The 144,179-nt window shown below is 39.9% G+C and overlaps 2 protein-coding genes across 19 annotated transcripts; one reads left to right on the forward strand and one right to left on the reverse strand.

Moving 5' to 3' along the window:
- Window positions 1-6,548: 6,548 nt before the first annotated feature.
- CCDC83 (coiled-coil domain containing 83) lies at window positions 6,549-27,673 on the forward strand. The gene is made up of 11 exons (XM_075140248.1): window positions 6,549-6,576; window positions 9,821-9,938; window positions 12,858-12,942; window positions 14,942-15,110; window positions 15,722-15,889; window positions 18,616-18,707; window positions 19,889-19,957; window positions 22,435-22,556; window positions 23,599-23,684; window positions 25,177-25,361; window positions 27,207-27,673. Exons 2-11 carry the CDS (start codon window positions 9,853-9,855, stop codon window positions 27,390-27,392), a joined length of 1,248 nt encoding a protein of 415 aa, XP_074996349.1. The 5' UTR covers window positions 6,549-6,576; window positions 9,821-9,852; the 3' UTR covers window positions 27,393-27,673.
- A 5,683-nt stretch (window positions 27,674-33,356) lies between these two features.
- On the reverse strand, window positions 33,357-100,885 carry PICALM (phosphatidylinositol binding clathrin assembly protein). Of its 18 annotated transcripts, XR_012672066.1 has the most exons (23): window positions 86,499-87,073; window positions 85,691-85,774; window positions 73,570-73,712; window positions 71,243-71,318; window positions 69,881-69,983; window positions 67,601-67,694; window positions 66,990-67,101; window positions 65,547-65,653; window positions 64,282-64,323; window positions 63,484-63,569; window positions 62,106-62,229; window positions 61,620-61,756; window positions 59,150-59,250; window positions 54,763-54,912; window positions 50,073-50,180; window positions 49,023-49,154; window positions 48,896-48,926; window positions 47,966-48,065; window positions 46,403-46,426; window positions 44,303-44,362; window positions 42,039-42,143; window positions 38,304-41,352; window positions 33,357-34,818 (listed from the first exon to the last, which is right to left on the reverse strand). XR_012672066.1 is itself a non-coding variant. In XM_075140246.1 (22 exons), exons 1-22 carry the CDS (start codon window positions 100,577-100,579, stop codon window positions 35,774-35,776), a joined length of 2,139 nt encoding a protein of 712 aa, XP_074996347.1. In that variant the 5' UTR covers window positions 100,580-100,885; the 3' UTR covers window positions 34,826-35,773. The 18 variants fall into 18 exon arrangements, 8 of the variants coding, with proteins under 8 accessions (XP_074996341.1, XP_074996342.1, XP_074996343.1 ...); XR_012672062.1 differs by lacking the exons at window positions 85,691-85,774; window positions 86,499-87,073 and adding an exon at window positions 100,450-100,884; XM_075140246.1 differs by lacking the exons at window positions 33,357-34,818; window positions 38,304-41,352; window positions 85,691-85,774; window positions 86,499-87,073 and adding exons at window positions 34,826-35,866; window positions 52,772-52,852; window positions 100,450-100,885.
- Between the last annotated feature and the right edge of the window lie 43,294 nt (window positions 100,886-144,179).

Genomic DNA, 144,179 nt, shown 5'->3' on the forward strand with positions numbered 1-144,179 from the left:
CATCACTCCTTGCTTTGCATCCTTCTGTTGGCTCCTGGGCCCCAAGGTCTTTTTTTTTTTCCTTTAAAACCTTCTACACTGTTAGGTTATGCGATAAAAGGCTCTTCGCACACACAGAGGAAGGCAGAGGAACAGTGGCGGGTGGAGGAGCCTGAGAAATACCCTGCCTGGCTGCTCCCAAGCCCATCACAGGAGCTATCAACCCATCACAGGAGCTATCAGCCCACCAAAGGTCCATCTCCACACACATGAAGGAGCACAGAGGTACAAAGGCAGGTGGGGGAGCCCCAATAACCCCTTCAGTGACACAGCCCCTCCCGGGCTGTCCCAGGGGAGTCTCAGCACCTTACAGACTGGAGGGATCACTGCCTGTGGGGATGGGACACACTGTGGGATGCGAGGGAAGGGGATTTTCAGATTGCACAAGACCTACTATGGGATATTCAGGGGACGAGCCAAAGGTGGGGGAAAAGGAGGGATAAAGGTGGTTTGGAGAGGAACAAGCATGGGAAAACAGAGGGATAAGGGGATAAAAGGGGCCAGTCACATGTAAACAGGATTGGTCAGTGCGCTTGTCTGCCCATGCCCTGTGCCTGCTGAGCATCATCTGTCCTGTCTGCTATTAAATTCCATTTCTACCTTTTTTTGGGGGGGGGGGGGTGTGAGTGGCGCTCTATTCTGCATGTATGTGTGTGTATGGGAGTACTACTTCTGACCTCTTTGCTGGGTCATGGCAAATCCTCTGCCATCTTACCAACAGAAGGCATTTCTTTACATCTTTAAAAAGTAAGTCTTCAAAAATAGTTTTAAAAGAATTTTAAAATTCTTTTAAAACATAACAAGAAAATGTATACTGAAGGTGTAAACTGTGAAAGGAAACAGTGTGGGTAACATAGCTGTATATGGTGCTCTCTGTGGTAAGAAAGAGATTGGCTTGATAATAATGATCATGAAAGAGATGGCTTTAAAAAGCAAATGTGCACAAATAGGGCCTGATTGCTTTGCTGCTCTTTTGCTCCAACACAAAACAAACGTAAGTCCTGCTGCCATTGACCAGGGCATCTTTAAATTTGAGCTATTATGCAGCATTGCTAGAGATTGATCTCAAATGCCCAGTTGAGGAAAAGACATGAAGCCCTAACTTGCTGTTTGATGGTTTCTAGGAGGTAAGGAGGAGTCTATGAATAGCTGCAGTTTTCCTCAAGGACTGATCAAGATAGTTTCTGCTTTGCAATTGACGAGAAATGCTGTCTCATGTTTAATTAGATAGTCCTTTGTCATTAAACTCTTTATACTAGGTGTTTTCTGGTCCTTTCCATATGTAGTTTTATTGTGTGACAATTGTCCTGCATGTGCACATATCTGTAAAAAGGTGAATTTGCTATTTTAAACTTGATCAGAACATGGAGCCAAAACAAGTTCCATGTAATAGTAATATATAAAAAATAGTTCTGGCACTTTCCATGGAAATTTCCAATCTTGCCGTAGCTTTACCCTCTCTTATCAGATTTCCAAAGTTAAAAAAAAAACAAAGAGAAAAAAAAAAGTTTAAAGAAACATGAGAACTTCTCTTCCAGTTTTCAAGTCAGTGGAAACTCAGCATCAGGGATGGGGTCAGAATAGGAACCAGCTCTCTGGATTGAACTTTGCTATAAGACTTTTCTTTCAGCAGCACCTTCCGCAGCCATCTTAGAACGTCACTGAGAAGGAAAACACATTCTCTGCATTGCCTCTTTTTGGCACAATCTGTGTTTTCTGGGTTTCTTTCCCTCAGGGTGCAAGGCTGAGAATTCTGGAAAGGAATACCCCAAAAAAGTGAAGGCTTCTCCTCCAGTCCTAGAGGGTGTTCGCAAAAGGTTTAATTTAATTTCTCTAGTTACTTAAATAGGCAACTGCTCAAATGGCCCAAACTGCCCCTGCCCTTTTATCAATATTTATTGAATACAGCAGGACTTGCCAGTTCAAAACTAGCCATAGCAATACTCCACTGTCTTACCTTCTTTCTTGTGATGGGCATTTTGTCAGTGGAATACAGGACTCCTAGAGTTATATCCTCTGCTTCTGCCTTGCTCCCAAGTCCTGTACCTTTCAGAGCCCTTCCCAGGTCCTACATCTGCCTCCTCAGACTCTCACTGGGCTTTCTTTATGGCTTAGGAGAAGAAGGTCTTCCTGGTCCATCCTTCCTTCAATATAGCCGGAGCTGTTTGTTTCTCCACCAGGAACAGCCCATCACCTTCACCCCATCTCAGGCTTCGCAGAGGAGCAGGTTTTAAAAAGAGCAGAATAGGACTTCTGATGCTTACTGGAGTATTCAAATACCTCTTGGGTATTTTGCAATAGAAGGAACAGGGATTCCCCTTCCCTCCTCAGGTCTTCCCCAGGCTTTTCTTGGGCAAGCCCCCACTGAGGGTTAGGCAACATAAAAACCAGAGCTGAAACTCTCAGAAGTGGCCCAAGGCTGCACCTCTAGACAAGGTCTTGCCAAGAGACGCTGGGTTCCAAAGAAGCACCACTGGGTTCTGTTCGATGCGCAATGTTTTATTCTTCTCTGCTGATTGCACTGGCTCCAGGGTAACACAGCCAGCCAACTCTTTGTGGCCTGGATTCTATTTCCTTGCCTGTGTGGTCTTCTTATACCTCACTTTCCTGTGGGAGATGCACTTTGATGACTTCTTCCTTGCTTTGAAGGTTTTGCCCAGTTGTCCCTCAGGACCTGAGCTGCTGCCTGCTGCACAGTAGGATGCTTGTCTTCCTGCAGTAAGTGAAAGGCTGAAATGACACAGGAAGATGCATCAATGACTGTGAAATCCCAGGTCAGAACAGTCATGCCTTCCCGAACAGAGCAACACTTGAGAAAGCTTGAAAGCCTTCCCTGGGTTCAGTCTCATAGCCAGGCTGAGGTCTGGGACAGGGCATCAGAGAGAAGAGGCAGCATAGAACAGCAGAAGGTGGTGACATCTTTCCCCAGTCACGGAGACAATGTAAAAGAGGAGAGGCAATTTTAACCTACATAACCTCAGAAGACTCGTACCCTGCTCTGTCAGCTGGGACATATGGCCATATACATGCTCTTGAAACTCTTCTTTGTGAAGAAGGAGGCCCATCATAGCCACCACAGTCCTGATGATGGCCTGCTTGAGCTGCAGACAGGGAAGGGAGAAGTTTGCTCCAACTGAATCTCACTGAACTCATCATCCCCCAGACACAAGCTGCCTCTTCCCAAAAAGAATTATGTCCCTTATTCCTCTGGAAGAAAAGGGCTTGCTCAACAGGATAGGGAGTATTTCCCTTCTTTTGTACCCACAACCCTTCTGACTGAAAGGCCACTGGGATTCAGCTGGTTCTCAGCAGGAATTCTCCAGGCCCAGCTCGTGGGAGAAGTGGGAAGGTGGAATCCACACACGCAGCATTTCCATGCTCTTTAGCAGCACCTTTCAGCTCCAGACATTTTCCCAGACAAGCTGCTTCCTCCCAAAGCGCTTCTGTCATCCTATCATTACACAGAAAGGCAGGTGAACTCCAGCATCACAGCTACTGCTGAAGGCCCAGCAGAAGCAGCAACTCTCACCACTTCTTCACAGTCCACCCAGTTTCTGACCACATTTCTGACCACAAAGCAGAACAAAGGGTAAATCTTGTCACAAAAGCCATCTTCCACCATTTAAGGAAAGGAGCATTTTTCCCAGTCTTGAAAGTCGAGATTTACACCTTTTCATCACCTTTCCAGAACTGCATCAAAAGAAAGAGGGGAAAAGGTCCCTATGTAAAGTATGTACCAGTAAGACTATCTTGCATTGTCACCCAGGTCTGTCCCAAATGGCAGTCCCATGCTCATCAGCGTTCAACTCTGAGCCAGATTTGGATTCAGGGACATGAGTGAGGTGTTTTAAAATTCCTTCATTGAAATGTTAAGCTGTTTCTCTCCTCCATCTTCTCTTTCTAGTTCCCGTTAGGTAACTCCTGTATACATATATATTTCTATATATTTTATATATATTGCATATATCATATATATTGGTTCCTGATGACCATTAAAAGGCAAATGTCACACCCATTTTCAAGGGCGAGAAGAAAGATCCAGGGAACTACAGAGCAGTCAGCCTAATCTCAGGTTCCAGGAAGGTTATGGAGCAGATCTTCCTGGCACCCGTGTTCAAGCTTGTTAACAGAGTGTCAAAGGAGAGCTGAAAGCACTGCCTGATCCTCGCAACACTGTTAACTTGCAAAATAGGAACTCAAACTTAACCTAATATTTTCTCTTTCTGGATGTAAGACAAGACTTTCTAAAAGGTCTAAGTATTGTCTGCCCGTGCAAATAGAAAAAGGCGAAGGTTGCCCACAGTCAAGTTTAAGCACTGTTACTTTTTGGCATAGCAGAATTTAAGTATGTCCAAGTATAAGATCTTGTGCTACAAAGTACGAAGGTGAAGGCTGTGTTTATCTTTGCCAGCTGACTTAAGACTCAGTTCTTTCTTTTTCCCTGCTTTCTATTCAGTGCTTGGCTCATGTGTCAGCTGGCTACTGTGTCTTAATAGCATCATTCGATCCGTAATATAGGAGAAGGAAATTAAAAGTCACTAGTTTTTTATGATTTGGGGTTTTTTGTTTGTTTCTTTTTTTGCTTTCTCATCTGAACAGTTATGTGAGTCCACTGAATGAACACAAACAGCATCTTCCTACTGTCTTCAATACAGATGCATTGCAAATTGTGAACTCTGCCTATAGGACTAGAAGTGTTTTGTCCTTGCTTTAATGAATATGCCTTAATTACAGAGACTGGTGTACTATGTCAAACAGGACTTGCCACAGTATAACATAAGCTCCCATAGGACTGGCCAAAAACTCTGAACAAAGTAGGTAAATGTGAATTTCGCCCAAGAATGAGGACAAAGGCATTTATTATAGTGATTCACAATTTATTTCTGTGGTAGGCTATGGCTCCCAGGGCTACGTGGCTCAGGCACTGATGTCCTATGAAGGAGGACGACATACAGAGCCCATCCAGAATCAATGGAGGTCTGCTGGCCAGCAAGCGAGAAGCAGAAGTAGTTCGGGATCAGCCTCCAGCTCTCCTTTCCATCTTCTTATGCCCTGTCCCTACTGCTGGGGCACCGCTTTTTGCACAACACTGGTGTATGGGGACCGGGGGTTACAGGCAGTAGTGTATGGCTGCCTGTTACTAGGGTGGAGGAGCTTGCTCCTTCTCAGTGTGAAATATGTTCATCTGATTCGTGTGATGAAGTGTGACCTTCTGTCCTACATACCCTTGTATGACCACAAGCCTAAGTCTAGCAGAGTGGTTAATGTATATAGTATGTATATAGTTCCTGCTTCTTGCAAAAGCCACTTAGTGAACATTCTGGTATAGTAAATGAATTTACTAACTTTTTAGAAAAGGGGGGATTGATAGAGGGAACTAACACTTAAGGGTTAATAACAGAGCCATTGTCTAGCCTAAGCCATAAATTAACTAACAATTCCTGACTGAGATTTCACCATGGTACATCCTCCCACTTGATAAGAGCGGACAGGCCTTGAGCTGGCTCGTTAGGCCTCCTATGTATCAGCTGTGATGAGATAGTGTCCTATGTAAATCACTAATAACAAACACCTGTGAAAGGATAAGTGTTAAAGGACAAGATAACCTGATGCCTTGTTACATTACAAGAGTCGAGGAACGGATGAGTTAATTAAATGACCGTATATAGACAAAGGAAGCCCAGAGTTCAACTAACGGACACAGTGAAGAAGACTATGAACGACCACCGGAGAGGAAAAGACCCTAACCCTAATTTTACTGCGCATGCTTGGACTGTGTAAATGACTTTTGGAACTCATTTTAATACGAAGCGGGGACAGGTCGTGCATATGTGTAGGCATATTACAAAATTATATGAATATGTAATGTTTTACTGTATATATTTATGATGAGTGCCGCGTTATGGTGTGTGTCCTGGTGGAGCGGAGACTCCCAGCACTGTTTGCTTGCCTCTATTCGTTTAGTAAATTGTAAACTTTAATTGGAACCTTCTTTGTGGTTCAGTCATTTATCACATCAGTGCCTTGGAACTGCAGCTACCACTGCGGGGCTTGGAAATGCTCTTTTTCTTGAAGATAGCTGCAATTTTACTTGAAGATTTTAAGCCCGCCACCATAGGTATCCATTTGGGTGAAACTCAGGCCGTCCCATGACCTTTGCCACACGGAAATCCCTCTCAGGACTTAAATTACTCCTGTTAACGTTTGCTTTTCTCGTTTCCCAAGTACAGGAATCACAAAGCAAATACACAGTCACTGCACCTGACTGTGTCTCTAGGAGAGGCTCAGAAGCGTTTTGCCTCATCCCCCCGCAGCGATGGCGTCCTCGCACCCCGGGCGCGGCGCGCTCTCCCCGCGGAGGGACGGCCAGGCGCTTTTCGCGGGCTTTTCCCCGGCGGCAGATCCCGCGCGCCGCCGCCAGAGGGCGCCGCTGCTCCTCGGAACGCGCCGAGGGGCGGGGAGGGGCGGGAGCTCCCGTTGCCTTGGCGACCGGCAGCCGTTGGCGTCGCGGTGGCGCCGCGGCGGGTGGGGCGCGAGGTAGGCCCTGACTGACCGCCGCCCGCAGCCGGGCCGAGGGGCCGGGAGCGGCGGGGCCTGCGGAAGGGCCGGGGAGGCCGCCGCGGAGTAGGAACAGTGTGTGGGCGCCACAGGGATACGGGTGGTGACGGGGGCGGGGGGATGCGGTGGTGACCGTTTAGGCCTTCGAGGGCGCGGCGCAGGGGGGCGCAGGTGCCCAGGGCCATAAGGGGGACTTGGGTGTGGGTGTGGCAGGAGATAGCTCAAAGGTTGGCCGTATAGGGTGGTGGGTGCTCAGAGGTGGTGGGGGACAGGATGGCACGGAGTGACAGTACTGGTGGGGTCTGATAGCTGTGGACAGGGAGGCTCTGGACACTGTGAGGGCACACACTCTGTGAGGGGTGGCCCAGCTTCATCCACTGAGATGTCTGGTGGTGAAGGGGGTAGCGGGGAATATGTGCAAGGGACATGCAGGAAGGGATTGAGGGCAGAGGGAATTGTTAGCCTGCTTTGGAGATTGGGAAGAGGTTACGGTGTGGCTGCAGAATGCTGAGGTGATTATTGATGGGGACTGAGGGAGCGGAGGCTACCAATAACGCAGCTGCTTGAGGTACGGGGGTAATAGTGTGAGTGTGCATAAAAGTGCTGGTGTGGATGGCACCACTGGCAGTGATTGAGCTCATGTGGGTGGTGAGCCACCGTACAGGTGGTCCCTGTGATGAGCGTCTGGAAAGTCACAGTAGTTGGGTCGCAGTGTCTGGGATCTGCTTGCTTCTTCTGAGGATGTACTGGCAGTGTAGTTATTGATTGAGAAAGTACTGGTAGCGATAGTGGAGGTCTGTCAAGAGTTATGCCTCATGATTTATTTGTTTGGGAGAAGAAACAAATGTTTTCCTGCTGGTTTAAAATCTGCAGTCAATTCTGGGTCCCCCTAAATATCTTCCCTTCTCTCTCGTGTGTACGTATTTTCTATGGTTTGCTGAATCCAGCAGATCTGTTATTATAGTATGGTTTTTTACCTTGTTGTACAGCTTGGAGGCTTTCTTGTTGCTCCCTGCACAGGAAGAATTTGATAAATATATCACTGGAGCTCACCTGGAGCTGGAGTTCCCAGAAAAACCCAAAACCTTTTCAGAGTACTGCTGCTCAAAATATTTCAGTTTGTATCCATTTTTAAGCGGGGAATTTGATTGTCCATTTAATGGAAAGGACAGAAATAATTTTTAAAAAAAAGTTAGGGATTGCTGCAGTGATCTTCCATTTGTGAGGAAAATCAGTAAAATAAATGCTCAAGTGAAAGTGGAATCAATACCACCCCAGTTAATTCTGCACTGAAGAAGGATCACAGATTCTTTTTTATACTTAAAAAATGTATCCTGCACTTGTGCATTTGGGCTGGAAATTTCAAAGGGATCTAGGGGAGCTAAGTACCTAACTTCCTGTCTCAGTGAGATTTTTTTCTTAATTCACTTGGTCTTTTTTGAAAATCTCAATCTTACAATATGCGTTTATGATTTTTTAAAGTTTCGTGAAAAATATTGTATTCAATAAACTGAAGCTTAACTTGAATTAGTATATGCAAAGGTTGTGTGTGAATATTAAGGAGTTAATATGGCTTCAGACTCAAGTGGATGCTCAGGTACAAAAGGATTTTTTCTTGGATGGTAACTGGCAGTAAGGTTTACTGCAGTCATGTGGTGATACTGTGACGCAGGCGTGATTGAAGTTCCACAGTAGAAATATTTTACTAATGTGTAGCAACCATTAAAACTTTGATCTGGGACACTTCAGAAGTTGAAGACATTGCTGGTGGGAGTCAGAATTTTCCAGGTTTCTGTGAATGGAATTAGCTGTCTCTGCAACGTAAATAATCAGGTGGTGTGAAGACGGTGACTGACAGCTCTAGACAATTGACCCTATGAGTGTGAACTTTTCTTCAGCAGCAGGACAGACAAAATCTGCACAAGCAGGTTTCTAACAGAGTGGGAGTAAAATTCTTCTGGATAAAACATTATGAGAAAGGTACTCCAAAGTCTAAGGAGCTGCGTGGGGACATAGACTCCAAGGTATATTTACCCTTTCTTTCACTTACCTTGCAGAGCTGCCACACACTTTTACATGCCTTTCTGCAATATACAGCACACTGCCTGCTCTCAGCACCCTCACTTGTTTCATCAGCAGGCATACCCTACCTCATTTAGGGTAGAAAGTTATTTTGTACACGGAAAGCTGACATTGTCTTGCTTCAGGGTATGGTGAGTGCAGCAAGAAGGCATGCGCCAGCATATGGATTCGAGTGCAGCTGTCGATAGTTGGTTTAACTTCATTCCCTTGATTTTACATCCATTCGGCAGGATTGCTATGTGGCTTTCCACTGTTTTTTTCTGTTTCCTTCTGCTTGTTTTAATAGGAAAAGTATCCGTCCTGCTGTAGTTAGTCAGAAAACAAGTTGGTATCAATTTTAGCTATTAGAGTGCTAATTGTTAGAATTCAGAACTTGAATTCAGAAAAGCACTTCAATATGAAAACAGGTTATATACAATGTTTATACTCATTCAGTAATAAAACCTCCTATGTTATATGAACTAATCTGGTTTTGGCATTTGATTATGTGACCATTAAAAGTGAGGAATCTTCATAAGTGCCCTTTTCTTGTGACTTTTTTATTTTATGTAATATATGCTACCAGTTCCGTTACAGAACTATTCATTGTCAGTTGAATTCTGAGGTTGGTAGTTGTGACAACATGCCCAGGGAATACTACTGACATGCATATCCCTTCAGAGAGTGGTTTTGTTCCAGCTCTGACAATGAAAACTGATATCAGAGTTGCAGTGAAAGGCAAATATTCATAGTGCTAGGAGAACAGAAGGAGAGGGAAAGAGATGCATATTAACAAGTGGACTCGACGAAACAAGCCTGATAAAGAAACAGAGACAAAGGACTGGAAAAGAAACAACTGCTTGTTTGATTTGCAAGAATGTAAAACACAGCCCACAGCAAGGGATGCAATGAGTAACTGGTGATGGAGGCCACTGTTCGGGAACATATCTTTACTCAGGACAACACTTCAGGATGTCCCAAAAACATGGGCCTAAGTGCTGGCACATTACTGTTGTCAACAAAACATCTCGTTTTGTGTATTTCAGAACTGTTAAGAACTTGTCACAAGTGACAAAGGCTGGTGAATGTATGACATTTTGTAAATAATTCCTTTCTCTTTTTTTTTCCTTCTTCTTTTCTAATTGCTCTTTCCTCCCTTTAGATCTAACTTCTGGCACAAGTACAACAAAAAGCATGGAAGAGAAGAAGAAAGAGGAGCAACCAGGAGAGCAACTTACAGAACCTGAAACAGCTTTCCCAGAAGCCTTACTAGAATTTCAGTAGGTTTTACATATTGAACTTTTCACTCATATAGAATATGTGAATGGATAAAACAGATAACAAAGACAACTTATCCAATTCAAAGCCTGAGCTGATTGACTATGGCAGTTGCGTACTGTTCTTTTGTGTTCTTGTTTTGGCTAGATAGCTTTTCAAGGCTATTTTGGTAATATACACTTTTTAAACTATACCTATAAGATAGCATTTAAGTAGGTCAGAGACAATTTTGTGCTGTTAGGTTATAACTTGGGAAGAAGTTTTATTAAAAACAAAAATCCCCCACATTTTTGTCTGTTGGTAGCAATCTTTTGATCAGCATACTGTGCAGTTGCAAGATCCCATTTGACTGTATTTTTTAGGATACCTTGGTGTTCACAGAGGCATGTAGTCACTAGCCAGAACCTCAAGACCTACAGTTTGCTCCCTTGGCGCACCTGAGAGCAGAGCACAAAGGAAAGCGTTTTATTTTGAAAATAAAGCAGGGATAACTTAAAGGTCTCTTAAAATCAAGCAGAGAAAATTAAGAGCCAAGAGGGGAATATCTGCAGTAGTTACAAAATAGTCCAATTTTTTTGATCTCCAATCTCTTGAGTAGATGATTAAAAGGAGAAAAATTAAGCTCTGTGACTTTTATCAAAGAGACAGAAATTGAAAAGGAAAAACCTCAGCAGCATCCAATATTCAACAATTATCAGCATTTAGGGAGCAACGAGTAGTGCCTTGGTGTAGAAATGAAAAGCGGGGTAAGCAAACTGAAGAGCAACCATATAGTTCTAGTGACATCTATAGGAGTTTACAGGGTTTATGTGGGATTTTCTATTTCATTTTACAAAGAACAGAGTACAAGTTTCCGTAGTGAAACAGACCAGATTTAGCCGAATCATATCACAAATAAATACCACCCAGAAAGTCAACAAACCAACCCTTCTATTTTGCTAAGAAATAAGCAAATTCTATTACTAGGCTGAGAAAAAAAACACACCACTTTCTAATAAAATTATTGTTACGCATATTCAAATATCCAAGCAAATGACTCATTTGTCTGAAGGAGTCTTCCACTGAAACGGGTGCTGTACTGACACAGGATATTTAATTTCTACAACAGTAGGGGAAAAAGGAAAGAGAAGTATTTTTCTTTCTGCCTTTATCTTTCTCTCTCTCTCCTCTCTTTCCCTCTCTCTCTTCACCTCTGTAATCTATAGCTTCTCTGTACCACTTGATTGAACAAAGCAGCATAATCATACAAGTGAATATCTGTCACATTCCACTTTAGAATTTATCAAATGTGTAATATTTATTTAATTTCTGTTCCTACTTTTTCTTCTGTACATTGAAGAATGGTTGCTGTTCATGGTGAGTTTGTTATTTTGCATTTTCAGTAGATTTTTCTGTTTCAGAATTGGTTAGGAACAACAATCCCGTGAATTACTTGCCCTAGTAACATCCTATAGATGACTGACAAAACTGTCATGGTACTGGAGAGGAGTGTTGTTTCTAGATGATTAAATAGTCTTGATGAAACTTAGTATACAGAGTTGAGAAAAATAGTATCAAAGGAATCATCAATCTAGCTGTTTTGTAGATTTAAGCTGACAAATACCATAGAAAAATAATTTGAAGAGGAAAGTTCCAATATGTAGCAGACAAAATAACAAATTCTACTCATATAAATTTTTGACATTGACGAAGTGACAGATATAGATTGCCACTTCATTGAAAATCTTAAAGTAGCAGAAATTAAGATCAGCGTCAGTATTCAAAACACAGAAATGGTTTAAAATGGCAAGTAATTTAGGAGGTCACACTGTGTGGCCAAGCTGTCACCTCTGTCTAATAAGAGAGGTATTTTTGCGGTAACCATCACCACCATACCCACATATCTCTGTTCTAGTCTCTTTTACTAATATCCTTGTACTTAATGGAAAACCTGAAGAATACCTTGGAGCATACTGACACCAGAGTAACCTGTAATTTGCATGACTGAGTGAATCAAACTTGGCCAGGAAAAGATGATCTTCTTCTAAAACAACTTAATACAATAGGGAGGGGCAAAAAAAACCCAAACAGAAAACTCAAGGAACAATAGCTCTTAAAACAGTAAAAGATACTGTGATAATTGTAATACTTGCCTCTATTGTGCTGTATGGTGAATGGATTCCGGGAACAGAGGGAAAGATTACAGAGAATTTTGCAAATAGACACCATTTGCAATCCAGCATTTCTCATTCTAGAAGAGAGAACACCAGAAAAAAATACTTGTTTTACAACTGTGGCAAAGAGGATGACAAGTAGTCTATGAAAAATGTGAAAGCAGTGAGCTAGTTCTTTGACAAAAATGTGTAAACGTACTTAGAGGATACTACTCGGACTGCAGTCCCTATTCCTTTAGCGCTTCTTAAAGGCTAATAAGTTCTTGGTGTACAAATGCAGTTTATGAAGCTCAGCAAACCACGTTTTCAGAAGAATTGAATCCCATTTAATTCTCCAGTTTGGAGATTCATCTGACCTATGTCTGAGTGAGTTGCCTAGGCTTCTTCTATAGCGAGTGGTGAGTAATAAATATTTCTGGAGCACAAATAATCTTGTCCTAAAAGAGACCTGTGCAATAAGTCAGCTAAACCACATCCAGAAAGAATAAACCAGCTTAATCCTCTCTAGAGGTTACAAAGGAACAGTATAATCAGGGAGTCTGTTTCTCAGTAGGAGTATGAGATCCAAACTAACATGAAGGTCCGGATGTATATGGGAAATCATTTCTTTATGCATAGTAAACGGACAGTGGTATCTACCCAAACAAGTCAAACAATATGATATGAAAACAAACATTTCAGTAGTATTTATATCTAATCTAGCTTAAATAACATTCCCCTCTCTTCTGGTTTTGTAAGAACGTCTCTTTCTTTACTCTTTCTCCACAGAATTGAGACAAAAGAAGCAGCAATTGATCGGGTTTTGTTTGATCTGAAACAAGTGGAAGAAAAGAACAAAGAATATAATGAAAGAGTAAGTGACCATGCATCCTTCTCCCAACACATTTTACATGTGGTATTTTAACTCACAGATTCAATTTTATTCTTTTAATCCTAATACTACATTCACTAAAAATAGTCATTGCAGTGAATTTCTTTCAGTCAATGAAACTAGAGTTACTGAGTCACTTTATTGTGCTAGAAGTTAAAGTGCTACCTGAATTAAATGTGATATAAAGTGTAAATGTCCTAAATATAACCATGCAAAAAAGGAGCTGCAGGAGTAGAACATTGTGGAATAAGTCACAGCAGTAAGGTAAAGTGAGTTCAGTGAAGTGTTTTCCAATGCACATGAGATCCTCAGTAACCGCCTAAGTATTTAATCTTACTCTGCAGCAAAAACAGGACAACAAGCCCCCTTTCAGTAGGTAACTTTACTGCAGTACATTCAGAGATGCCTTTTTAAACAATCCTGCAAATATTCCTCAAAGAATATTCCACACAAAGAATAAATGTAATGAACTTCATTTTTGTCAGTAGTATTAGCAGATCTAACCAAGTATTGAGATTTGCTGACCTTCTTTGATTCACTTCTGAGGTAATGGAATTGCACAGGTTTCTATGAGAGTTTAGTTATTCCTGCAAACTTAGTTACAATGAAAACTAAACAAAGAAGAAAGAGCATCACACAATTGTCTAGATGCAATTTTTAGTACTGCTTGATGAAGACTCACTTTCTTGTGGATTAAGAGTTGTGTTGGGTCATTTTTAGAATAAGGTTATGTAACTAGTGATCGCACCTGAGTGACACTTTAAAGAACCGTATCTATGAACTGTATATAAAGAACTGTATATAAAGAACCGTAATATGGCATCTGATGACTGAGAGCAGTGAACTCTGAAAGTGGACAGTCACCTAATTAGATGAATTCAAATCGCTCAAAAATCCTTAAATTGGATCATGTGATCAAACAATGTTGCAGCCTGGACTTCCTATAGCAGTGAAACATTGAAACAAAACAATATCTTTCTGTCCTTCCCATGCCTGATACTTGCCCTGCTTTTGTAAGTATCCATCTGTTTAGCTTTCTTTGGTGCTCCTTTGAGTCTTGAAGCCCGGGTAGTGTTTCATTCGTGGCCTTAGCTATCAGTGGAAGTGGCATTTGGCTCTTCTCTCTGCAGACATCTGAAGTCTCTTATGGTTATTCTGCCAATTTGGTGCTAGTTCATGGTCTCTCAAGGACTCCTTCATATTTTAGACTGTGCATGGTACTTCAGGGCATGCTTGAAGTGCTACTTGTTTAATTTACCCATGTTTTGACAGTTCTTTGAGCTCCATTCTTTGTTTCCTGCTTAATGTTTCTAAGTGGTTTAGCGTTAATCCTTCTAGAAGTGAGGAATGCTTGAGACTCTCTACTGCGTATTTACTGTTACAGTTTGGTGGGTATAGTTATTTGCTCCTTTATGGTATCCTTTGGGAGCAAACATACAGATCAGTAATTTGAAATAATTTCAATGTGACTTGAGAGGGTCATGGCAAGGGGTTATAATCACAGTTGTGGAATCAGTAGGCAGAACTAACTCCAGCTCTGACAAGACTCTCTACTGTGGTAATATGCAAGTGACCTGATTGTCTGACGACATTTCTACATGAAGGTGGTACATTGTCATGAAGAATGTTGACGTAAAGTAAATAACTCCTACAAACAAATATTGTTATTAAATTGACCCACAAAGAACTTTCTTTCCAGGCAATGGAGGACTATCGGTGTGCTGCACCAAGCACAGTAATCATTTGTCTCTCATTTCTTTGTAATGGTCTTGAAGTTACTGAGAAACTTCTGAGACTTGCAGATGCTCCCTTCTGCTCCATCCTTTTCGAATATGAAGAATAGGTGTTTAGCTGAGTGTTTTTGCAGTGCATCCTGGCAGTAGATCAGACTTTACTTTTCTTCATTACTTAAGTTTGTCACTTTGAAAACTAATTTGAAAATGTTTTAATACATGCCTTTTCTTCTGTTGTTCTTTCATAGAATGACCTTCTGAAGGAAGAACAGCAGGCACACATCAGGCGCGTACTAAGACAAATAGAAGAAGCGGAGAAAGGACAAGACGAAAAGGAGGTTGTAACTAGGGATGATGTGGAAGAGTCACTGAAAGCAAATTGGCAGTATGTTAAGGACAAAGAACAACTTCTGAAAGGTATGTAGGAGTGTGGTTTGCAGTTTATATAGTTGAGACTCAGTACTTTTTTTTGCATTTTAAAGAGAGATTCAACTTTCTTGTTGCATAAAAAGCATAAAGCTTTTCCTCTCCAGAATTAAGCTCTCTCAATGTGGTATGATATTGTGGAGGGCTTATAAGTAAAACTGTTCCTTCCAAGTGATGTACAGAGGCTTTATTTTTCCTATAAAATTGAAACTCATGAAAGCCCTATGCATTGGCTCCACTGGAAGATTAAAAAAAATTATTGATGGCAGCAAAAATGACCAGTTTTGATTGTTGAAAGTTCTGGCTGCCATCCCTGGATTCTCAGTTGGAGACACATGTGTCTTTGATTACAACATTTCAGTGAGAACTGTTCTCTCCCCTTGGCAGAATAAGATCAAGCTGTTTTCAGCAAAGATGGTGGCCCTTCACACTATGTGAGGCCATCAGGTTGTAATGTGTTGTAGTGTAGAAGAATCACCCTTCTTTCTCCAATCCAAGTGAAAGTGCCTTTATTAAAGAATCTGATGAAGTCGTAAGAATTATGAACTATCAGTTTGAGAAATTAGTAATGTACTTGTCTTCTGATGTTCTTATTTTAATAGATCTGCACTCCCAAATTGAAGAAACTGGCCAAAGACTTTCAGCAAAGCAGGGTGAGAGGGATTATTGGTTGGAGTACAAAAATGTAGGAAGTAAAACTCAGGCCAACAAGATTATGAATCTGGAAAAAGATATCAAGGAAGTCAAAGATGACCTTCACAGGACTACAGGTCAGTTTACAGCTACTGTAATGCAAGTCTTACAAGCTCTTTCTGAATTACTTCTGGGAATTAATTAAATTATAAATTTGGTTTGATGTCAAGTTATAGTAACTTATATTAACTTTTCCAAGACAGTGCACCTAAACTAAGCTGCATAATCCTATAAAATGGAAGAACTCTCTATCTCCATGAAAGTCCCCTTATTAAAAAGTTTTATGAAGTTGCAGAAATCATGAACACTTAAAGAAACTGATAACCTTGTCTTCTGATGATTTTCTTGTAAAATATAGGCAACCCATATTTTAAAAATGTTACTGTGAAGGACAGCGGTTTTCTAAAAAGAAGTCTACATGTATTTAGGTCACCTATGCACAGGTGTCTCTTAGCAGTTATACTTGAAAATGTTGAGTCTGCTCTTGTTGCTTCTCATTGTGCCACAAGCACTTCACATGCTGAAAACTCCTTTGACAGGAAAGTAGTATGAGCTCATTCTTGGAACAGAGTCTTTTGAGTTGAGCGTATTGGTTTAAATGCAGAACTAGAGGGAGCTGTTTAGCCAGCGGTCTGAACTTTGCTTCCTAGTTGCATAGTCTCCTGTATGAGGCCCTGCAAAACTGCCAGTACAGACATCTACAAATATGTGGAACTGTTTGGATACTGACACAACAGCGGAATTAATTTGAGAGCTTATGTATTCTGATGCTGAGTGCTTTACAAAGATTTCTTTACTACTGCATTATTTTAAAATCATTTAAATATTTTGCTGTTACATAACCCATGCTTCTAACGGGAGAAGGATGTCCTGGTTTTCTTCCTTTATGTCCCTCTCAGTATGCATGACCATAGCCAAGCAGCTGGTAGTAACAGGCAGTGACGCTGCTCTAAGGGTCTCTCTATATTCTGTGCCAACCATTACCAGGCATCAACTACTGTGGATAAGAGCCAGCTAGCTATCTTTTTGTCTCTTGAAATGTATTTTATCATGATTAAGATCTGCACTGTGTTTTTTACATTGCCAGATAGCTTGTCAGATATCCACCTCTGTATTCAGGAAAAGTTGACATTTTTCATTATGCATTTTCCGTGTTCTTAATCAATTTAAAATTTTGTTATACAGCTGCTGAAATATGAAATGAAAAAGAGAATGGGCTGCTTTTATATAGAATGCCAGAATGAGCCAGTAGGAACATTCAGTCTGACCTCCTGCATGTCACAGGGTACAGAGCCAAAAATTTGCGGTTGAACAGAAGTTTATTTATAGAAAGACTGTTACAGTGGTACATATAGCAGTTGCCTAATTAACATACTGCAAAATGATGCTGCCAGTACTGGATGTTAACATACTATTTTACTCAACTTCCTAAAATCGAACTTATAAAGTGGCTGGACAGTACAGTCTTCTAGCCCACAAAAAAAAAAAACCAACCTAACAAGCTTCCAGAGTGATGCGGCAGCAACCTGGGCTTGTTCACTCCTCGAATGTATAACAGGCTTAGGGAATAAGCATAGGTGAAGAGGCTTCTGTCTCTGTAGGTACCACTGAAGGGCTTGACGCTGGCATAGTTCATGTGGTCTGGAGATGACATTTTAAACAAAATTGCTGGAGAGAAAGAGCCGTACACTTACGTGAGGTCTGAGGAAAAGAGTGTTGCAGTTAGGGAGTTAGGGAAAATAGCCTCCTTAGAAACAGTAGGTACGTCTGAACAGTTCCTCCTTTTCTTCATTCTCCCAGTACAACTCAGGTTGTTTAGCTGTCTGAAAGAATGAAAAGATCAATTAATTATAGTATGTAAGTACTTCCATTTCATTCTGCCAAGTCTATGGCGGATTGATTAAGGCAGGCCAGCTTCCACAGTGTTAAATTAAGAACTAATGCACAACTAATGCACCTTTCGTATTTGACTGCCTTTGACTCCACAGTGGGTCCAGCTACTCATTTACAGCCAGATCAGCAATAGGCTGTCTGCAGCACAATGCAGAGCTAGGCTGAATTTCAAGCCTCTGGAACAAGTATGAAGTGCCTTCCTTCAAAGAAAATGACTACAATCTCATTCATTCCTTCAAAAGGAGAAAATACCAGGCAGCAGTGGGCTATTTAGAATAGCACAAAAACAGCTGAAGGGAAGGATGAAATAATTAAATAGCAAGTGACTAGAACTTGAAGCCAAACAAATTCAGTTAGGCGTAAGACACGCTTTCTAAATAATGACCACAAGTAACGATGAAAGCAAATCATTGAGGCAATTGCCACATTCTCCATTTTGTCCTGTTGTCAAATTAGAACCCCCTGGAAGGCTTAGATAAGTCAGAAAATTTATTAGGCTTTGTATAATAACTGTCTGAAAAAAAAGCCACGTGCATAAGATGATCCAATATGCTGCTATAAAAAATAAGTTTTCTAAGCAAATCTCTCGCACGACTCCAGGAGCTCTGCTATTGATAGAGACAAAATTTAGTGTTAAGATACCAATATTTTAGCAGCGAATTGCTCGGTTTATTAGCTGTTGTAGTTGCCACAGAAATGTGTAAGTCACTTCAGATTTCTAGTTTTGTAGTTAACATTACTGTCCTTTGGATTTAGGAGAACAATTTCTATGGAGAAGGATGCATCTCATCTAATGCATGTGATGCTGGCTGATAAGTTCCAGTTTAGGAACAACATGCCAATTATCTATTTGTTGTCAGGAGAAATTGATGTCAGATAATGAGTTCCGATTTTCTTTTTTGTTTTGAAGAATATTATAGAAATGCTTTGAAAGCAGTGAAAGAAGAAAATGACAGACTGGTTGAGAGGCACATGAAGTTAAGTAAGGAACAGGCCCCTGAGGTATTCCTTCTGCCTTTTTTAAAAGTGCTAACTGCATCATAGTTAGGATTCACGTACTCTGCATTAATAATTATTTTAACTTAAATTAAGACTTGGAACTTTTCTAATAAATTGGGAGTAAAATAAACTGTAAATCTTCTTTTGGTTATTGTTATACACACATATACTTTTTTTTTTTTTTACATCAGACTAACAATGAGTAGATGTGAGGGCATTTTACAAACGAGGCATGGGAAACTGGGACACCATGCACTGATATGACTTGTTCAAAAATATGTCACTTTTGCTGTGACCTTGATTTTGATGTTTGCATAGACTTCAAAAACAGTAACACACTAAAAGATTGTGTACATGGAAATATACATCAGTTTGAAAAAAAAAGAGTTGTTTTGTACTTGTAAAGTACAACCTTTTTAAAATGCCAAAATAGTGCATTCTGCAGTAAAATTTAGGCTTATCGATATATATATTTTTGTCATCTCTGCCAGCTCTGATTTGCCAACATGATTTACAAAGTATTTATGGTGAGAACTTCTTAGACTCATAAAATGCAAAGCATACTTCAGTACAAACCACTGGCTGGGCTCATTAGGTATTTAAATTCCTTGACTTCAGTGCTGGGATTTTCAGTCATGTGAGAACATAATCCAAAGGACTGTGTTTATGGTGATGTACAGGGGCATCTTCCCTCCCAGTTGTTCCTTTCCTTTTACTGACAGCAGTAATTAAATTGTAGCCTTGGCTCTTTAGCGTAGACCTCTACATGTTTAAGTTAAGTCTAATGTTATCACTTGTCATAGATCAGTACTGCCTCATTTGTGATTTTGCTTGGGTTTTTTAATAGCTAAATATTTGTCTTCCTGAAAACAGGAAGATTTGAGCAGTACTGGGAACATAGCAGAACTTGTTAGGCAAAAAGAAAATGTCCTATTTTAATATGGGAAATTATAAAATATTGGTAAATTGCTTGACACATAAACTGCACTAGGCAGGATGATGGAGAAGAAACAGCTGGCCTTGTGGACTAAATCCCCTTGTAATCCCTCAGGGGATGCTACAGTCTGTTGTGTGGATGTTTCTTAATTATTTCCTGCTAAACAGCAGAAGATTCTTCTTTACAGTGTGCAGCATTGTCAAAGTCCTGCTTTTAGATGAGATGATCTTAAATTGTGTTTTCTCAGAATGCTGTAAGATACTTAGACAAAAACAGTCGCAGAGAAATCGAGGAGAATGAATGGCTAAAAGAAGAGGTAAGAGGATCGCTTGCATACAGTTTATCATGGCAGTTCAGGTTTGAAATACAATGGCCTACAGTCATAACTGTTTCCAGTGATGGGCCTCTGAAGACTTTCCTAGGAAAAGGAGAGTGGTTGGCCTGCAATTACTCTGTAATCCTGACTAGCAAACAGTGTATGTGGTGAATAAAGCTAAAAGGTGAACATCTGCTTTCACAAATGAAGGACCTATTTTCCTGCCCAAGCAGTTATATGAAGGACTACAACGTTCCATACAATTAAGTATTTATATCTATGGAGATTGGGATACTGTATAGTGTAAAGGCGCAACCATGTAAGTATCTGAAGAGTGTAGTTTTGAATTGCATTAAAGTTCTAGCGCTGCCGTATTGAAGGAAAATGGATATGGATGTTGGAAACATTTTTGGAGAAAGGGCTTGAGACAGCTTTAAATGGGAGATAATAAAGAAAGCCTGGAGATCAGTACACTGAAGAGAGGAAAATCAAAATCATACATAGTTGTAATTGATTACTTGATAGCTTTTATACTGTCCTTTAATGGCAATTTAGAGCTATAGATTAGATAGGTGTAACTTTTCTTGTCAAGCAAAATCTTTTTTGTGAGCCAAATTTAGGAAACTGATTTTTCCATGGTGAAAATTTGTTTGTGTTTGTTCCAATCAATACAGATTCTTTGTTGTGATCAAATCTAAGCAAGAGATTGGAGGGAGGAAGTACCCTTCCTCACCTTTACAATCTCACAGCTTAGAATTGAGCAAAACTTTTCTGGAAATTAATAAATGAATTTATCATTTTTCAGTGCCACATGAACGAACCTGGCAGAGATTTCTCCCTTTTACTTACTAGTTTAAGATACTTGGCAGTATGCAGGGATACAGCTTTCCTTCTTCCCCTTAATGAGCTCTGAGCCTACATCTTTAACTTTCCAAGGAGGGTGTCCAAACCACAGGTTCTGAGGCAATGAGGTAGGAGTCAATAGGAGAGAATTAATGTTTTAATGTGTATAAACAAACAGGAGCTCGAATCTATACATCCTATCACTGAATGAGTAGGAGTTCCCTTCCCATCTCCCTGTCTCACTGAACACTTACGAATTTTACACACATTAGGCAGTGTCAACAAGAGAGATCCACTTTGGAGTACCCTTGTGTCCTCACAGGCCCTCACCTCAGAGTTGAGGGATTTGGGTTTCTTTCCTCTCAACTAGAAGTTTCCTATATTATGAATTAGTTTCCTATGTTATGAATTAGTGTTTTGAATTATTGCAGAAAACAAAACTATTATCAATAACTTTTCCAGTCCTCCAAATTCACACATTCATTTTCTCTGCTTTTCTTATACAGCTGAAATATTTTCTTTCAGGCTAACGTTTATATGTAGCTGACAGACTCTTCCAGTATTTTCTTTGGGGAGATAAACTAAAAATGTCAGTTTTGTCCCATTTCAAAATTTATAATTTTTTCAGTTAGGCCACTGAACTGAAAAATGACTTACCGAAACAGCCCTAAACTAGTTACCTCCAAATTTGAACAGATTTGAAGACTTCAGTCACATTTTTCCATGGTTACTGTGTCGCACCAAGATGGTGAAAACCTGCATCACCTCATCATGCCAAGCCACATCCTGTTACTGGTTAACGTCCTGTCATTTTCACCTTTTTTAATTCCTGGGAGAAATGGGAACTAGTTTTTAACTGCAAATTTGGATGATTATAGCTGGGTTAATTTGGCTTTGGTGAGAACAGATGCATTCAGATCACTAGGTACTGCTTTTAAACACGTGCGTATGACTAAAATTTCTGGGAAGGTATTCGTCCCATAGTACATTCCACTTCCCAGTGAAGGGGGTAAGAACTTGCTTGTACTTCAGCAAAAGTGAGAGGCATTGTGGGAACTGAATAACTGGTATCCTTTGGTTAATATAACTTCATGGCAACATGAGGTGATTAGCAGTCCAAAAGAAAGTAGAGCCTGGGGTTTAGCCAATGTCGTCGCTAACTTGGACTGAAAGCTTCACTAATTCTGGGTAAGAAGGTTTTGTATGTAGGCAGGAATTAGGAAAGCAATACTTGCTGAGCAAGAGCCTGAATTTAACTCTACAAAGAAGGTTTTTCTCTCTCAAATATCTGATGTGAAAGCAAAAAAGAAAAAGCCAGAGCTTCTATCTACCAGACCTGTTTGGCTACATGAGAAGGTTCTGCTATCAGGGTTGCACAGCCCAAATGTGTGGCTGTGATTGACAGAGTTGTGCCAGTAAAGGGTTCTAATAAATAAAGGTGTGAAAGAACCAGAGAGGCCTTCCCTTTGCCTGAAAATGTGTCATTATGTTTCTCCACCAAATGCGCAGTCTTGCTGATATGGCTGCATTCTTTCAAGGTATGTCCTATTAAGATAGTTACTTTGAAAGCTTTCCAAAAAGGGTATAGTCTTTCTAAGATGATCCTTTTTTTTTTTTTTTTTAATTGTCAAAAGGTTAAGATATACCAAAAGGAAGTAAGTGATTTGGAAGCCTCTATTCAGCTCCTGGAAGAAGAAAATATCGCTTTAGTGACAAAGCTGATTGATAGCAGACTTCAGAATCTGAAAGCACCCAGGTAAAGTGATGCCTTCGCAGACTCAAGGGAGATTAATTTTTTTAAAAGATAATGCTGCCTTCTGCTTCTAGAGCTATTTGGTCTCTCCCACAAGAAAGCCAAGGTAGTTTCCTAGTTGAGGGGACGCAGGATTTGACTGCGCATGTGTGGGACTTGTATCTCTGGAGGATTACAGTGGCATTGTAACCTCCTAAATATCAAAATTCAGGGAAGAAACTGCATTCTTTAATAATCTATTAAGACCTAGCGACACTCATTTTCTTTTAGTGGGGATACCATTGGGGCTTGGAAATATCTGTTACAACCTTCTGTTGTGATTGTCTCAGACCCAGCTTCTCAGACCAAGTGCTGAATAATAGATTTTTCCTTTACTATCGGCAAAATATTTAAGGATGTGAAGATTAATATGCAAATATGTAGTTTTGCAATCTCAAGTGAAACAGATGACCTGGTACTGAGTAAGGAAGAGGTCTTGGGATAGGTCTGTCTGTAGAGCTGTCTGTAGTATTAGTTTCTTCTGTATTGAAATTATTTAACTTGTTCCCTAGAGAAAGATCAATTTAGCTGCAAAATGTCAACACTAATGTTATCAAAAGCACAGTGCAACAATGGGAATGATCCATCTTCATTTTCCAGACCCAGCTCAGTGATTTTAGCCATATTGCATAAAAAAATTCCAAGTCTTAAGAAGTGACCATTTTTCTCTCCTCTCCAAACTTTGGACTGCTTTTAAGTGAGAACTGCCAGCTGTGGTTTGAATCTTGGACTGACTGGAGACTATAACATTTGTTTTCTTTTAGTCTCATGGACATAGTTGAACTTGGGCACTAAGAATAAAAAAGAACAATGTATTAGCCACTAAGCTACCTGGCTGCTTCCATCGCATTTTTAAAACATTGCTCTATTCTGCATTTGTGGTTAAGCAGCAAGCAACTTTCAGAAAGGGTGCCCTCTCCCCCACCCCAAAAGATTGCAGAGGACAATTTAGAGAGAAAATTCAGACCTCTAATACGAATTTCACTTTATTTTTTTAATTTCATAGGCATTTGTTTCTTACCCAGGCAGCTGGCTTGCAAGATGAATTTCCTAAGGATGAAATGAAAGAAGTAGAGTATAGAGAGTATGCAGGTAATGCACATGCCAGCAGCTTATAAGAACGGATAAGTCACTGAACATTTAAATACTTTTTAGTTCTTAAGTTTTTTATCAAACTGCCTGTTTTACATGGTGAACACTTAATTTCCCTGTTAATTGCAGCCACCACAACAATGATAGACTGTAGTTTGCGTTAAGAAGACAAAACCACAATCTGCCTGTAATACAGTTTTAAAATTGAAATTGGTGTTTAGATTGATGAATGTAATTACTCATATAGAGCTAGCCTGGAATGTGGTTAATAAGATAGGCATCTTTTATGAAGATATGACTCATATCTTAATCAGTTCTTTACTGATCCATATCATCATAGCTTCATTGTATCTTGTCCCTCAGAGGACACTCTCGAGCTCTACGCTGGCTTTCATTTGAAGTCTACATGCACTGTACAATCATTCAGCTCATAGAGATACATTGGAGTTAAATTATAAATAAATCCCTAGCAAGAGCAGATGTAGCTGCATGGAGCTCAGCCTGAACTGAAAATCTTGGTAAGCAGTACTGAAGTTTGGGCTGAATTTCTGTCTATTCTGGGAGTTGTACCCAGGAAAAAGATATACCATTAGGCAAGAAGGACTGTATGAATGTGCTTATCCATTCAGGGTTGTTTGTATGGATTCCTTAGTATCACATGTTTTATTTGCTCACTTTGCGTGAGTAGAAGAAAGAGAGGAAAAAAAGGACAAAATTAAATCGAAAAGGTAAGTTCAAAAAATTAAAGCCACACAGTTACAAGTACGTGAATAAGTCTGTTGAAGTTCTCATCAGTTCCAGCCATGGGTGGGCCTTTCTGGAACCATCAGGCACCAGCAAACATGTTGACTAAGACTTCTGAATTAGGTACATGTTTACTTTGAACAGTTCAGCTCTATTACCTTTGCTAGACCTTTACAATAGTTACTGGGAGGAGTAGGTTGACCCCAATAAGCTGGGGTCAAGTCACTGTCCCAGGCAAACATATAACCTGGGAGTCCGTGTGGAATGGTCTGTCATCCTGGGAATTAGTCAACTGCAAATGTGAGCTCTTCAGGGGAGTTATAAGTAGACTAGCTGTGTTTCAGGAACTTGTATATATGTACATATAGAGATACGTACATGGATATAGAAAAAGTTTATACTTGTTTTTGCTGCCTTTCCTATTTTTTCAACTACTCAGGGCTTTAAGGATTTATAACAGCTCATTTTTTCCCCTGCCCCGTCCCACAGACCCATTACTTCTAACTTCCAAACAATTTCAGTCCCTGATCTTGGTCAGAAATTGTGAACAGAAATAAACATAGAAAAATCAGTGAGCAAAATCAACATTTGGCTTGGATTGCCAATTAAAAATCCTACCAAGCTGTGCTTTACATCGCACTGGCCAAGCCACATTAACGATTGCAGGCAATGCTCATACTAAGTACTAATTCTGATTTTCATAAAGCTTAACAATTACATACATATAATTTTTCTTCTCTTTAAGAAGCAAAGGCAGATGGAGATGAAAGCCTCAGAAGTGCCACAGTCCCCTGTCAGAAAAAAAAAGCCTTTCCAAAGATTCAGTCTAAAACAGAGAATGAGAAGCGTCAAGACAGTGATGAGGAGCTGTGGGAAAAGTTATTCACTCCAACTCTTCGTAGCTTGTTGTATGAAGATGAAGAAGATTTCCAGGTATGAGTTAAAGTAATCGGGTCTTTCACTGACATGGGCATATTTCAGTATGGAGCATGAGCTACTGCCAGGAGTGTTCTATTCCCAGTGGTGTTACGGCAGAAAAAACTCCAATGTCTTTTACCTAGTGTACAATTCAGATACTTAATCATAGGCATCTGGTGCTATTTGAGATGGTTAGGACATTCCCTGTCCTTTGGATGCTGGGTCAAAAGAGCACAGGTTCTGTGTCATACAGGCCAGCCTCACATGGATGTTTTGGATGCCTTAGGGCATTTCTGATAGCACAAGACACATTGTTTTGGCAATTGAATGGTGTCCTAGGAATCAGCATATGTGAGTGTCAAATTCCCCCTGGAAAGAGTTCTGAATGTCACCTAGTGACAGTTTTCTATGATATTGCAGAGACCCGTTTGCTTGGATGCTGGTCCTTTAGAATTTATGTTGCATAGTAGCACTAAAGGATCAACAAGTAATTTATTCCTTCAACAGAAAGCCAGGATGAAGGTGCTCCTAAGTGCAAAATACAGGGGTTGAGAAAATAAAAAGGTTATATGTAAATAGGCAGAGTTTGTGCGGTTCTCAAAAGGGGTGGTGGCACTTGCTTCAGGAGATCCTCGATCCTAGGTTGCAAAAAGATGTCTCCTGGGTGCCTTTGATACTACACTCTTGAGTTATGAAAACTTGAATACATCTCTAAATAAACTAATTACTCTCAGAAAATATATTACTCTACATCATCGATTTCTACTGCAAATTAAAGGATATAGATGTGGTGCAGACTGCAGGGCTTGCTGTGTAAAGATGCTTCTCCATAATGTTTCTTTACTCTTGAATATTCTATTCAAACTTACTCAATAATGAGTTTCAAAAAAGGTGAAAAAAAATCAAAAAACCTTACAGCAACTCTTTTTCCAGAATTAGGCATTAGTTTGATTAATACCCTACAACCTGTGTTGAGAGAAATCATCCTGTTGCCTTGATTGGAGGCTAACTTAAGGAGTGGCTCTGTCCTGAAGAGTCATTACAGAGAAAAGCTGAACATTTTTAAAAAAAAAAGAATCTATCCAGGTGTTTGTTTCCTTGCAGTTGTTGCCTTGGGAGAGGAATACTAGCTTTACTTCTTTCTTCCTGCTGTCAGCACTGCAGAGCCCACCCTGCTGAGGGCCACAGGTGCTGCTGACATTCTTGTACTTCCTAACAACGAAGGTATAATTGCAAACAGTGGAGTTGCATTGGCAACCATTATGAAAGCATTTATTAAATAGAGGTGATTCAAGAGCTTGCACTGTAGGGTTCCTTCTTCCCTCTCCCTGGCCTTGGCTGTATGGTCCTGCTCCTGCCCTTAGGGAACCCGTAGTGCACATCGGCCTTTTCTGTAGCTGATTCACTCACTAACCCAGCAGAAAAGCTTGCCTTTTTTTCTCCTCCTGAATTAGTTTTCTGTTGGGTTAGTCAACCGAATTGACTCAGAGGTTTGGAGAAGACCAGAGCCAGCACAGACGTGGTGGAAGCACATGGCTGGACTTGGACCTCTCTTTTGGCAGTAGTGAGCTGTTGGATTAGTTTAATTCTTCTCACAGAACTGAACTTGGGAGCAGAATTTGGTTTGCAGAGAAAGTGTTATTGGGGAAAACACACAGGAAAAGAAGAGGGCAGCAGGGCTGCAGCCTCCGAAGATGAGCTGGCTTGTAAACCAAGCCCATTAACACTGACATGACCAAACACAGCAACCCCAGGGCAGCATCTTTACAGTTGCTTTTAAAAGGAAAGTTGCTGGGTTTTTTTGAAGAATGGCTGCTTTTCTATGTAATTGCAGAAGAATATTATTTTTTTCTTCTTAAGGAATACTTAAAACCAGGTCCTCTGGAGCCAAAGCTAATGTGTGTGATTGGAAAAGCCATGCCTATTCATAAAGAACCAGAAGAAATGCCAGGCAGCAGCCACACAGAAGATGGCATTATTGGTAAATCAGACAGGCACATCACAGCTCAGATGATTAAGGCCTTATCTAAAGAAAAGGTTGGTTAAAAATAGACAAGCTGCGCTGTTAACATAAAAATGTAACATTCTCAATTCATTAAATATTTGCTCTGGCTTGAAGGAGTGTGTGGCACTGGGCTTTGTGGAAACTATTTTTGAGTGTCCGAATCATGATTTACACATATAAGTTTAATGAGAGGTATGTCTGTGTGCAGATGGCTAATTGGAAGGTTGCTTTCCTTACCACTGTGAGAACTTTTGTGCACTTCTTGGGCTTCTCAATCCAACTAGCTGCACATATATCTAATAAAGGATCAGAGTTAATATTTAGATTTTGTGGTTCTCACTTGCGGTCTGTCAAATGTGGAATTCCCTCTTGATCAGACACAGAATGGGTAAAAGCAGGCTGCCATAAAATGTAGACTTGCTAAAAATACTTAATACTCTGCTAAAGCAGAATCTAATTTATCCAAGCATAATTCAACTATTGCTAGAAAGTTGAATGTTTGAATGCATTTTATCTGTCTCCATAAGACCCCTACTTAAATATATTGAAATAACGAAAAATTAATTGAAAAAAATTAAAAAAAAACAGAGCATAAAAATCATCGAAGTCTTAAATATATATATATTTTTTTTTTTTTAGAATTAGCCAAATATGTTGTGTAACCCTGTATCTTTGGTTTGTGGCTAGTCTCTGTGAACATATATCTTAGCGCATCGATTCAGTGGTTTTTTCCCCACTCTCATCGCACATCCTGGACACCCGAGCAGGAGTACACAATGCAGTTACTTCTCCACAGGCACAAGTAGGCTTCTGACCTACGCATTTCCTATTTAGAAAATGTGCTTTCCTTTGTGAAAGCATTGAATAATCTAATTTAAACCCTTGACGGCTTAATCAGCTGTTTGGAATAGAGCTTTTTAAAAAAACTTAAACATTTTAACCAACCTGTATCTATGCAGTGTCTCATCTTATCCTGTATTTCAGTGCAAACATTTTCCATTTTTCAAGCAAGCTCAGATATTCCTGCCCAGCAGGTGTCTCCTTGAGTTGCAGGTGAGTTGAATGTTCTCGGGGCTCCTCAGACTACAGCTCCTCAGAAACGGGGCTCACAAGCAGACACGTAAAGGTAGCAGCCTTATTCTCAGACTGAATCTCACTTGTGTTGCCATGGTGTGAACAGTTAGATGAGTTTGGATGTGTCCCTGCTGTAACCCAGCTGAGTTACCGCAGAGACTGAGGTGACTCTGAGCGCTCAAGTGTTGAGAGAATGGGGATCCGTACTCGCGAGGTGGTAATGTTTTCGGCACAACAGAAGCCTCCCCTTGGCTACGCTGGCTTTCTTTGAGTGAAGTGCAAGCCCCATGAAATGGCTTACTTGAAAGAGAGATTAGTTCTGCTCGGTGATTAGTTTAGCTTTTCATTTAGTCACGGAATTAGAATATGGCTTATGCTGAACAGCTTTTCAGTTAAAGAAAGGCCTCTCCTTCTTCCCACCGCTCTCCAAAGGGCGTTTGCATTTCCTAGCGATGTAAGTGTAAGGCCCATCTCTAGGCTTCTCTTTGCTTATGCCCATAACGCATACCACCATGTGTAGGACATATGGCAGGACAACATAAACTTGTACCTTGGAAAAAAGAAACTTTGCCTCTTGACGTCACTGTTTAGCCTTTTACCATAAAAGCCTGTGTGGGTGAGAGGGAGTTAAAAAGAAATCTGAAACATGCTAATTAGGGTACAAGCCACAGGCAGCCTGCACAAGCCAGGAGCAGCAGCCTGTAGCAAAACATATTTAGTGAAGTGTCCCAAATCCCTTTGATTTCTATAGGATTAGTATTAAGGCCAGTGTGAGGCTTTTATATGGAGAAAGCTAGGTCTTCAGCAAGTGGGGCATCTGGATTTGATAATTTCGTTACTGGCAAAATCTCTCAGAAATGAGCAACATGTTGTAAAACAGAGGGCTGATCCGTCCGCTTTCTGGCAGCACGGCCAATGCTTCCAACTCCTACTTAAACAATGGGAGTCAGGGTTCACTACCCTGGTTAGGACAAAACTTACAGGAGTCACCCTTAAATTCCCAGCATTATGAAATACCTTTTCTTTACTGTGTTTCTGTTGCGCAAGACAACTATAGGACACTAGTTAGGCTACAAGATACAGAAAAGTGTCCATGTGTCCCCACAACTACAATCCAAGCAAAGCCTCGGCTGAGCTGGAATTACGTACTTAACTGGCGCACAACTCTAAGAAATTTGCAGTTTCAACAGGGAAAAAACGTCACAAGTGTTCACTGGAAATTCAAAGTTGAAGAAATATGAGCATCACCCAATTTGCATGTAAGTCCGTGGAAATAAAAGCCATTTTAATAGACCTGAAGTCCACGTGCTGGAGCTGAGAAACATCAATCCATCAAATGCCTAAAAAGCACAACGGAGCGGGTTGGTTGTACTGCTAGCCTGTATCCACTCAAGTGATTAAAGGAGCTGCTTACCTCAGCACGCTGCTGGTTTGAACCCTCTCTGAGCAATTTCCCTGTAGAGTCGAGCAACTGGATTATATTGCTTTATAGTCTGGCTGTGCAAGTATGATCTGTCCCCAGCCCGAGCTGCGGGGAATGTAGGTTACTTAACTTTTGGTCTGGTTTTTGAGAGGTTTGCAGCCTCCGATGCAGCTAGGTTACATAACAAGGCAATCTTTCCGCAGGTTCAGACCTGCATGTTTTGGGAAATGAGGGCAGGAGACTTGTTCTGCAGCATTTGTTCTTGTTTGGCTGCTTTCTGAGAGAGAAGTTATTAAACGCTCTGCTTCTGTGGGCTGAAAGGAGTTTGCCAGAATAAGGTCAAGGCAGAAGCTAATGGACTGAAAAGTGAGACTGCAGTGACAAGCAAGGAACGGAGAATCTAATGGTATTAGCGTCTTAAGCCACTGATGTTTTGCAGCTGGATGTTCTTCTGAAAAAGACTTTCCTTTGGATTTTGAGTCCAGGGCAGAAGTAAGGATGTTTCTCTGTAATGCTGCACTTCAGCGCTCATGTTGCGCAGCCTAGCACCAACACTATGTTGTTTTAGGACATGACGTGGTAACAAGGTGCCAACAACTGTTCCTGTATGTGACCCGTAGAGCATCTCCACTGAGCCACGGAAAACTGGGGTTTGATGTGGTGCTGGATCTTTTCCTCACTTTTAGTGATTAAAATGCAGCAGGAGGCTAAGATTGTACCACTAATGCTTTTCTAGAAAAACAATACTTGGGCAATTGCTGTAGCTGGCATGGGGAAGTTCAGCAGTTACCACTGTGAACAAAGCAGAGATCTATGCTATGAAAATAAACCCGAGACCTCAGCTCTCCTCGTATACCGCAGCTGCCGGATATCCAGAGCAACATGCTGGCATCCAACACATTTTCAGTACCACTATCGGCTCGCACAACAGAACTTTTAAGGAAGCTGGCTGTTTATTCCAAGGCTTTTTGATCTTTGCCTCAGGAAATTTCATCAGCAGAGAAGCAAGAAAAGAAATAAGAAATGTGTTTTACTCAACTCATAGACTGATTTGATATCTTGGGCAAGTCATCTCCCACAAGTGAAATGGATGTAGTATTTACTCAGCCTTCAGACACAAAAGAGTGCCAGCAATGTTACACCTTCAGGGGAACCTGCTCAGGGTTCCCTCCTCCTCACTCTTTCTCCTCATCGAGCCAGGACGTAGCGTGCTGATCAGCCAAGTCCCTTCATTCTCCCGTTTGAACATGGAAAACATCAGTAACTCACAGATTCTTTTCTTGTTGGGCAAATTCAGCAAAAGATGTCAAGACTGTTTCTGCTCTCTCCCCTACATGTGGGAGAGCCGCAAAGGTCAAGTCAGAAGATTGCCAATAGGCCAAGGAGAAAGCTCTCATTCAATTTACATATGCTCCCATTAACATTGATTTTTCTTCTGTATTCAGCACATTTCTTCACAACCCCCCACATTATCTTGTCAATCTTCTGCTCCCATCAGCATTTCCTATCTTTCCCAGCGTTTTTGGCACCTAATTCTCATTTTTCTGCCACAATCTTTATCTCAATTATGTCATGGCCTTCAAGTTGCAATTGATTTACGTCGCTGCAAAATTCATACCAGGCTCCCAAAACAGGCACCGTGTGTCTAATAAAAGATGCAGGGTTTCACCCCGTCCCTTCTCATGCGGAAGGGCTGTTTGGCAGCTGGAGGAGTCTGTGACTTATTCCAGTAGCTGGTTGAGTGTCACATAAAAACAGTTTTTAAACATTTCCTGAGGTACTGTCAGTGTCAATTTATTGCATGTAACAGTTCAGTTTAGTTTGTGACTTTGAAATGAAGAACAGAAGCAGCAAAAGAATTTAGATTTGTCTTCAGATGGAGATTCTACATTTGGGCTTTTAGAAAACACATGAAGTTACTAGCTGTTCAGTTCTCGTTCTGGCAGGAGTAATTGTCTCAAGAGGTAAAGCCAGTTGTTTTAATTATATAATTCTCTGATTAAAAAAAAAAACAACATTGTGACAATTCTGAAACACTGGTTTCCTTCACAAAGCTCTAAAAGGAACCGCAGCCCTCTAACAAAGCACTATATCCTCCCCTGCTCGCTAGGAGCAGGCAGCTTGCTTAGAGTTTGCTCTTCTAGATTAAACAGCCTTTGAACTCAGTTTTGAGGATAACCAGGTTTTCACAACCCCCCATTATTGAAAACGGCCAGTAATTCAAAAGAAACATGTCTATGAGCTATGCTTTTTAAATTGAACTACAGTTGAGTGTTATTCCAGCAATACTGAAAGCAAACATACTTATTAGGAACAAAGTAAATGGGAAAATAATCCTCCGGAAAATTCTCAAGCCAGTTTGTCTCTGAAGAGTAACCCAAAGCAAGGTTTCTTAGCAAGGCCTCCAACAAGAAAGCTTACCCTGCACAGCAGCTGTGTTAAAGAACACAGAGCAACTATGAGCGAGCAGTAAAAGATAACAGATGGAATGCGTCACCCCTGCAGAAGAGGTGTTTTTGTTTGTTTGGGGATTTTTGGCACCTGCATGATTTGCAACCTCAGGTCCACAGCCCCACAAAGGGGATCCAAGGGATCAAAAATACCTAAGAACTAAGAAAGCAGGTTTGCCCTCAGACAATAGCCTCCAAACAGAGATTGAAACCACTGTGCAGAGAGCATCACAGGCCTAAAAAGGTGACGAGGTTGGTGTCTGTTGTTACCATAACCCAGCACGCCGGGCTACGGAGGAGGAGGAAGGTCTGCCTTGATCTTTCACACAAGCTATGGACTGTGTTTCAGAACAATTTGTACCCTGGCAGTGACTGATTTAGCTAACAGGACACAAATGTGCACCTTTTTTCCACCTGACCCCTGATTCAGACAATTCACATTTTTGATATTCTGAGTGCAAGCAAAAACTACGAAGAAGTTGTTCTCTGGTGCTACGGTCCCACGCTGAAAGCCTCATTTGTAGGAAGGCAGAGATTTAAGTAAACTGTATATGAAACTCCCCAGATCTGGGCATGTGCATTATATACTCTAAAAATAACACGTTCAGTTTTTTTAATTCATGCTTTTAGAAACAAATTTTAAATCTACTGATCCGTACTGATCATTTTATGATGTTCATCCTTCAGGACAAGCCTCAGGTAGCTGAGAAGAGGGAAGTTCCATTTATATCGCAACTCCCTGTGATGAAAACTAGCGTCTAAGGCAGACGATGGTCTGAGCAAGCTGTTCAGAGCTTCATCAGCGTTTAGGTGGAAGATTAGGGAAGCTGCCTAAATAATTATTTTGGCATATTTATACTTCTTGCTCAGTTACAAACAGCACAAGTTTATTGCCATGAGTATTTTGAAAAACTAGAGATCATATTAAGTAAGGAATCCAGCTCTTAATGAGCCAACTCATTATATAGTGAAACTAAGGCCGTCTGCTGCAGCAGCACCGGGAGGATGGTGTATAGATCACGTCCTTCACAGATTCACAGTGCTGCACTTCCTGTCAGACAATATGCACATATGAAATACATTTGGTATTTTATTACGTAAACAAAGCAATTATCAGTGCACGTTTTAAGCAGCAAAAAGAAAAGAAGCACCTCAGACTTTCATACCGTAACAAAAGTTCTGTGGAAGCTGCATTTTATTTGAAAATCCACCCATTTTTGCTAACATACATTTTAATATTTTAAACAAAAATAGAATCTGCAGAGACAATGCAGCAAGTATGCTTAATTCATGTACAGAATTGCTTTCATATCATTGACTATCCTTCTGAAGGCCCCACACCACCCAAAAGTTATGATGTATTTACACAAAGCACCGATCAACAGTGCTACTTTAATTCTTCGTTAACTAAATACCCACTAGACATATGTAAGGAAGCTACTTCCCCTTTTTTACTTTTAAAAGGTACATGATCACAAACATGGCACTAGCCAAATGAAAAGGCTTTCCCCCCGCAACACACACCACCTCCATTTTTTACAGAAAAGAAGGAAAGTCTTAAAGTGAAAGCAATTCCTCACATTCATTTTGGAAAGGCCTTATAATGTCAAATGTAAAAATAATGACATGCCAAGCACAAAGCAATAAAGTTCCTTCCCAATGCACTAATGCTGAATTAAAAATGTAGTGCTTCTAGTCAGTTAACTGTTCCCTTGCAAAATCCTAGGCACAGAATTGACTATAAGGATTAATGCATTTTACAGCTCTTCCCTAATTCCCATATATACTGAGAATTCATTAGATTCAGACCTTTAAAATATTTAGTGCTCTGTATGTCAGCTGAAAAGCATTCTGAATCAGATTCATTCTTTGTGGATAAAAATCAGACATACTGTATACATCCATACTCATTTTCATAAGGAGGTTTTTTTGATACAATATTAATGTTAAATTGATAATCATAAATAAATACAAACAATAATACATAAGGAATGTCTACTGCAAACTGAATATATAATTTTTAAAAAAAGTTAATTTCCATTACTGCTGTGCCTACATTTGTGAGGACTGAAGAAAAGGTAACTGCAGAATTAAGAGTTAGGATTTGACCCTCCCCTGCCCAAAGTCTTGTTTCGAGTTACGGTAAAGGACACATCTCCATTCCAGACAGCGTTTCCAAACACCAATCTCAATTTCCAGAATAAAGGCTTCTCTTCGTATGTTACCGATTATGGATATTATTAGAAGCTTTAAGTATTGACGTGTTAGTCACCAGGACAAAAAACAGATCTTGGTCTTAATTCATGGCAATTCTTGTCTTTGTATTGTATATTGATGTTTTCTTATGGAGTCGTCCCAGGTTCCTTCATCGGTCTTCATCGTTTCACTGCATCATTTAATGGAAGAGGAGAGTTTGAGAGGCTGAAGTTCATTTTTTCCTGGAAGTGGGGGTTTACTGGTGAGCACATCTTTTTGGAAACTTTCCTTTCTCTTCCATCTACACAGTTACATAAACTGAATCTGGAAAGATTAAAAACGCTCGTGTTAACATCCAACAGAAGTAGGACTTCACTATAAACCTGTGTTTTCTTCAAAAATTTCCATTCTTCAAATGCCCCAACTACCCCAACAACTGAAGTTTCAAACAGAAACAAAAATTTTACAAAATCAGGGCCAGAAAACAACCAAAAGCCATCAGAACCAGCCTTTGGAACATCTCTGCATTAAGCTGGTTTGTCCAAAAATAAAAAACCCTACTTATCCATGCAATGACGTCACCAGTGGCAGCGTAACGCAGATCAACATCATTACGAAGAGAACTCAAGGTCACTTTTCACGCTGAGCCAGAGAAAGAGCACAAAGAAAAGCAGAACGCTGTGTGCAATAAAGCCTACTCTTTCTTTACACTTGATTTTTTTCATGTTTTCACTCATTTTAGTATTTAATCTCCACCTGCCCCGATTGATAAACAAGAACTCCAGTGCGCATCTGTACCAAAATTTAACCCTGGCACACGTGAAACCAAGTCTCTCCTCCTGCATAAAGTGAACTCTTTGGTCAAGAATCTGGTGAAGTGCACGAGCAGACTGCCAGCAGCAGTCAGGAGTTCGCTGATAACCAAGAACCCTACACATTTTCCTGATGAAATGGTAAATGCCGGGTAGTACCAGCTCCTTCTCCCCAGCTGCAGCAAAGTACCTCCTGTGCCGGCTCCTGCGGTTCAGAAAGGAACCATCAAACTTCCTTTCCAAGGGACTGCAGCAAAATGACGTGATGGGGCCTTTAAACCGCTGCAGTTAAGTATTCCGAGTTTCCAAGTCACTTCCACAATGCTTCCAACTCAACATGACTTGTTTTTATTTTCTTCAGAAACAGTTCTAGTCATGTTAATAAAACTTGGATTGGAACTTTAATTTTGTTTTATAGCACAAAAAACCAGCATCTCCCCAGAATAACAGACAATACCTAAGTTGTTCTACAAGAAATCCTGGAGAGAGAGCTCTGCAAAGGGATCCTTTCCTGAGGCTCTGTGAGGACTCTGACTGGAAGGGCTGGATGCTGCAGACAGCTAGTAGGAAAGACGACAGAGAAAGGGAAAGAAAAAGAAAAAAAGGTCTCAGAATGACAGAATATGAAAGCTGAACGTGTAATGAAAGGACAAGGGGAGGTTAAGAGGCAAACTTGGCAGAAATCAACTATTAAAACAAGGTGTTTGGTCATATGGAAAACAGAAAGCCTCTTCAGTGGTTGGTGTAATGCAGAAACAAGCGGGACATGACCCTCCAGGAAGGAAACTTCAATTGGCATTTGCCAAATAGGCAGATACCCTCGCACTTTCACAGCAGTTTTCTTCAAAAGAAGATACAAAACACTGAGCCTGACGCTCCTGTGAAAGAGGTTAGCGCTCTCCCCGCTTCGCTGGCAAAACTACGTACTGGCAGGGAGAGGTGAGGCTGGGGGCCTGGCCAGAGCGTGGCAGCTTTCCAGATGCCTTCTCCAGACGAAACAGCTCTCAGCATCTTTTCCTCTCAACATACGATGCGTATAAAAAGAAGCTGAAGAGCAGACAACAGATAATTGTCAATTTGGGCCTAGGAGGAGAACATGGGATATATTCCGGGGGTAGAAAAAAAAAAATAGATGAGAGTTTGTCAACTGCTGCCTTTTTAGGTGAGAACTGAAGACTGAGACCGATAGTCTATACTATCTATACTAACAAAAATCACATCCTATAGTCATGTATTTAAAGCACCACACTACAAATTCAGCCATACAAAGCACATAACTTACAAGTAGGTAAAATATGGCATTCCAGCTGCTGCTGCTGGAAGGGTCCAATAATCTGTAGGCTGTAATTGCAGGAGTATCTGCTATTTGTTGATTTTTTTTTTTTAGCTCTTTCCCTTCTTTGTTAGAACTTTCCCAGTTATAAATGGTGCTTTGTTAAATTCTATTTGCCCTCCTCCCTCATAGAGCTTGCATGTTTTTGCAGTTACAAATAAAACCGTCAACTTTCTCCATTTCAGATTCCATCACTTCAACAGTTTACTCATAATTGAGTCACTAATAACCAGTGCATACTTGCACTTCATACCCATTGCAAAAAACATCGTATGAAGATGTATTTCCTTTGGAAATACGGAATGCCTGCCAACCTACGCATGACAGGGAACATGCTTATGGGAACTGCTTGCAAAAGTGCCCAGAGTGTAAATATTGCCATTGCAAATTTAAATTTTTCACGTTAATGTCTATCTCGGAAACCACGTGGGGAGGAGGAGTTCTTTCAGGATCAGTACTCTCTGTCTGGGTTGGAATCTCTGTCTCCCTCCCGAAACCCCACTCCCGATGGGGCACTCGGATCCAGTCCCCATAAACAGATTATGAAAGAGTCATGAGAGAGAATGGGAAGTGCTTGAGAAGCAGTTTCAGGATGTCAGAAGTTCCCCTTTTAAACTTGGTTCTTCCCTTTGGAAAGCCGTAGCTCACACACCCCACCACTCTCCAGGATTTGAGCCAGACTAATGATAAAGTCCAACAGAGGCACAACTTCAGCGAGGCATGCCTGCTGCGACTTGATTTCATGAGACATTCTTCCTCTTCATGGTCAAATGGCTTGAAGTCACATATTAAAAATCCTGTTAAATTGAGTTGGCAAATCTCCAACTGATATCAAGTCCAAAGTAATGTCCCAGTTTGAAAGCAGTGTGGAAGATTGGTAGGTTTAGAGCTCTGTCATTTGTGCAACATCAGCGTGTAACCAGAAACAGAGGTGACGTTTCAGGAAGCCTGTTCAGGTTCAATACTGGGAAAGAACTTGACAATGCTACTTCCTGGATGCCACAGCCGAATTCAGACAAGACACAGTATCTTACAGTAAATACATATTTTTAACGACATTCCTCTAATTATTAAAAAGGAGGCCTAAAAAAACATGTGGAAAGTATACTTAGACAGTTTCCTACATTGCATTATCCGGAACACTGCTCATAAATATATCTGAAAACCAGAACCTTAGCAGTTTCTAAGGAGAAGCATTTAAAACAACAGCACTGGCCATCAGTTTCTCCAGCGCTAATACGTCTACAACTGTGGATTTAGCCTCCTTACTGCCCAGCGCTTTGTGACCTGACATGCAACGTACTGTGCTGGATCAGACCCAAAGCGTACTCTCACCTCCAACAGCAGTCGTCACTTCTCGCTGCTTCCAGCAAAGACAAAAACTCCCTGGAGTCGCAGTAACACAGAACCCCCCACCCATGAGTGAGTGTTGTGCCGATTCCCATCGTTAGCTACATACCGGTTTCTCTTTAAACAAGTCTGTCAAGCTGTTTTAGCATATATTTTAGGATTAACGTGCCAAAAGGAGCACCTGTAAAGTCTACTTTCTGGCATAAGTCTGTCCTGAACTATATCGTCTGTTCTTCCAGTTTCAAGACAACCCCCCCCAAAAAACAAAATCAAAAAATCCCCCACAAAACCAACTTACTCATTTGCACATTTACCTATTCTTCATCACCACCAGGCGATCACTCCCACTGCTTTTTCCGCACAATTCAGTGACGTTAATGACTGCGGTGTTACAATTCACACAGGTCCTGGCAGTAGGCAGAGCAATTTCTTTATTCTAGTTTAAATCTTAAAATTTTCACTACCCAGCTGCTTCCCCTCCGAAGGCTATGTCCTCTTGGGGGTAATCAGACCAGAATGTGTAACACTTAAAGGCATACCACTGATTTGTCAGTATCGTACCATTTTATATTAGCCAACATGATAATGTTTTTGGTGGTGGTGAACATTCAAGTGCTGCCGTCATGCATGACGACACTCGGGCCTTAAAACGGGCAGTTTATATTCCAGTTAACTCTACATCACGCAGATCTGGCTTGTCTGAAGTGTTTTGCGTTTGCTGTACTGTATCACACCTGCCATCGCTCTGGCTACTCTTTAACCTTGTGTGGACCACTGATTCAGCCTGTGCCTTCCTCATACACACACACGCTCTCCCCCCGCCAGCTAAAATTTAACCAACACAGCTCCGGCCATTCTCACTGTTCTGGGTAGCACGATAGAATATTTGCAGTGAGGGAAGCCTACCATTTTATCAGGGTGATATCTGTTTTCAAGCGGGAAATACTGACCCTAATGCAAGATAAGTGATTTCAAAGAAAAGAGGTACGCACCACTTTCCTTTAAAACTATAACTTCTGCACCTAGATTTTCAAAGAAGCAACTTACTTTCTTAATTGTTTGAAATTATTTTGCCCTTAAAAAAACAAGCTACCCTTGCTTTTGATAGCAACAATTAGAAATAAAGTTGCATGCATGTAAACAGAACACTTGAAAGAGAGACAAAATAGGTATGCCTAGAGGTAAGAAAAGTATATTTATTAAAACAAATCCATAAGAGTATCAAGTTAGGAACACCAGTTTGAATTATAAAGAAACTGGACAGCGTTGGGATGCCTATTTTACCACTCTGTATACAAAGCAGGAGGAATTCCCAACACACTACAACTTGGCAATACAATTTTTTGGCAACAACTTCATATCTGTCATTACGCTTTTAAGTACCTTCAAGTTTCTTTACTGTAGACAGCAACCAAGATCTATCAGCAGACTAGAGCAAGTGATATAATCTGGTGCTTTAAACGTAAATATTAAAAACAATTTACTTTTTGTCAGTGATGACACCATGGACAAAACTTGTATTAGAATAATGGTGTTTAGAGTGATCCACATGGGATGTAGGCAGTTTGAATTGTGAGCCTTTCAGACAACCATTATTCATTCTTTAAGGTTTGTTTACTTACCCCAAGAACACACGTGTTTATTTCTTTATTTTCCTATTTCTATTTCTGGCACAACAGGAGCATGAACTAAACCTAAACAGACAAATATGCTCTCAGAAGAGCCTCAAGACTAAGCATACAGTAAATTTAGTGTAATAACATTGTAATTCCCTTCCATGGCTATATGTTAGTAAACGCCATCTCTGCTGTGTACGGGGAAAAAGCTCTCGCATGCAGCCTTTGTTTCATTTTAGTTGCTTTATTGGTGTCAGCCTTCTGGAAACTCAACACCTGCAAGCAACGCAGACTGCGTGTCTCAGGGAAAACCCTTCCTGGTAACATAGCAAATGCTGATTCAAAGGGTGTGTTTTCTATCAAATTAACTCTCACCGGAGCCAAACACCTTGTCAGATAAGCACAATAAATACAGCTCTACACACCTCACTTGTGACTAATTCCTCTTTCTCCTGTTATGACAGCCGGCTGGGATTCAACCTGACCAAGCCCTGCAATGTCAAGTGATGCAGAAAGGCTCCCCTAGCTATTCAGGCCTACCTACCTGTTTATAACTGAATTAGGCACGTAGGCAGTTTTTTTTTTTTTTAAGGGACATTTCAAAATTAATGTTTTGGGAATTGCAGAAAAAACTCTTATCCTTAAGGATCCTTTAACTTGTTCTCTATTTAAGAAGTGTCATAAACACATTTTTTCCCCTTGAAATAGTATAAAACCCAAGTGAAAGATACCGAATCAGTTGTCTTAAGTGACAGTGAATGTGCAAAGCAGCTCTTGGAAGGCCAAGAGAAAGTCAATTGAAACCTGCATTTCTAGCTAAAGAAATCTAACAGCGCCCCTTTCAGATAAAGCCTTTTAAAAAAAAATTAAAAAAAAAAAAACTATTTTAGCAAAGGCAATGGACACTGCCCATGGCAGCACACAACTTAGCCTCTCCTGTTAAAGGATCAGATTCAGGCATTGGAGAAAGGTTGGAGGCTCTTTTCCTTTCCAAGCTACTGCTGAATTCTCTTCCCTCCACACTCTAGTCCCAAAAACACACTTACACCAACATATATTTAGGTGAATTTATACATGCATGTTTTTAAACAGTCATCAGTTTAACAGAGGTCTTTACAGTAAGATCAAAATACAGTCCCAATATATTACATTTTTCTAATAGAGTCATGATGCACAGTGTGAACTTTGACAAAGAAACGTTTGACTAGTAAGTGAAAACACATTGTTAATACTGGCATTCCAATCTGCCAGCTAAACTTGGCACTGCCTCTAACTACAGTTCACAAACACACACAGCCTTAATGATCTCAATATTTTCTGAAAATAGTGTGAAGGTGTTCAAGATTGTCCACCCCCTCTCCCCCCTATTTTTTTTAAATGTTTTTCCTACTGCAAAAAAAATCTTCAGATGGCTATTGGGTTAAAAAAGTGACTTCAGATAGAAAACGACAGAAGTTTGCAAAACAAACAATAAAAGGTACATATTTAACTCCAGTATATTGATAAAGTCAGTTCTTCTCAATGTTCAGAGTAACCCTTCAGCGCACTCTTTTATTCCAGTATGTTAGGTAATGAATCTATACGCAACATATCACGAGAAGCAGAAAAGCAGGCAATTTAAGGAACGCTCCATTTCATGTAACACCTTCCTCAACAGGGAAAGGCCAGATAGGTTTGTATAGCTATCGAATATCTTCACTGTGCTGTAAATACTGTCTTCTGCAAACACTTGGAGGAATACAAAGACCTTTAGAGAACACAATGGTTAAAACTAGATGGACGCGCCATGTGCCTCCCACGGAGAGCAGTCAGTACTAACCACCAGACGTGGGGTTGAAGTTTCGCCGAGTTTGATACCATGCTCTTTTCAAACCCATCTATAACAGTCATAGGCTTAAAAGGCTACGTACACCCTGTTTGTCCCCTGCAAAATGCTGTCATATAAGCATGCAGCTTACACTTAAAAAAAAAATGTTTACAGCTACTGCCAGACTTGGTTACTTTATAATCTAATACTTTTAAGTGTAACAGGTCAAAGAACAGTGCCACATATACTTAGGAAAAAGCTGTAGAAGCGCAATCTCACAAAGCCACACTTAGAGGTAAAGCAGCAGAGAACGTGAACTTTGGGGAAGAAGCCCGTCTTCAGCAAACAGCACAGACATTAACTATTCTTATCCTTTCACTGAAGTGTTGAGAATAACCTCAGTCACATTCCCAGACAAACAACGCCTTAAAATGCTATCCTCTTTGCTTCTGTAAAACAAACTCGGTGCTGCCACCCTGGATGTAGGAAGCTAGGAAGCAATCCTTGCATGAACAACTGGGCTTGCGCAATACATCTGTCCAACACAAGAAAATATTAAAATACTTTTAAAGAAACTGACCCAGCTGTAATTTGCCCCTAGCACCAATTATTTTGAATATACACACCTGTGCTCCCGGTACAGGGCCAAAAGGGTTTGGTGGTCTCATAACTGGCTGACTGTATATTAAAGTTGGCTGTGTCATTACTGGTATGCCTCCCATCTGTGATGGCTAAAAAAATCCAGACAACATGAAATCACACATAGCATTAGTACATTGCAAATATTTAAGGAGAGAAAGGAAAATGGTAAATTTTGCTCATATTTGATATATGCAATCATATAAGAAGTTTCTACAATATTCTGCAATAAAAGTTACTAGAAAGGAACATTAGAGCCTTTTCAAGAAATACTCTCAATAACAATTGAGCCCATTTAATCTCTTGCTGCAAAGATCTGAAACACTAAAATACTTGTTTAAGCACAAGCATTTGTGCTGGTCCTCTCGCTCCCAAAACTGAGGTCTGACAGCACTTCCCTGTCTGCCTTCGAAAGCACCAGAACAGTTTTACAGATACCAATGCAGAGCTGACAGAGTTCAAGAATAATTGTACATATAGTTCTTAGTTTTCAATTTATGTTAAGTCATTACACAATCAAAGTCTAAAGTGTTACTGACACTCTGGCTGAGGCAAATTAAGAGTTTAACATATATTAATGGTCTTAGAAATCAGGTTTTATTTATTTTACGTAGACGCCCATCTCTGGCGCTGCTTCTGGCACTCCCCTCGGGCTTGGGCTGATACCCAGCAGCAGTCCTGCTGAAGCAATCCCCATTCCAAGCAGCTTTTCCCCGACTAATCCTGGTGGTACTCCCATCATGCCAACCAGCTGCTTGGGTAATCACATGGTGAACCCATTCAAGAAACTGCCCCTGATGAAAACACCCTACAAAAAAAGTTAAAAATAACTGCTGGCACAATGAAGCAGCCAGGGGATGCTAAGGTACTAACGAAATTGCCTGTCCCGGTATGCTCTCACCAACAGCCTGCTACTAGACTGCCACTTAGAAATGGCCACGCTCAGAACTATGCACCTGCTACTGCTTTTAGAAAAAATTAAACACAAGGGTTGTAAAATGGGTCAACATTTCAGAGATTTCTAGCAGTAAATGTCCTGAGTAAAGTTTGAGTGAGCCAGGACAGTTTTCAGGATGTGTTATAAAGCCTACTGGTCATTCTGTAATGGCCCGTCTCACCCATCTGCTCAGACGTTGCACGCTTTTGAACAAGTAACGGCAGCTCAGGATAACAGAGCTACGGCTCCTGTTAATTCCAGTTTCTGTTTCACACTGGCATTTAAACCCCAGGATGAAAGCTGCTTTACGAAACATACAAGATTACTTTCTATTCACTAAATATGTTACCTTCCCCAGCTGCTGAATCAAAATAACTAAGAAAATGCTTCCAGTACCATCAGTGCAAAGTTGTGTAGATCCAATTTGAATCAACACTAACAGTAGTTTAACCACAACGACTTGGCACAGAACGTGCTACAGGAGTTCATGGATGGGTAATGGGGAACATGATACTCTCCCAAAAGACCCTCAAGAACACCGCTGGCCACTTTTGCAGTTCACTTACTGAGCATATACAAATTATAAATCGTTAATCTAATCTGATTATACGATGAAACATTTAGTTTACTTTTGTTATACTGATCTGTGAGCCATTTAACAGAATAATTGTTCTCTCCCCTTTTATTCACCCCGCAAAGCTGTGCCACATCAAAACCACACTAATAAAGAAAAGTTAAGGCATATCATTTCAGAAATATTTTAAAATTTGAGATAAGAACAAAAATTTGAACAACTTTTCAGAGCAACAAGCAGCAAGATCAGGTTTATGTCCAAAGCCTTCCGGTACTGGTGTGTCTTTAAGAGATTCAATTCTCAACCAACACCACAACACACGGCAGTGTCACAAACTTGCAGTTTTTTAATCGATCATTACAGATACCTTTAGCTGAGGTTGGGAGCAAGTATTTAAGGAAAGTTTCACTCACCGACAAAATATTCCCATTGTGAATATAGCTATACTCACAGGATACACTTATTTCTACACCAATAAAGCCCACCAAGAATAGACACAGTCTTAATCTTAAAAAGTTCACGAAAAACTAAGCGAGGTGAGAAAGGACAGACTTAATTTCAGACGAAAACCACTGAAGTAGTTCAGAAAACCAGGACTCAATGATTTGGTGAAGAATAAACCAACAGGAGCTGAAATTCAGCCTTCAGTAAAATAGTTCAGAAGAACGACTGCTACCAAACTATAAGCAATCAAACGATACACAGCATTTGACTTCTTTGAGTTGCAGGAGTTCACTTACCATCCCATAGCCCATCATTCCTGTCGGCGTCGTGGCAGGGTATGCCATTACAGGTGGCGCCTGGTGTGAAAAACAGTGGTGAACTGAGAGGAGAAGAGATCAGCTGCATACTGGCAAGACATGGCTTTCTAAGGGTCAACTGCAGCACTTCGCTTATTACGAATACAGCAAAGAACAAACAGGATTTGCAGTCTTGTGTGAAGAGTGTATCCAAATTATTTCAGATGGAAAACAATACCTAAGCTAAATTTTCCAGGCGATCTTGGCAAATCTATAATTATGTATTTGCTTTTAACTTGTTAGGATTCTGGCTGACTAAACTAAACTGCAGCTACCATTCTCTCAGCATCCTCTTTAAAGAACACAGTATGAGACACAGAAGTTTGAGAGAGAAAATTCAGGAAGCAGAAGCATTTTTCTAATCCCATGAGGTATATACTTATATTTTGAAATCAGAAGTAATGGTACACAAGGAGACGTAAGAGAATTTAAAGACTGAAAGACCAAATTACCATTGCTTCTGCCGACATTACAGGAAATCTCTTCTCCTTAGCCAGGGTGTACACGTTATGGGGATTCTCCTACCATGCTTCAACACAAATTCAGCTCTAACATGAATGTCCAACTTGCATTCCCTCTCACTCAGCCACTTAGTACAGTGAATTTGAACAGGTTTAAAGTCCTCTTAGTACTCTGCAGATATGTTTATATCACCCTTAACCTAAGTTAACTTTGATGAAGTTACAGTAAGATTGCTGTCAACAGACAAAACCTGGGGCGAAGCTACATTTTGTAAACAACTTGGCAATGTATACGTAAAAAAACAGCTGATAACCCTTAGAAAGAAAAATATATTAAAGACAGTTCTTCATATGCTAGCCATATTCTTTGTTCTACAGTTTCATTATCCACTTTCTAAATTAGTATTAACTAATTTTTCGGTTCCACCCCCCGACTCTAAATTGGTGCTTATAAATATTCAGATAACTTGCTGTCTATCCACTCCACCTCCTGTTAGTCTCTCCTTTAAGAAAAACACAGTCTAATTTTCATGCTATCGCTGTGGGGATTACTATTCATGACAAGACAAAGACCATATACATTTCTTGGTACACAGAGATTATTGATACAGAAGAGAGGGAAGTGACAAAATACTAATAGTACTGGATTAATTAAAGCAGATAAATTGTAGCATCAAGAATAGGACATCAGCAAAGCTGCTTCTGGATTCAGTTCTAAGGTGTCAGCTGCCTTTTCATAGACATTAGCCAGTGTCACTGGCATTTCAGTTGCCATCAGAACAGATTTCCCCAATCGAGAATTACCTAGACTCTGTACTATCCATATATTTTGCACACAGCTGGCAAAGCTATCCTGAAAATTACTTTTTGTCCGTTTGTTTTGCTTGTGTATCCACACCTACACACACACAACCGTGCTGACTAAATTTATTTGAGTGCTCAGGCATGGACCTACCATCCTTTACTTACAGAGCTACCCTGCAATAAAAACAGAATACAGGGAAAGACCAATATCACTGTTGACATAAAGAAAAAAATCCTTTGAAATGAAAGACTGCATTCCTCAGACAGCAAGCACAGGTTATTGCTTGCCCTTTGTAAACTGTCAGCATGGATTTTCTTTTTACACATAAGCATTAATGACATACTGGTCTCTCCCCACTAAAAAAAAAAAAAAAAAAAATCAAGATCTACCATAAACGTGGATAAAGTGCCAAGTAGAACAGAAGCCCGTGAGGTTTCATGCAGTTATTCAAACACAAACATTTTTATCTTCATTCAAAATTCACCAAGTGCATTAAAGGCAGCACAGACACACACCCCAGCTCTCTGGCAGCAAATGGTACAGTTTAAAGCAAGGAAAAATAATCTTGGTATTTCCCATGCCATCATTCGAGTCAAGAGCCTGCAGACCACCTATGAAGTTCGTGTATGCTAGGAAAAGCTCAATTTTTGGCACACCAAAGATTTTAAAATGAGAAATGTGTAAATAGCAAGAAGGTTATGAGATTCTGCAACAGCAGTGGTTAATATCAGCATGCCAGTTGATTGCAAAAAGGCTGTGGGTTGTTTCACTTACGTATTGTGGAAAATGCATGCCATTCTGTATTTCCCAGGGAGAACAATTACATAATGCAATAACACTGGATTAGAAGCAAATACTTACACAACGGAATATACACAGATAGCATTTTAGTTCACAAATACATTAAATGTTTACCCCAACACATTCTTGTAATTCAAGTCATTTACTGAGACAGCATACACCTGTGATACTGTCATCGTTATTAGGTTTGCAACTGTTTTGCATAGTCCATTTATTTGGTATATGCCTTTTTTCCAAAGACGAGAAAGCCTTATTTTCAAAAGCATATTTATTTAGCAAGCCGCAGCAACTCCACAATAAATAGACCAGCAGAGGAAGACAAACTTTTTCCCCCCCTAGATTATTTCTGTTTCAAGTCTTTTATGTTAATAGAACAGTTTCACAGGAAGAGAAGTGTCTCAACAGTATCTCTAAACAATAAAAGCTGTTAAATGTAATGACTTATCACAAGAAGATGTATATACAAGACATGAGTTATTAAACAGATTCAAGCACACAAGTAAACTCAAACCACCAGTCATTAAAGCAGGTGAGTAGTTACGGTTTTTTTAATATCTACACACCCTCCAATAAGGTGCACAAACATTTCTCCCTACTTAATGCAGTGAGCTGATAAGGGACACCCAGTAGGGAAGAGGTGGTGGATCCAGGGAAACAAAACTCTCTCTTTTCAAATCCACAACGTTGTATTATTACACTGTGGATTCAACCTCCCCCAGGCAGTTACAGAGTCAGATGCAATAAATCCTCGGGGGCGGATTGTTACCTATTCTGTCCATGTACAGCTCTCTAGGTCATTGGTGAAAGAGTGAGTAGGATTCACATGCAAAAATGCTCTGTTAGCATTGTGAAAACTACTCATATAAACTCGTAACCTCTTTTTTTTTTTTTTGACATGTAATTAAGAACCCTCGCTCTACATGCTACCCAAAACTCCTTGCCAATACTACCTGCTACAATAGACACTATGAAGTTGATCACCAAAACTGACATGCATTAAAAACAATTGCACACATCGGGGCGGGAAAGCAGTAGTTACATACATTAAGAAAGCCCACACCACTGCACAGACACCTCTACAAGCGTCAAGAGAATTAATCTCTCGGCCCGTTCTCGCCCCCAGAGCAGGCTGAGTTGTAATGTATACATACTTGATGTATCAGTGCACCTGAAGAACAGACTTTTCACACTTCTACTTTTCTAGACTGCAAAGTGGCCCCCCACACACCACTGGAATTCACGGTTTTATGTCAGTTGAGTGAAACACAAAGGCTGCTATTTTGCCATGAGAGAGGCTGGTCAAACACTACTGAAGTTTATGCTAAAGCTGCACATGTCACATCACAAACTATTTACTAGAACCACAGAGCTAGGAAAAACAAATCCAAGCAGCACACATCTCAAACTGACCACTTCTTCAATTTTCTACTACCCTTTTACTGCAACTATAGATAACTTTCAAATTTCTCTGTTGCACATCAGCCTGCATATCTAAGTTGCATGGAACTCACTATTTTAAAGTAAGTATTTGCTTACCAGCGTCGGAGCACTCCACGCAGTTGTAGGTGCGATCTTGGGCTGCCAGTTGGAACCACCTGTTAATTTCTTTTCACCTGGCTGAGTCCAGTTTACATCACTTCAAATAAATTTTTTGAAGAATTGTTAGAAAACATTGGATTTTCTTACAAAACTCCCTTAGGTGAACACCATTTCTCCTCTTGGAAATGTGGCTTCTTTTGTTAGTGAAGAAACTAATTTAGCAAAGGAGCTGATAAAAGGTCTCATGACAGCTTGTTTTGGCTAGGAAAAGTAAGGTAAGATGTTCAACATGAGCCACCTCAGCTTTATCTAATCTCAGTCAAGGTCCCCAGTATAGGTAAGTTAGTCGAGCTGACTTTTCTTGGGTCAAGATATAGTTTAGTTAGGAGCAACTGCATACTAGATTTCTGAATGATTTCAGAGTTGGCACAGATAGTCCCAATAAGCCTGAAATTCACTAATCACATTCTCAACTTCGCTCCTAGAGCAGATGTTCACTACTCTGGAACACAGCCTGCTTCAAAATGCACTTGTCTAAAGGTCAACCACAAGTCGGAGGTTGTAGTTTCACAATCTCTAATACAGCTCTGCACACATTCAGATCACACAAAGTATTTACAAGGTGTGCTAAGATTACCTACAACTACAAAGAAACATTTTGATGAACTCATTTCCTAAATATATACAAAGCCTGAAAGGAATCAGAGACAGGAGGACATCTTGCCTGCTGTTATCACTGTCACTACCCCAGTCATCTTCCAACAGCTCTCAACAATTCATTATACCTTGTCTGAGAAACGAAGTACAATCCCAGACGCGCTCTGAAAGTTAACATTATGTTGTTACGCACAGGTCTGAACCTGTACTTTCATAAAATTTTACTATCAAGAAAATCAAAATGCTCAACTTTTGATTAAGCATACTCACTTTTTAGTAGTTCCATTTCCAATGCCCAAATCTGTCACAAAGTAGAAAAAGATACTATTGAAATTCTATTCATTTAAAAGAATTAAACAAGCATTTATATGTTCAATATAAATGGTTCAATACTTACTGCCTACAAGATTGGCTAAAGATGAATCCAGATCATCTGACACTAATTTGTTAGGTGGTACTTTGGCAACTGGAAGACTCTGGTTTTGAGAGGCCACTGTTGGTTTTAGGAGACCACCTAGTTCATCAAAGCCTTGGAATGATACACAAAATAAGTTATTTGAATCACAGGCATCCCATGAGTGTCGTGACATTCTATTAAATACACAGCAAGTTCAACACAATGGCTAAAATACAAAATTTAACCTAGTGATGCTACACTATAGTGGATATAAGGATAAAACTTATTATGCCTCTTGATAAAGGAGATATTTACTATAGAAAGGAGATTTCACTTTACTAGTTTAACCTACGTGACATCAATTTTACATGGAATGGATCCACCGTGGCTGCAAAGCAATGAAAATGTAAAACAAAATAAAGAATAAATATCTGAAGTATTTCAATCTTATAAAAACGCCTATGTATTTGCTTTTAGCAGATCACCAGTTTGCCCAAAAAGAATGCGATGTCAAGAGTCCAATGTCAAAAGACCAGAAAGTATTTACTTTCCAGATGCTCAAAAGAACAGAAAGAGTACGAACTATGACTACAATCCAAATTAACTGTGTATGTTTTGATAATTTACCATTTTCTGAAATAATCTTAACATCAAAAGAGTAACATCTAGGCAAAGAAGTGCCAAAAATATGTTGCACAGATTTATAAAATTAAGATGCAATATTACCTCTTCTGACCACACTCTACAAATACAGACTTAATTTCAGTTGACAGCACAGTAAAAATGAAGGCTGTTCACTGTGTGAAGTTTTAATGCACAAAATAATGCACAACATTTCAGCAGGGAGCACATAGAAATAGTAAGGAAAAATTATTTGATTAATAAAGAAAAACTGGATGAAGAATGCTGCTATTGACCTTTTAAATTCGGCTTTCTTTTCTTCAGCTGGAACACTGTCACAGCAGTATGAGTAAATACAGATTAAGAGATTTATACCTCAAGAATAAAAGAAGTTAAAGGACACGTCATCTATTTTAGTAAGGGTCTTACCACCAGAATCTAGGACAACATTAGAAGATTTGTTTCCAAACACAGACTCAAAGTCAACATTAAGGCCAGCTGATGGCTGTGGTTGAGCAACAGGAGATGGAGTGAACCCTGTGGGGAAAAAGAAAGAAGTTGAATGTTTTTATACAGCACTTCCCATGAATCCACCTTCTTTATCCAAGACAAGCCAAATAAATATCTAGATTATTTAAGTACCACAGAAAGGTCCAGATTACACCCTGATACCAAGAAGCATTTAAGAAAAAGAGCTGGTAGCAGTTTATTTGAAGTTTATTTGGAGTTACTCCTCCAAAGAAAGGTTTTGTCTCAAAAACTGGGCAGACAGGCCATAAAAGACACTCCTCCCCCCAACTGCTAAATCTCTGGACTAACTATTCACATCTTCCTTATTCTTTTACCAAATACTTACAATAAAATTGAGAAAATAATCACCATGCTTCTCCAGGAAAAGAAGCTGGCTGGGTAGAGAATCTGCTTCAAGATTACCTGCCTGAAGATTATTCCCTCCATGTTTTATATGAGTTGAGCAGTTCTCTTAGATACAACTGGAGTAAGATCCAAAGCATCCCGAAGCGCCTGACTAGTAATGCCTTTGATTAGATACTCTTAATACTAATAATTTTTATAGCGCTTACTTATTTTTGGACACACATTTTGCAGGCGACCATGTTTTGCAGTTGAGTTTCTAGTAATTATGGCAAGATACAAGGAGTTAAAGCCAAGCTTCAACTTCTATTCCTGTCTGAACTTACTCCATCTGTCTCCTTCTATGTATCTGTAAAGCAGTGTTCTCCAAATACACAATTTTTTTCAATACTGTGAAAATTTATTGCAGTACAAAGCATTGTGTATGAAGTTCGGCAGTACTAAGTTGATAGTTCAGTAATATAGAAGTGAATACTGCTTTGTTTCTGAAGTTGTATTTTTTAAGGTTATATATGATCACGCACACAAGTGTGCATGTACGCCATCTTGATATTCAGGCAATTACAGAAGTAATTATTACTTTATATGAAAAGCATCTAAAAAATGCAATGCCATCTTGAAAGCTAGCTCTTCTGGTTTCTAAAAGAAATGTTGATGATACAGAGAAACAAAAGAAAAGGTTTACAAATGCTTTAGCAGTAAAATATCGCAGTGAGCAGAAATAACTGACGAAGAATACTTCTTGGATTTCATTTAGCTTGCTGTGACAGCACCTCATTTCCATCTTACTGTTTTCCTGAAATAAGTCACATTTCAACCTATAAAATTAATAACTATAGGATGCTATCCTAGAACATAAACTTCACAGGAAGAAATTTGGGTTACGTGTTCCTTCCTATTTGTCTTAAAGGAACATACAACTCATAACTCAAAAGCATCCATCACTAAGAATTTAAACAATGTACTTTTCATTAAAAACAAATCAAAGAAAACAGCATACAGCAAAACATGGGAAGCAGCAATGTGGGAAAAGATAGGGAGTAAATAAACAACAAAACAAAATGAGTATCTTTATGACAAGTATACTGTCAAATTGTAACAAGCCATTTCAGAGACTCTGAGCTGCAGATACAAATTCCTTTGATGGGATGTCCTGCAACTCTTAAAACCTTGCCTGTACCAGTAGAAAACTTGACTTACGATAGCTTGTATTTTTCTTTAGAAAACGGCCTTAACTGAAACAAGCTGCGTTTCCTGCTCTCACATTTTAGGAAGTTTCAAGCTTTATGAAGCTAACAAGATGAGATGAGCCAGAAGACAAAATAATACATAGGACTCCTTTGAATCAGCCTCTGAAAAAGATCAAATCCTACTCCTGGTATCAACCACCAGCCCAGGGCATTTTGTCTAACATGGATGTTTTGAAAGGTGCAAAGGTCAGTATTTTTAATGGAGTTCCTTCAAGGGAATAAACCAACAAGACCTGACAGAAACTAATCATCCTGCATTTTGGATATAGAACAAAGGGAACAGAGTCATATGTAGTATTTAACCTTTCGTTAAATGACTCTAGGTAATTTCTATTTAAAGACACTAAACCAAAATGTGATTTTATGGTGCTTTTAAGAACTAACTCTTCCATTTATTGAAGGTATTCCTAAACCTTGCATAGAAACAATGTTAATGCTCCCTGTTCAATTTGGTTTAGACAGATTATCATCTGCCACAGTCCACAGCCCATCTAGCAACTGTCAGGATGGTATTCCTGAACCATCATCAGTACTGGGTTACTATACAGACATTAAAAAGCTGCACAAATGATTAGCCAGTAATTTAATGCAGCAGATACCTCTTTCTCATGTTCTGTTGCAAAGCTTTGTACTAGTTTAGTGCACTGTTTAAGAGTAATATATCAACAAAAATGCGCTAAGCGGCAAGAACATCCCAAACCCTTTATCTTAAAAGCAATGAGGTTGAGTGAGATGAGAAGATACTTATAACATGCAGGTCTTGCGTGGTAGGTAGCAACATGTAAACTACAAGAGATCCTGAAATGGGGAGATACTCATTTCATGTTTAGACTAAATAAGCCTTAGTTTAGCACAAACTGACAACACACCTAGCACAAGCACGTGAATAGAAGTTGGAGCCACCATAATAATGCACTTCTGTAGCCAATAACACACCTACTAATTCTAGGCACACAGCACATTCAAATTTCTGTGTTTGTGGTAAGGCTGTATCCCATTACCTACCTCCAAATAGACCAGCTACAGAAGAAGGCTCATTGCGGAAATGAGAAGCATTAGGGTAAGCTTGAGGACCACAAAAAGAATCTGATAAGGCGTATCACACAAGAGAGAAAGCCAGGAAAGGAGAAGAGGGAGAGTTACAGAAAGAGAACCAAGATATATTGTTTATCTGCTATTCAAAAATTTAATTTCAGGTCAGTCTATAAATCCACATATACTCTAATAACATAGAACCAATGGAATGAAATCAATACACATCAGACATACAGTAAGAAACAAGTTTACATTATCTATAACACAAAAGGGGAAAGCATGGTTTCAAAGTTACAACTATATTCGGATAAATACTTTTCTTCTTTTTTTCAAGCAAATGCCATGTTTTACACTCTTGGAAGAAATGAGTGTAAAAGATTCAAGGCATTTTTCTTATACCTGAAGTATAAGGATACAGCCCAATAGTGGATTCATATTTGGTTGCCACAAAGGGATTTAGTTCAGTAAATGGATTGTAATGATCTAAAGAATCAGAAAGAGTTATTTTAAATCCACATTCACATTATTGTAGCACCTTGTTTGTGCTACAGCTAAAACTGCATTTACAATTTACATATCAACCTGTCAGGAGGTCACACTTTGGTTCTAGATATATCTTCAGAGAATGAGACATTGGAAGGAATGCAATGTATCAATGCCATCCATCTCCAGCAACTTCAGGGTTGTCGTGTGATGAGTACTACACAAACCAGCGAGTGTCACAAAAACCCACCAGGCTCCTTGTTTACAGCCCTGCGCTGCTACAACTTTTTGTATGACTGCAGAACAAATTATACAGAGAAAATCTACCTGACTGAATAATAACCCTACTAAAAAAAACAAAGCTTTATTTCAAATGATCATTCTACATTCACATGAACCATACAAATTTTATTGGAAGCGTGGGAAAGATCGATTAGAAGCATAGGCCAGATTATTACGCAGGAGTACCAGCTTGAAGTATTTGTATACTACTGCCTCAGCCAACTAATCCTCCCTGGGAATTGTGGAGAGAGTTCTTGTGCTTGATCTTGCTTGCCTTCTCTCTCCACCAACCAAAGACAAGCTAGGAAACTAGTTAGCTAAGGTGCCAAAGTGGAGGTGGTATGAATATCTCTAAAAAGATCCCTTTGTTTTATCTCTGTTAACAAGTATCAGAGATATCAAAGATCTCTTTGTTATAAGAGTCTAGATTCTTCTGTGATCAATTCTAGTGGGGTTCAACCTGCAGAAACAAAGCCCTGTTGGTGCAGCATGAATGACCTTAAACCTAGCTTTGCTTAAGAACAGAACTGACATGTAATTAAGTGATTTTTAGTTTATGAAAGCTAACTTAATTCTTCATATTGAAAAGTAATCAAATTACTATGTAGCTCCACCAACAGAAACGTTAGAAGGATTTCTAACATGACAGCCATGTTGAATCACCTCCAAAGTAAGATTTCAACAGTTTTAAAAAGGTGAGTCATTAGTTTATTGCCTAGTAGGTAAACAGTTTGAGTAGACCATGCACCAGAATGTGCATGGCTTTACCAGTTTTGTTAATGCCAACACAACTGGGGGAAAAACACCCACTACCAAAAAAATTAGATTAAGCTCCTATGTTTAAAAAGAACATTTCAACCTGAGGAACAAAGAAGTAGCATTTTCTTTTCATTCCCAGGCATATATAGTATTTTACCTTAAAATGCCTAAGCATAAGAGACTTCGTGTAAAACAGCACTCAAACAACTGCTTTAACTAAGTTCCTTTACATCAGGTAGAATCCCATCTAGGTAGTCAAGCAAGGATTTTAACACCATTTTCATGGCACAACTACTAAATCAAGTTCTAACATAGCACAAAATCAGCCCCAAATGACCAGCTTTTAGTGCCTGAAAGGCCCCACAAATATACTTTAGAAACTGAAATAATGTTAAAATTTTTAGGAAATAGGAAATGAGTTTAAAATGGTACTTTACCAACAAACATTTCATGTGTGGGTGTCCTACTGGTGAAAGTAGATACATCAGAAGACACAGACAGATGAGCAGCATCGTTAGTTTTTGTAAGGAAAGGATTTAGGTTTGGAATGGCATCATCAACACTATCAACAGTAGCAGAAAAAGGATCTGTTCAATTCCAGAGAGCAAGAGAAAGAAGAAAAGGGAGATGGATTTAGTTACATGCTGCTTCCTAGGTACAGGAGAGTAAGAGTTAAGAAGACTCCAGGAAGTATAGTTTTCTCCTGACATCTCTAAACTTGGGATGACCTAGCTAATTGTTTAATTTTCAAATTGTCCAGAATTATCTGTTCTTTGCTCAAGAAAAATACTACAGATACTAGCTACACATTTACTTTTTTTTTTTAAATTAATACCATCTTGGTCTTACAAAGCATGCTTCTTCCATAGTGTGTTTTATATTGAAAATTAGTATGTTATTCTTCTTTGAACACGATCACTTTTTGCTTCACTCAGTCATGGCCCAACACTTGCAACAAATTCTCTGGAGCAGAGACTGCCTCTTAGCATAACAGAACCCCAGGTGCTAAGTGAGGATTTGATGCAATACCATCCTGAGGATAGCTTTAAAAACCCAAACAAACAAAAACAATGGAGCTGTACTTTTCCTTTGTCTTCAAACTGTGTTTATGGATCTTCTTTTCTTACTGGGCATTATGAAATTTTCAAGAGCTATGAATACACCAAGGTAGTATACAGGACAAAAGCACTGTCCTTACTACCTGGGGCATCAGGAGCAACAAGCTTGCTGTGGATATGCCATTAGCTGCAAGCAAACAAAAACCTGCTCTGAGGGACAACAGCCAGTGAGCAGTGACGAGGAAAATGTTCCTCAGTAAAAAACTGTCGGACCGTACTGGGGAATGAAGGAAACATGAATCTATGCGAGTCACTTCCTGAGGCATATAGGGGAGTTTCGAGGTTTGCTGAGGATGGATACAATTGCCAAGCTAAAATACTCCTGCACCCCAGGATCCAACAGATAAACAGGATAGGAAAGGCAGCTACAATACTTGTTGACAGAAGGAGCTCTGGTTTAGCTGTCTGGCTTCAAAGCACACAAATCCTTGATGGAAAACTCAAGAACTCACTAGTGAGATCAGCAAGAGTGGCATCTAGCCCTGTTTCTTTTATCACAGTGCCTAGAACTCCAACTTACTCTTCTAGGCAAAACCACTACAGAGAAATGTCTGAATAATAATTATAGGAGATATTTCTTAAGTACTTAAGTTTCTGGCCTTTTTTTTTTTTTTTAATACCTGGTTAGATTACCAATTTATCCACAACTCTTGTAAATACTTGTAAATACATGATGTGTGCAGCAGCTTCAAAGTGTAAGTTATTTTCTCTCCCTGAATCTGACCTCCTGATTCTTAGCTATAAATTCCACACAGCTTGATAACATGTAGATTTCAGTCATATGCAAGTCAAACAAAATGAAATTTTAAAACCATAACTGCATTATTCTTTGCAGGTTTAATAAACGCTTTGATTTTTTGCAAGCTCAAGATATCTTATTCAGCAAGACCTGACTTCTCTCCCAAATTGCTTGGCTACATTGCAAGAATGAGCAAAGTACCTTAAAAGGCCTTTTTCTAAATCATTCAGTCAGCAAAATGACAGTGTCCAACACTGAATAAAGGATAAGCAGAATAAACTAATATAGTATTCGTAATATATAACAGCAATATAAATGTAATACAATATGTATGTTTTAGATAGTAATATTACCACCTAATGCACTTGTGGACATGCCAATCAGCCGGTCACCTGAAATAAAGTCCTTGCTTTCAGGTACTGCTTAAAACTGTTGTCTTTGAATGCTATTCTAGAAGCTGTAGAACAAACAGATCTGACAATAAAACAGGTTAGATAATCCTTTAGTCAGCTCCTGCTTGCTTTTTCTGTTGCTGCTTCACATTCTTCTGATTCTATTGGTTCTCCTTGTAATTGGAAAAAATCCAAACAGATAGGTCAAACTGATTATTTCCACACTGACACACTTGTTTTGCTTCTGAAGTTTAGGTACAAATTGATAGGCTGGCAAATATATCAGACACAGCTGGAATGTGTCTGGTATCCCAATAAACAGCTCAGATGAAACACTAAGAATCTAAAAATGACAAAAAGTTTTTAACCATATTTGTTTGAAACTACTGACCACTGGAATTATTTTACACACGCACTCAACAGGAAAATTACTACATACTACTTTCTGTTCCCAAGTCCCAAGGTTGTATATGGAGTTTCATGTGTTTTGACTAGTAAGACAATGAAATACAACTTCAGATTATCAAGATTTTCTCAGAAATGTAATCTGTTCTCAGACTCTTTGCTTGTCTACCTCATTCTAATTCTAATTAGTGTGTCCAATCTCATCTGAGTCTCAAAACTTGCCAATGCTAGTAACAAAGGTAACCGAAAATTAATTGGGCTTGGGTAATGTATATCCTTGCATATTTAAATTTAAAAAATTGCTGTCTCTCCTGACAGCAATACCTCAACATTTCTAAAGCCCAGTTTCATCCTTGAATACACACGGCATCTGTTTGTGTCAATGGAATCACTCTGCACCTTCAGGCTACCATTAGGCATTAATGATTTGGGTGCATTTAAAAGAGTAATTTGAATTTTGCAAACTTCTACCTTTAAGTTATCCAACTAGAAGTATTCTACCTGAGAGAACAATGACAAAGTTTTTTCAGTGCTGTCTCTTACAGTTTGAAAAAGTAAACTGAAAATATGCAATTACAGAACCCATTCTCTGGGAGTTTTTAACCTCGTTAGCTTTAACATTTTTGGAACCGCAAGACAAAAGGCAGCAACCCAAATATAATGCCTTTGTAACAATTTATCCTTTTATTACACACCTAAGAGCTGCTGCATAAAATTTTTAACAGTAACTGATTTTAGTCCATTGCAACTTGTAGCTGGTTTGATACTCTTCTCAAAGTCACCATATACACCAAATACAACATCAGCATGTCAGAAAATTACCTAACGGAGGGATGCCGTGCAGTGGTTAGAGCACAGGACTGGAAATAGTTCAGGTTCCATTCTTGGCTCTGCCACTGACTTGCCGTATGACTTCAGACAAGTCAGTTAATTGCTCAGATTTCCCCATCTGTAAAATGTGGAAAGCACTTCTTATCTACCTCATGTGAAGTGAGTGTTCATGTCTGTAAAGCTGAAGAGATTTTTTTTTTTTTGATGAAAGGTAACACAAAAAATGGTGATCCCAGAATTTTAGCCTAAAATTTTAGCAGACAATCCAAAATCTTCACAGTTAATTAAATCTTAGAAGTATTTAGAAATGTGTCAATAGTAAGCAGATACATCAATGACTTTTACTGAAGACTTTTACCAGGAGCAACACAACATTGAACAAACACAGACTTTCAGGCTGAATTTTCAGGATAATAAAGAAATGCTAGATCATGATGTGACCTTCGAGAGGAAGATAATTTCCCCTTTTATCTCTCACCCATGAAACAAATAGGACAAGCTGAAACAGAAGATATTTCCAGAAAGCAAACAAGATGAGCCAAAACATTTTTCTCCATTTCTAAACTTTAAGCCAAAACATTGAAATTTGTATGCCTAACTCGATACACTCCTCACTGCATCCCTCTCAAAAGATGCTCTGCTCAGCAAAACTAAAGGACAAGTAAACTACTTCTATTTATTTTTGAGGTTACCACATATATTAGTATTTCTTACATCACTCAAAATTGTATGTTATTTCCGTAGAAACAAATGTGAGAACGTACACAAAACGCAAAGTACACAGCAAAAAGTAAATAGGAAAGTGCCTTATTTTGTTTTTAATAACTAATCTGGCTTTTCTTGCCTTCTAAGCATAGTTGTCACAACTGCCTCCTTTAAGGCCTCATCCAAGTTCTGCTCTGTTATCACCTGCAAATTTGATTTAACATTAGACAAAATTTAAATGCATATTAAAAAAAAAAAATCCATATTCACATTCCCATATATGCAACATGGGCTATCTGGCAGACATCTTCACAGAACTGACTTCTCAAGCTAAGTTTCTGTAGCTTGCTATGTGACTCTGGAAGACAGCAGTTATGAGGCTGATAGAGCTGGTCAACAATTAAAGTAACTTTGCTATAAAGAACTCTTATATCAAAATTTTTTTTAATCACCACATGCTGCTACGTTATTTTAATCCATACCCAGATTTGACTTTTTCCGCTCCCTTCATCCACTTGTAGCTTGTCTTTGCAGGATCTCTGTCTTTAAGGAAGAAACAGCCACAGACTAGGGGAAACATTTACAGGAACATGGCCATAGCAATCAGAACCTTAATCCAATTCAGAATTCTTACCTCCCCAGGTACTTCCTACTTGTGGAGCAGCAGATATAGGATGTACAGATGGATGAAAAGTTGGCTGCAAATCAAGCAGATCATTTGGCAGCTTTGAAGTGCTACAAAGACAAATACAACTATTTGAACGACACCACAGTTTTCAATACAAGGCAAATGCTAGTGACTATCAACAGTGAGGAAAGCTTTGTTACAAATTAGTTGTTATGAAATGGATAGAACTAAGCCAAAATTGGAAATTCTGATGCACTTCACGTTTTCATACTGTAGAAAAGTGTTAATTTAGCAAGCTAAGTTCTATTCTACACCACGGGACTTTTGCCAAAGCTGTCTAAGACAGAAAGACAACCAGTCTTCTCATCTTCCGCACAGTCCAACACCAGGGTTAGAGCACGTTATGTTCAGCAATCTTCAGCAACTTTTAAAATAACCTCATGAAAGCCCTACAGTATGACAAAAGCAGACTGACAGAATGAACTCTAATGGGCCACACCACCAAAACGTAACATCTAAATTCCATAACTCATAACTTTCCACTATCAACAACTGCTGAGAAACTGGCCTACATCTATGAGCTATTGAAGAACTCTGGGTAAAGCAAAATATAAGAAGCCTTGAAACACCTGATCACACATCAGTTGTGTGAATGAAAACTCATTTAAATGCACATTTCAGACTATTCAAAACCAAATTGTGACCTAAGAACATCACATGCAAATGAAGTGTGAAGCCTTAAATACAACTGCTGCAATAATTTCAAGAATCAAACATGAACAGTAAAATTCATCCTCTTGCAGAGAGTTCATGTCATACTTTAACTTAGTCTTGGGAAAAAAAAAAAAAACCACAAATGGAGTACTGGTGTTCACCCAGAACTTTTTAGCACACGAAATGAACCAAAATTTCCACATATGGCTGCTACTATGGACAGAAGCTAAGTCACTGTGGCATCCAAGCATCTTTCAAAATGAGACTGGCACAACAGTTTAAAGGCTAGTAGCCACATCCTAGATCTCTGTACATTCTCTTGCTGACCCAATCACTTGTATTCAGTTTTTACTATTTCATTTCAACAGTGATTGAAATCACATTTTGCCACTACTGCTCCTATTAAAAAGCAGCATGGTCTGGCACAGCGCTGTAATGTGAGCAGCAGAACCAAGATAATTTTCAAGGTAAAGCTTGTTCAAGTTAATGACAGGGATTAATCAGACACATTGCATCTAATAGCAAGCAACTGAACTTATGACCCAACATAACCCCTCCATGGCAGCTCCTGCTGTAAAATCTGTTCTTTGCTCATAGCAGTCATACTGCCAGCCACTGAATTTAAACATGAAGACAAACTAGCATTTGGTTTTTTAGAAGAAAATGCTCTTGTCTTCACCATGTAGCATTTCTGGCTGTTTAAAGAAGCTTTATCAGATGTTTCAGACCTCTTAAGAAGCAAGATCAAATATTCAAGTTACTAGTTCAAAGCGTACAACCATTTCAAGTATTTTGGCCTCTAAAAAGCAATTTAAAAGAAAACCTTTTTTCAAGGAAGTCTTTCAGTTACTGACAGATTCTCTAGCTCCTTATATGCGATTCAGCTATTTTCCACATATTTGGTGTCAAGTAATTTCCTACAATAGCTTTCTAATGGGGAAAGAAGGCTGTCAAAGTGTTGACTACGTTAAAAGAACAGTAGATTCTTATGTGAGCTCTAACAGAACGACTAAGCGATCCCTTACGTTTAGGATCACACTCAAAGCAAAAATATGCCTTCAGAGAGCTATTTCCTCCTATACCGATAAAAGCACTGTTCCTTCTGCTACTGCTTGATTTGACAGGTATTTTACAGAACGAAGATCACACACTTACTCATACCAACAGTTCCTGCTAGTCAAAGATCAGGATTAGCGTGCAGTGAGTACTCTTGCACTATCTTTGCAAGTCCTTGCAGATAGAGATATTCCAGATATAAGTCAAGACTGCAAAACCTGCCTCTTCTTTCAAACCCTGTTTCACATTTTCCTTTTTCTGAAAATCTACTAAGAACATTTGTTACCGCTCTACTTTTAAAGACCTAGAAATGCAACATTAAATTCAGTATTATCTTTATGACCTCCCAGACTGAATTTTTATTTGACTTTTCCCAAATTAACCTGTAAGGTTCTTTGCGGACAAAGCATGTGTATTTTACAGTTCCAACCGTCTGGCTCACAGACTAAGAACAGCTACAAGGGCTGTCAGCAGTTGGTTCATATCAGAAACTATTCTGCAAATGGACGATGAAAACATACTTTTTATATTATTTATGGCAGTAGGTTATTTTTCCCATCAACTTTACCCAAAACATCATTTCTTATCACATCACTAATGTACTCTACACCCAACCAACCTTCTGCAATGTACACTCTACAGCAGAAATTTAGAGGAAACTCTAGCTGCAGTGCATCTCACAGTGAAGCAACACCATTAAGCATACCTGTTTGAAGAGCTAGGGGTAGAAAAAATATCAATGGCTGGTGTAGTCATTATGCTGCCTGCTGCAGTCGACACAGGAGAAGCTGCAGTTGTTAAAGAGGTATGAGGTTTCTTTGCAAGTTCTTTTAGACGTTGCTCCTGTTGGGAAAGTGAGCTGGCATAAGAAATCCAGAAACAACATTTGTGTATATGACTTTGGAGGTAAGTGAAGCAGAACTAAAGAATTATTTTTATTTATTCCACACACTAGTGTCAGCTACTTATAATTACAGGAGTCAGTGGTGCCACAAATCCTTCAGAAACTATTTTAACAAACCCGCCACAAGTTGTATAGTATATGTACATAAGATCCTACTTCCAGTGCTTTGCCAACAGTACACGTCCAGTATTAATAACTGTTTTTTCCCTTTGCTCCTTTAAGAAACCTAATAAGCTAACAACAAGAACATAGGAAAAGTGGTTTCAATTAAAAATTCTGCATGCCTACCTTTAAAGCTTTTAAGCGAGCCTGTTCTTCCTCTAACGCAGCTTGTTTTTCCCTTTCATCAACTTTTGTGAGGGACAGGCCAGTGCTTGCAAGGGAAGAGACTGCATTGGAAAGGGTGGTAGCCCTAAAGTAATTGGACAGGAGAAAAGCTGGCTGTTAATAGGTGACACGTGATAGGAGCATATAAAGAACACTTTGCTTGTATCCACCCAGTCTCCTGAACTCTTTATAACGTTGGTTGTATCTTACACTGCACAATACAACGTGATAAGTTTAAATAAGACATACCATATGAACTGCAAAACGAAAAAAACACCTGGAAATCATGCTATCTACTCTTATACGTTGGATTTTGGATTTCCCCCCTTAAATGTTTCCCCTCCAAACCACATCACAGAATTCATGTTTGAAGCTCTTGCTCTTTTCCTGTTTGCCTAAGATGGCATTATTTGTAGATACACGGGGAATCTCCAATAATCTGGGCTCCAATTCAAATTGTTGCTAATTTAACGGGTTTAGTTAAGAAATTATCAATGCAACTAGTATATCCCAGAGGAAAAGTTTGCAATTTATCAACACATTTAAGAGTGTGCAAAAAGATTTAAAACAAATACTTAACTTTTAAAACAAACTAAAGTAATCTTACAAAAAAAAGCAAATATTCTGAAAAGTAGCTAACAAAGTGGTGCTAAGCCCTAATATTTTTACTACCTTAAAAAAGAACATATAAAATACTACTGCCTTATTTTTTGAACATGCAAGAAAGAAATGCTATTCGAGTCTGCAAATCTTCCCCCAATATTAAGCTTTTTTAAATTTGAACAATGAAGTTAGTTGTCTAGAGGTCTTCTCTAGATTGCACGTTGGGTTTTAGCAAGCACTCAAAATCACTGAATGCCTTTTACCATATACATTATGACTTTAATCCCCAATTACTTTAAAAATCCATTCTTAATGTAAGGACTTCTGGAAGCATTTTCTTGCTTTTGACAAAAAAGGATTAAAGTTGAAATATAAGAGTCTAAGGACATTAATAAATAAATGTTGCATACCTTACAGAAGTCTAATTATTAACATAAAATGAACATTTGCAGGCAATAAATGAAAATACACTTAGTTTCTCTTCAGAATTTCAAGATTAGATGTTAAAAGTGTCACTACTACATGAGGGATTCTACAGCAAGTGCTTGCAGCTCCTTAGATCCTAGTTCTCCTTAGATTCTGTAGTTCAGCAGAAGATATGATAACTTGCTATTCTATCATTGCTAATACAGTGTCTTCCATATAGCCTACACAAACCTTAGTTTATAATGAAATTGAAAATAATGGATTCAAGATTCGATTCAACAATTGTTTAAAAGGACAAGGGCATAAGCACCTGCTTGCAGCTGTGGAATCTTTGATTTTCTTCCCTTCTAGAGAAGCTAAATGTTGTTCCAAAGCATCAAGAAGGCTACTCGGTGCCTGCAAAAAGAGACATTCGGGAACAGATTTGAAGAATCTAAGGCAAAGCAAATCAGTAGTTAAAAGACTTTCAGAGAACACAACCGTAGGGCAATGGGTACAACAGCTCAGAATACTTATACCGCATCTTGGCATCCAGTACATATTTAATTACTTAAAATATCAGGTGATGTACTCTCCTCACTACATTACTCTGTCATAATGACTCACCAGTAAGTACTGAAATATGTCAAGAGATGTTAAAATTAACAGCTAGGAAACAGCAAGCAGACAATCTGAAGCAGTCAGTATTTCAAGAGACACTAAGAAGGAAATTGTACCTAAAGTCATATCTACGTGCATGCTCTGCAAGCCTTCACAATGATTTAAACGGGCATATAGCCAAAAGCAAGCTTGCTAAAAAACATAGCTTCATAATATCATGTAGAAGTTTCATTATGTGAACTCAGATTTAAATTGTGTCTTCAAGCATGATAGAAATAAGGTTGTCTTAAAACTCAGAGTATGACAGAAATATCTATAACATTTTACAATAGGATCACTGCATATAAAAGCCAGGTTCTGATAGAGGTTGGATTTAATCACAAACTTGGAAATAACTTGGTGACAATGTACGCAAGAAAGCATAAGTGAATGCCATAATGCCAAGTTCTTCTGATTATGCAACCCCAAAACAGACATGTATTGGCAAACACATAATAGGTTTATCTACCTGTGAGAGATCTGGTATGTCTCCTCTGTCAATTCCAACTTGCTGTAACAAAACAAATGAGCTTTAGAACCTGTTTGCTTTTGTTAAAGGCAGAGATGCTCAAAAAAGCAAACAACATTAAGATGAAGTCGTATAAAAAGCACAAACCTGTCCATATACATTTTAAATCTCCACAATCTGAACTCTATAATGGTTGGTTGTAATAAATCCTTCTGTTAAATGTATACACATTTGAAGTAGGTGTGTTACAGAGATATTTTAAGAGATACAACCTTCGAAAACAGAGTAAGAATCAAGTGTTTCAGAATTTTAAGGCTAGAGAAGTTTGCCTATCCCACAATTTATGTGGTAAATTCTCAGACGTACTGATATAGAGCATATATTTGCTAAAACAAAACAAAGCACCTTCAAAGTTTTGTAAAGAAGCTGTTTTCTAAAATGCAGATCAAACTTAAGATGTTCTGCAGCAGGTTGTATATTGTTACAAGGGAAAGATTAATATTCTCAACTTCAGTTGATACATGTTATCAACTGAAGATAGTATCTCTGATAGAGAGATTCTGTCAGGACAGACAGCGAGCCAAGTTTTACGGCTTAATTTTTTGTTAAGGGATATATGAATAATGAAGGAAAGCAAAACAAGAACAGGAGCACATCTCAACTGAGGAATTCCATAACACTAGGACATCAATTCAGCAACGCTTCAGAAACAAGAACGCAACATGCTAAACACCTTTAAAAAAAACCCCACAAAACATTTTGCAAGATAACTGCTTTTTCCTCTATAAACACACCTATAGCTAAGACACCTTTAAAAAAAAAAAATCACATGTTCATCTACTTGTCTCAATTTCTTATTTGTGAAGCTCTTATTTCATCTAAAATTTACAGCAGAATTGTGGGTTTCAAACTAAAATATAGCTAGAATCATAGAAAGCAGCAGATCACCATGAAGTTACTTTAAGTTACTTTATTTGTTTAAAGCAAGGTTCTTCTTCAAAGAAAGCTCACAGTTATTATGTAATCGAGGAAATTTTAAAATGCATATTTATACACCCTCCTTAAAAGATAAACCAGTAAGTATTTTGTAGTCAGGTTTTTCAATACAGTCCTCAAATGAACTAATCACCAGAGTAGAGACTGACAAGATGACCCCTGATGGATCTGCAATTAGGCTGGAAGGAAGGAGTGTCTGCTTTATGAGAAAATAAGCACTTTATAAGCTGTTTCAAATAAATGGCAAAGTTTGGTGTACTAACGTTTACCTCTGCAACTTTAAGGAACTCTGAGATCCGTGTCATTCTAGTGAGGAACTTCTTATATATATCAAGGCCTTCTTTGCACTGGTTCTTTTTCATATCAAAGTATTTTTCTATAAACAGTAAGAATACTTGCATTAAATAAGAAATCTAGCATTCTGCAAGGGATGTGCAAAGTAAAAGCATAAAAACCATGACAAACAGAAAATGCCTATAGATCTGTTTTATTATGTTAACTGCAGAAGTCACTATGCCTAACTTGCACCAAATGACAAAAGCTCCACTGAACATGAGCTAATGATCACAGCATGCAATTACACCTTACCTTGCAGGTACTAGATCTCACAAAAGCATAACCACCATTGAGGACAATCAAGTTTAAGAATAGGTCACCCAAAGAAATGTAAATTCATCCTCTTGGGGAAAAAGAAAAAGCAATTTTACAATATGGCAGTCAAACATCTACTCTATTCCACTGGCCACATATCAGGCAAGATTTTGATATTCTCTGCCAGACTGATGCCTCTTGTATGGTGTGGTCTACAATGAGATGCAACTGATTACAAAACACCGGTGCTGAAAGCAAGAGGGTCCTACCCTCCTCCTTGAAATGGTGCTTTCAAGGCCTGTTTCTCTATTAAGCTTCACTCAAAACATCGGTGAAAGCAGCTGCATGCTAGTTGTTCTTACCGAGGGAAAAGAAGCAGACAGGGGCTTCAGACTGGAAGCATGACTGTCCTTTACTGACTAAGTCTGGATTTTGCTTTCCATTTTGCAAGCACTGGGTAATAACAGCAATCAGGTAGCTTGATCCAATCACAGAATACAACCAAACCAAGCAAATCAACAGATTACTTTCAACTTAATTATTTGCCAAATTTAGGCTCCCCTGCATCTCCAGTGTGTGCAAGTGAAAGGGCCTGAAGCCTGAATTTGTAATTCCCCTTAAAATATAAGATATGCTCTAGAAACATAAGCCAACCAATCATTAAAATGAACCAACATTCAAGTTTTGATAGCCAAGCAATCACAGATGCTATGACTGCAAATTTGTAACTGACCGTAACTTATTCCACTTAAAAAGAAACAAAACCTGATCTTGTTTCTTAAAGAAAAACACATTAATATAACGATTTGGGTTTGCCACGCAGTTCAATGAGACAAAAAAAAAAAAAACAAAAAAAACAAATCACAAAACAAAGCAGTGCAAGAAAAAAAATTAAGTGAAGAAAATCTTGAATTGGCTTTACTTTCAGAAATTTACCCATCTCTGTATACAATGCAATTAGACAGAAAAACCTTGCAAATAAATCTGACTTGGAAATAACAGTAATATTTTGATGTTTTACAGTAAGACTATTTCAACTTTTCAAAAAAGAGCAGCTCTTTGCGACTGTTTACTGAGCTCCCTCCCCAAAGTTTAACATTGCAGAAAGCAGCTATATTTACCCAAGAGGTTAATAATCCCTTCATTATATGCCGCGAACAGTCTAATGGCATCTTTGAAGAGGAGCATGAAGGCAGCATTAATTACACCATTTGTAAGTTCATTGCTATTGACCTAGGAAGATCAGAAAAAAGTTAATTTAACTGAATTGATCCCTTATTGGAAAACTTCTAGCTGAACTCTAGTACTTTATCCCAAGGCGTGCTTTCCAATCATCTCACTGACTATTAATGGAAAGTAGCAGCATAGCAAATCAACACAGGATCACTTAGCACAGAATTAAACCAAGGCATTTCTGTTAACTAATGTTAATGTTAACTAGCACAACTAAAAGACAGAGGGCAGAAATAATCAACTTTTAAATGAACAAACATTTCTCACACAATAAATAACACTAATTCAGCACAAATCATTCTCTCCAGTGAGCATCATATTTCTTTTTTCTGGTTTCTTGGGGGTGTATCAATGAACAAAATGATTTATGCTCTTTAAGCTGTGCAGATAACATGGAATCAAGTTCAAGACCTTTATTCATGACGGATTTTACAAGCTTGTGCAGGTTTTTACAAGAAAGTCAGTAGTATGTTAGACATGTACATGCTGCTAAACTTACATTGAAGTCAAGAAGTGCATCCATTTGATTTTGTATAATTGGTACAGTTTTTAAGAGTTTTTCTGTGCTCATTGTTCTCATCACTCCATCAGCCCTGTTGTGCAAAACAAAAGAAAATTCTTCACCTGAATTTTGAAGGCAATTGTTAGTGAGAAACATAATGTAGAAAATAAAATAGGTCAGAAAAAACATTTAAATCATTGCCATTCAAAGCAGGCTTTTTGATGTTTAGGAATGCTATCTAGCCAATACAACTGTAATAATGCAGTGTACAAAAGCAACAACTTTTGTTTGGCCAAAATATGAATCCAAGATGAATTTTTATTCAGAGGAAATGAAACTGATAGTGCTCAGAAATATAGTAGAGCTATGACACATCAGGTAACCAAAAAGATGCTCTGAAAGTTATTTCTGAAGCAAATTTTAATCTACGCTTTTTCCAATCACCTGATTATTATTTTATGTCGGTTTGGATGATTTTCTTTCCAACTAAAAGCAGTAAGAAAGAATAAACAAGTGTGACAATACGGTTTTCAAGCTTTTTCAGAAAAATTATAGAGACTACATGACACTTCCTTTTAATGGCTGACTGTTTGTTAGTTGTCCAGATTAAATAGACTAAGACTAAAAATATCCAAGAAAAGCAACAACCAAGGAAGAGATTAATCACCTCAGTGACAAGAAACAACTGCTTTCTGTAAGACAAATCAGACAGCCTTGCAGCTGCATCAGCATGCGCATAGCAAACCAAATGTTTCCTGCAAGTGCAAATCTCACAGCGCATCTGCACAGAAAAGGCTGTGGCGGTTCTCCAGGATGGAAAGCAATGGGGATCACACTGCCTCCAGCTTTCTACTTGTGCCACATACTCCCTCCTAACAACAAACAGCAACTGCAATAAACCTAATGTGGCAGGGCATGGGAGCAGAGCTCCTGAGAAAAAAAATGAGATGTGGAAAAGGTAGATGGCTGCCACCAGAACAATTATTCCTGCTGGCTCACAGAAGGACCACGAGGCACGTGCTCTGGGCTAAATAATTCACCTCATTAGGCCTAAACCACCTGATTATAAAGCAACCGTGTAACACACTAGTGTATCTGCAGCCACCTGACCACACAAACATCCTATATGCGGAGAAGGCTAAGTGTTTTATGTTGTTGGGACTCCAACCATCTCTAAAGGCAGAAACAGTGAAAGGAGCCCAAGCATTCCCCTTTTACTTTACCATCACATTTCAGAACAAAATTGACTGTACAGTATTAGCAAGGAGGTATAAGGGATTTGACAGTCTTCTCAGGCCAATTTCGAATGGCTTTGTAACACTAATGCAAGATATCATCAGGCAGCCCATTACTGCAGTTAACACATTTAACAGTTTTAGGTTGAGATTTTTGTGGGTTAGTTAAGAATTAACTTTGAAGCATCAAGATAAATTATCCTGTGTATGGATGATAAAGGACACCCAAATATAAAACTAAAATTATGGTTTTAAACTTTAAAAAGCACTGCATACAAAGATAATGTACAAAGATGGAAAGACTTTCAACCATGACCAGTACATCCTCTCCAGCCTTCATAATGGAGGAGATCTCCAGATTAATTCCATCGTTCACTATAATATGCAATTTACCCAATTACTGGTGCTCTGCACCGTGTTATTTTACATGTAAACAGGTACCTAGTCTCAAACAACTGATTTCTCTTAAAGGAGCTCACTTTCCAGGGAAAATTTTAATTCCTGTAGACAAAATCTTCTGAGTAGCATCTACTACAATGTTCTATTAAAAGTATGAATTGCACTACCTTTACAAAGGTAGTAAACTTCATACCAACATTTTGGGACAAGAACAGAGAAACACCAGGAAGGACTGCAGAGTGTTTCACAAAACACCTGTCATTTAAACATTCCAGGGCTAGAAACACAAGTAAATTGCACAGTCCCCTATACTACCTGCAAGACAAAGTAACTTTGTGATCAACTTTGTGGAAGATTTGTCCAAACTTCTACTTTCCTGATATACACTTTGATGCATACCATTTTTCATTTCTTTGTATTAAACTTTTAATGTTTAAAGAAGTAAAATTACAATAACTGAAGTAAAATATTTTTGCAATATACATAACCGGGCAGTTGAGCCTCTGTGTGTCATGGGAGATATCCAATTGAGAAAAGCAGACATTATTGTTTGAACTAAGTTGGAGCCAACTGGTATTTTCCACTTCAATTACAGGACATAAGACAAAACTTCAAGATAAGCAAAACAAAATACAGTCCTTACCCTCTTTTTACTTTTGTGAAGTCAAAAGCCACTTGTCTATAGGAAACTGCCTTTTCATTCAGATACCTACTATACCGTCTGATAAACGTTGACATGTCATAACCTAAAGAACAAATTTCAGAAGCTTATTACTCACCTAGTCAATTAAAGATCAAGAACCTTACTCTAAATAAAGTGGAAGATATTGATGTAAGACAGCTTCATTATATTTTTGCCTGATTTTGTATAGTTAATTTGTGTTACAAAAACTGTGTACACCATCATAGTCATCATGTAAATCAAATAGACAATACTGCAAATATCTAGAAGACCTGAACCATGTAGAAGTTTACTCTTCACTTCCTAAGGAAATTACTTCCAAAAGCAAAACAAAGTATTTTTATGCAAGTTCTCTCATACTATGATAGAAATTACTACCAAAAAAATTACACAATGCATTCACAAAGACGTTCACGTCAACTCCACAACACATTCTCTCATTTACAACTGAATAGGAAAAAAGAAGGCACTGAAGGAAACATGAAGACATGACAGAAATTTTTTTATGTTAAGAGAGTGGCGATACGCTACATTTTGATAACTGTCAGTCTAAGGATACAGACCAAAAAAAAGATCTCTTCATAATCTATACTGAGAGCATGGAAGTTAAGACTCAATAAAATGAGGCAATTTGGTAGACCCTTGGTTACCACTGAGCAGGTTTCTGTCCCCAGGCAACCACTCTGTGTGCCTGTTTTAGTACACCTGTGGCAAAAGTCAAAACCAGCTATATAAAAAGCAATGCGGAAAGTAAGAAACCACCTCAGGAGAAAAAAAAAGACGACAACTACCTGTATGATCAGAACTGCACTGAACTGCAGCTTAACAGTTTGGAAAGGTATTTCAATTGAAAAATCTGAGCCAGAGAAACTTATTTGCCCACAGAATTAGTCTCAAAGATGGATGGAATGGTCTTCGAACAATCTCCCAAAAAGTTAATTTTTTTTTTTTTAGACACAGTTCTTGTCTCACTGACATGCCGTATCTTATGTACATATGATGTATTTTTTGAAATTTAACTTACTAATCAAAGTATACCTCTCCAAATGGAGAAACCTCTTCAGAAGTAGGAGGAATACTGTCAGATCTGTTCAGCTAAGGAAGTTAAAGCATTTATAAGTAAGCCTTTCCTAAAAGATGGAACAAAATTCCTCCAGCAGACAGCTTCTGCCATGCCACAATAGCATTTTAAATTAAGAAATGCAGTCTGGGGTAAAACAGACAGAAAAATTACTTCTTAAATGACACCGTCCATTACAGTTACCAAGTTGTATTTACTGTCCCCCAGCACACTACTAACTTTTAATGAAAAAGACGCCTTACCTTGCAATCCACTTTTGTCTAGGAAATTGCTCAAATTAAACAATGTGTTTCTGGACGCCAGATACTGGATAAAACGCTAGATGAAAGGAAAAATTTGAATGCTTTTACTATATTACCAATGAGCTGGAACTGAGGTAACAGTACTAGAAACTCTTTTTATCCAGCTTATGAAATTCAGCTTTTCTGCTTTAAGACTGTTTTCAAATCTGGAAACTATTACAAAAATTCAGCTAAATTTTCAAATGAAGGTAGCTATTATTTTTTACATAAAAATCTGTGAACAAATCAAAGTCACATAGATATTGCATGAAGGCCTTTGACTGAAAGACTTTGTTTATTTTAAGCCAGAACATGGAACTGGAAACTACTGAAAAAATTCCCCCAAACACGTTCTCATTTTACATGCTCACAATTGTTTCACCAACTTCAATTTTATAACAGTTGATTTCATTTTACCAATTAGCCAAGGCATCTTTGCTCAGCATACTTCAATTTTAATACAATTTTAATAGTACTTAGCTTAAATATGAAAGTAAGGTGATATAAAGATTAGTTTGTTTATAACTTATAAATCAATGTTAAATAAACATAAGAATCCACATAAAATATTAACACAGTATCACACTTAGTACCTCTCATTAGTTACATATAATTCTGAATTATGTTTCACTAAAATGAATGATGTTATTTTCATCTTGTAAAGACATATTTCAGATCACTGGCACCGCATCTTATTTAGTAGGAAGAATAATTTTGTCTTATGAACCACTGTATAGAGAGCTGCTACAAAAATAAACCAATCATTCACTTGTAATAACTTTTTGACAGAGGAAAAAAGTTCTGATTAGTGTAACATATACTACTGAATTATTTTCATTAGTATAAATACATAGGTTACATAGAAAAAAAGACTGGAGAAGGGTAAAAGCACTCAGTACTTAGCTATAAATGAATTAAGCAAAAGCTGGAGGACCAACGCTTTTCAGTACTTTACAAAGGTGTTCACAGATTCTCTATAAACTTCTAGACATTTTCATAAGCACTTGATTTCCATGTTTGTTGTTCAAGTACTACTTCTAGCTGTGAAAAGTTTCATTTTGAGCAGCAATCTTACCCTCATCATTTCTGTAACACATCTGGCAAGCAAAATTTGTTTGGCAATTTTATTCTTAAAACGGAAAATATTTCAGACAGTGGTCCCATGAAATACCTTTAATTACTATGAAGTGTATTGGTATCCGTTTAAAATTTATATGACTCAAAGTGCAAGCACAGCAAAAGTGTATAGACTCTATTTTGGAAAGTGTCAATTATCCCAGTGATAATGCTTAAAGTCAACATGAGAAGTTTGCCCTCTTGTGGCTTACTTAGCTTCAAAGTATAGATTTTCACCAAGACCAGAAATACTCTGCAGCTACCTGCAAGAGAAACCAGTGTGTGTGTGTGTATATATATTATTATTTTTTTAAAACTTAAAATCCTTCACAATGCAGCCAGTCAGCCAGACGAAGCAATTACACCACCTACAAGAACCCTGAATGCAACCTGAAATGAAAAGTTTTGGTCCTCTCCACAAAATCCTAATTGTAATTTTCTAAAGCTATCCCTCCTAATTCCAAAATTCATATAGCTTATATTATACTGACTGTTTGCAGTAAAAAGGAATGTTTACAAACACTTTCTACAAAAGCCTTCAAAGTATAGTTTGTTTGTTGGGTTTTTTTAAATGCAGAAAATTCAAGCTGCTGCTATGCTTGTCTTGGTATCTCGAAAAATAAGGCCCCATTGGAATTCAAGTTGTGGAACAAAACAAGCTTATTCCTTTTTGTTTAAATTGGGGTTTTGTTTAATTGTTCTACAGTATTCGGTGTTATTTAGATGCTCATACTCAAAGCCAGCTCACAGGCACACATTTGCCTTCACTGCAAAAGGTTAGGGAGTGATGGTGGAAATCGTTCAGAATAGAGTTGTCTGGGAGAAAAGACCATCTGGATTAGCTAGAGCATGAACCTAAAATGCTTCCATTTTCAGCTTTCAGAATCCCATGTTGGTTTTGTTTGGTTGGTTTTTTATTATTAGAATAACACGACAGAAAGAGGTACTTCCAGCATTCAGGACACTTACTTTTGATTCTAGAATTACAAACTTTAAAGCAGAAACAAACTAAGTAGACAAACATATAATGAGACCTGTTTTCATGCAGGTTCATTTTACAAAAATGTAAAAGTAAAGATTTTCTTACAAAGATAATTAGTGGAAGCATTTAGCTGACATTTATAGGAATGAAGTGCTGCAACTGTTCTCAGACATATCACTTTTTGTATTACCTCATTTCCATACACCATTAGATGATGGGTTGTGATGAGAGATTTGAAGACCACTACCCAGCTACTGTTGGTAGTTCTTTCAAACAAACTGTCTGCCAGTTGTGGGATGTTCACATTCATCTCATTTGTGCACTGGATTAAATCTGCAATACAGAAATTTTTATTGTTATGAGTTCTGTGAAGGAAGATCAATAACATACAAAAAAAAAATCAGTACACTCATTTTATATAGTAATTTTTTCTATGAAAACTGAGGGGCTTTCCAGTAAAATAATTTCTTGAAAAGCACCATGGCACTGGTCTACCAGAACCTCGTAATACAAACTCCACTCTGCTCACTGCCAGGATTCCTGGTCCTCAATTGCTTTTGCAGTTGCCTTAGAAGGTCCTGGAACAGAAGCACCATAATGACTTACACTATCTCTGACTAACAACTCCCAGCTTTCAAACATCTAAAGCATTAATAGCAAAGTAATTCTTACATGCTACCATTTAATCGAATTTTACTGGAAGATTATGACTAGAACTTATTGTAAACCTCAGATTTCTGGCCTCTTAATGGACCAGTAAACCCTTCTAGACATTGATTTAATGTGAGTAATAAGAGATTCAAATACTGCTTAGTCTTGATACAATGCAATCAACACCTTCAAAAGGACAGAGGAAACGTTAAGTGAAAAAATGAGCCTCTAGCTACAATACCAGAAGCTGACAGACGAATTTAGTTACAACAAAGGGGGTTGTTAACTGAAAAAATGATTAGGAGCACAGCAAAACCCGAGGTTGGCTAGCTAAAACAAAGCTATCCAATTTTTGCTCAACCTGGACTTCCAGTAGACAAGATCTAGTGACTCTGCAAATAGTTGTTAAAAAAAAGATTACGCTGTTTATCTTTCTTCTAGATTTGCTACTGTCACAACTGTATAACCACAAGAAGCCATACCTATAATACAACCAATATAATAATATGTAATAATCCAATAACTTATTTCCAAATGCCGATGAAGGAAGCGATGACTTAAGATCATGATGCTACGGTGACAAACACAACAGAAGCAACTATATTAACATCCATATGTGATTAACACACCTTGCTAGCATTTAATATGAAGCTTAAACGTAATGCAACATAGTACTGGTGACATTTTACTACTATTACCACCCCAAAAATAAAACAATAATTTTCACTCAAACTGCCAGCCCTGCCAAAGGCCATAGCTCAATAAGGATCAAGACTTGAGTAAGCCCTACGCCTGCCTATCAAGTACTTACGGGCTACTAACACTAACCGGAAACATCTGTTTAATCTGAAAGGAAACGTTCAGCCTTTGAAGACAGTTTTATACCCTGCTATGAGCAATCATTCATCAGGAAGGACTCCTGAAAGACAGGACCCTCCTTCAGCCACAGAAGCAGGTAAGCATGGCTACCACAAACTCAGAACTGGTATGATCAGAACTGAAAAAGCTGCTATTTACATGTTTAAGTATTGAAGGAAGCAAGCAGGAAATGATTTCTACATTCAAAATGTAATGAGATGGAGAGATTAGCCATTCGTTTATCTACAAGTAAAACTGTGATGACTACAGGCATACATGACCTCATTTTTAAGTCACAGTTATCTATTATTGGATGATGATTTGGGGCTGTTAAGACAATGCTAGGATATTACTCAGCAAGAGACATGCTCTGAACTGGATCATTAAAACCAAGCCCTGCAGCTTCTTGATCTTCAGGTCTTCCCACCTAAGTAATAACACAAGCAGTTTTGTGCAAGGCTATCTGGCAGGAACGCACATTAAATACAAAGGTATATGCATCACAGGATGTCAAGTCATACATTTTGGCGTAAGAGGTGCAAACACATGTTAGAAAGTGAGAACTTCTATTCTTAAATGCAACATTTGCCAACTAGTCAACAGTAACAAAGAAAGAGGTGCCACTTGAAAATCCATTACCTAAAATTACTAAAAAAATTATATCCATTCTAGACGATATTTTGTGCCGGAAGAAATGTCTTTTAATATGCCATTGGACTTTCAAATCTTGTTTTGGTATCTGTTGCAGTGTGTAAAAGAAAACAGGCTCTGTAACCCAGCAGAAAATCATCCCTCACAGAACTGATGAGCGTTTATGTGAAAAGCATATGAATGAACTTGGGGGGCGGGGGGAGAAAGGACAGGCACATTAGGAAGGAGAACTAGTAGCCAACTGGGAGAGTACACAGGCAAGTCTAGCCTTGAATGGAAGGAAGTAAATTTGCAAATACAAACGAGGGAAATAGTCACTGTGATACCAGTTACTACAAACTAAGTTTAGCAAAACATGAAGTTTCTTTCTTCACAAATCACACGTTGAACCACACAGATGCTTAATAATCTGGTACATCCTGATACCCCAAAGTGCCTACATCATATACATTTCAGAAAAGTTACATCTATCTAAAAGCTGCTTTGAAAGTATTTGCATAAGCAATGCTAATTAGGTAAAGAAATATTTGTACAGTTAAATCCAAATCATATCAGCAATTTTTGTGCTAACCATAGCATAAGAAGCGTAGTACAGACACAGCAGAAGAGAAGACAGTACCCTGCATCCCACACTGCTGCACTGCCTGTGCGTTCTTGCTTATTTATCCTATTCCCACAGACACCTTTCATTAAGGGGGGGGGGAACAAATATATAATTATTTTCACATCCTACACTTTACACCACTTGTCTCACACCCACCTGTGAAAATACTAGCTACATATTTTGAAACCTAAGTGCCCAAAGCAACATATCTCAAGACTGCTAGTTACTGGGTATGTATGAGCAATACGACAGGCAGGTATATAACCAAAGGGCAAGGCACGAAGGGGAACAGCTTTAACCTTAGAAAAGAACAAAAAAGAAAGAAACAAACAAAAAAAACCATCAAGCAAACAAAAAAGGACAGCCCTTGGTGAAAGTATGATGACTGTTTTGTCTTTGAACTTCTTGTTATAGAAGAGAAGGACTGAATACTTACCCCCATCAATACTACAAAATCTAAAGTCACACTCTCTATTGACCTTCTGCATTAACGCCCACACCACCTCACAGCTGAAAAAGAAACTCTCCTGGGAAGTACAAACCACCTTCCCAACTCTAAAAGCTGCTACAACTTCCATAGCTTAAGACATACAGCATAGAGATATTAAATAATAAACATTGATCATTGTTTCCAAGAAGGCAGCAGTTAGCAACAAGAATTTTAAGTTAAGCTTGCAGCTGGCTTGGAAAGTTGTATGAGGGAAACTTAGAGAGCAATGAATGCACAGTCATATCCACGAATGTTGCTGGAGACAACCCAGAGAAAGGCCATCAGGATGGCCAGGGCTTAGAGCACATGATGCACAAGAAGTTGTTGAAGCAGGTGGGTTTATTCCATCTGTAGAACAGAAGGCTAAAGGCACGGAGGGGGAATATAAACGCTATATTCACAGTCAGATGTTTCTTAGAAGTTCACAACAAAAGGATGAGAGGCAGCAGACATGCTGCAACAAGGGAAATTCTTATCAGATGAAGAAATTAAAAATCGTCACAATGAAAGTGGTCAGGCACTAGAGTCTGTAAGCAACCAGATCTTTCGAAGTTTGACATGGTTTACGCTGCGGGTTGATTAGAGGAACTTCTGAGGTCCCTTCCAACCTAAAGTAATCTACAATTTTATGTACTGTCTACGGAAAGAGGACACGAAAATAGAGACAGGCAAAAACAGAAGTGGCTTACAACGTACATTAAAGTCCAAAAGAGTAGTCCAACATGAGTACATTTCTGAAGATTTCAAAATCTTAGACCTATTTACGGGATTAATAAGACTTATGTTTTGAAGAACTCCATCTACCTACTGACACTAAATCATACACCAAATTTCAGCAGAGGTGTCAAAACAAGATTTTCCTAGAAAACACTTCTAGTTTGTTTTTAAATAGAAGAAACTATATTTTTTGTTAGAAGTTAAAATTTTTACCGCTAAATGACTTTCACATAATTCAGTTCTGTTTGGGTTTATGGCTTTTTTCCAACAAAGCAAAGATTTTGCAAGGAATCGTAACAAAGGTCTGGTCTACAGACATTTCAGTAGCATTGAAGATTTGCAATTGTACCTCTGTCAAAGGCATCGTATTGCCTAATCCTGCTGGAGTTAACTAGTACAAAACGTGCAGTAAAATACTGTATAATACTCTGGGTAAGAAGAAGAATATGTTTGCACTCCCAGCCAAGATATCTACAGTCTTTACAACTGTTCAGCCTTCATTACAGGAAAGAACTAAATGATTCATTGCTCTACACAATTGCTGGTTATTAGGTGAGAGAAGTATAAAGGTGAAAAGTACATTAAAGTACAGCAAGACTGAAGATTCATACCCAAGAAACAAGAAGCAATCCTCTACACAAAGCAGCTCCTACAAGGCTAAGATGTTGACTTGAAGTACAGCATCTACTCCACACTAGGCACGTAGATGTGGATCAGCCAACCCATGGCAAGTGATCATATGATTCTTGACCCATGGCAAACACGAGGTAGTCAGGCTAGATAGTAACACAAAGGCATCTGCCACAAATTATCCTAGAGAACGCGTGTGCTTTCAGCGTGTGCCTGTGACTCCTTGTGCAGAACCTCATTCTGCACTAAGCAGCCTCCTAAGACAAAGCTATGAAAAACTAGTTCACTTCCCCACAAAAAGAACCATCAGGTAAGCTGAACATGTTTTTAAGAATTTCTTTCCAGAATCTTACCCATACTAATTTGCAGTAAGATTATAAAAATTTGGCTTGAAAATAGGCTTCATTAACTCAGACTGTATCATTTGCAGTAAGTTGAATAGCAAACTGAACATAAGCCAGAATTACGTACTTCATGTACTGATTATTTCCAATGGTTTAGCTATACCTCTCATTTTGAACAACGTTTCTATTCATAAGTATCAACCTGAAAATATTTACAAGAACCAGATCTTCCAGGCCAGAAAGCATGCCCCACACCTCTACTTATTCCAAAATAGGTCAAGCAACTGTGACAGATTCCCATCTTGCTAACTATTGCTTTTTCATCTATTATAGCAAAGATGCTATCTAGAGTGAGCGCATAATTGGTTATATCTCCAACATGCTGACAGGTTTTTTTTTTATAATGCGAGAGACAGTAAGCAGGCAATTGAAACATTGATCATTCGACATTAGTAAGCACACACAGTGCCAAGAGTTAAACACATTACATTCTTCAGTAAAAAAAAAAACACCACCAAAAACATAAAGGGAGAGTAAGGTAATGACATCCCAATTAGTTAATTCTTTATTTACATATTCCCTCAGATACAGATGAAATTCAGATGAAATCAACCCTCATATAATAAGTTTTGGCCAAACACCAAAAAGCTTGAAAATGCTGGACTGCTTTGCCCAGTAAGTCACCTGCCGATTCTCTACATCTCAATGAATCTGAATTCGTGTTTGCTAAAACAACTAAAAACATAAGATGATTCTGGTGCAAGATTCAGCAGCTGAGCTTGCCCAGGACAAACTGCTGCAAAAAATACTTATGTGGAAATTACTTGGGAATAGAAATTATTCTAAACTACATACCGCCTTCATAAGTTGGGAAGCCACAGCAGAATTAGTGATCTATGGAGCAGCATCTCTAAGTGCCAGTTGCAATGAAGGAGCTCATTACCCCAGTGTTGATGAAAAAAATGAAGTGAAAATATGGTAATATATAGTTCTTCCAGATTAGCTAAATTTAGTCTGAATCAGGACCAAAAAATCTTCAGAATAAGAGCACTTTGCTCTTCATTCACACGTGCTTGTGGATATTGCAGTTTTATGAAGTTGATTGGAAAATGATTAGGAAACAAGAACTGCAATCTTGGAAAGCAGCTCATGTGCAATATTCAGACTAATTACAACTAGAAAATAAAGTAAGTTACAGGTCCTGCCAGAAACTCAAGAAGTTTGCATTGTAAGAATTAGCCGAATTTATTTATTTTTGAAAAGATATTAAAAAAACAGTTCAAAAAGAAGAGTTCCACAAGACAAGCAGATCAATTTACTACTGCTCCTGTTTAAAGGATCCAGTTTTCACACTGAAGCTATCCAATACGTGAGCAGCTTTGCTTGGATGGCCTGTTTTCTTTTGATCCCTGCTAGAGGTATTACTGTGATAAAAACTCAAGTGTCCCCCAAAACAGCTTCTTACAGGAGTCAGGCCTGTGTTGGACATCACCCACGGTCACAGAAATTGGTGTCACAAATGCAGCATTACAATTTAGTGCAAGATTCAATATGGAAATGGCCATCTGAACAACAAAAGGGGCAAAATTTGCCTTAATGTATATTTTAACTTCAGAAACTAACAAACACTAGAAGTACAAGGCATGATTAAAGACAGGCACATATACCTTTACCACATTAAACAAATATTTGATTTCTCCCAAGCCAACATAAAATCAACATACAAAAGACACTACGGGTGATTAATCAAGTAAACCACATGTTAACAGCCTGAGCTTATATATTCAGAATATGCACATACTTAGCTCCAGGTCCAAGAGGAGTCTCCAATTTATTCTGTGATCTTCCACAAACACACATTTACACAGCTATGCCCAATAACAAGTCCTGTATACGGATAGTTCTTTGATTTTTTTTTTTTTTTAAAGATTATTAAAGTACCATCCTACCAAATTAAACAAATAGCTAATTTCTTTTTATCATTTCTTTGGGCAGATGTGCATGTTATGTATCTCTGCCCTACCACAAGGTGTTGTCAAAGCTTAAAGGCCATTCCAAACAGACTACACACTTTTCGGATAGCATATGCTGCTTTATTTCAGATAAACTCAATGCCAAGACAAGACAAACACTATGATGAAAGGCATACATATATAATCACACACAAATTGAAACTTTCATGAAAAATTCTTAATACCCACAGAATAGTCAGAATCTAAATACTCTAAAACACAAACTACCAGAAGTTCAGCATGCCAGGAGGAGAAGTGAAGTTACCCAACAAACTATGAAGTTGTCAGGCAGCTCTCATTTGCCTTAACACTTCATCTTTTCTTAACAGGATGAAAGCCAAAAATTACTATTAGAATTTAAATACATATTGATGGATCCAAAGTGTAAGCCAAGTATGCATCACATCAAGTTTACCTAATTAGTAAATTTATAACTGAAGCCAAAACACATAGCAAAGCCGTTTCTTTTTTAAATATAAAAGGAAATATAAAACATTTCTTGAATGAGTTGAATTCTTATTAAATTATGTTCACATAGAGGAATTCAATAGAACACAATCCATTTAGCATATGGATTAGCTTTCAATCTGAAGAGATAACATGCTAGTGATTGACATTCCGCTTGCACAAGGGAACACTTGTGGCTAATCATTAATGGTGGAACGTGGGACAGTGTATATACTCAAAATAATTCTACTCAAGAGTGTGCATTTGCTTATGATCAATCTTTTCCCCTTTCACCTTCGGCAATACAAAAGGATTTTAGTGAAGCGCTTCAGACTTAAAAAGCTATTGATACAGCATTAGTTTTTTCCCTCTAGGGGAGCAGTTTCTCCACAAGACAGAACATTCAAAGCTGAAACACTTTCATTTTTTTACACTTTTGAAAATCATGTACAGTGGGGAAAATTTTGGTGTCTCCACTTAACCCAACAGCTGAAACAAAAAACAAAACCAAAACAAATGCATATAGGTGTCTGCTCTGCTAAGACTCAAGTTCAGTTCCCTTCTCTAGCTGTTTAAATTTCAAACCGTATCTTATAACTCCCATATTATACCACTTTCCACTATGTTAGGGTCTCATTTTCTTATATTAATACTTCTCGCTCTAGCCAAATATTTGAGCACTGGAACAGAGCAACAACTGTGAAGCGTTCCCGCATTTGTAAGCAATCTTAACTGAAATGCAAATGCTGAATATAAATATCTGTTACACAGTTCCACCGGTAAGGTATTACCAAGGGGTGGATGAGAAAGTCAGCAGACACGACCGTTTCCCACATAATGACACACCGTGTAGCAGCAGCTAACGCTGTCAACAGTCTTTACGAATCTGGTGAAAAATTCCAAAGATCAGGAGTCAGCAAATTGGTGCCAAATTGGTTAATGATCTGAAACGATGGGGTTTATGCCGATAAGAAGTTTGCCACTAGACAAAAAATTCCCTCCTTTGATTTTATGTTAGGAATAGCAAGCACTAGTGGTGGTGTAAAGCTTAATTTAATTTACTATTTCTAAAGAAATTTTATGGGTTCGGGATTAACCTCCTCCCACCCCCCAAAACAACTAACATGATCTATGTACCCATGTTGATTTTAAATAGTCCTGTCACAGGTTCTGTCAAGGCACACATGCCTGCCACATCTTTCCTTTCCAGGAGGACATGGAAAAATGTTATGTAATAGGGAAAATAGGTATTATTGAGGAAAAAACAAACAAACAAACAGACACTCCAGTTAAGTTAATGGAACATTTGACAGCAAATGAAGCAGAAACTGAATTTAGGCACACATTGCAGCAGCTGCAAAGTCTTCCATGGTCAATTTTTATTCTGTAATTTGCTGAACTAAAAATTTCTTTTTATCCTGGGTGGTTTCTGTGAAGTTTAACTCGAAAGATTAGAATTACCTGATCTTTCTATATTAGATATTTTTTCTAGTTGCATTGTTTTATTCACATTTCCATAACAGATCATCTTCCTACCTTAAATAGAAGGCAAGTCAAGGTAGGCCCTTGTTTTCAAATGTACAATATAAAATATCAAGGGGAAGAGTTTTTCAACTGGCTGCTGATGACAACAAGTATTTTGGATTACAGTGGTTATTTTTTTCCACTCACCTTGACAAGCTGATTATGAAGGTAGCAAGCACTTAAGATATTTCTTATTCTAACTGTATCCAGTTTCAAAAAAAATTTTTCAAAAAAACCCTAAAAATTGAAAGTACTTCACAAATACATACCAGTTTTATTTGAAAAGTTTATGAACTCTAGCAAAACCCCTTGAAAACATTTACAGAACATTTAACAGGTACTAGTCTTCAATATTTAAACACTAGAGGATTTAGCTGTGCCATGAAAGGATTTTGGACACTTATGAAAAAACACAAGAAATCAGAAATACTAAAATAAGAACAAAATACAGAGGTTGGCTGTAAAATCTATTATTAAAATCTACTTCTACAGATTAACAGTTCTGATGACTATGAACCCTGACACATTCAAATCTGATTCTACACATTCTAACTGACATTTTAAACCCAGATAACTTACTGTATGCATATGGTAAATTTCTAAATAATTTCCCACCTCTTCCATAGGTAACGTTCGTATTTAAATATGGAAAACAGGATTAGAGAATGAAACAATCTGTCTAAAAACAATAATCAAAGTAGTTTTGAACATGAACTCAAGCATGCAAACTTGACAGTTTTTAAAAATTTATTTCTTTCTCAAAGAGATACATTTCGTAACTGCAAATGAAGCCTGTGCCAAAACAAAGAAACCCCAAATGGCATACTTAAGTGATCAAGCCAGAAAGAGAGAGTGATGTTAAATTTCAGTCTGAGCCAGTAAATGACATTTAATCTGACGGAAGAATATTCTATAACCAGCATGTATTTAAAAACTGAGTAATACTTAAATGTTTTCACAATTACCAGACAATACCTGCATTTGCAGTTTAAAACAAAATATGCCATAAACAATATTTGTTCTAAATTTAGTTTTGTTTCTCTTCTGAACAAACCCACTTGTACCAAACTGCTTTACTAGGAGTTTTCTACTGCAGACTTCCCGGTGGCTTCACCCAAGTCACCTCGAGAGGGGGACAAGAAAATCTGGACCACACATTTCTCATAATTAACAATAAAAATTCCAGTTGAAAATTCTTCCTCTGCATATAACATTATTCTAAGGGCTAGATACACTGACTCAGGAAATAATTTATGGAAGAGTTAAAGAAATCTGAGAAGACCCACTCTGTTCAGGGTTTTCCATGTTTAAAAAGGAATGTGATTTAATCTTATTTATATTAGATAAGCAGGATAAAAAAGGCAGAAGGTAGGTTTAGTATAATGTAGGATAGCTTGTTCTACAGCCAACAATTTATATTTTCATTTCATCGAGTTGCATCTTGCCTTTTTCTTCCAATTCAAAGATGACTATCATGTTCTCTCTCCTACCTAAAACTGCAGTTCCTAATTGCAATTCTTAGAAACTACCTTAAGTCTCTATCAGTAACCCTGTGAACTCAGCATTATTGCCTCAGGTATCTCTAACTGTCTACATTTACTCTTATGGCAGCTCTTTGACTTTACTTCTTATGGTGGGATGACAGGGGACGACACATAGGGGGACACAACCCCGCATAGCTTTTCCATTGTCCTACAAGATAAAAAAATGGCTCACAGAAGACGAAAACTGGCAAAAGCCACTACAGAAGAGGAGATGATGACATCCAAAAAGTAAGAAGAATAAGAGGAAAAAGGGAAGTGGACAAGTCCTCCCACTTTCAGCAACAATGAGTGATTATATTACTCAATCGCCCAATTACAGTCATCCACTGTTCTCCAAAAATGTCTGCCTTGGCCTTCAGTGGTTACTCCACATCTCCATAATTCCAAGTTTCCTTAGACCTATCTTATAATCCAAAAGCCCGATGTTCTGGTGCAGATTAAAAAAGGAACTTCCTCTTGTCTTTCTCAGTGGAGACAGAATATCTGCCCTCTGCATAAAAGCCATTAACACAATGGAAAAACACTATTCTGGTATCTACTTTCTTAATAAAATAAATATTTTTCTTTCACTGTTTCCTAACTTTGCAGTCTTCTTAATTCAGCTGATCTCTGGATTCTCTACAGTTTCACTTTTTTTTTTTTAAAAATATAGTGTCCCAAGCTGGATACTGAAGCTCCCCAGCACCAAATATAATGAAAACAACTTTCTGTCTCATAATACATTCTTCTACAGACATATGGAAGGACGCTCATCTTTCCTGTAGCCTCACATTGATGGTTTATAATGAAAATAAAATGAGCCAAAGCCTCTTGCAGTGCTCCCGCACTTTCAGATAATCCTTTTATACTCAATTTTGACACCTTCCTTGCCCATTTAGAACTTTGCACTTGCAAGCATTCATGGAGTACTACTCCAATTTATCAGCTTTGTCTTCTAATCTTGGTCTGAAGAGCAGCTGCAAACATTCCCAGCACAATGCTATTCTCTGTTAACACATGGTGTATTCCAACATACCAGTTATTAATAAAAAGCTTCACTAGAACGAGATACAGACATATCCACTTTAAATATCCTCCAATTTGATGGCAAAGTGATGTAAGCAGCCTGTATTGAAGCAGTTCTCCCATGCACTAACAATTTGAGTCATGCAGAGAAAACACACCAAAAACATGCTTGCTACCTGCACCCATCAAGATCAGTTGTTGTAACAGGAGAGAACTATCTTTCTTAAAATCTTAAAATATTAATCAATACAAAAGTATCTAAAAGATATTATTTATCGTTCTAAAGATTAATTTTCCAGGTTCTCTCCTCTCCCTACAATTCCTTTTTGTCTGCTGTTCTTCAGTATTCACATTTTCTTAGAGACAGTCGCAAAAATTTAAGAGATTATTTAAGCTAGAGCTAGAATCAGAAGTTTCATTTCAGAAGATGTTTACCAGGTCCTGCCCATTTGAATTCAACTAAAATAAGTAAATATTCCTTAACATAGTTGATCCTATCTTTACAAACATGCTTAATAATGAGCCTATGAATCATATTCTTAAGGTGATTCTTGATTACAAGATGAAAAATGCCTGTATCAGCCAACTAACATGACAATTCCTGCATAAGCAGTACATTCAATCTGACTATTTAAGGCCAACGGCCTATTTAAACCAGGGAGAAACAAATATCCTCTTTCACTGATCATATGCTAGTTTCGATGCGTTCATGAATTAAATTACAAACAGTTATTTGTTCAACATTAAGTCAGTATTTTCAGAGCACATAACTGCAAACACTTGAGGATGCATCCACTTCTTTATGTTCTGACGAGCTAGAAAGCAGGTACATACCTTAACGGTTCTGTATGAGAAGTGCTGTTTGAGAATACATTAGGACAGGTGGCCAGGCAGGCTTTGATTTTGAATGACAGCCATCTGATTCAATATTGAAATAAATATTTGAGTTTAATATATTAGAGTATAATGTTAAATTACTATATAAAATATTATAATAAATATTTAAGAATCCAATATAATATTTATAGTGTGGATAGTCATACACAGGGGATGGATGGAAGCACAATGAATTGCATTAGGTGGAACATTTCTATTTCAATGAAGACTAATTGCTTTGAAAATTGTATAGCTTTAACACTACTTTTATCTCCTACTGCAAATATGAAGCTATTTCAAGCAAACAGTCTGCATACATGCGAGTTTATCCTATGATTTTACCTTAAGGTGCATAGAGAAGGCACATAACATGGTTTATAGATAGCTGAGAGAGATCAGTACGTGATGCCAAAGATATTAACCCTCAGGTCTCTTCATCACCACGTATACATTGAATACGTTATCACGCTGGTCTCTATCCTTCTCTCCGACAAGAATAGTGCCCAAGACATCTGCCTTTGCATACTATAAATGCACTTATAGCCCTTTCCTTCTGCTCCAAAGGAACTTATTCTGTAAATACTCCATAGCTATTACACCTCCATACAACAAAAAGAAGTTGTGCTAATGGACGCATGTTAAAAACAAGACTTATGAAATACATGGACAAGCTGCTGTTGTACTGCCAATAGTAAGCAACCAATCCTTGCAGACTGCTCTCAAATACCTCCTAGACTCACACAAAGTACTAACAATATGCCCTTACCTGGCAGCTTGCTAGCAGTGGTACAGTAACATTATTGTAGCCCAGCCTACTGGAACAGAGAAACCACTTTGTCAACAGCAGACACTGCAGAACAAGAAATCCTCAGTGAGCACAACTCTACAGGTGTTTTGCAGCAAGACGACTTTTTTTTCAGGAAGGTGGGCCTTTAACATAACTAGGGTTCACTTCAGTATCTAACCCTCCTCAATCCTGCAAAGAACTCCTGATCTCAACTTATGGGATTAAATGCCATAATTGTTGATGCCACCATTTGTGATAAAGCTAAATAGCCCGTCTTCAAAGCTTCCGGTCCCAGAGCTCACCTGGTCCATATGGGATTCAGATCAAACCTGTTAAAGAGTATACCCCAAGGCAGCCAAAGTACCTACGACACCTTCCAACATCTGTGACTTCCTTAATCCTGCATTACAGAAAAACAGAGAAAACACGCCTGACCATGCACAGCACATTTTGCCAGTAAACACCTCTAGGAGTTTCTAAGTCTAAATATATGCATCTTCTAAACATAAAAAGTATTCACACAAGTGTAATTTAGGTGTTTCTTAAATGTTTAACTTCCACATCACTTTATTCTAAAAAATGCATCAGAAAGTAATTTCGTAGTAGTGATGTACCATCACTCTACAGCATAGTGAAACTGAAACCACCATCGCGCGTTAACGTCAATCTGACCTCCTGCCACCACATCTCGCTGAACAGATTTTCAAGCCAAAAAATTCTCCAGATCTTTGTTATTTTAGAACTAATCACACACATGTAATTCACATTTTTCCCTTTGAACAGCAGTGCTGCATCTTTAATTAGACAGTTTAATAGACAAAACCAAAGATAAGATATAACCAAAGCCATCTAACCAGAGGTTTTCCTACTTCAATACTTGTCTCATTTCACTAGCTCAAAAGCCTTACTCTAGCAAAGTTGTTTGGAATATCTGTTATTCTCTCCCATTTTAAAATAAGACTCTGGAAATTAGATTTCCTTCTAAACAGAATCTAATTCAGAGCAAGAATAGCACATTTTTCTTGAATGCCTTTGGGAGCTGTCAGGAAACATGTATTTCAGTTAAAGGAGTTCTGCCTCTGTATTTGCCTGCCTCCATCAGTGCTGAAACTGCAGATGAAGATGTGTATATCCACCTCCATATAGCAAAGTTTTTTGGTCAAACTATGACCTTCTCTTTCCAGTTTCTGGAAAGCACTCATGCCAAAACACATCTACTATGCAACCTCCCAGACTGCGTAATGTCTGCAGCACACTAAGTGTACTGGTGTCTTCAGCAAACTGGAAATTATATAGCACAGTAAATTCAACGTAATTAAAGCTGTGCATTGTAAAAATATTTAAATGCATGGTAGGACATATTTCTTGGCAGATACCATCCTCTACAGCTTCACCTACAATAAAGGGCTGTCTAGTTAATTACTGGCAAAAAAACTCCAGACATATAATTTTGTGGAAATATGCTTTCTTTTGTCAAGAGTTCACGCTAGTTTGTTGTACAAAATAAGCTGTACTGTCAGGAGATCCTAATGGTGCAACAGCATCTATTATAAGTCCTTTTGCCCCTGCTATATATTGGTTAAAAAAAAAAACGAACACCACACATTTGACTGCTTTTCATATACTTACATAGAATAGCAAAATTGAGACTTTGACCTGATAAAGGGAAAAATCTGGGAAACTTTCACACCTAACGCCAAAGAAGTTTAAGCCATATCCTACAATGGTATGTTTATTAAATCATGCTCTTCCAACATCATAAATAAGCAAAAATGACTAAGTATTTTGGGTTCATTTTAATATAGGAAGTATCAAAAGCCCAGTACATAAACTTACTAAAAGTGGTGCATTTTCTGGCATATAAGAAACAGAAGGAAGTCCAAATTATTTAGATTTTTTTTAATTAGTACTATTTATTATAAGACAGTGCTATATGCTTTTCCTTGCAAATAGCACAACGCTTACCTATTGGAGCAAAACTCCTCCGATAGTAGGCTTCAGCCCAGATTCTCACTATGAATAAACTTTACACACATCATGCTACAATCCAGCTAGGCAGTGTTTCCTATTCTGTGTGGAAAATCTGTATATCTTACTTTTCTGTTGATCTCTCAGGAAATACCTACAGCAGTGCCCTGTCAGATGATCGCTTGCTGTTTTAGCTAAATAAACAGAGCTTAACAGGTCTTAATGAAAACTGTAGCTCTGATTTAAGAGCTTATAAAACATTACATAAGAAGGAACCTAACAAAAGTGGAAAAAGGGGAAAAGTAGGGAAAATAAGGCAAAGTCAAGAGAAACACGCTGCTAATAAGCAACAAAGCAAAACACAGATTTCATGAGGGAGTTTTGCTGAGGAATACATTTTTTTTTCTCTGTAGTTAATATAAAAGCAGCTAGTCAACCCCAAACTAGTAACGCTCAAGATTTTACCATAGGAGTTCTCTCTCCACTGACAATGCAGGGGCAATAAAAACACTTGACTAAAGCTTGCTGCAAAGCTTTCCTTACCGAATCTCAGTTAGCAGACCAAGGAGGAAAGCAATTTAAATCATCTGCCATTCTATCATACAACACGTTTTCTTAAAGAAAAAAAAAAATCCTGACAAATTATTTGAATGTGCAAAGCAGCAAATCCTCAAATTTCAAATATTTATCGTTCAATGAAATTCAAACACCAACCTTCTCCCATAAAGTGATTGGCAAAAAACCACACAAGACAGCATGGGTTTACACAGTTGGGTACTTGGGCTAGTATCTCAGAGATCAAACAGGCTAAGTTTTGTACTCCCTGATGTTATACAAAACAGTCTGAATACACAGTTTTGGAGAATGTGTCCAAGATTTTTCTTTCTCTGTGCTGAAAAACTGAAAGAAAAATAGTCGGTTTCGTAAAAAAGCATGGGGACTGAGATGATAGTGTAAAGTCTGAAATGAATTCTAGACATGAAATTGTGAAATTGTTTTGCATTCCTTCTATTCCTTGCTCTTTCCCTTAAATCTCACAAGTGATTTCTTCATGTGAAAGGTCATCTACATACCAGCCATCTCTATATGACTTCTGTCTACTCCTAAGCGGGACTAATCTTCATTTTTCCCAGCAGGAATAGGAGAAAGAAGCATAACAAAAAACATGAAGCTGCTCCTTCCATGCTAACATATTTGGTGATGTGCAAAATTCTAGTAGTTTTGGTCAAAAAAGTGTCACTACTTTTGAAATCAGTGACAAAAATTCAAGCTAAAATTCAAGATACCTGGATCTAGAGTACTTCTTGCAGCCATTTTAATGCAAGCTCTATCAATTCCATACCATCTATTTCACATTTTGCACTTAAAGTGAACTCATTAAAGGAGAATTGTTACTGACAGCCACTTTCATACCTCTTCTTTTGGCCAATACAAGATCAGATTTTGACATGAACTGTTAGCAAACTGGATAAAACAGAGCACCGGAGCACAAAGAAAAAAGCATTTTAAAAAAAAGTCACCTCTTTCCCCCATCAAAACACAGGTATTTTCACAAAACTATTGTTTCAACTGACCCATGTACTGTAAGTGTGCAGCTCTCCCATGAAGGGAGGCAGTCAAGTAAAGGAACAGCTAAAATCCTCCATGCTATTAATAGAAATGTTGGAAATGCCTGCCTAATTTAGCTTTTACTTCCTTCTTCAATTTAGACTAACATCTCCCATGAGATATTTGGAGCTCCCTGAGCAAACAAAACTCATCCTGGCTCATCCCAAGTACAGCTTCAATGCACGTTTGAATAGCATCCTTTTACAAGGGCACAAGAGCTAAAGAATCAAAACCATCCTTTACAGCCCACGTCAAAGCTGCTCAGAGTAAAAGTTTTAAAATATATTGTGATACAGGTTAGGGTGGAGCAGGAATGGTTTTCACTGAACATGGAGAGGGAAAATGAAGTTGTATTTTTCCAGCACCGTACATTAAGCTTTACTGATTTTCAGTACATAAAGCAAAGGGCCTTACAAAGGGGAACCCACCCTCTTACAACAATGCTGTTATGTCTGAGTTTCATAAATCCAGATCAGCTCTTCTGCTCATTCCCCAGTTTTACAGATCGTTTGTCAGTGACCACGTGGTTATCAAGTTTCACAAAGTTCTAGAGCAAATATAGAGCTTCAAACCCTTAAGTTTGAAACTGGACCGGTAAGGGAAGCTGTACACAGAAAGAACTCCTCCATATCCCACAGCTTTCAGATGGGAATTTCTCTATTTACCATGCACAATGACATGTCCCTATCACAAACAGCCTCTAAGATAAACTAAAGCCAAGAGCAGAAGTAAATTATCATCTGCCTCTTGGTCCTCAGTAAAAGGAAAGATGACTTCAGCCAGATTCTATCTTTAAAATGAAATTGTTTCATAAAGAACAGCTCTAACAATGCAAAATATAGTTATTCCATTTGCTTCAAAGTAAGATTTGTTCACTGGTTAAAATCTCAGAGAGCTAAAAAGAATATGGAACTATAGTAAAACTAGGTGTTATAACATCTTGTGTCAGCCCTCCTACATACCAAGAGGCTGACCACATTCCTGTCTACAAAGGCTCCTCATTAACAGTTTAAAATAAAGACAAAACTATCTCCTCTAATGCACTGTATTTCAGTTACAGATAATTAAATCTGAAGAAAGTCTCCTCATAAAATAACTGTGTAAACAAAAAGCAAAAAACAACAAAACAGAAAATCAGCCCCTGGAAATGTAAGAACTTCAAATTCATAACAATGCAATTCCAAACATCAGAGGTTGAACTAACTGTGCTGTTCCCTGGTATTTGAGAACTAACACAAAAGCCTCTCTGGATTTCCATCCACTTACATGCCAAATTCAGCAATTTAACAAACTTCACATATGCCATATTTTTAATGCAAAGTAATCTGCTAGGAAATTTACTTAATTTATGTTTTAGCTTTAATTACATTTGATAGGCTTAATCATGCCACTCTTGTGGCAAAGCATTCCAACTGAGCAGGTCTGGAAGAAAGTTTGAGCTAGCGCCCTATTAACTATCAGGAACTTAAAAATAAAAGTCTGTATTCAGACCATCATTTTCCCCCAAAGCACAACACAGTGTGCTAGTCTCTGTTTCAGTTTACAGCTAGGAGTTGCGCATCCTGAGCTTTTCCATCAGACAGCTAATCAAATGCAGCAACTTAGTATGCATTTTATATAGTTATTATAAATAGCTACATCCCAGGAATGCAAAAGTGTTCATATTTGGTTTCCATTGACTTTTCCTTCATTCCTATGATTAAAGTCCTCTTCACATATATGTTTGATACACTAACTTTTATTCTGCAATGCTGTACTGTGACACTCATGACTGAAATGCAAGCACTCCAGGGAGAAAGAACTCCTATTGAATTTAAGGCAGGTTATTAATATATTACAGAAGATTTTATTAAAAGGATAATAAAACCAAATTCAGTACTTTTAATAAAAACCAGCTAATGAGAGCATGTCTATATCGATGAAAGCAAACTGACATGGGCTATCACCCTGAGAATTAATTCAAAATTAAAATCTAAGGATTCCAGTATATTTCTAAATGGTAAACAAACCTGGCTTGTCAAGAGGAAAAAAGAACACAAGGATATTGTTCAGAAAGGCATTTTTTCCTGTTTAACTGCAACTATGATTTGAACAGTACTAGTTGTAGCTCATGACGAATAAGAAGTAATTGCAAGTAAAACACCTGAATTTCACCCCTAAAACTTACAAACTGACATAATCACTTATGTGAATATTAAACTTAAGTACCCCTTGTAAGACAGAAAAAAAGGATGAAGGCATTTCATGAGTAAGCTAGCCTCAATGAAGCTAGCTTTACATCAATACAGAAATGAAGAATTGCTTTGTGAACTACAGCTGTATGTAGCTGCTATACATAGTCAAGCAAATATTCCTAACAGGCTGATTTTTAAATGAAAGTTATTTTTAAACTCTTCATAACAGTATATTTGCTGAATTACAAACACCAATGGTTTCTAGCAAATAGAAAAAGGGACAGAATTAAATCTGATCAAATTACACCACCATTCTCAGTATGGGGGCTTAACCATCACAACAGTTTAAACAACTTTTAACATTTCACATAAAAAAACAAGGTCAGGTCAAGAATATGCAAAGTTGTGGATCAGAAAATTCATAATGTTTGAAATAGGTTGCAATGATGGCTGCAACTATTACAGCAATACTGGGCAGGGAGGGAGGGGAAGGGGATAAATCAAATTCAAGTGTGACCCAATTTCCAATTAAATATCGACCCATTTGTCAGCAAGAGCAGAGATATCAGCCAAATAAGCCAAGTGTGACTGCAAACAAATGTAGGTAAAATGCTGATGTGATTTCTGAACATATGGGGAGAAGGGGCAGGAAGAGGACACAACACTACATAACAAAACTAAATCCAAAACAAAAAGCATGCACCTGAAAAGCAAAGACAGGTACAGAAACATTGCCATATCGCATTACAGCTCATTATCCACCCCAGAAGAATACAAACATCGCCAACAGCAAAGCAAGTTTCAAGCAGCCCATAAGAACATGAAGACACCTACTTCTACCGTTTGATAGCCAAGACACTCAACCTTCTGATTTGGCAGATAGAGCAACAAATCACAGACAAGCAGAGCTGCTCTGAGTAGACTTACTGCCAGATTAAAGGCATAGAAAAATGAAAAAAAAAAAAAAAAATTTTAAATGTTTACTTCTGTTTATGACCTGAGTTTAGTTTAAAACTTTGTATGTTATCCATTCCAAGTCTTGAAATCCAGTTTACTGTTGTAACTTTAGAAACTTATGCCGTGCAGCTGAATACCAGTGGGTTGTTTTTGCTTTGTTGGGGGTTTTTTTGAACAAAACTTATCGAGGAATGATATGAATTGCATTATCACCTTTTTCAACAGGATTAAAAAAAATCCGTTTTTACAAGCTATTAACGTGGAAAAACTTTTTTTAATACTAAATATGTAACTAGGAAACAGTGTTATTAAGGATTCATAATTTGTGCTTTAAATTGCATTAAATTAACTGTTAAAAATCATCAAAGGTTACAAGCAGTAGAGATATTTTGTTGACGTCACAGCACACGGTTGACAACTGGAATAGCTGAGCTACATGCTACTGCAAGTACCATATTTAGAGTAAATATGTGAAATACCATAGCAGTTTCAACCCGTGCAAACTTATCACTTCCTACATAAGCAAAAGAATCACTGCTGCTAGAATGGCACCGCTGCTAGAGCATACAGATGTGGTGACTGAAGGACTGCTTGCTTGGGAGGAAGCAATAAAGAACATTAAGTGAAGATGTCCAAAGTGTCTTTTCAGGAGAAAGGGAAGGAGGGGTTGATGTGGAGAGCGCTTCCTCAGTAAATTAACATAGGTCTAAAGGAAATTATATAGGAGAGCTCAGAATGGGTACAAACCCCACCTTTTCTATTTTTTATGGACTATGTATATGTCATGACATGAATTAAAATAAAACCACAGGATTTCTCTTTATGCCACCACTGTTCACTCCAGGAAATTTTCTTACACTTCACGCTCGGAATTGACACTCCCAAGTTAACTTTTGGTGTAGATCTTGTTATTTTACACCCTCTGTTTTGAGGTAAAACTTATAAATGCCTAATTTACTCATGTTTAATATTGCAAATGAACTAGATAAGCATTACTTTAATAAAGCTCCTTTAGGAAAATATCACAGGAGATGTTTAGTCACAATCGGAAAATCCAGCGTATTTGTTAAGTCTTTATGAAACGCTTAATTTCATTAAGTTATTTTCACACAGTTAAATACAGCTTAGTTCCCTAATTTCTCAAGTCTCAATACCTGATTTGTCACATATTACTCATAACTTGGATTTGCCATGAGTTGAGAGTACCACAAGTTAGCACTGAATTTACTAACAATATTTTGAGGTTTAGAAACTACCAGCTAATTGATAAAGCTCTAATGTAAAGCTAGGGGTGAAATACAAAGTGCAACAGTATTTCTACTTCCTTGGAGTTTAGAAGGATACATAGTTAATAAAAGTTCATACTCTGCCTGCTCACAACCACATTTAACAATGGAGAAAACTGCTAGAAGAGCAAGAAAAGTATCAAACCCAACAATTTTATATCAACATCAGTTTCTTTCCTTTCCACCTGGCTGCAGCTTTTTGGCCAGTTATTTCTCGTTTACTTCTAATCCAGTGCAGACGTAATCAGTAACAAAATCTCTCTCCTACCTAAGCCTTTGCAAGATAACATTCAGCTCCAAATTACAACTACTTCTAGCGTTAAAACTTCAACCTGCAGGAAATCTAAACGGTTAAACTCACATACTGTGGGACAAAAAAATCAGTCATTTGACACAAAGCAAAGTTTTGATCGCTGCAGCAGAAGACTTTACTAAGATACTGAGAAGTAAGAACACATACTTGAGATTATTGCTTTAAACTTGTATTATGAACAGTTTGGAAATGTTTACTAACTGTCCCACTACAGGACTTCAAGATTTTTATAAACAAGTCATTTACAATACTTACCCAATTTCTTCTAACATGCTTGAGGAACAGCTTCTGCAGAGTTTACAGAAAATATAACAGTGCGCATATTCGACCAATCGTAGACCAGTGGGCTATTTTTAAAGAACTGATGTTTGAGAATTAATAAGTGAAAAGATCTTGAAGATATTGAGAAACTTAAATTTAAGAAGGCTGTTAAAAAAATTAAGCTTTCAAATACAAAAGGTGTCTCTGCGTCAGAGAACGTGTTGCATTTTCCAGGGAGAGCAAGTAGTCAGTAACATTTTACAAGTGAACTTTCCCAGCATTCTACCAGCATCACTTGCTAATGTAGTGTACTGATCATGCACTTTACATAAGGCAACATACACAATGCAAAAAAGAGAAGCTTTAAATTCCATGTTGGGTAAATCATCTCTTTTGTATTATTATGCAAACTAGCATTACTTTGTGAGCCAAGTCACTAGGAACAACTTAAAACTTTCATATCTACAGATCAAAAACTGATCTTCAGATTAGGAACTAAAGACTGAAATAGATCATTAGGTCATAGGCTGAACTGCAAAAGAATGCCTCTTCCAAGCATCACTTTTAGAAGATATGAGAGATGACTGCACCATAAGAAGAAAAAAAAAAAAAAAAAAAAAAAATCACAACTACAGCTACAGCCCAAAGTTACATGACACCTGAATAACCACAGCTGATGGGAAACAATGGCAGTATGAAGATCCACAGTAAGCTGATTGCAGGTGTCCTACAGCTTCTCCTCCTTAGTTCCTGCCTCTTACTTCATCCAAAGTAGAATACTGCTTCAGGCTAAATAAAATAAAACAACAGCTGCAGAACTAAATGGCTATTCTTTCTGCAAATGAGCAGCTGTGGTAGAAAATTGGCCCTCTGGCAGTCTAGAGGAGTATGATAGTTCTCATACTCTACTAAAAGGCACAAACAAATATTCCAAAGGAATTCTAGTAAAAAGTTAGGAAAAGTTGGCTAAGCAAGAAGTGATAAAGGAATCATGGAAGAACTCAGAGAGAAAAATGAATACTTCAAAAGAAACTTGTAATAATGCAGTTATCTGTATTTGAAATAATTACAGTTACACAGAACAATTTAAGCAAAAATAACAATGGCCTGCCTCCACAAATTTAAGTCAACTATAAAATGGAAAGCAAAGCCACGAGAAACTTCAGGTAATCCTGCCAAAACCAGAAAGAAAATATGAATTTGGTGAAGTACTACAATACTATAAAAGGAATGTGGATAATCTATTTCTACTGGAGAACACAGTAGTACCCATAGACACCAGGAGTTCACTCACCACATCACTGAAATAACCCAGTTACACTTCAGTATGCAAAGGCAGGTGAGCAGTTAAAACGTTTTTTCCCAGCTTTACTACAAATTTCTTGTGAGATACAGGGAAAAGCAATGATCCTTGCCTCTCAGTTCTGCAAGGTACCATCTCATTTGGAAACAGAAGCCAAACACAGCACACACATAAAGCAAATCTTTAGCTGGACTTTTATTTGTACTAGTAGTAGCCTCTGAACAAAACCAATACAGCTGACACTAGGGAATTGGGAAATAAGTTGCCAACAAGCTCAATTAAGTTTACTTTCACTTACATAGCTTCTCACAAACATCTACACAACATAGGGCAGGGTGCTGGTTTACCATCTTCCTTAAAAATAGAGATTTTTCTTCACAATAAGAAGTCAAGGAAGTTACACTCTGGCATAACTATAAAGAGATTTCCTGTTAAGAATGGATAATTACAGCATTGCAACTTCCTTCCAAGTCATCCATCCACATTCTCCTTTAAAGAGCGCTACTCCATTAACTACAAGCAGATAGGGTTACTATGCCATACTCATTCACCAACCCAACCCTAAACGTGTTTCACATCAAAGCTGTTTTAACTACACTCCACGACATGCACACATATAAAACCATTTTTATGCTACTGAGATATCACTGCTACAGCGGTTTCACTGAACTGACCTAGTGAAACCTCCTACTTGGCATTAACTATGTATCTTCTGGCTTTCCTAACGTGAATTATCCACCAGATACACCTATGGAAGCACCACCCTCCCCTCCCCCCCCAATAGAATAACATAAAAAAAGTGAAATCTGGCAACAAGTTTTCCAGCACCATTTACATTCAAACAACCTAAAGCACTTGTTTTTAGCATCACTATACAGCACTGAACACAGCAACCAAAAGCTAAACGCAAAAGAAAGGGCTGCATAAATCACAGCATACAAGTTAAACCCACAAACCAGTTTTGAGCTATCACTGCTCAGAGGTGTGTGAAAACTAGGACAAAGTCCTAGTGAAACTAGGTTTTCTGTAAAAGAAATTTCATGAACTATGCTTTGAGGGTTTCAAGACTATTAAACCTGTCTGACTACTGTAAAACAAGTAGTCCATCACTACAAAAGCAGCACCTAGATTACAAAACAGAGAATCCTTATCCCAGCTATAAGATTGGGCCTCCAAAACAGGAGAAAAAGCATATCCTGAGTGCAAGCATATGATCGTACGACAATTGTTGCTAACTATCATAAGCCATGTCCACTTGTAAATTAGAATTGTAATTCTTTCTCCCTCAAACCAAACAAGAAACTAAGCTTTGTAATGGGAGAGAAAGAACGGTCGTTGGAGTAGATTATAGTTTTATCATTATGGGCTAAGAATGCCTTTTTACATTCTTTGATTATTAAGGTAATGGTCACTGAGGGAAATATGGAGGGAATATACAAACCTAGGATTGGGAGCGCTTCCGTTTTGGAAGTCCATAGGCAGGCAAGAGCAAGATAAATGAGGACAGGAATAATCATGTGCACGAGTACCTATGTTGGATTTCCCCCCACTTGCATGAGTTAATGTGAGGCTGAGCTACTTAAATGCGTTCATGATGGCTCAAGCTTAATAAAGGAAGAATTTCAGAAACAGGACAGTCGGAGATTCTGAGATCTGTACAAGCAATACAAATACCACATTAGCAAGAACGTATGTCATGGTCACAGAAAATACTACAAAACTAAGACTTCATTCCAGGACAGTATTAGAAAACTCAGCTTATCAACTCGTTCAGGACACAATCCTTAACAAAGTAAGTTTTAACTGTCATTATCACAATAAACACTAATTAGAAAAATATTTAAGAAGCATGCCGCCTATGAAGACTGATATATCAATTGTCATTCACAGTAAGATGTCAGTTCATAGGACTTATCTAATAGTTAAACTGTTTGTTGTAAAAGGAAGATATGTGCAAATAGTTCAGAGGTGGGGCTTGAGTCACAGCTTGTGCAAAAAGCATTCATTTTTAAACATACAACCATAAACGGTATGAACAAAGAAAATTTTCAAAATACGAAACCATGTGTCATTTCCTGATGCCAGGAACAGAGACTCCCAACAAACTTATTAGGGGCAGCATACAAAACTTACCTACCTTATCTATTCTAACCACTAAAAAAAAGTGACTAGTAGTAAAACTAATAAAAAAACCAAGTCTGATTTGCTCTGACAAAAGAATTCTCTGAGAAAGAGGCAGGAGCTGGGACCTTTGACAGTCTAGAGTAGACAAGGAAATACAGAAATGGGCTTCTCATCCAGCAACTACCAGACAGCTTTCTATGGAAGTTCAAGCACCCTTCTACAGCAGCATCCTATAGGTCTCAATTAGGATGTCCCCTAGCAACCATGTTCAGAACACCACTCTTGTATACACACCCTTGCATACACACACTAGTCCAAAGAGCAGTTGTCTGGTCAGTTTGACATTCTTTTTCATAAAGCTTATACCGTGAAATAATTCAGCTGCTAAATGCCCTATTACTGAAACTGTACTTTTAGCACTATTCCAGGCTAAACCTAAAAAAGTTTTTTCCAGAAAGCCTCCCTTCTGTTGTGTGAAATCCAGTAACACCACGACTTCATACACAAGCCATATGACAAGGTGTTTTCTCTACCTGAGACTAAGTTACTTAAAGCCCAAAGATTTCCTCAGCCTTCTGACACCCTGGGCTGACCAAAAATAAAGCCACTCAGTTACTACTTGGTCTTCAGGCAAGAGATGAAATGGAAGAGGGAATACCTGAAAGAAACTGAGGCAACTGTTCTGGGGCTACCCTAAAATATTGATCACATCCCTCTCAGAACAAGAATTTCTTAAACCTTTAAGTCAGACATGTTTTGGTGGAAAGAAGAAATAACTACAGTACAATTAATCCTAGTACCATCATCTGGTCTTCTCATTTGGATACAGAGCAACTCAAAAGGCACAAATTCAAGACACATGAAGACCCAATCTTCTCCTCACAGACATAGGTGAGAGGAAAGGAGAAAGCACGCATACAGAAGGCATAGCCACACATCTCTCTCCAGTATCTTTCGTTACATATTGGGGGAAGTGGAGGAGGGGAGAGAAAGGTCCTTAAAAGGCCTAGAATAAATAGATGCAAGATAATCAGGTATTCAAGCCAAGAACACCCTCAGTCCTGTGACCTACAGCATAGTGGGAGACACAATAATATGAACTTCAGTGCTCATCATTCTCTTCATAATCACCTGGATGGAACAGACTCGATAGAAAACCTTTTAAACCTTCTCACCTTGGATCTATTTTTAATAGAAGCTGAAAAATGACCAGTCCCTGTATGGGATGTTACGCTCAGGTACTGAAGGTCTAAAGAAGTCCTCTTAGGCCCATCTTTCCAAATGAAGGAGACAGACTAGAAAGGTTAAGACTAAGAACACCATCCTTACTGAGAGAGATTAGCCCCTCAAGCACTCAGTTCATATGCTTCTATGTGGCAGAGTTGTAAGAATGATAGAGAAGCTTTTTTTTTTTTTCTGGTAGACTATCTGGGAAAGAATTAAGATAACTGATCAGCTATTCCTTCCTGAAACTCCTGTACCTCCTCTACAGAATGGAGGAGTGCTGCCTTAGCAAAACACAAATGAGATCAATTAGTAAGGAAATTACAGCCCATTCCTCTGCTTGGCCTCTGTGGTTCTCTCTCTCCAAGGGAGAGGTATGGGGCAAGTCCTGTCCTTCAGAAGCTCACATTGTCCACGGCCCTGTGCATAGGGAAGAGCTAATTAGGCCCCTTCTGGAGAGCAGATACACTGAACAGCCTCTCCCAAGCTCTCCATCGCCACGTCCCCGATCCTACCCGCCCCCCATGAGAATGTCCTATGGTGAAACACACAGAGCTCCTTCGCCTGACGAGGCTTCGCCTCCCCGTGAGGCCGGTGAGAAAGGAGCTAGCCCCACAGCGGGTACTCCGCTCCACCGGACCACGGGACAGGGGGGAGCCCGGCGGGACGCGCGGGGAAAGCCCTTCGGCCGCCATCCCTCCCCGGTACTCACAGTCCAGGTGCTTCTTCTTGGGGCCCATGACCTCGTGGGTCGTGGCCTTGCAGACGGTTTTCGAGACCGCCGAGCCGGTCACGCTGTGCTGCGCCGCCGTGATGCGGTCGGTGAGGCTTTGGCCGGACATGGCGGGTTGCTGGCGGCGCTGGAACCGAGAGCGGCTCCGCTCCCTCCTCAGGGGCCGGGACGGGAGGACTAGCCGGGGGATGGAGCTGCACGGACTCCTCACCCCGCCGTGCCGCAGGCGGCCCCCGCTCCGCCCTCAGGGACGGACCTGTCACCCGAGCAGGGACCCCTCCTCCTCCCACCCCCCTCCCCCAGCCGCCGTCCCCTCCCCCTGCGCGCCTTCCGCTCGGCCGGGGACAGGGGACACACACTGGGCGCCGCAGGAAAATGGCGGCGGCCGAGCTCCTCCTCGGATCTTTCCGGGCCGCCCGCATCACGTGATCCCCGGCGCCCCGCCCACGTGACACGCACCGCCCCTCCTCGCCGGCGCCCCCCGCGCGAAGCTCCTCGGTGCGACAAGGCGGGGGGTGGGGGGGGAACAGAGGGGGGGAGTGTGTCACGTGGCGCCGCGCGCGCCCTGCGCGGGTGTGGCGGGCTGGAGCCGTTGCGGGGCGATCGTTGGGGCGAGAGCTGGTGACAGCTCCGTCCCCTCAGCGCCGAAGGCCTCGGGAGAGGGCGAAGGGGAGGAGGATAGGCACAGCCCCCCGAAGCTGGGAGATGCCTGAGGGGGGGCGGTACCCCTTCCCCTCGGGCAGGCAGCGGCGGGTGGGTGGGAGCGTTGGTGGGCCCCTGTTTGGGTTCAGCAGGGCGGGTTAAAGCGCTGGAGCGAGTGAGGTGTCTCCGCCCTGAAGGAAGTTTTTGTATTCCTCAGCTTGGGAAGTTTTGTGGAAACTCCTTCAGCGTCACCTTAGACAATGAAAGTGTAAAGGGAGAGTCTGTTCACAGACAATGACGAGTTTGGAGCTGTGTGGTTGCTGCGATCGTGCTTCTCCTCAGAGTTATTTTTATTTGAAAGCTTGCCAAAAATTTCTCGAATGTACATCACGGCAAGCATAAAAAGTTGGTGGTTTTCAGGTCTTTCATGATCAGCCTCCCACTGTTCTGCTACTCAGCTAATGCTTCTCGGGGCTCATGGACTTAGCCGGTGGCTCTGTCCTTGGCTTGTTGGGATTTTGTACAAAGTTACTTAATGTTTCTGTTCATAAAAGTTAGCTAACTGTTCCTTAACGTGCCTTCTGTAAGTCTGGTACCTATATGACCCAGCCGCAGTGGCGGACAATGAGGAACAGCTACTGGAGTCGTTACCTCCTACTGTGCATTGCCAAAGTGCAGTCACAGCCTCCCAGATATCTGCAACTTTCATTACTTGTTACAACAGGGCTCTTCTCCTCCTTCCCGAACGCACAGCAGCGAATAATACAGCGAAACCACAGGATTCCAGCAGACAAATGTTATTCCTCTCCCAGAAGTGCCTCCTGATGAGTCGTCTTGGAACTGTCCCTCATCCATGAAGCCACTGAAATATTTATTAGGCAACTTAAACAGAAGCAGTATACAAATGATACTCGGCTTGACAGGATATATAAGTAGGATTATCTGTTTATAATGCGTAAGGAAAATCAGTGTCAGAGGAAGGACATCTGCTGAAAGCTGAACCCAAACAATGCCATTGCTGTGTGTGTGGAAGGAGCGCTTGCACATGTAGAACTTGCTTCCTTCATAATGCCAGGCTCTTTGAAGATACTGTCGTGTTTGTATTTCTTCACTCCTTCTAAACTGCTTCTGCAGTCCCAAATATCCATGCTGGAGAAATAAATCACTGACATATACAGCAGCAGACTCTGAGATAAGACAGCTTTAGCATAAAGCTTCGCACCATGAAAACACTGAGACTGCTATAGGCTATTGATACAGCAACACATATCGCTGTAAATACATCATCTTTTTGTATTGTTTCCAAGTTATGCTGTAAATCAGAGATACAAATAATTTTAGCACCGTTGGCATTTTTTATGCTAACTTCAGCTAGGACCAGGATTTCAACACCCCACTTCAAGAACTCTTACTTGCTATTTGGAGAAGTTTCATGGAATTGGCCTAAGTAATTTAGGCTCCATCAGTTCTTCTCTGATTATGCCTGTCGCTTTCTCCAGGAACAGTGAAACTATCCAAACAGAGGAAGCTTGCAACTCTAGGAGTTAGTGAGACCAGATTTGGACAAAATATCTCATTCCTGAGGGGACAAAAAGTGACCTCGGTCTTAGAGGTCCAAAACCAAAAATAAATTTAGCCTTTTACAGCTTTTCATATGCACAGAAACCTCAGTTTTACCCCACTCAGTGAAAAATTCTGCTCGTTATTTTTGTTCATAAGCAGAAATGGGCGAGAGAAGTGATGGGAAAACATATTTTTGTAATTGTTTGTTGCTTTTTAATTGCTTGGGAAGCACTTGATACCATTACAGTGAGGAGCTTGAAGCACTGTGATAGATAATATCTGAGCACCTCCCAAAGATTTGGAAATTGAAATCAAAATATTATCTCTTTTCTTTTCCAACCTGAAGAAAACAAGTTTGATTAGTTTATAACTCATTTGTTTTTGTTTGTGTGCCTGGGTGTGCTTGAGAATGAAGGGAGAAAGGAATACATATCTGAAGAGAAACTAATGCAAAGATAGGAGTCCTATATTTAGTGAAGTGGCAAACCTAAGCAACATTCTTTTCTCCTGTGAAAAGTTCTTCCAGAGTCTGGATCCAGATCCTGCAAAAATTCTGTATCTTGCATTCACAAGCTCCCAAAAGTGTTGGTGTTTCACTAGCACCCAGCTATCCTGGAAGGACAGACAAGCTGACAGGGCTGTTTCTCCCCATGTGTATTGTATAGTGCTGAAAACCTTGCCTCAGCACGACCTCTGTAATTTATTATGTATATCACTTTCTTGCAACAGTGTCATTTCTGCTCTGTGTGGTGCCTGCTACACTGTAATGCCTGCAATCCGACTGGGAGCTTTGGTGTTCGCAGGGCTGCTGGCATCCATGCGCTTCCTCCATGCTTCGTGCTATTGGAAACGATTAGGAAAGCTGTGGGTTGGGGGGCACTATTAATTGGATGTAGCTTCAGATTTAAAACAGGTGTTTTGGCTGAATTTCAGGTCTATTAGAAATCAGCCCTTCTGGGGCACAAAACTGGTGAGGCACAAAGCTGAGCACAGGCTAATAAACTGTAGCAGGCTCATTACCAAGGATTCGAGGGCATATCTGGAAACAGCAACAAAAATCCAGCAACCATAATCTGGGAGGTGAAGGGGGCTGATAAAGAAATGTTGCAGAGAGGCAAAAAACTTGAAGTAGGGCTGGGCTGATGGAACAGAGATGGAACTGCTGAAGGGAATGGGAGGAGGGACAGTGATGGGGCAAGGGTGAATTTGATGTCAGCCCCAGGAATTTAGCATCTGTTTGAGTTAGAGACACAGAAAAGAACAGACTGTAGGAAACACAGAACACCAGCTCTTTGGCTTCCTGAATGTAGCTAGCTATGACATATGCCCGTGTCCATGACTATAGGGTTCATTTCTCGTGCACCTCTGGCAACGTAGAACTCCAGAGCAGCTGCACAGCTAGAACCAGGCCACTGTGCACAGCAATCTAGGGTTATGGCTGCGCTTCTGAATAGCCTAATTTTGCCCAGTCTAGTAGAACTCTGCCCATTTAATTGCAGTATAATAATTTCGAAGCCATTTTCAAGGAGTTTGGCAAAGATTTACCCGATGTTGCTTTTCTATGAAAGACATTTAGAGTCATGCTTCAGCTTGATTATAATAAGAACTCAATATAATTTGCATCACCATAGCAACTTCATCAAATAATTTTATGGACAGTAATTAATTTGTTCTTGTAACACCTCTAAGAAGATAAACATAAAGAAACTGGGACATAGAAAAGTTACGGTCAAAGTAACACTTGTTAGTGGCACAGTGAAATAAAGTAGCCCAGGCGCGTGGTTCTCATAGCTCACTCATGCTGCCAAGACAATCAGGCAGCCACCAGAGGTATGCAAAGTGGCCAGGTTACATTTGGGGGCAAGAGGAGGCACGACCATTGATGACCGCTGGAATATCGCAAAATAGCCACAACACACAACAGAGTTGGGCTACTTTTTTAATTGATACCCCTTTCCACTACTCCAGATGTGCTTGTTTCCACCTCCAACATTCTTCTTGCCCACATGTAACATGACAACCCACCAGATTTTACTTTTGCTTCTCTTGTATCCAGTTTGTATGAAATTGTGTTTCTGATCCTTCAAACTTTAAGTACTCAGCTCCTCCCTTTCCTAATGATCATTATTCCATGCTCAGTTCATTCCTGCTTCAAATACATCACCCTCTTCCATCTAAATACCCACCTGGAGCCTATCCGGAATGTTCCTGCTGAAATCCTATTGCTCCGCATTCCTCTTACAGCACCTGTTTTTCTTCTAGCTCCTCGCTGTCCTCACATCTAGTCCAAACCTCTTGTCCTTGCAGACAAAGCCAACTTCCTCAAGTCCGTGTTGAGTCAGACATCTCTTTTTGGATTCTCTTCCCTCTTTCTGGAAATGGTGCCAGCTTTGATGTTTCTTTTGTTCCTCTCTACGTAAGACCAATATCCGCCATCCTTCCTCATACGTAGTATTCTGAGCTCTGCAGCTTGTGTCACCTTTCATGCAGCTCCAGTGAACTAGTAGTCGATGTCTCTTGCTGTTCTGTTCCCCAAAAGGAAGCTGACCTTGTCAAGGAAGAGAGCAGCTGCCTGAGAGCTAATGTAATTTTGACATGAGAAAAGCAGGTAGGAAGGGAGGAAAGTGAGTCAGTACCGCTTCACAGGAGGGGAGCAATCAACTGATTTTACTGCATTCACTTAGGAGTAGGATATCTAGGTAGGAGCTGCCATGCCATATGAGAAGATCTAAGTAGAGGTGGAAAACAAATATGATGCTTCTGAATTCTGTTGTGGGTTACAGCACCTTTCTCTCCTTGCCCTGACATGAAACTTGCACATTGCAAATCGATTGTGTCATTAATGCTATAAGCAAATGCCTTCAAAACCAGGATTGCTACCTGACCAGCAAATGCGTATAACAAATGTCTTTTTGAGTGTGAGACAGAAAGGAAACAAGCTCCCCTACATTTTGTTCACACTTTCCAGTGGATGTGTCAAACACTGACACCTCTGAAGAGCAAGAGGTATGCAGTCCCCTGTGTCTGCCACACATTGCCCATCAGCAAGCATTCCTGATGCACTCCCGCTGCTCTTTCCTAAGGACTTTTTTTTTTTTTACACATCCTTTCACGGCAGCGGGCACTCTCACAGTAACTCAGATGCTCCAAGGGAAAAACAAACCTTGCAACACCGCCTTACCAGCACGATAAGTGCACCAACATATTTCCCCAAATTTTCTGAGGACCATCTTTCATACGGGAGAAACAAGTGGCCCGGTGCCAGCTAGTGACACTGTCTCCATCCCTTCCCCCTAGTTTCATATCGAAAACCTAGGGCCTTGCTGCCAAATACTTCTCCCCATCATTCCAGGCTGGCAGCGTTCATGAGACTCGGCAGGAGATAGCATTTGATAAGAATCCTTCTCTGGGCACTTCTGAGAGGGCACTGTCATTCATTTCACTCCCCTGCCAGTTCACAAGCACCCAGCCAGCAGGGCGAGTGCAGGAGGAACTGCATTCCTTTTGGGCTTCTGTAACTCAGAAGCAGCTCCTATCATTTTTTTCAGTCACCTTTGAGCCAAAAGCAAGCATAACACACTTCAGCCCCAAAGGAATATTTTTAAGGAAAGTTATAAGCAAACAAAAATGCAGGGTATGAATGAAACAGCCACTTCAGCCTGCTGCCAAGCTATAATTGGTACTTACGCTCACACTCTTGCACACACATACGTGCAGCACAGCTTAATAGATTCCCTCATTAATGTTGAGGCTCATGTGCTCATGCTCTATGTCTGGGAAAGTTTTACACTCACATGAATTTTGATGTGGAGCTGAAACAAAAATGTTGATGCTGGCAATGCCAACTATAGAGAGTAAATAGCTGGGTCCAGTCCTGCCAACGCTGACTTGAATGGGGCTTCTCACCCAGAAGAAAACCTATGTGTGAAAAGTATTCTCACGACCGGGTCTGTGCAGCAGAAGTAAATCCTGGTTCCCTTCCTCAAATGAATAAATCCATTTATGCCAATGAGTTGGTTTCAAGCCTTGTATAGGTGGGTTCCACTCCCTGGTCTTTATGTGAGATCTGAATCTTGCCCGCTGGAGTCTGTCAGGCTATCAGTGTTTGGCTCTGTGCTTCAGGGGTCAGTGACTGCATTTACACGTGGGCAGACTTCAGGCTGATTAAATCAAACTGCTGTGCTGAAAAGGACATTAACTAAATGCCTCCCAACATTCTGATGGTGTATAAGCTATTCTGAACCTTAAAATCAATAGATGATTTGTCCTAATTCATTCCTGTACACACAAGTACATAAATGAAAGTGCTTTCCATTCAGTGAAATGGAGGAAATGCATAAAAAAAGAAATTAACTGGATAGGTAAAATTGCTTTGTTTTTCAGGATCTGAGAAAGCAAAGACCTACAAGTAATATCAGAGTGACTGTTCTCACCTTCTCTGTCATCCTGTGTTTCCTAGTTTTATTTCTTAGAGCTCAAAAAGTAATATTTTCTGAGTAGCAGTGGTGCAGGCTTGTCTTGATAATATGCTTCACCCATGACCCCTATTAGAAGTGATCGGATTATATGTTCTGCTTGTTTCCTCCACTGAGGCCAGGGACAGATGCAGGCCAGATGTGAATGGCAGGGACACAGCGGTCCCTTCACAACCATAGATCAGGCACCCACCTTTCTGCCAGCTCATCGGCCTCGGGGAGATCCCACAGTGGAGGACCAAATGCAGGAGGATACGTACTCACAGTTCTGCCTCAGCTCGTGCCTTCTCTCCGACTCCCCACCGCTTGCAGATGGAGTTGAGGTGCTAGAGGGAGGATGAGGTGATACACTGGGAACAAGTGAATTGCCAACACTACAGCAGTGAAGTGGGAAAGGGGCTACAATAAGGCTAAAATTCCTTTGGGAGCCTCCTGGTAAATCCATATCGGTTTAAAGCTACAAGTGAATCTTGCAACAAACTTCTGTGACTTCAGATCAGAAGACTCCTACTGTGTTGGAAGTTGTGTGATGTGGACCTTTCTACTGGCAACCGGCTGCAGGCTAACAAATTCACTTTCCATGGATCACAAAATCACCAGAATTTTTACTGGTCATTTTTATCTGAATGCAGGAGCAAAGAGTGGTAGAGGATCTGTATCTCATTTCTAATGCGTCCACCTATCCAATTCTTCTCTTTGGACCACTTCTTCTGTGTGCTTTTGCTAATCAATTAAGCCCTCCCTTGCTTTTTCATACAGTGTCCCTTTTCATTGGAAAGCCAGACATGTTGGCAGTGCTTGCTACCGGAGGAATAAAGAGGGAATAATGATCCAAAAGAAAGGATTATAGTCTCTCAAATTGCAGTGGGATATTCTCAAGTCAAACACTAACCCTGCATGTGTTGGTATTCACTTCTAACATTCTCCAAGAGCCTGTTCATTGCTAAAGACTTTGTGCATTGCAACAGCAGCTGAAACCTAGGAAGAACTACAAAAGCAAGATGCTGATGAACATTCTGGTTTTTAGCCCTCACAACCCAAAAAACAGCAGAAGATAAAGAGCAAAAATGAGTATCAGCTGCATTGAACTGATTCAGATTACATAACTGGGAGGAAATAGGAGAAGGTAAGTAGTTTGTGCAACGCCTTGTTGACCTGAAAGATCAGATGCCTGAAAGAACATTTAACTAAGAACAGCTGTAAAGAAAACAGTAGTGTAAGCAGGTAAAACCACAGATCAAATACTTTGTAGGTCCATATTTCATCACACGCAGTCTGCTTTCAGATGCCAAATTCTGTTCCTATTGAATCTATGGCAAAATGCCCACCCACTTCAAACAGAATAGGTTTTGTCCCTGTACGCTAAGAGTGTGGCCAGCAATACCAATGCAGTACAGAACCAAATTGTGCAGGTGAGGAGGAGGGAGTTGGTACTGCAAATTTAGTGCCTGCCTGATCTTAACACTTCTATTAACAAAACCCTTTTACTCTTGGGACATTATACTAATCATTTTCTTTAGGTTCATAATATTTTAAAGTCTGTTGGCTGGAGTGCTTAACGCTAATAAACATTATTTAGTAAATATTTTTTAAATGGTTAAACAAAGAGTTCAGAAACATTAGAATCATTCTTTTCAAAACAGAACTTTTTGGTATCATAGCAAGTTTTGTTTAGTAAAGGTTTTTAAACCTTGGTATTGCCATTCTTTTTCTTTTACCTTCTCTTCTGTTCCACAACATTCTGTTTACTGAAGTTTATCCAAATCTATATTCCTAAGCCTTAACCTGAAAGTGGATTTGATAAATCTTTGTAATTGTTTGGCATCTCTTAGCGTTATGGCACATATCTGAGCGTGGGTCTGTGCATGGATGTGAAAATGAATAGCAGAAAACAAACTACTGAACTTTTTGTGCAATTAACTAATTTTGCATCAAAACAAGTCAAGTTGCCAGCAGTGTATCTCTAGTATTTTAAAATCAGATAAAAATAGGATTGCTGTATTCTTTAATTAGCATAGCTGAAAGTTAGCCAAATCGGCTTTGGACACAGCAGGAGACGTACAGTTTGTCCTGATTTTGTGGGGAATGAAAAAATGTAATACTTGGCACATGAACTAACTATGCTAACCGAAAATGTTATTAAAACATATTCAACTAAATCAAATATGGTGATTTACCAGAGATTAGTCCACATATTTTAACAGAACAGAAAAGCACAGTTTTAAAGTTGTGGACTACTGAAAGACACAAAGTCTAGAGAAAGTGATTATCAGTGACATGAAAATTTTGAGGAAAACTACTTACATATTGAAATCAGTAAGCTCCTTTTGCCAAACCCTGGCATTCTTACTGACACAGAGTAACATCATCCCCTACAAATAGTTTTGTTGATTTGGGAATCCAGTCTTTTATCGCAAATGAAATTGCAAGGTGTTTCAACTTGAGTGAACATTTTCAAATGTTAAGATGTTAAAAAACACCACTTTTTAATTTCTGTGTGCTCAGTTGCATAAGATGGGTTTCGATGAGGTTAGAGGTATAATATTAACATGGGATAAATTGTTTATTAAACAGGAATAAACATCAACTGAGTAAACATCTTATTAATGCCTACAACATCTAGCCTAGATGTAGTTCCTGCCTGTGCATGATGGAACTGCAGTGTCTTACAAAGTATATATTTTCTTGTGCAAATTTAAGGGCAGAATTCTGTCATTCTCAAATGCACATCCTTAAGCAAAGATATTCTCAAGTCATGAAAAACTTATGAAAAGTCCAATAAGAAAGCCTCTGATGAAATCAGATGCGGGCTTCAAACCAGTCCTGTTACAAAAAGGTAAAACTGATTCTTCCTGAAGCAGTGAGCACTGAATCCAGATAAATTCCTTGAGGAGGGGCATTGCTACCCTCCCTGCAAAGTTTTACTGCTTTAAATTGCAATTTGAATTCCTGCCAGTAAGGTTATGAAGGATATTCAATAAATTAGTGCATGTGGCAGCTGCTCTCACCATTCACTTCTCCATAGACAGCCCAACTCGGTTTGGGAGCAATACTCCCCGGTACTAGAGGGCTATGTGCAGACAGCTACCAAATTTACATTTACTGGCCTTTTCTGTCTTTAGAAATGGTTACTATTTTTTTTTTTCAGGAACTTAATTATGAAGATTGCCTCATTCCCAGATGTGACATTTCATAACTTTAGAAGAAACAGTTACCTGAAGACCTTTTCAAAATTGCATCACAGAACATATCTCTTGGTGTTTCTCTAATCCAGATCATTTTGTTTCCTAGAAAGAACAGCTCATCGTTTCATAGGACTGACTTTCCCCTGCACAGATGGTTTGCCTGTTAAAAAACTATCCTTCGGAAACCTCGGTAGAACATGAGCATTCTTAGGCAATAGCTCCCAAATTTGGGTTTCTGACCCTTCATGAGGTTGTAGCAGTCCTGAGTGAGGTTGTGATTATAGCCAAAATTAAATCATTTAGATAGTTCTGGGGCTGTGGGCCAGGCTGAAGGGGAACTTGCAATCAGAAGAGGAGTTACTTGAAAGCCAAATGGACCATATCTTACTCTTGTACCAGCTTCCATCTTTTGAGACTTCGATGATTATACACATCAGACCGTCTATAAGATGTATCTGATAGTCACAATGGGTGAAGATTATTATAGCCCATCCATTTTACAGACAATAAACACCAAGACAGGAGGCACAAAGACAAGAAAGGCCCCAAAGACTTGAGGGTGAGGCAGAAATCTTGCCTTTCCTGAAGTCAGAGCCACTGATTCACTTTGCAGCACACTCCACAGAGCTGTGACCTCTTTAGGTGAGAGACATTTGTTGAGCATCCTTCCTCAAAGATCCTCAGATGTCTTTTCTACTCCAACCCCATATCCCCATGGTGGGGGGAGGTAGGATGGCTCAGTCACCCCACAGGCTCTCTGTCACTTCTCCCTGTTACTTTCTCTCAACAAAAGCAGAATGCATCCAGGTTCTTTGATAAACAAAGGGACGTGTGGGAGCATTTGTTCCCTTAGAGGCTTGCTAAATATCTCATGGGTAGATGGAGCATAGCTGAAAACAAACACCTAATTCCAGTGCTCTTGCAAAAACTTCTGGCCAGCACTGTCTGTTAAAAAAACAGACTGGAGGAATGTAAACATGTGTTTGGCCAGTAAAGGAGTCGTTACATAAATGTTAATTATGAAGAGGATTTCCCATGAGTACAGGGCTTTTGGCACAACTTTGACCCAAGTCTCAGGAGTCACATGCTGTACCTTAGAGCTGTGCAGACACTTCTCCAAGCCCTAAGAAGCTGCAAGGACATTTGCTGTAGCACAGAAACAGAAGAAGCTTTGATGATTGAAACTGAAACTTGCACAGCATCATGCTGAAGCAACCCTCTCTTTAATTAAAAAGTTCCGTTGGTCAGAACATGTGAATATCTAGCTATGATAGCTGGGTGGCCCATGCATGACAAAATACAGGAAAAAATTTTTCTAATGAGCCTCTCAAACTCTCTCCTGTTCTCCATAATCTAGCTGAAACCAGCCATAAAATCCATGTATCTTATCTGCTCAGCCAGTTATTATCTTCTCTCCAGGTTTAAATGCCTTCCTTTGGTCTCCCCTCCCCTCCTGCATCTTCCCAGAGGTCTTTATTTTTCTTTCCAAGGCCAATACAATTCAGGCTACACCGACAGAGCACACTATAGCAGCCTACTGAGCAGGTAGGTGTAGTAATGAGATGGATTGCTGAGCTAGAATACCTACACTGTGTACTGCAACCCAGCTAGTTCATTCATTGCTTGCAGTAAATGTACCCTTAGGTCTCCTCTGTCGCCTTCCTGATGTTTCTTCCATTGTCCTTGCTCCCTATGCCCTTCTCTTCCTTCCGTCTCCCCTCTTACCTTCCTCCCAAAACTGTTTGCCCCTTGGTCTTCTTGTGCCCCTAACCCTGATCTACACTCTGCTGCTCTCCTCTTGGGACACACTTTTTTAAGTAGGATGCATTGAAAGCTGCTTTTCCCTTAATGAACAGCAAACAAAATAGCTAATAAAAAAGAATTAAATAAAAGCCATACATTTGGCATAGCATGGGCTATGGAGTCGTTACATTTTTGCTGTTATGGGTGTGAGATTATTCTCTTTGCTTTCAGCTTTTTGAGCTGTTAGAATATGGTTTTCATGCTTTTTTCCTCCACAGCCAGGAGGGATTCAAGCTAAACCGACCTTTCCAAAGGGATGCTGAGATTCTCACATGGGTAACATGACTGCAGGCTCCCACAAAAATCACAAGAGCTGGGGACAACCTTAGGCTTTCTTTGCTATGAATAGTGCCATTTAATGAAGGGAATGACTCACCATGTCCAAAGTGAAGCCTGGCTTCAGATCATTGGGGTGAAGGCATCAGAGGACTAGTTTAATAATCAGCCTGTCGGCATTGCTGGTGGCTTAAGCAGACACTGTGACATTCCTCTCCTCCCACTACGGCCACCCCTTCCTCATGTGCTGCCCTTGTGCATGCAGCATTTGTGCTGCTGGGTGATGAATCCAACCAGGGAACTTAATCTGACCAAAAAATAACACTGGCCTTTTTTTTGCAAGGTTACTTTTACAGCTGGATCAGAGTTCCCTGATCCAATTTGTGATGTGGCTCCAAAGTGTGCCAGCACAGAGTAAAGGTGATGAGAGGTGGGAACAGGCAGGCAAGAGTGGGAGTTTGGGGATGTGAAAATTGTGCAAGTGGTTTTTGGCAGTCCGGACAGTGAATATTGAACCATGCTTTGGGACTGAAACCTACTGTCTGCCGTGCCTGTTAAACTCTTATTGCATGTGGTGCTCTATAAATAATGTCTTTTGAAACTATTGCGAGGCTATTTTAGAAGAGAAATACAGTTACTGAATTTCCACTGTGATTTATCTTCCAGCCCTCTTCCCTTCCCGGTCCCCTGCAGCTGATCATCTCATTTATGTATTTAACAAATGCGAAACAGAATACTCCACTGCTTTTCTCCCTGCTCTCAAAAAAAAACCGGTGAGAATTCAGCCCTTCAAAATGACTAAGCAAGGCAACAGGACTTCTGCTCGGGAAGAAAGACAGAGATCTTCATTTAAGGCTTTAGAGGGTTCCAAATAGTGAGAAAGAGTTGAAACATTTAAAAACCAGAATTCTTAAGCGACCTTTTAATTGAAGGAGTGTTGTATATATCAGAATTTTTGCCCGTATCTGAAGGGCTGTATAGGAGTTCTGTACTGGCATCGGAGAGAGTTGGTAGTCACAAGGTAAATGTATGCTTTGACTTAGTTAAGATATTAATGCTGAAAATAGCATTTTTATCCCAAGCAATAAAATGTGAGTTACAGTTTTGAAGATGGCAGAGTTTGAAGCATATTTCATGCTTTCATGAACAGTAAAAATCTGCCTCTGAAAGAGGAAATAATGGTTTGTTGATAATATTGATTCTGAAATAAAGAAACTGAACAGTGTCAGAGGGCCAGCTTTTCCACAGCTTTCTCTTCGAGTGCCATCGGTACCCACAGAGCAGGCAATAAATTATGTATCCTTGATCTATGGCTTCTAGCTACGTTAGCTTTTCTTCTAGTGATGTAATAACAAGCTCCAAAAGGGAGTCAAAGCCTCAGCTGTATTTAATATTACCTCAAAGCTTTTGTCACAGGCGAGCACGATTTTCTGATGTCTTTGACGCCCAGGAAAGAAGGATGACTGAGAGATCTATAAATCTCAAAGTCCTGTTTTATACAGAGCGAAGGAGAGAAAATTATGACAACGTAGCATTTACATGGTCAAAGTACTACAGTTGTAATAACAGCCCCAATACCCTTGTAAAGGTAAGGAGTAAACACTATTATCTCCATGCAGAAGCTTGCCAAAGGTGATATGCTCCGGAATTTATTCTAAGTAAGACTGAACTCTTCAGTTCCTCTCTAGAAACTAATAAGCCGTTGCAAAGCAAGCCTGTAGCAGAAGTGAGAATAGATCTTGGGACTTACTGGGTTTCAAGCCCACGCCACCTCACAACCATCAAAATTTCCTGTACAAGAGGTAGCTGGAAGCTATATTAGAAGCTGGGGTTTATTGTGTTATTGCTGCAGAGTGGACCAGTTGTCTGGAATTTGGCTTCTGCAAATTGTCCTTCATTTGGCGTGTCCCTGAAAAGAGGTAATCCTTGTTTCCACTTCTGATGATAAACCACAAGTTAAAACAAGCAGGTTTTTTCTTGAATGCCAACCAGCTATTATTATACAATTTGTTATCAGATCAAAGCAAACATGACCTTAGCCCTCGGACAGTGCATCATAGCTCCATGCCTTTCACATGGAAAGGAGGAGGAAGGGGGAGGAGAATACATATCCTGCTTTGCTCTCCAGATGTGACTGCAGGTATTTTAAAACATAATTATGGAACTGGCTAAGCTCTTTGGCTTTCAGACTGATTAGGTGTCTCGCCTCCTCAGTCTATTTCTGGGTGCTGTAAATATTGCTGTTCATGTAGCAGGAAAGCAACCGAGCCACAGCCTTGCTGGCTGACTCAAAAATGTGAGGACAGATAGAAGCCATACCTATTTCTGAAGTCACTTGCTCAGCAAATCAGTACAAATCTATGCAGCCTTTATACCTCAGCAATAGTCCTCGCTGCATAGAGGTGATTTCACACGTGAGGGATCATGTTGTGACAAGCGTCCTTCCCTCAACCTGCTCCTTTCTGTGCGTTATGAGAAGCGGACAGACCAGAGCCCAAACTTGCCACCTGTAGGAAGCCTTTGCCAAGAACAGAGGATACTTCGCCAAGCTGTTAGCTCTGCTGTTGACATTTATAATTCTTTGCATTTTACATTAAAACCCAGCTTCTGGAATTGAAAGGTTCCATGAGAAATTCAACTTTTGTTTGTTTCTTTGGAAGGCTTCTAGTCATCAGGTTTGCAAAGAAAGGACTTAAGGGCTCAGAAGTTAGAAGGAAGGGGAACCCCACTCGACAATTGCTACCTATAGGAAATGTAGGGTTTTTTAAGCAAATTTCGTTGTAATGAAGCCTGAGTCATGATGTTTTAAGATCTGGGCTGCTGATAGTGCCTCTTTTAATGTCCTTTGCATAGTCCCACAGACTCATTCACATCTGGTCATAGACCAAGCGCGCAGTTTGTGCTGCGTAATAGCAGTACAACAGGTTTCCTGATACCTGCTTACACCTCAAAAGTCATGTCAGGTAGGCACTGCTTGCACCTCCACAACTACTTATTTTCCTTCTGAGCAAAGGAAGAGCTTTAGGCCAACGTGGATGGCACTTCCCACGGGTGGTGGCTTTTCCCCACTTTCCTCAATACAATGTTTTCATCAGCATTAAGCGTGAACTCAGTACACAGCGCAGCTGTTCTTAAAATGCCTCTTTCTGTAAGGCTTCAGCTCAGCATCACTTGGGCTCTGAAGGTGATCCCTTTTTCACATGCTGCTCACACTTTTCCTTACAGCATTTTAAGCAATTACAGAACGCCTTACAGGCATTAACTAATTTATCCTTCACAACACCCCTCAGAGGTGTGCAAATGTGTTTTATTATCCTTCTTTTACTGATGGGGAAAGCAAGACATGGAGATTAAAGGCGATATTCTCTCCTTTGTTTCCATTCTTGGAAAAGAGCCAGATTTATTAAATTCCGGCTGAAGTAGGGGGAGGAAAGTCAGGATGTGGGGGCAGGTCTGGGGCAAACTCCTACCATTCCTTGGAGCCTGTTAAAAGCAGTTCTGCCACAACTTTTGGAGGTCAGGTCTCTGCGAGGTCCTGGGGATGACAAAGGGAGGTAAGAGGGAGTTTTGTGATGGTATAAATTTTCCATCAGCCTGAGTTGAAGGTTGCAGTTTGTCACTGCAGAGAGAGGAGGCAGCCAGTAAGTGACACAGAGTTTATAAGGAGCCTGTATTTACAGGGGCAGCGAGGTGGCTGTGAGAAGTGACAGGGCTTCTTGCAAAGTTCACTGAATTGAAGTAAACCTTGAAAGGAGGAGCTGCTGGTAAAGGAGCGGGGAAAAAACACCATGAACAGCAGGATGGTGGAAGGTTTGCTGTGACACCAGTGAGCCCTCCCTGCTCTTGCTGCAGCTGAAGTGTTCCTGGCTTACAGAGGGAAAGGCCAATCCATTAGGAAAGAGAAAATTACGCTGATTAAATCAAGCAGAATTTGGAATGCATTTGCAAAGACCGTAACTCCCGGTGAACAAGATATGTAATCTAAGTACAAGGGGCCAAAACAGGGCCTCTCACTTAATAGGAAGACTGTATCCTCGTGGGTGAATGTCATAGTGATAGATAGGTATCTTCCCTTCACCCTTAGGACAAGGCATTCCTTGTGGGAGCTGGATGGTATTCCCAGAGATAATTATGAATTCTATGTTAGATGAAGCTACTCCTATACTTAAAAATCATCTGAATGAGTCTCCAAAACAGCTGGTACCTAGCAAAAAATCTGTATTCTTACACCTAAATATTTGCCACAAACTGGTCTTCATCCATCCAGCTGTCTGTCTCAGTAATAACTCCAGTTTCCAGAAAAGGAAGGAGATGCCTCTATCCATCATCTGTCTAAGACTCAGTTCACCTACCACTGTCATTCCGGAGGAGCAGAGAGAAATATGTCGTTCCTCTGAACTCTGTAATTCTGTAATTTTGTTTGGGGTTTAGAAAACAAGGTGATAGATGTCTTCTAAATGTCACGGATAAGACAGATAGGTGTTCCCTCCTTAACCTACCATTTTCTTTTAAAGTCTCCTATCTGTTTATCGCCTCTTCTTGTTTCTTGTATTCATTGTGGACTTGAGAGCTAAGCCCTGCTGGCATATGCAGCACTGACAGCCCCGTGGCCAGGATCCCTGACTTCTCAGCACTACCAAAACTGCACTGGTAACAGTGCCAAGCTCTGTTGAAAATACCTGCAAAGAAAGTCCAGTCCTCATTGTGTATCTCTGTGCCTTCACTTCCTATATCCAGGGGAATCATTAGCCAAGATGTTCTGTCCTGAGACTGAGATTTCTTCTCTCTTCCTGTTTTCTTGTTCACTGATCTTAGTTAGCCTGGTGTCCAGTCTCCTAGTTTATATTCTGATCTAATCCCTCTGATCACTATAGACATAAAATGGAAATTTCCCGCTCAAGTGGTGAATTTTTTTATGATAAGGGTGGTGAGACACTGGAACAGGTTGCTCAGAGAAGTTGTGGATGCACCATTCCTGGAAGTGTTCAAGGTCAGGTTTGAGCAACCTGATCTAGTGGAAGATGTCCCTGCCCATGGCAGGGGGTAGACTAGAGGTTCTTTAAAGGCCCCTTCCAACCCAAACCATTCTATGATTCTATGGTTCTGTGACACAAATATGTTCACAGAGCAGCTCAAGATATTTCTTGACTTCTGCTGTTTTTGCACGGTGAGGCCTAGCACACATTTAGATCAAGTCTGCCGGGCTGCGTTCCCTTTTTCTGCTCCCCCAGAACCTCTTCCTGAGGCTGCATTTTTTTCCTCACCTTTTTATTTACACTTGTCCCAACTAAGACCCCACCACGTTGTGGGACCTCCTCACCTACCTCCTCCTGGCCTTGGCCAAGCCAGCCAGTTGTGTTAACAGGAGGATTAAGCTCGACTGGTCCCCAAGACTGTGAGGCTTGTTTCCATTCGTCCTTCTGCTCCCGGACAGAGCTGTTTCAGCAGCTTCCCAGAGCGGTGGTCCTGTTGGGAGTCCTTTGCTCTTTGTCTCCCACCAGCTCCTTACTTCTAAATTTTGAAACCTTTGTCATCTCTTTCCGTCTTTTCATTCACTGTTCCTTGTAGTCATTTGGCTTCTCCTTTTCTCTGCCTTCTCTCTTTTTTCAGCCCTCCTTAGTTTCTGAGGGAGGGCTTTGAAGTTGTTTCAGAGTTGGGCTAATCCCTGTCCCTAAAGCACAGAGACAAAAGGGACAGTGGCCAAACCTTTGAACAAAAAGCCATCTCCTTTTGTTTGTTCCATACCTGGCCTCTCTAGCTTCACCTGATGGCCCCATGCTCTTGCACTGGAAGAGACAGTGGAGAGCTTGGCTCTTCAGTGTCATGTAGGAACTGTAGGAAGGCTTTGAGGAGCTCTCAACCCTCGTGTCATTTAGGCTGGATATTCAGTATAGAACAGTCCTCTTGCTGAGAGCACAACAATATGGTTTTTTTGTGGGATGCAGGAAGGGGGATAAAGACAATGCCCAAATAAAAGCCAGAGGTGGGGGTGACATGAAAGACATTTTCTTTGTCTCTGCGCTCCATTCTCAGCTTTGTCCTTCCTCTCTCCTCCACCTTTCTCCCCACCAAGACCAGGCTGTCTGTCCAGTGGGACATTCCTGCTGACACAGATGGAACAGCGGTGATATAGTGATGGTGGAGTTTCAAACTCCTTACACAACTCTCTGTCGGATGCTTTCTCTGCAGATTTAAATACACAGCTCTTAAACCAAGCTACAGTCTGTCTTCACATCCCTTACACGTGCATGTGTACCCTCTTTTTCTGAGTCAGATTTACCAGCACGTTCTTGCTACCTTGTGCTGTTTATATCACACTGGGCATCCCAGTAGATTTGTGGCTGCTGTGCATCACTGGAATAGGGCAGCCAACGTGCACTGGGGCACCCGTGCAGCTGAGAGAAAAACTTACTTTTCTACGTTTACTTTATGGTATTATTTGTATATGCAGTGCTTCATATGGAATAGCTACATATTTGTAATGGGCCAGTCTTATGCCATTTAAACAGCTGTTTAAACAAAAGCCCCCAAACCTAAAAACAATTCTAGCTGCTATTACATTTGATATCCACCTTCGGTCACTGTTGGAAACCTATCGCTTTTACAGTGACTGCTAATGACTGATGAGGTGCCCAAGATGAGCTATTCCCCGGGTCATATAACCCACACACTGCTACTGATCTTGTTAACATAAGATATTGGCGAGTGCAGTTGAATATGTTGACTTGAGATCTCCAAGATGCGGTTTTTAACTGATGCTAATCCTGAGCTACCAAAAAAGCCATAGGTACAGGAAAGGCAGATCATGTTCTGCAAATCGTACACTGGGATCTAGCCAAGTACAAAAGAAACTAAACAAAAGCCACAGCCAGGCCTTTGAAAGTAAAACTGTGTGAAATATTTGCTTCTGTTAAAAATACTCCAACTGCTTTTTTTTTGTGTCAATCTTCCTGCAAAATTATTTGCCTCTATGGCCTTTTTTCCCCCAACCTTGGACACAAAATGCACATGCTGGATGGCTGCCAAAATGGTGAGGTAGCTTCTCTTAGGTCGCTTAAAGAGGACATCTGAGCTTTATTGGTTGGATTTTGTCGCACAGTGAGAGGAATGTAAGATTTTGCTGCTCCCCTAATGGTACAGCCTCTTGCACTACTTCAAGCAAACTGTGTTTTCATTGCTTTTCTCAGAAAGGGCTGCATTATGAGCTAGCCAGAAAAGTAAAGCCAAGCTGGTTATCTCACACAGCTTGCAACGTTATTAAGAAGCTGGTTCCCTTGTGGTTAAGATTTTCCAAAAATACTGATGATTTGAATGCACTAACATTAATATCCAAGTGGCCTCCTTGAAATATCTCAGAAATCCTGTTTTTGGAAAAACTGTGCTCCTCAACTGTGAAATTGAGCCTTTTTCAGTTGTCACAATGTAAATGGGTAGTACCAAAAATCACAGACACTTCTGAAAATCTTGACAAAGTTAATCTTTGCCCTTGTAGTTACTATATATATATTTTTTAAAAGACCCTGCAAACTTGTTTGTATTACTAGAATCCACCTACGTTAATCCTGCACCCTCCTCAGACCTGTCTTATTTAGATATGAATTTAAAAAGCAAATAAGAGACCATTTAATATACAATATGGGAATCCTTCAGCAGAATTATCAGTGCTGGCTTTAGCCTATTTTCTGAGGTAGACATGAGTAGTATCTTCCCCCTCCCATTAACTTCCTAGCTCCTCAGTAAAACACTATAGAGACTTAGATTCTTCTCTGTTGCCAATTTGAACAGGAAACATTTAGTGCTGGTGAATAATAAGTATTTCCCATATGCAAATTTGCTTAGTTGCTGCCCCTAACTTCTTGTTAAGGGAAGAGGTCATTTATTTTGCTTAAAGCTTTCTCTGGGAGCTATTCTAATTAAGAAGATGCTAAGTGCTTTACTGAGGAGGGTCTTTAATTTCCTCAGCTGGTACAGCTGGAAAATCCATGTTTATTTATTCTGTGCTCAGAAACTTCTGGGACAGACACATATATTTGCTATGTAAAATATATTGTTAGTTTCTCAGCATGTATCATCATGCTGGGTCAGAGTTAAGAAGGTTAATTACATGTTTAAGGAGAATTTTCACATAGCATTTTTTTTAGTATTGTAATGGATAAACCACAAAGCCAAGAGCATGTTTATCTCAACAACTGCTAATCAGTTGTTTTCATCCTATGTAATGCATAGAGGCTATTATTGAGATGTTTTTACACCACTTGGACAAGATTACGCTCTTTATAAACACTCTTTTAAAGGCAAATTCGAAATTTGCTTGTAAGGTTGTATTGCTGGAGTAATGAGCAGTAGAGTTGATGTCCCTTTGAGTTTGCTTAAATTTATGCTAGAGGCCAGACTGCCTCTAGTTGCTCTTAGGATTGAGATTTTCGGAGGAGGCACAGCTGTGTCACCCCTGTTGGTCCAAAAATCAGTGGAGCTCAAGAGGTCTGAGTCCGTCACGTATAACAAAGACAGCATTTCTGGCTAGCTTCCCCGGTCCAAGACATCCAGACCAAGGCATTATGTAATGGTGATTTTGTCTCCTTTTATTTCCTTTTAGAACTCCTCAAGCAATGGAATTTCTCGAATGTCGTCAAAAGAAGTCAAACCCAGATGTGGGCTGTTCCTGCTCGAGATGTCAGAAGTGAAACCAGCTTTCTGTAGCTTCCCATGCTGCAGTGAGACAAGGATTAAAAACTAAGTTATTTGAGCACCATGAAATTGCCCCCAAATGGAGCAGTGGATATGTTCACAAGGACTTTTTGCAAATACACAAAAAAAATGTCACCACTTTCACACAGTGAGGCTTGAAAGGAACATGCCAAGATTGAATAGCAGCTGTACCCGCTGGAGCTGGAACTGAAACAATCTGATCCACTTCATTTGCGGCTTAACAAACAAGAAGCTTGATTGATAAAAATGCTCTTAAGCCTTTCTAGCTCTCCAGTAGATACAAGATCACTCCGAAGTGGCTTTACAGGAGCAGGCTGTACTGGCGGAGCATGGCGACCGTTTGACTTTTTCTAAGCAGTGGGTTTGGCGTGTGCTGAACAGACCATAGAATCGTAGAATCATAGAATGGTTTGGGTTGGAAGGGACCTTCAAAGGTCCTCTAATCCAACCCCCCTGCCATGGGCAGGGACAACTTCAACTAGATCAGGTTGCTCAGAGCCCCGTCCAACCTGACCTTGAATGTTTCCAGGGATGGGGCATCTACCACCTCTCTGGGCAACCTGTGCCAGTGGTTCACCACCCTCACCGTAACAAATTTCTTCCTTAAATCTAGTCTGAATCTCCCCTCTTTTAGTTTAAAACCATTCCTCCTTGTCCTATCGCTACAGGCCTTGCTAAAAAGTTTGTCTCCATCTTTCTTATAAGCCCCCTTTAAGTATTGAAAGGCCGCAGTGAGGTCTCCCCAGAGCCTTCTATTCTCCAGGCTGAACAACCCCAACTCTCTCAGCCTTTCCTCATAAGAGAGGCGTTCCACCCCCCTGATCATTTTTGTGGCCTCCTCCGGACTCGCTCCAACAGGTCCATGTCTTTCCTGTGCTGAGGACTCCAGAGCTGGAAGCAGTACTGCAGGGGGGGTCTCACCAGAGCAGAGTACAGACATGAAGACCAGCACTACAAGACAAACACGTAGTCCGAAAAAATCTTGGGAGGCTAGATACGTGTTTTATTTCCATCCTGCATTTAGAGGCAGAAGCTGCCGTCTTCAGTGAACTTGTCATTAGCACGATGGGAATGATACGGGGCAAGTCTCTGACCCCATTTCTGCTCCTGTAAAGCTGAAGTAATTCTGACTGTAGGGATGCTTTTCCGTGGGAGAGCACTTTTAGGCATTTAACTGTTTATTTATCCCCTTCAGTAGAATCATGGATGTCAACAGCAGCCGAGCATGGCCCCAGTTGGCCAGTTATTAGATAAAGAAGTCAAGATTGCAGTTTCAGGGGAATTTGACACACGGAGCACCGCTGATCTTCTCACAGTGCAGTGTAGAAAGATAAACTGCCCTGGTTTTAACAATATAAGCACCAGGCATCTGAGACAGAGATGGTTTCACTTGTGTATTTTTAGAGGCATCACAATCTATTTGTTGGGGAATTTGTTTGATTGTTGCTTATCTTTTAAAAATCTGGAAATCAGCTTTCTCCTTTGTTTCAGCAGAGAATTTTTCAGCAGTTTCAGCTAAATAAATATAAAACATTGGATCTTGAACAGATATGCTTTTCTTCAGGGTACGTACCAGAAATTGGAGTTAATGGGTAGCAACAACAGAAATAAATGAAAATTCTATGCTTTAAACAGTGGACAAAATACTTTGTTGTGTTAAGACTCATTTTTTGTTACTTTATGTAAGACTTTTGAAAGTTCTCCAATCTTTTTTCCAGGATAAATGTAAAACAGACAGACGCAAACTCTTTTTGTACCTTCTGCGGTCATCATAAAGAAAACAAAGAATGACATCAGCCTTAAAAATATCCGGGTGACCTAGATTATCAGCTGAGAAACATGTTGCTAGGACCAAAAATTTGGCCAGCAAATTTGAAAATTCTGGTAATTCGTAATTGCAAATAACCCAGCCAAAGCACTCAATATTTTTTAACATTATAACTGGATATGCACAAGTCAGTGTGTGCCTCAGCAAAACTGGACGACAGGAATCCACCAGCTTAAAAGGAGGATTGCGTTAAGCACGAAAGGGAAAAACCTGTTCAAGTAAACGGTTTCATTTGTATCTCACAGCAAATTAGATTCCTTCAAAATCTCCTCAAGGGAGTGTGGCATCACGCAGCCTTTCATCAGGGGCCCCAGACTGGGCTCTGCTTCAAACTTCTTCAGAAGAACAGAACAAACATCCTCCTTCCACTGAGCCGGATGTTTTCTGAAGGTGGAACAAGGTATCCACTGTAACTCAAAGGGAGGAAGGATCACATAACGCCAGGAGTAAACGTGGAGTTACCAGTTTTCATAGGCTTTTTTATTATTATTACTTTTTTAAACCAGGAACCTTTTCCACATCCCTGTTAGAGCTATGAAGTTCTTTAGGTTTCCTCTGCTTTGGATGTCCTGACATTCAAATCCCAGGCTCTCAAACACAGTCATTATGGGCCGGGCATCTTAGCAGAGAGAGTGGCTGGTAGAACATTTCACTCTCATAACAGTCCTATGACAAGTACAGAAATGGTGTACTGGAAAAATATTTATCAGGAAGCATTTGATGTATTTTTAGGTTCTCCTTTAAAGCAATTTAGTGGCTGGAAAGCAAGGGAGAGGAGAGCAAATTCCCTCCACACTGCCAGTAACATCTTCGTAGAATTCAACTTTGAAACCTGGTGCTGAGCAGCTACACCTCAACTTCTCGGGAGTTGTTGGAGCAATTCAGACCAGGGTTGAAGCACCTTTCTTACAGCACCATGCAAGCAGAGGTTCCTGCTGTTTTCTTCCCTTACGCAATGTCCTGTTGTTAGGCAATGGAGCAAAAGTTTTTTCTATGAGCTTCTTCCAACTTTTGATTATTCTCCAGAATTAAACAGGTCTGTATTCCCGTTGTAGAGTTCTCCAGGATGATGGAACAAATCATGGAAAGGGTCTTTTTCTCTAGCAAACCGCATAAGTTTCAAGAAGGAAACTCTGTGACATTCGGTCACTTTAAAATAGCTCACATTCCTCTGGACTTTTCTGTCGTTGCTTTAATGGTTTTGCATGTTTTGCCTGCATATGCAAAAATACTTAGATGGAGATGTTGTTTTAAGCATTCTGGAAAATGAATTTTTTCAGTCATGCCCAAGAGAGGAAAGGGCCTGATCAGCTCAAGGGATTAGTAAAAAGAGATTTGAAGTTTTTCACCTTCCAGTGACTCACTTCTAGACTGCAAGTTGTAATGATTTCAAGACTGGCCAGCAGCACACTGAAAAATGTTTCACACTTGCAGTCCCATTTCCCTACATGGGAATGTCTGTCACAAACCTCACACCGCCTGGCATTTTCTGTGAGTTTGTGGGCATTTCCAAGCTAATAGACAAAAAAAAGAATGGTGGGGAGATGACCTACCACTTTACCTGTAGAGGGTATGTCTCAAGGACAGAAGTCCTTTGTGATTGATTTATTATATTGATAATAAAAGTGGTCTTCTCTTGTACACAGACAGGCTGTCCATCTGATAAACTCATGTTTACAGAAGAATGTGTCTTTTTGGATATTATTAAAAACAAAAACTGCATTAACAGCAGCAATGGAAGCTTTAATGTCTCTTCCATCCCACATGTTCCAGTCTTTTTCTGGAGGGACAACCTTTCAGAGAGAGAAGATAATTTCATTAATACACTGGTTGAATATTGGCTTCTCTGTTGAGATGCTAGTGTGTCCTCAAACAATGATAACGGTACCTATCTGCTAGGAACGAGACACAATTCTCTTTGTAGAAGCTGAAAAGATCATAGAATCACAGAATCATAGAATCGTTTAGGTTGGAAAAGACCTTTAAGATCAGATAATTATATTGTTTAAGTAAGTACCTACTTAGCCCTGTGAATTACATTCCCAGAGGTAAGCACTTATCTCTTAAGCTATGATGAGTATCATAACTTGAAAATTTCTTTCCAGACATAGACCATAACCCAGAGACACTGAAGTCAATATGAATCTTTCCATTAACATCAGTGGGTGTTAGACTAGAACAAAATTGTGAAGTTCAGCACTTTGACTTTGGAAGAGTAGCCGGGTGGAGCAGTATGTGGGTGAAAGGAAAGATGGGTGGGAAAATAATCATAATAACTGAGATTATTAGCAGTCGGTTAAGAGCTTGAATCATTTTTTCAGAAGATGATGATCAAGGTTCCTACATATTCTCAAGACACAGGCTGTGGCAACAAAATGAAGCTACAAAAAAATTAGAAGTGATGTCCTGAACCAAATTAGAGCAGTTTCCCCAGCAGTCCCAATCATTAGCTTGAAGTCCTGTGCGGAACTGGTACGAAAAGGAGAGAACAGACCAAGAAGCACTGATAAAGAACAGACTCTTGGCTCAGCCGGCTTCAGAAGATAATCACAAGCTTTCTGGAAGCCAATTTAAGTGCCATGCCAGAGCACAGTCTAATTTCTCTGTTAAGCCCTTTGCCAGGAAATAAACTATTTCATTCAAGAGGTTATTGCATTAAGCAGAAATGACTAAGGCTGAGATTCGGAGATCCAGTTCAATGCTGAATGTCACCTCACTTGACAAGCAGACCTTAAATAACAAGAAAGGCATTCAAAAAGTGAGCTTTTAATTTAGTTATATTTTTAGCTGGGCCTCCTGCTTATCTCTAGCTATCTTGTTTCTTATCAGAATGAGTTAAAGCTTCATGGAGCATAAGATGGAAGAAAGCTGAGCTGCTATGGTGCATGACTTTATTTACTGAGTAGGATCAAATGGGTGAGAAACCAGTGATGCTGGACGGGAAACAGGATTCCCTTCTCTGCACAGAGCAATGCCCAAGTGTGGTAGTAAGCAGAATCTATTGAAAAATACCAAATACCAAATGTATTCACAAATACTTTAATGAGTTTGTTTTACTCTGGCTTCGGCAATCAGAATTATTTGCAAATAGTTGGATGACAACCAGATTTTTTTTCAGAAGAATGCCATTTCATTGTTCTGCTTTAAAAATTTCCGTCATTCAATTAGGGAGCTGAAACAATGTCTTGGACAAAAATGACATGTTCGCTGCAAAGCAAACAAAAAACAAACACAAGCCCAGTGGTTTTTTCCATTAAAATAGCTGTCTTTCTCCAGCTGGCTATCCCAGTGTAAATCCTAATGGAAGCAAGGCACAGCGGTTTCTATCTCTGTAAACTCAAGGAAAAATGCAGCTTGGGGGAGCAAAGCCGATCTGGCCCAGGTACCTCCAAGTGAAGAATAGATTCCTTTTGCAGCGAAGACAAAGCCTTAAACAATCGGCCACATGAGATGAGTAATGGATAGTAAAGTATGCAAAGAAATGATTCACAAAAAGCCATAGGCTGAGAATTATTAATTGATTTACTCAGTGGATTCTGACACACATTTTTAAAGATTTCCTAACCAAAAAAGGTATCCTATTTGTTGCACATTTTACCCAGAGCTTTAGTGTGCCTAGAAAGAACTGAATTGCTCTGAATTTTCATTTTTTTTTTAAATGCAAATTGAATTGAAAAACCTTCCTTTGAATGAAACATGAGGCCTTGACCACTTTTTTATCATTATGACTACGGCACTTTTCACAGAAGTGGGGTGTTAACCTCTGAGACGTGGCTACCTTCCAACTCAGATGTTTTTCTTTCTTCCTGAATTTTCTCTGTAGTTTTAGTTGGATGACGTATTCCTCACTTCCCTTCCTTTGTGTAATCCTGGTGGCACAGAATGCGAAAGGCTGCTGTGTTTCCCACCACATAGATTGCCTGCTACTGAAATGCAACTGCAGCGGGATATCTGCACAAAGAGAACCACGTTCATGCCCTTCAATGCATTTAAGAGAAGCTGCAGATCTAAGAGCCAGACTTTGCCCAGAGTTTATCAAGCACGCCGGTATCCTCCTCAGATAAGAGCAGTGCAGAAATGGGGAGCGGTGTTATCCTGAGGACTGTTAGCTGTCCGTTCTTCATCCAGAAAACAAGGGTTCTTTTCGTCAAGCCTAGAAAGTAACGGAGAGGACCACGATTAGCTGATGAGCTATTAAACTCCAAATTAAAAAAAAAGGCAGTTCTGCAGCGTAATAAAGGACAAAAACTCCAGAGGAACAGACAAGTTATAGATGGTCCACTTTTTTGATACATAAAAGAAACCTCAAAGAATTAAAAAGGAGTCCACTCTGGTGTCTACTCCTCTCTTTTACATTAAACCTTCTGCTTATGGCCAAGTATGAAAATCTTTAACACCTTTTCTCTACCACGATGTCTTGTAAGTAAGTGGTGCCTTTTGCAAGTAAAGACATATATCTCACGTATTCCTACAGTACCGTTCTAAGGTGGAAGGCTACTTCTCTTTTTTATAGGAATCTGAGACGTGGGCAAGTCAAAGGCCTTTCCAAAAGGTCTCTGAAAGGTCTGGGCTGGTATTTTTCCACTGGACCACAACCTCCCTCCTAACAGAGCTACATATCTGGGCCTGGAATGAGCTTGATTGTTATTTTGGCAGCCCTCAACTTAGAAGCAAAGGATGAAGAAGCACTCAAGATACTTTTCAGAGCCTAAGAAGTCATTCAATAAAACCAGAGTAGAGTGCGTCTTGATATTGCTAATATTTCATAGAAAATCCACCTCATCCCAAGATCTTATTTTTATAACCTTTCAGGATTTCTTTGTATACTATAGAGACACAGCCATAATTCCTTGAGGATAACTTCTAAATCTGCTTCAAAGACGTACCGGGGCAATACCCCAGGATCTAAATGCTTCAAACTTTTGAACAACCCAGATCTGACATTTGTGGCTTAGGCCCATCTCTGCTCTGAAGATTAGAAATCTATTCCCATTCCACCGGTGTGATTTTAATTTTAAAAGCAGTTCTCCTGGCAGGCTGCTCTGCCCTCAGCTGATTACGTAAAGTAAACTATTGACATATGCAGACCAGTTGAGGCCATTTTCTCCGTTAAATTCAAACCTTGTTTTAAAAGTGCAGTTTTAACATGTTGTTCTTTCTGAAATATTCCACAATATGTGCTTTCACGTTTGGTTATATAACGTTACATTCTTTTACAATAATAAAGCCGAGTGTATTTTGGAATTGTTCACAGACTGAAGCAGTTTAGCAAATGGGACACATCCAGATGGGAAAACGTTCTGCGGCTTGGCTAGACATGTTACTAAACCTTTGACTCAGACGTCCAAATGATGCTCAGGATGAATTTAGATTTCCTTTCTGAAAGGGACCTAGAGCTTTCCTAGTAGGCACAGGGGGAATCAGGGGTTCCTATTTCTGACGCCGGGGTTCTGCAGTTTAACACAATTTAGCATAAATTTAACCGAATGTTAATTTAGTAAGCTGTTAAAACTGCTCATGAGCTTCATTTAGGTACTTATATAGTCTGCTAATTGCCTTGATACAGGAGAATACATCATTAAATAATAATGCTATATTGAATCCAATGTCTTCAAGCTTCAGACAAGGGGCAAAGACGACTGGTAATAACGTGAAAAGAAAACTCTGCTTGGTAGTTTTTCATATATGGGCAAATTGCTATGACTTTTCAAAATCCATAAATGGGTATTAAAATGTAAGCAACAAGGGAATCTGCTATTCTAACAGAATAAATAAAATAATTTGTAAATACGTGGAGTTTTTCTGTTTCAAGAAGCTCACGAAGGGGTGTGATGTAAGCAGGGCTGCCGCTATACAGCATCCTCTCGGGTGCAGATGGGCAGCTGGTGTGCTGCGACAGGAGATTTTGCCAGGGGACACCTCTTTCCTATGAGGGCATTTTCACGACCCTGTGGAACAGAAGGCAACTCAGGCCAAAGCTGTGGTCTGCATCGCCAAACAGACATTTAAGGGTAGATACATAGCTCTGCCAAGGGTGTGACATCATCGACATGAGTCTTGGCACAGAGGATCTCTTGTCCAGATACCATCCATTGTCTCCTTCTGCATTGTCATATGTTGCCATCCCTGGTGCAGCTACATGACCTGCACATTTGATTGCTACAGCGTACTGCTTCACCCTGGCCCTGTACTGTCGTCCGCGCAAATTTAGGCTTATGACAGGATAGATCCCACAGGACTTTTACATATATCGGTCCTTTATTGTCTCTGCACAAGGAGAAACTCGGTGGACCTCAGGAATTTCATTACAGCGTCCGCGTGCCACTCATTGCTCTGGTCCTTCACCATATCAGCTACCTGACACTTGATTTATCTACAGCCTGGGGAAGTTAGAGGACTAAAAGGTCTCCAGTGGGATCAAATAATCTGCTTCAGTTGGCTTATTCCAATCTCAGATTCTGGTCTGAATCAGTCAGGACCTGTCCCGTTAACTCAACAGCATTTCCGCTGGTATGAAACAATGGGTCTATGTCAACAGCGTGCTGGTCTGGCTTTACATCACATTGAAATCAAAGCAGTCGTCATGTCATCAGCCTGTAGAAACACAGTGAGTTCATCCACAATAGTTATTTTAAATCGGCCTTTTTTTTTTTTTTTGAGCTGACTTTGATGGAAAACTCTGGGCTGACCGCCTTTAGTTTGCTATTTTATGTTGTTTGTTGTTCTGCTTCCTGGTTATTATTGATACCCCATCATTATCCAAATACTTTCTAACCACAGGAATTAGTGCAGCTACAAATTCTCCTTTTTTTTTTTTAATTTCTCCCCTTCCCCTCTAACATATGAATCTCTATTTATTTGTAGAGGCCAAAAGTCATGAAGTGTTTTCATCCTTTCCCCGCATATAGGCACGATACAGTGATTTACCATGCAACCAAAGACTTTAGATTTATTACCTCAGAGCACTTATTGTTTTATTTATTCACCCAATTCTTATTTGTCCATTCAAAGGATTCATCCTGGCACAATTCAGTTTATTGCAGGGGTGAGATTCTAATTCAAATGTTGAGCTTTGGCTTTCTTTATCAAAGTTACTATTTTAAAACCTGCTTATCTCCAAATACCCTTCATCCACAGCTGCGAGATATCTGGGTGGGAAATGAGAGACAACTTAAAATTGCATGCCAAATTTGCTTTATTTACAGATGTGCCATGTTCACAGAATGGCCACCTGTCCTTGCCAGCAGTAAACGAGATGTATATTAATGTCTGCACTCAGCTTTGCAACGACGAAAGCTTTCTTTTCAAGGAGAAAACTCTGGACATTTCATGCACTTATATGGTATTTTGTAGCCCTAGTACTTTCAAGCCAAAGGAAATGTACATGTCCAAGAGAGTTTGCTGGATACACAGACAGTATTCTTGGAACTGAGCTTAACTGCAATCATCAGGGAAATCACTTGTTGCTTTCCTTAAGCTAGTATAGCCAATGTGCAATGCAGCGCGAGCCTCCATCCAGAGCAGGAACTTTTCCATTCTTTCTGAAAGCAACAATTTCCTACATGATAGATTGACGAGCAGCACATATACACAAAAACATACGGACTTTTGTTCTCTTTGCACTTTATCTCTGGGAAGCCTCACGCTCAGGTGTATATTAATCTACCAGGTCTATTCTGGAGACTTCCAGTTCTGCTTTGATGATTGGACTCGATGATCTTAGAGGTCTTTTCCAACCTTAATGATTCGATGATTCTATGATTCTAATAATGATTCCATGCTCCAGATCTGCCTCAAGGGTTGAGAATCATCTCACCTAACATTAAGCATCTGTAACATAGATGTCTACAGTTAAACTAGGCATCTGAATTGCCTTTTGTAGTCAGTGGAGAGAAACAGGCATTTTCAGGGACCGAGGTTGGGGATCTTTGTATTCAGAACTGGTCTGTGTTAGGTATTTAGCCTGGATGAAATGGATTTCGCCCTAAAATCCACTTAATATATCTTCACTGTCTATAACGATCCACTTAATAGATCTTCACTGGGTGATTGGCTCAGATGTATACATATATGCTATAGTGATGTCTGAGCCCTATCCCTTCTGTTCAAAGTAAAATCTCATCCTGATTTGACATCTTCTGTGGATGCATAGAGGGTTTATATTCCATCTAACTAAGGGAGACATTTCAGCCTTCGCTACCAAAACCTGTTTATCACTTTCTCAGTCACCGTCTACTGCACCATGATCTTGCTTGTTAGTCAGACCCATGTGCTGGGTACCAGTTTTGACTTCTTTGACTTCTTTTGAATTCATTGAAGTACAGACTGTCTCAATTGTTTAAGTTTCTCTAGGAAACCTGCATCTCACAGGCAAAAATTATGTGCAAGCTTTAGGTCTTTTTCATGAGCAAGCTGTAGAAATTGGCTACAATCAAACTACTCAACAGTACGAAACTCATTGATAACTTTATTCAGAATATGGATAACTCTGACTATGCAGTTATTATGTACAATCCATATATTATACGCATAGCCACATCTATACTATTTTACTCGCTTCCCCTTCTGTGTTCATCAAACCTCAGCTGTATCTCTTCACCTTCATTGAGGTCCACAGCTTTTCCTTCCTATCTCTTCCTATCATCCATATTGAGAGAGCGGCTCCTGCTTCTGTCTCATATTTGCCACGTTTTCAGAAAAAAACTTTTTCCCATTAAATATCTATCAGCCCCGTTCACTGTTCTCCTTCAGATTCCTCCTCATAGCTCTGCTTGGCCCCGATGCCTAGAAAATACTTGGCAATACATGCTGTCTTGCTGACTAATGCAGTTGCATCGTTTCCTCACTCTCCATATAGGTCTGTTGTCTTTTGTCTTGGATTTAGATTGTAAAGCTATTTGCCCATCTATATACATTGCTGAGCTCAACTGCTCCTGAGCCACCATAGTACAACACAATCAGATAAGCAAATTTTGAAAAATCGGGGGTAAATAGCTTTTTGCAAAAACTTTCCTGGGGAGATTTCCACTGTCCTCTTTCATAAACACCAGCACTGTGCTCCCTCTATTATAAATTCTTCATTCTTCTGGTTTTGATTCTTTCCTGCTTCTAGTTGAAAAACTTCAGCTAGGTCCTGAAGCCAACACACTGTTGCAAGCATGCACTTTTTTGGTAAAATTATTTTATTTTGTTTGCGTCTGTAAATGACCACATTTTAGGAAAAAAGATCACTACCTTTTTGAATATGCCCAAGGGAGGCAGAAAACTTCCAGCCTGTAGCAGGTTTCTACCATCTGTTGCTCAGACAGAAAGGGTTACACTTCAGTTGGGTATTGGTGAGACAAGGTTTATTGGTAATCTTTTTTATTAGACCAGCTTGAAAAATTAGACAACTTTCCAAAATATAAGCCTTTCCTATGTCCCAAATATGTCCAAAATGTAACATATATAAAATGGTCTAACATATCTCATACTATAGAAACAAGAAACAGATAAAACACACCAGGAAAGGTGTAATATACAGCCAAGAGATACCGCTACATTTGGTCTAGGAAGAACACAGTCAAGGCTACATCAATAATCTAAGGATTATTTTTACCGAAGGATGCTATTCTACTTAAGTAGATGGAGTTTTTGAAATAGGTATTTAAACACCTCATAAGGAATTACTTCAGAACAGAAGGAAAACCTCCACTGATTTTATGGAGTGGCTACCAAGTGCCATCCTAGCCTGGAACCCACACAGAGCAGTTACGCTGTCATTACAGTCTTATGAGATAAATACCCTACTTCGAAAAAGTCCTTCTAGACCTCCTATCCTACCCTCAAACAACCCTCATGTTCGAAACTAGGGTGTCATTTACAGAGCTGCAGTTTCTTCAGGTCTTTTGTTTTGTGTGGTGTCTCATTTCTGTCTTATCTCCAGTGCAGTCTAGGTGAGGAGATAATAGGTGGGAGAATTAAACTACTACACGGCAGTAGTTAATAATGCAAATATCTTTGAGAGGCGAGAACTATGTATTCACTGAACTTGTTTTTCCCAAATGCATGAAAACTGAGCACTGTCAGGAGGCAAAACTGGTTGATCAGGGAAGTAGCTCAGGTGCCCATCACCATTAAACCTCTGTCTGTGCCTGCTCGAGGGTTAAAGCATCTGTCAGTGCAGACTGTGGCTGAACAGAGCTGCTCAGAAATGGATATAGATGGCTATAGGGGTTTCATCAGGAATAGAAATTCTTACAAGCTCCATCTCAGTACAATCAGTCAGCATTCCCTCTGGAATCTACCAAGCCTTTTGTAGGCACCTCAACAGCTTTGCCTTGTCTTGTGTGCCCTGTTCCTCTGGATAACTGTTTTCTACTCTCCGCTAAACACGCCGTATGTGTTGGGAAACGCTGTTGATCTGGCATGATGCCCGAAAGCTTCTGCAGATGGGCAGGAATGTTTTATTCTGATAAAGAAAGGGCTCCAGATGCAAGAAGATCAATTCTGAAGAAAAAGGGAGGAGAATACCTGATGGAATGGAAATAACCCTTCTTTTCTCAAGGACAAGAGATGTGCTTAATAGTTTTTCTAACTGCCTTTTGTGCTCAGCAGCAGCAACTTGTGCTCTACTCCTCTGTCTGTGGAGGAGGACCTAATCTTCAGCTTGGTGTTTTATCATCCACACAAGTCACTTTTAGGAGAGGCAGTGAACTTATCTGATGTTAGTCATTTGATTGCAGTGATTGCTGCTGCTTCAAATCTGTTGATCCTGACATTCTGGTAACATCTGCACACGACTTTCTCTGTTACAGTTCCAGGCACTGTCACCTTCCTTCTCTTCACCAACGTCTTGATCTGATGCAGTGTCTGTGCAGCACTGTGAAATTAGTCACCTTTATGTAACACAGCACTGTTCCAAAAAGCCAATCTTTTTCAATTTATACTTGAAACTTTCAGACTTTATTTAATAGGATCTGCTCAACAGGGGCTTATTCACATCAAGTATGAATGTGGTCCGAGAGGAACTAGACTGTAAGCCCTGAGTTAACCTATTCTTTTTTTCTTTTTCAATTGTAAGAGTAATAGTCTTGGATTGTATTGCATCCCTTTCCTACACTCTTGGCAAGACACATAGGACAGAAATTGCCCCATCTTAAAGTAAATGTCTGGAACAGAGTAGATGAATGGTGCTGCCTCCTCCACTGACTGCACATGGACCCCAAGGGGATTAGCTGAGGCAGGGTCACCTCTGCTATGGACACGAGGCATTAATCCCATCTAAATTGCCTAAAAATACCTGAAAATACTTGAGTAACTGTGTTCCAGCACAGAGTATGTATGCTGACAGTTGCTATGGACAATTACCTCTTTGTACTGCCAATGAATATAGTTTTTCCCTATAGCTCAAGCAGCCTGAGCAGTCAAGCAGATGGGTCAAGATTCATGATGATTCTACATGTACAATATTCGTTTCTTTCTTCATCCCTGAACACCTAAGGAATAAGGGTACTAATTGTTCAACTATAGCATATATGTTAGGATTACATCTTTATTTACATCATCACATGCTATTTTGTCCCACAGAAGAGGGTACAGAATGATTTCACAGGAGGAAGAAATTAGGGCAACCTTCCATCTGGCATCTGCTTAGCTTTCCAACCTATATGCATGACATTTTGCATAGGATATATAGGAAATGTAATGGTAAGTTGCCTGTGAATCCTGTTCGTGGTGCAGTCAGGGAGTGAGGGGAATGGTAAAGGATGAAAAGACAGTGCAGAGAAATGAAGTTATTTTTTAGCATCAGTTTTCTTCACAAAGCATGCTGGGAAATGGCAGAGAATGGGAGAAAAAAATGAGATTATTAGCAAAGACTAAGCAAGGAAGTTACGGGAGTGTAGAATGAATGGTAGCATGACTCAAAAACTGTGGATACTCATTGTAGAGCTTTGAAAGAGTTTAAGATTCAATGAGATGCCAATAAAACTATACAGCATGCTTGTGAATGCTCATCCAGTGTTTTCGTGTTGAGAGGAAAGGGGCATTCATGTTTGTTTTGTGTTTGGAAACTCCAATACTGGTCTCTGAAAAGGATCATCAGCAATATGTGCTCACGAGCCATGTCCGGGACAACCAGGGGATCAGGCCCAGCCAGCACGGGTTCATGGAAGGCAGGTCCTGCTTGACCAACCTGATCTCCTTCTATGACCAGGTGACCCGCCTCGTGGATGAGGGAAAGGCAGTGGATGTGGTCTACCTGGACTTCAGTAAGGCCTTTGACACTGTCTCCCACAGCATTCTCCTAGAGAAGCTGGCGGTTCACGGCCTAGACAGGTACACTCTTCACTGGGTAAAAAACTGGCTGGACGGCCGAGCCCAGAGAGTTGTGGTGAACGGAGTTAAATCCAGTTGGCGGCCGGTCACGAGCGGTGTTCCCCAGGGCTCAGTACTGGGGCCGGTCCTGTTCAATATGTTTATCAATGATCTGGACGAGGGGATCGAGTGCTCCCTCAGTAAGTTTGCAGACGACACCAAGTTGGGCGGGAGTGTTGATCTGCTGGAGGGTAGGAAGGCTCTGCAGAGGGACCTGGACAGGCTGGATCGATGGGCCGAGGCCAACTGTATGAGGTTCAACAAGGCCAAGTGCCAGGTCCTGCACTTGGGTCACAACAACCCCAGGCAACGCTACAGGCTTGGGGAAGAGTGGCTGGAAAGCTGCCCAGAGGAAAAGGACCTGGGAGTGCTGGTTGACAGCCGGCTGAACATGAGCCGGCAGTGTGCTCAGGTGGCCAAGAAGGCCAATGGCATCCTGGCCTGTGTCAGAAATAGTGTGGCCAGCAGGAGCAGGGAGGTGATAGTGCCCCTGTACTCGGCACTGGTGAGGCCGCACCTCGAATCCTGTGTTCAGTTTTGGGCCCCTCACTACAAGAAGGACATTGAGGTGCTGGAGCGTGTCCAGAGGAGGGCAACGAAGCTGGTGAAGGGCCTGGAGCACAAGCCTTATGAGGAGCGGCTGAGGGAACTGGGGTTGTTTAGTCTGGAGAAGAGGAGGCTGAGGGGAGACCTCATCGCGCTCTACAACTACCTGAAAGGAGGTTGTAGCGAGGTGGGTGTTGGTCTCTTCTGCCAAGTAACTAGCGATAGGACAAGAGGAAATGGCCTCAAGTTGCGCCAAGGGAGGTTTAGATTGGACATTAGGAGAAATTTCTTTACTGAAAGAGTGGTCAGGCCTTGGAACAGGCTGCCCAGGGCAGTGGTGGAGTCACCATCCCTGGAGGTATTTAAAAGACGTGTAGATGAGGCCCTTAGGGACATGGTGTAGTGGGCATGGTGGTGTTGGGTTGACGGTTGGACACGATGATCTTAGAGGTCTTTTCCAACCTGTATGATTCTATGATTCTATGATTCTATGATTTAACCTTTCAGTGCTTTCTTAGGTGTAAACAGAGGCACTGTCAGCCTGTGGTTGCTCTAGTGGCACGTCACGGCTGGACTTAGATCAAGTTCCTGTAGCTCACAGTTCCCTCCTGAATGTTTGATTATGTCGTGCAGACGAGCATGATGTAGAGCATCCTCTAGTAAGTGCTGATCCATACTTGCAAGTCTATATAGTAGAGATGTTCCTGATTTTATCCACTGGCATTTTTCTGGAGAAGATGCCCTGCAGAAAGCAGAAGTAGAAAAATGCATCTGATATGAAAGTCATATTGGTAGACCAGCTACTAGGTTTAATCTGAAGGGTGATGTTTTATGTTCTTTCCAAAAACCTATTTTGGCCTTGCCAATGGTAAGTCTGGATAGCCTTGGAAAGCGTGTACGTGTCTAGTTTTTCATAGAATCATCTTATGTATTGGTCAAAGTGATATATTATGGCTATAGATGTTCTACCCAGCAACATGCAAAGTTAGAAAGCACTTATTTTGCCTAATTGTGAATGTTCCCCAGGGCTGCATCCTCCCAGCTGAGAACTGAGAGTCCCTCTGCTATTCAGTAAGGTAATACAAATTCAGTGTCACCTCTAGATCATTCCTGTGTAAGAACAAAAGGAAAAGCTCTTCAAAGGGCTAAAAGTCTCTGAAACTTTTCCGCTGCAGAGCCCTCCAAGTGCTAACCATATCAAATTGCCTCCTTTACCCAGCAGCTAACTTCCCTCTCCTTGTATACGTTCCAGAATAAGTATCTGGCAGGTCCATATGGGCCACTGCCCTTGAGTCCTGTAAGTCTACTTTTAACTCTCCAGCCTGGGTCTCCTGGGGTTTCTTCTCTCAGTCCCAGCCACATACCTTACTGTCTTAGGCTCCATAGGCCAACAGCCCATCTGCGAGAGTCTGCGGACAGATGTTCTCTTCCAGAGCCAGCTGTTGATGGAAGAATCATAGAATCATTAAGGTTGGAAAAGACCTCTAAGATCATCGAGTCCAACCGTCAACCCAACACCACCATGCTCACTAAACCATGTCCGTAAGTACCACATCTACACGTCTTTTAAATACTTCCAGGGATGGGGACTCAACCACTTCCCTGGGCAGCCTGGTCCAAGGCCTGACCACTCTTTCAGTAAAGAAATTTCTCCTAATGTCCAATCTAAACCTCCCTTGGTGCAACTTGAGGCCATTTCCTCTCGTCCTATCGCTTGTTACTTGGCAGAAGAGACCAACACCCACCTCGCTACAACCTCCTTTCAGGTAGTTGTAGAGCGCGATGAGGTCTCCCCTCAGCCTCCTCTTCTCCAGACTAAACAACCCCAGTTCCCTCAGCCGCTCCTCATAAGGCTTGTGCTCCAGGCCCTTCACCAGCTTCGTTGCCCTTCTCTGGACATGCTCCAGCACGTCAGTGTCCTTCTTGTAGTGAGAGGCCCAAAACTGAACACAGTATTCGAGGTGTGGCCTCACCAGTGCCGAGTACAGGGGCACGATCACCTCCCTGCTCCTGCTGGCCACACTATTTCTGACACAGGCCAGGATGCCATTGGCCTTCTTGGCCACCTGGGCCAAGGCTCATGTTCAGCCGGCTGTCAACCAGCACCCCCAGGTCCTTTTCCTCTGGGCAAGCCTGTAGCGTTGCCTGGGGTTGCTGTGACCCAAGTGCAGGACCCAGCACTGAGCCTTGTTGAACCTCATACAGTTGGCCTCGGCCCATCGATCCAGCCTGTCCAGGTCCCTCTGCAGAGCCTTCCTGCCCTCCAGCAGATCAACACTCCCGCCCAACTTGGTGTCGTCTGCAAACTTACTGAGGGAGCCGTCGATCCTCTCATCCAGATCGTTGATAAAGATATTGAACATGACTGGCCCCAGTACTGAGCCCTGGGGAACACCGCTCGTGACCGGCCGCCAACTGGATTTAACTCCGTTGACCACAACTCTCTGGGCTCGGCCACCCAGCCAGTTTTTTACCCAGCGAAGAGTGTACTGTCTAAGCCGTGAGCCGCCAAGTGACCACTTCTGCCTGTGTCATCGTGTCTCCCCACCAAGGTTGCTATTCTTTCTACCCTTTTAAAATACCAACTCCATAGGTCTCTTCTGGTGAAGCAGTGGGAATGTTTCCTAACCCATTTGAGTGAAAACCAGCCAACTTAGCTTAGAGAGTTTAAAAAATTTATTTTCACATTCTAGGTCACTTTGCCAGAGATGGGTTTCAAAGTGTTTACATGAACAACTCACCTGACAGACACGAGGGGTCAGGAATCCATGGAAGAGAGGCAGCGAAGAACATTTGGGAGAGATAACTTCTTCCAGTGTCACAGCTGAATCTGGAGGAAGGTATCGGGTCGCAGACTAAAACTGCCCACTATTCAGAAAGAACATGAGCAGCCAATGTACACAGCTCGTAGTGAAGCCATGCTTCGGTGCCTGGGATACCGGTTGAGCTGCAATTCAAAATGGAACAATAAACCAGAAAAATGATCAAAATATGACAGATCCTCACACATCTTCTAAAAAGGAAACTTCTGTCTCACCCTCACATTGCAGTACTCTGAATCCATCAGTAAAATAGGAAGAGGAGAAGAATCAGGTGACAGAGAGTTGGACTTGAATGAGCCTTTGGATAAGTTCTTTACAAGGAATAACTAAGCTGTCTGAGAGAAGTAAAATACCATCACAGGCCAGAGACGGCAGAAAACAGTACTTACTCCACCCATGTTCATCATGGCCAAGTGTTAACACTGAGTAGCCAGAAGTTCAGAGTAGAAGCCGCAGTACTCAGCACGACCTTGCCATGGTGCCGAATGGCAGGAGACATCCTGGTCCTCACAGCTGGGTGTCTTACTGCAGGACTTGCACTTTTGCTGTAATAACATGTCATGCAGACTTGGGATGACGGTGGTGATGGTGTCACCTACTCTGTCATAAACGCCAGACGCAATGCTGTCCCAAGAGCTGTTCTGGTGAGAAGGATTAAATGAGAGAACAAATGCTCCTTCTACTTGCCATGACTCTTCCACGGGAAGAGCATCATAAAACAATAAAGCATCTTCTACCCAAACTAAACTCTTGCTTACGTAATAAGAAAAACAACTTGTATTTTTATCTGTAAAATTGCCATCTGGGGGCTACTCATGTTATATTCCTTGTTTGGAGTGGTGTCCATGGATTTATTTATGAATGTTCATTACTGAGCTGGAAAAGAGGTGAGAAGTAGGGAGGCAAAACCTGCAGAATGGTCAGTATTATTTAAGGAAGGAGAGACCTGGAGGCAGAGCAAAGAGTTTCTGAAGGGATATTCTGGAATAATGTGCTCAGCTTGGCCACTGTGTCTAATAAAGAATATAGCTGAAAGAACAAGGTTGAGAGATGGGCAGTAAAAATCACGTAAGAATGGAAAACCATGGGTATTAAAGGAAAAATGCTGAAACTTAATTTTAGAAACAGGACAACGAGGGGAGACTATGATGAAGTGCACAAAATGAATGCTTAAAAGAGGCACGTTGGGAATTCTTCCATTCATGTGCTTTTCACAAGAAGCCATTCACTGAAACAGAATAGCGCTGAGCATGAAAGGAAGGAGGGAAATATTATTTCAAACACGATACAACCTCCATTGACTTACAAGGTATTAGGGTGAGAGATTAGCTGGGCCGAAGAAAGTATTTTCTGAATTTTTCATGAGTATTTTCTGAGTACTTTCATGAAAAATGCAAACAACCCCACTTAAAGGAATAGAGATCAAACTCTAGTATGGAAGTGATAATGGTAATGGTAAACCCTAAAATTCCACGGCATGAATGTAGCCAAACTATACGTGATACTGCTAGGGAGAAACCACTAACCGCAAGTATGCATGCACCTGGTTTTATAGGATCTGGCCGTTACCAAGGACAGGATACTTAACTAAATAGATCACAATGCAGATCCAGTATAATTCCTGTGCAAGCCCCAACACTTTGGTGGGCATCCTGATTAAAGATGATGCATCGCTGCCGTAAAAATTTAGACCTCTATATTGAATCACCTTGTTTGGCTTTGCCAACAGCATGAGACAATGGGGTCTGCTTAATCTTGATACGGTGTTTGTAATTTTTTTTGTAAAATATCTTCAGATCCTCCCTCTCACTACAGTGACACTTGAAGTGTCTCATGCCATAGATACTGCATGGGAAAGTGGGTGTAATAAAACCTTTGCCCTCAGATGTCTCCGAAATGGTACACTCTCGATATGAAAAAAGGCTCCCACTGAAGGCAGAATTTGCTGAGGTTTTTCAATTTCCTTCTTCAAGTCTTTTTGTCTTTGCAAACTTGAATACACTGAAGTCCCAATTCAGCACAATGTTAAACTCTTTGATAGAACTACGGCATGTAATTACAGCTGAGAAGGTGTGGAAATGCTGTGTATATAATAACTGCGTGTGTATATGCATTTAAAGTTAGCCATATCTTTGATTGCCATGCACTTGTAAAGCCAAGTACAATCTGATTTTAGTACTGGACACACTTCTTCAACCTAAAGACAAGGTAGATAACTCTCTTTTGATTGTTTGTGGCAGCTGGCTATATTCCAACATCTACTTAAAAAATAAAGCCATGTCAATACGAGCCATAATAATTCCTGGGATTATATTAGAAAACAGAGATATGTGAATTATTTTCTTTACTCAAAAGCTTTTGAGTCTTCTCCTTCTGGAGGATGTGTCACCAGCTTTTGGTAAGGAATTTATTACTTTACAAATCGCTATGAATCAGAACTATAGCGCATATGAAATGAACATGCACAAGGGAAGACAGACGATCGTGACCAGCAGCCTGTGGCCAGTGCCTCTTTAGCTGCTGTGGGGATCTGTGTACGAGCGTAGTATCATTAAGATATTGCATCTTCTTTAACTGTGAAGTGCCCTTCCCTGGGTGAAACAAACCGAAGGCTAGATTAGGTGATCACCATTGTTACAAATCTTAAACCAAAACAAAGCAGTCTTTCTTTTCTTTTCCAGTATTTAAACAACTCATTGTTGAGCCAAGAATAAAGTAATGCTGTTCTGCAGAAGCCTATACATTATCCTGATGTGCAGCAGCTGAAGATTTAGTCAAGGTTGCTAACTGAGACCTTCTCCCTAAACCTCTGGCCTCCAGTTCAGGTCTTTAACAAAGTGGCTGCATTCCAGTGGGTATCTTCAGGGACCTCGAAAATATGCTGATCTCTGGTTTTCTTTGTAGTGTCTAGTCCAAGATGTAGGCAGGGCTCCTCCAACAACAATTTGAAAATGCAGTCCTAATATTACCTCTTCCATGCATCTGTATTGTACTGAAACTTGACTTTATAAATAAAATGGTCAGCTTTGAGGTGGTTTTAGCTCTACGGATGAATTGTGACAATGGTGTTTAACTGTGGCGTTTCGCTATGAGGTCAGAGAAACTTAGGGTTGTGACTCACGATCACAGGCAGATTAAAAATGGCTGTAGGGGCTGACACCTATAATATGAACACAGATTTCAACGTCCTCCATTTCGTTGACACTGGAACTTGTGCAGTCCTCTGATGAGCTCGTTTTGGGCACCAAAGCGGTAGGAAACTACTTCAGGGGGGAAAAAAAGTGAAAGCTTTCTGCTGATTTATTACCTTGGAGTAGGTCATTGATGGTCATATAAGCATGAGAGTTGGCACTAGGAACAAGATGGGATCATAGAGCCAGGGACTGATCAGGGCTGTGGCAATTAGACTGGCTTAAATTGTCACAGAATTGTGACCAGAGTTGGACAACCCCTGTGGGTCAGAGCCCCATGGCTGTGGATGGAGATCCCTCCCGTGCTCAGCTGTGCTAGCTGCTGGTCCTCAGCCTCCTCCTCCCACCAAACGGTACCGTTGCCTGAGATCTGCCAGCAGAGCTGCCCCGTTCTGTCACGGTGAGCCAGGACACTTACCATTAAAGGAATTAAGCAAACCAAACTGGGACTGCAGTGAGCTGGGAGACAGGTCTGGCAGCAGACAGGGGACAGTAACCTCCAGAGGAGGAACATGGCAAGAGGTTTGATGGGCTGGGTACACAGGGTACTCGCAACAAGTAGCTGTTAACAATATGCATACTGGTTTCTACCCTTAAAGAGCCTGTATGTTTTACCTTTAAAAAATAAAAAATAATAAAAAAAACAGAGACAGACTGCTAGATGTCTTGATAACAAAATTTACTCTTACAGGGAAGAAATACCAGGTCTCTTTATTTTAGTGGAGAGAGACATAGCAAGAAGGGATTGTAAGAGCTGGAGCCAGGCAAATTTCACATGAGAAATAAGGCACAATTGTTCAACTGTGAGAGTGATTAACCAGTGGAACAGACTACCACAGGAAGCAGTAGATTTTCCATTTCTTCAAGTCTTCAGCTAAGGATTGGATGCCTTTGTGGAAAATACTTTTAATAAACATGAGATTTTGAGCTCAACATTAACTAACTCAGTAAAATTCTGTTGTGCTTATTAAACAGGAGGTCAAGCTGGATGATATAATATCCCTCTTAAAAATCCATGAAGTGTAAATGAAACAGCTATTGAGCTCCACTATGGAATATAGGGTATACATTCATACGTTTCTTTGTCAGTAGCAATGTTTTGGCTGGAATATTGCAGCTCCTGATGACCTGGTGTCCAGGACAGCATCCTACTCCCCTGAGGTCAGTCTGTCTCTGTCTGAAGCCCCTTAGCTATGATTACCTCCAATTCAACATTCTTTGCATCTAATTCAGACTGTGTTATATAAAAGCAGAACTACAAATTATGGGAAAAAGAAGTACTTTAGTACCAAGTGAAAGGTAAGTAGAAAGAAGTAAATTTAGTTAGATACGACAGATGCTACATGTGAATGAAGGCTGAGTAACAAGCTTTTCATGCAGTCTTAAATCTGCAATTTTCTCAGCAAGTCATCTCAAAAGCTCTCAGAGTCCTTAAAAATCTCTTCTGTCAGGCCAACGCAACTATTTGTGTAGCCAAGTGGTAAACCAGGTTGGGGGAAAACTAAAACAGCACAAAGAGAAGAAGTATAGTTCAAGGCTAGATGCATGCTCTGAACCAGTTCACCATGGAGCTGGTGCCCACACAAGGAAGAGGACAGGAAAGTGTGGCTGGAAGTCCACGCTCGCAACGGGCTTAAGAAAAACTCAGCCCAAGCTGCTGCTCAGAGAAATGGCCCCCATGCACGCCTCTGCACTTGTCTTCTCTCTGACGCTGGGTGTAGTTCTTAAAACTGTTCTTTTGGCTTGGTTAGTTTTCAATCCCTGATCTGACTGACCACATATCTGAACAGTCAGTAATGTTGGCTCAAGACAGGCGTTGGACATAGGAGAGGGGTCCCTAAAAAGTGCCTGGCTTTCATCTAGCTAAAACGATGTGTGTCCTGGGGCTGTTGCACCAGTGCCTTCGGTGCCTTGGCCTTCTGTGCCGCTAAGGGCCTTCCATCAAAACTCCATTCCTGCTTTCCACCCCCAGCTCCGTGTCCTCTCACCCCAGCTGCCTTGGCAACGTTCCCCAGAGCCTCTGGAGCGGTATCTTTCCCTTGTTTTTCTCGTGCTGTTGTTCTCATGCTGTTACTCTCATGACCTTGCACCTGCAAACCCCCGATAGTGTTCTCGGCAGGTTCTCATGGGAAGCGATTGCCACCAGTGTGAGAATCACCCCTTCTTCTCCCCCCCTTTTCCTACCCTTCAGTTGTAGCTTTTGGTTTACATTACAGGGGGCACAAAGCTTAACAGCCATCCAGCGTGCGGCACCTGCAACATGAGCGGTTACAACCAAGAGCATTTGGGTGGGTCCCCATAAACATTGCATC

This window comes from Calonectris borealis, chromosome 1, assembly GCF_964195595.1.
Source record: "Calonectris borealis chromosome 1, bCalBor7.hap1.2, whole genome shotgun sequence".
NCBI classification, from domain to species: domain Eukaryota; kingdom Metazoa; phylum Chordata; class Aves; order Procellariiformes; family Procellariidae; genus Calonectris; species Calonectris borealis.

What these genes read in the sequence shown, in the direction of transcription:
- PICALM (XM_075140246.1), bottom strand. Translation starts at nt 100,579, where the DNA reads ATGTCCGGCCAAAGCCTCACCGACCGCATCACGGCGGCGCAGCACAGC. An exon ending in AGACAAAAGTGGATTGCAAG is followed by an intron (nt 69,984 to 71,242) that starts GTAAGGCGTCTT and finishes TTTGTTCTTTAG; the next exon opens with GTTATGACATGTCAACGTTT. An exon ending in AGGGATTATTAACCTCTTGG is followed by an intron (nt 65,654 to 66,989) that starts GTAAATATAGCT and finishes TACTGTTTATAG; the next exon opens with AAAAATACTTTGATATGAAA.
- CCDC83 (XM_075140248.1), top strand. Translation starts at nt 9,853, where the DNA reads ATGGAAGAGAAGAAGAAAGAGGAGCAACCAGGAGAGCAACTTACAGAA. An exon ending in CAAAGAACAACTTCTGAAAG is followed by an intron (nt 15,111 to 15,721) that starts GTATGTAGGAGT and finishes TTATTTTAATAG; the next exon opens with ATCTGCACTCCCAAATTGAA. An exon ending in TGACCTTCACAGGACTACAG is followed by an intron (nt 15,890 to 18,615) that starts GTCAGTTTACAG and finishes TTTGTTTTGAAG; the next exon opens with AATATTATAGAAATGCTTTG.